The sequence below is a fragment of the Balearica regulorum genome, chromosome 13, assembly GCF_011004875.1.
Source record: "Balearica regulorum gibbericeps isolate bBalReg1 chromosome 13, bBalReg1.pri, whole genome shotgun sequence".
Classification (NCBI taxonomy): domain Eukaryota; kingdom Metazoa; phylum Chordata; class Aves; order Gruiformes; family Gruidae; genus Balearica; species Balearica regulorum.
This window is the reverse complement of record NC_046196.1, coordinates 6,514,639-6,658,817: the sequence shown is the minus strand read 5'-3', so window position 1 is coordinate 6,658,817 and position 144,179 is coordinate 6,514,639. Positions and strand designations below refer to the sequence as shown.

At 44.5% G+C, this 144,179-nt stretch overlaps 1 protein-coding gene across 5 annotated transcripts; it reads right to left on the bottom strand.

The window, feature by feature from the left end:
- Positions 1–76,178: 76,178 nt before the first annotated feature.
- MAF (MAF bZIP transcription factor) lies at positions 76,179–139,159 on the bottom strand. 5 transcript variants are annotated; one of them, XM_075766038.1, is made up of 3 exons: positions 137,272–139,159; positions 126,538–126,606; positions 76,179–76,959 (listed from the first exon to the last, which is right to left on the bottom strand). In XM_075766038.1, the coding sequence occupies exons 1-2, from the start codon at positions 138,351–138,353 to the stop codon at positions 126,573–126,575; spliced, it is 1,116 nt and encodes a 371-aa protein (XP_075622153.1). In that variant the 5' UTR covers positions 138,354–139,159; the 3' UTR covers positions 76,179–76,959; positions 126,538–126,572. The 5 variants fall into 5 exon arrangements, 4 of the variants coding, with proteins under 4 accessions (XP_075622153.1, XP_075622154.1, XP_075622152.1 ...); XM_075766037.1 differs by lacking the exon at positions 76,179–76,959 and adding an exon at positions 81,062–81,076 and having other exon boundaries at positions 126,534–126,606; XR_012837659.1 differs by lacking the exon at positions 76,179–76,959 and adding an exon at positions 129,414–129,508 and having other exon boundaries at positions 126,557–126,606.
- Positions 139,160–144,179: the final 5,020 nt, after the last annotated feature.

The following is a 144,179-nucleotide window of genomic DNA, read 5'->3' as shown; positions in this document are numbered from 1 at the left end:
CCAAGAAGCGTTGCATCACCGCAGCCCGGATCCGACTGATGGGCGGGAGGGGGGAGACGCTCGTAAAAATATCAAACAGCTGATCCGCGTGGATCCCGGCCAGAGCTGCCGCCGGAGACACGCAGCTCATTGTGGAAGGAATTTTGGTACAAACGAAGCCACCACAAATAACAACAAACCCTCCTCCTCCTCTTCTCCCCTTTCCGCTGCTTGGGAATCCTCCTGCCCGGCTTTATTTTTTTCACTTTCTAGCGGGGCCCCATGTCGAAGCCCTCGCCAGCTGGCTGTGGCGAGACAAAGCCGCTCTCCGAAACAGAGAGCCGCTCCGCAGGGCTTTCGCCTGGCGACAGATGCCTCGCAGGCACGGCCGGCAGTGCCCCGGCAGCCTGGATTGCGCTACTGGATTCCCGGCGAGGTTCAGCTGGCAAAAGGACTGGTTTTATACTCGCTCCCGGGGCCGGATGGCTAGGATGGCTTTTCTCTCTTGCAAGAGGTCTCTGAAAGGAGCTGGGGGAAGGCGGTGACGGGCTGCGGAGGAGCCCGGGCTCGCACAGCCCGCGCGGGCATCCCTGGCGTTGCAGAGCATAATTGAGGTGCTCCATCCGCAACATCTCCTCTCATCTGCCTTTCATTCCAGCACCGCAGCTGGTGTCTCTGAAATATTTTCGACCGTGTAAAAAAAAAAAAAAACCAGAAATGCTCGGCTAGCTTCTCATTGGAAAGTCCCTCAAACTGATTCAATTCAAGCAGACCAGTCTCTTCCAAAAGAAACACGTTCTGTCAGAAACATTTCACCTGCTCGCTAAGTACATTCACTACACAGAGCCTTTTTATAATGTGCTAATTTATTTTTAGAAACGGTTTTATATCGCAGAGCACCCTGAGTGCCTTTGGCAACTTCAGGTACTTTAGAAATAAATGTATTATTATTCCTCTTTAGAGATTTAAACTGTATGTTAAGTGGTTAAAAGTAGCCATTACATGGTTGGTGGCTTTTTCTTTTATTGGTTTTCCCAATGGCAATTTTAATACTGAATTTTATTATTTTTATTAATTTTATTATTTATTTATATTACAGCACTTTTAGTCTCTTAATTTAGGAAGAATCTGTTCCAAAAAAGAGGAGCTGGGTGCCTGACTGGCAAATGAGGTGCCTAAGGCCAAAGCTGTGACCCTGAAAGCTCCTGAGCTCTTGGTGCATTAAAGTAATTTTCTGATCTAATTCTTCCCAGTCATCTCCAGTTCTCTTCTACTGCTCCTTCCTGGGGGACCCTTAGGTCTCCTGGAGTGAGCACTTTAGCAGCAATAGGACATCCCATTGCCTGAGCTTCCTGAGGAGCTTAGTCTAATTGGCATTTTTCAAATTGTACTTGATATACATACGAAGACACAGACAAACTACAGTTGTCTTCCCTTCAAAGAAAGCACGTAGTGAACCTCTTTTTCTTTAAACTGCAGCTAAAAATTTCAAATGGGTTTTAGGCAGGCCAGATTCATCACCCTGCTCTGGAAGAAGACAACCCATACTTTATGAAGGCACCTCCTACACCACATCCTGGACTAGCCCACCACATGTGGGCTTTGCCAGGTGGCTTTTGAAGCCAATTCTCTGTGCAGAAGAATTCAAGATTCATTAACCCAAACCCAAAACCCCAGAAAACACTCCTCCTACAGGCAAGTGGCTGAAGAGGGAAAGCCAAGGCATAGGCTCTAGTATCAGAGGATGCCCACTTCCTGGGGAAAGACAAGATACTGTCCTGTCAATGCTGGGGATGAAAGACCTCCCTGAAACTCTCCATAAGGCTCTTATGCCCTAGAGACATCAAGGGGTGAAGACCAACCCTATTTTCATTGTCTTCTAGGTAAAACTCCAGCTGACTGCTCATGGTGTCTGAAGTGGCTCCTCTTCTGAATATGCACAGATCCCCTTCTGCTTCATGTCCCTCCATGCCGAGACAGCCCAATTGTTAGGCTTCTCATTTCCATTCCAGGAGCCAGGCATAAAAATAAATGTGTATCTTACAATATTTTTCTTTGTAGACCGAAGCAGTTTTCATGGAGTTTGAAACGTGGTTTAGAAAAGTTTATATCTTGGAAGCACTGAGCAAACTTTCACCACTTGGGCATCTGAAACTGAATTTTGCAGCTCCTAAGTCTGCCCAGTCACTCAAGCACAAGAAAACAAACACTACATGACAACTTAGCACATGTTCTGCTAGAATTACCGTTATGGTGCAGGTAAGCAAGATTTCTTTGTGTATATCTTTAGAGCAGTGACTCAGACTGTGAAGAGTCACCATCAAGCTAGTGCTTCATGCAATAAAGTAATCTTTCCTCTTTGAGGCATTTGCCAAGATCCAACTGCCATTGCTTAACATGTTCTTCAAATTAAAAAGTTACCAACTACTAACCTTCCTCATGAAACCATCAGTCAGTGTGAATGGAAAACAGCCAGCTGATTATTTCTGATGGACTGCTGCATGGAGATCTAGTCTGTCACTAAAACGCCTGTTCATCCAATTAACCAAATTCCTAAGGAGAACTCCAGCCAAGTGCAACACTTAGTGGGCTGCTGTTACCAGGAGGTCAGTGCACTAGAGATATGGTCTCTGCAAAGCTGGAAGTTTCTTCTAAGGCTCTTCAAAGAGTGTGAAGTTCTTTTGTGAAGACCTCTGAGATGTGTTTCTTACCTGCCCACAGAGCAGTAATTCAGCCTGAGTTCAGTGTACTTAGGTAAGTGGCCAGTTGCAAGGATATACCTGAATCGATCCTTATTCATGAGTTAAAGAAATTTAGGCAGGTGTCTGAAATTAAGCAAAACTTAAAATTTCACACATATATATATGTGTGTGTGTGTTTTTACCTGCAGTCAGGTGCTTTAGTGGCAAATAAGGCTGATGAGCAAACTCTGCTATTATTAACTATTGTATCTATAATTATATAATTATACTGTTACAATTAAAGGATAAATTACAAGATTCACAAGGAGGGCAACAGTCAGAAACAGGAGACATTTTCTCCAAACCGTGGTGAGCGTGGTGAGCATGGTGAGCTGCTCCATGCTGCAGGCTGTAAAAGCCCCTGAGCGCTGTTGGGAGAGCCAACAAGAAATCGGATCAGCCAAACAAGGAGCAGGGAACAAGAAGGTCTCGAGAAGGGGCGCATCAGTGATGTTATGGGATGTTATATGTAAAGTGCCTGGGTCTCTGTTAAGACAAAACTTCATTCCTTTCAAAGCTTTATTAGCATCAAAATTTCATACAGACTACAGAGTTTGTTCTGAAAAGTTTAATTCTTTGAAAATCTGGCATTCTGGATAGAAATTCTGGGCACCTGGCTTGAACACTGCTCAGTTTTCTCCAGTTTCACCCACAGTGCCATTATTTATTTAGTTCTGCAAGTTTTTAGAGGAATGCTGCAATGTGAAACATATCACTTGCAGAGCGCCCCAGTTTTGGCAGCCCTAACAAAACTAATGCCAACTCAATGCAAATCTCTTTCTGCTTGTTTGCATGTATTATAAGAGCAAGAAATACATTTTCTTAGAGGCATAATGAAAATACGCTCAAGACTAACACCAATGTCCCTATACAGAAAACGTAATAGCTGAGTTTTGTTTCTTCCCACGTTGATTTAGATAAGTCAATTATTTGTAGAGTGACTGTCAATGTTGTGTATTCAAGGTGGTATCAGCAACATAGAGTTATCCAGCAGGAATTGTCTGCCTGATTTTTAAAATGTTATTACGCGCGTGGCCCCCATTGTTTTTTGTATGTTTTCTGGATTCTGAAAAGCATTCTTTAATACATCCACTCTATTAAAAAATCAAAAAGTGCATCATTGCATGCCTTTTAGTGACCTGAAGACGTCACATGCCGTTTCGAAGCTGCATTACACGCAACAGAAAAGGGTTGGGGTAGTCCTGCAGCAGAAGGATTCTCACGGTCCTGTGAGCTCTCACAACTTTGAAATGATCCAGTTTCTCTAGCAGGTTTCTACATCTGGTCTGGCTTCATTTTTATTAACCACCAGCTCAGCTAAATAACAGTGTCCTGCTAAGTCCTCAGTCAGATGCTAGTTCAGTGTGGGGCTCTGGCCACGCTCTGCAGGGGACCTGGCCTCTGACTAACACAGGAGGACGGAGGACGTCATCTGTGGTTGCTGGGTGGGTGGGTGCTCCAAGGCTTAAGACTTACGAACAGCTGAATTTTGGATAGAAAAGTAAAAATGGAAGCTCAAGCCTGAAATCTCTGCAAGGTACCAGTTGCACCAGGGACTGACTGCCAGATCCAGCTACCCGAGCACAGAACAGCATTCAAGTATTATGGCTTGGGGTCACTCTATAACATACGGAACAGCTACATCTGGTGCTAAATGTGCGCTAACATCCATGGGTTCAGATGGTGTAGATAAAAATAAAATGTTGACGTGCTCTTGACTATTTTGTATAACAGCATTAATGTTGTTAAACACCATGTCTTATCCTATAAACAGTAGGGATTAATTTATTTTATATCCACCGAGAGTTTATTAAATTTATCAGTTCCCAAAGCACAGCCACTTATCACAATTCACCACAACCATGCAACAAATTCCAGCTATGTACCCAACATTCATTTTCCTGAACATCATTGCAAACAAAATCTTATCTGCATGCAGCTAATGCATGTGAAAGGTAAATAGTATGAGTTTGCAAACAGATCAAAATTAGGAGCCAGTCCCTAAGAACGCACTCCCTAAGCATCAAACATATTTTGGTTTTAAGCTTCTGATGTATTTAATCAATGATAATGTAAAAGTTTTTGGAAGGTGGCTTCCCCTTGGAGCACATTACCTTTGCACCTCCACCATAAGCTGCTGGATGAATTCCAATATACAACCAGAATATTGAAATCAAACCAGGGATCTCAGCTTCACTGATCACAAGCCTTTTTGCATCTCTGCGCAGGTTTCCAGTCTACCTCAAGACACGAGCAGACCTACAGGCAACTCTGGTAATGAGGGTTTGAGGTTCTGCACTTGACTCAATTAGTGACTCATGGAGCATCCCTGTGCCTCAGCTTATGCCTCTCTGAAATGATGTTAAAGCGGACATGGCTATTTTGAGGGCTATTATGAAAGTTAATTTATATTTCTAAGGTTAAAATAAGTATTTATATGATTTTCTTGGTTTCACTGATGCATCATGCACTCAAACATTGGGTAAAACCGGTTATTATTAAAAGAGATTTCTTTCTTTCACAGCTACTTAGATACTCAAGAAACATTCTGCTTTATGTTTAAACAAAAAGAAAAAACACTGTCCTTTTTTTCCTCCCCAAATATGAGCCTGGTTATTTCTCAGCTGAAATAGTTCACGAGAAATCCCCTGTGAAGTCTGACCCCGTGCCACTAGAGCAAACGGGAGAGCTGCCATCCGCTTCAGTGCGGACAAGAGATCACCTTGTGTTTCTGCAGTGGATCTGAAGGAGTGTCTTAGCCTGCAAACCCTAACTAAAGGGTATTTATTACCCACATTTCCGTGAGAAAGACCGAAGTTGGTTGGTCCCTGAGGAGGAGGGGTGGAAGAGGGAGATGCAGCAGGTACCCGACCACAGGGAAGGTGCAGGTGGGTAAAAGTCCTGACGGCTGCACCCCCGTGCGCTCGGGCTCTGCTGGGAAAGGGGAGGGCAGTAAAGGGGAACATGCTTTGTCTCCCTGCTTTGCTGTCATTATCTGCAAGCGCAAGCTGCTTGCTGGAAGCCAACAGCGCTGGATTTCCCTGCTCCCGGAGAGCCACCGTCCTTCCCCACGTCCCCACCCAGCCCAAGTCCTGCTCCCGGCGCTCCCCTGCGAGTCCGTGTCTCACCCAAACCCACAAGCTGTCCTCCCGCAGTGTTTCCTCTTGCAGGGACATCACGGGGGAGATCTCTCTCTCCCTGCAAAAAGACAGAGTCCATCCGGCATAAAAGTACTGCAGAGTTACACACACGTCCGGGCATATACCAGTGCCAAACGCTGTCAGAAAGAGAATTACTTTTGATTAATGGGAAAGGAAAGTTAATTGTCATCCAGCATAAATGTCAGGGTGGGAACCCAGGGAAGATAAAACGTTGCTTTTCAACAAGAAGGAAGGAAAGATTTCCATGGTGCAGCCTAAGCTTAGTGCTTAATGCAGATGAAAAAAATATTATTCTGATCGGCTCCTTGGGAGATGAGGATGCTTTAGCTTTTCCTACCAGGAATACGGGACTCGCCATCTAACTCTTTGATGCACAAAGCTCGCTGAGTTTTCCACATCTCTGGGCTAGATCCGCAGCTGGTGTAAATCACTGCGATAGCTCTGATTTTGGTGGCATCCTGCCAATTTACTCCAGCAAAGGATTTGGTGCAGAAATGTTTCCCAGTGTATAAACTTCTGGTTATGACAGACAGTTTCTGGGCTCCAGCAGGGAATGGTGATCTGAAAAGGGGGTTATGGGAATTGGCAAGATATGAAATGGTGTGGGAGAGCTGCAAATATTTAATTTCCTGTGAAATAATTCTCTGGTGGCTATATATATGTGTGTGTGTGTGTGCGTGCGTGCAGTTCAGCAAGTTATAGTCTAAAATGAAGAGATTTTCTATTTCCCGTGAACCGCTTACAGCACCGATTGTCTGCCCAGGAGTGTCAGCAGGCAGCTGAACTCCAGGCTGCTTGCCCCTTCAAGACCAAATTGTCTCCCGAGATGGTGTCCAGCTCCCTGGATGCAAAGTCAGTTATGTGTTTAAGGAGGAAATATGCCGGGGAGGAGCTGGACCGCTTTAACGCCAGCAGAAAGATTCCAGACTTGTGCACCTGCCTCTCCCCATGCCCACAGCCAAATTTAAATGCTACGGCCCCTCCGTGGAGAAAGGGGCACAAGTTAGGGCCACGGCTGTTCCCGGGCTATAAAAATAGAGACGGATGCTTGCCTGCGAGGAGGAAGAATGTGAGGCTTCTTTGAAAGCTGAGCGTGAGCAAGTCCTGACACCTCCTGGCTCTTCACCTCGTTGGAAAAAAGTTCTTGCACTTTCGGTGTGCACGTGCGCGGGGACACACACGCAGCCGGCACGGGAAACAAAAGCTACCGGGAACACCACAGAGCGATGCTTCTAGCTGGGCTCAAAGCAAGGGGGGGCAGGGGGAAATGCTTGCAGTCAGCATTGTTTGTTTTCAGCTCGGTTTGATTAAAAATGCCCAAACCAACCATCCAAATAAAAAAAAAAAAAAACCCACCCACCCATCCCAAATTTCTCTTCAGAATTAATTGGGAGCAAAAAGAAAACCGTATTTTGTGCGTGCCATCTCCCTGCCCCTCGCCCCGGTTGCTCCCTCTCACGGAGCTCTTGCAGGATGGAAATCTGTTGGGCTGTTTTCCACCCAGGTGGACAAACATATAGACAGGAGAGTGAATGCAATTTGCTGTTTCAGAGAAAAGCGAGGTCCGCAAACGAAGTGAAATCGCTGATCCCAGGCAAGAGGGAGCGCTCCCTTCCCCCTCCAGCAAACACGCGCACGCACCAGCGTGTACAATTGCACACCCCTCCCCTCCAATTTTTAATTAAGAAATGAAGGAAAATACAATATTTTTATATTGTCCTTTCAAGGAGATCTCTATTTGCATAGTCGGATCCCCCTTCCTCCACACAGCACTAACATTAGTGTGACCTTTTCCTGCTAATTGGAAAATCTTACGGAAATAAAGCCTGTCAGAAAATGAGAAGTGTCTCCCCTTTAGGCTGGCCAAACGACCTCAGAGGGGGAAAAGAAGTTCTGAATTTCTGCTCCTTCTGCACACACTGCAAAATCTTTATTACTTCGGAGAGCCTTGAAACCCAGTAATGCCCCTCCAGTGCAAAGAGAAGTAAATAAATTTCTTCTTATGACCACTTTGGAGAAACACACAACCAGATTTACTCAGCAGGGATAGATACTGGACAAGATAATGAAGAGAGAATAAGAATATGATAGGGGTTTACAGCCTCTTCTGTCTCTTTAAAGTGTTTTAATCCTTCAGAAACAGGATATCGGGTCCATTTCCTTAAAGATACAGTATCCCTTCTGGGACAAGTAATGTTATAAAAACCTAAGATGTAACATCTATCTCACAATATTGATTGGCACTTTAGTGTGATAAAAGGGGTTGAACCTGAAGGGGGGAAAAAAAAAAGAAAAAAGGTAAACTGGGATTACTCTTTGAAGAATTGAAAAAAACTCCCTATAACACCAGGTCAAACTTTCAAAATATATATATATATTTTTTTTTTTTTACATGAAATTGAACCAAATGCCATTTCAATGATTGTCTAGGCAGTTCTCTTGATTTTTAAAGCGTATAGATCCACGTTTGTAGCTTTATTACCAGCTGGTGCTGGAGCTAGCTCCAGCCCCAGCACGAAGCGCTGTGAATTCTTTCTATGCTCCGGCAGAGGGGAAAAAAAAAAAAAAAAGGAGAAATTTGAAATAAAGAGATACGCTTTTGTTATTAACAGCAAACAAAGGAAACCCAATTTCAAATGACTGTCTAGTTCATTTATAAAATACCCTTTTTAGACAGCGTCACCTGTTTTTCGGAAGAGCTTTGAATGAAAACATTGAAACAACTGTCATCATATGGATATATCTACAGTCATTCCTGAATTACTCAAAGTTAAAATAACAGACACAAATACTGAAAACAATTATTCATTTGACGAGCTCTTACTCATACGGATAGTCTCATGCAAGCCTGTCGATCTATTTCCATGGGTTAGCGGGACTGGGCTTGTATTGTACGGTGCAGTTAACCAAGCCTGGTGCAAGCTCCGGACACTGAAAGGCTGCTCACCACAACATCTGCCAGAGAAAGGCAAGGTCTTGACACGTTTCACTTTTGCATCTAACAGTGCAGGAACGAGCAGAAGGTGAGACCTCGTTCCCCTTTGGATGAGGCCTCTCTGCTTACGGATGTGTCCTAACCCAGCAGGTTTCTCTCAATCTGCTTGCTCAAACTCAGGGGGAAAAGCCCATCGGGTCTCCAGGTTGTGCCTGTCAGACCCAGCTCTACAGTGCATGAGGATGAGCATGCAAAGATGCTACACCAAAGGGTAGGAGCGTGGTTGCAGGACAAGACTCAGTGCCTGTAAAACTCACGGTCCTGCTCTACCCAGCATTTTTTTTTTTCCTCTATTTCTCTGAGAAACCTTTGGAGCAGGCACAGCTTGCTTGCTTCACTGCTGTGAAGATCTACCAGGTTGAGGAGGTAGCGTCCTCTTTGCCTGCCCTGCTCCAGGACCTCCCTCATTTCCCTGCCCGTGCATAAGCCCACCTGGCAGCTACCTGAAGCCCCAGCTGGCAGCTACCTAAGCCAGGGCGACCCCAGGACTCAGCACCGCTGGGAGAGACGTGACCCAGCACGGGAGCCCCAGTTAGAGTTATACAATAATGCAGAGCAGTTTTGGTGGTGTTCAGATCTGTTAGAGGTTTAAGTCCCAGCCTGTAACTCACTGAAGTCAACAGTCTTTCCTGAAGGGGATGAAATGACAGGCTCTTCCAAGACACATATGCTCCATCTCAATGCTATTTTTAGACTGGATTTTAGTATGGAGCTCAAAATATACCCTCCAGTCACTACTGTGCTCCTTTCAAGGGTGCCACCAGGCAGAATATCACTCCCATTAAGACATCCTCTGAATACAAGCAAACACTGACTATGAAATCATCCTGTTGCGCTTCGGGGTTGCATTGTCACCGGGACCCGGAACAATGACGTGTTCTGCATCCCGGAGTTCATTGTGGCTAACAACCTGCAGCAAGATGCAGTTTAGTCATCGTGCTGCTGGCTCCTACCAAAGGATGCTCAGCAGAGGCAGGACACCCATGCAGACCACAGAGACCATAATGGCTGAAGAAATTGGATGGAAAAAAGGCACACAGGTTTCTGTCAACAAAACAAACTCTCCTCCTGTCTTGCCACCCTGTCTTTGGGAGTGCCTCCTCACCCTACAACTCCTCATGCAAGATTATAAAATAGAGGCATACAACTGTCATACAAGCCTCCCCAGACCGCTTGTACGAGTGGCACTGTCCGCATTTGTCAGGGATGTATGGACACCCTGCCCACGCAAACTAGGTACTTGCCCAGAGGGCCCGACTTTAGTGAAATCTTTATGGGGCTTGAATTATTCAAGCCTTGACCTTTAGCAAATCTCTCAGTCAATGCTAGTTAATGTCCTTTAAAGTCATTGACCTTAGGTCAGGGACCAAGGGGGTGCTTCATCAATGAAGACACACAGGTTCAAAATCAAGAGAGGTTTTGCAGTATATTTTTAAGCACCCTGGAAAAGGACTGCTGGCCACATGCAGAAGGATCATCAGTGCCACAAGATACAATAGCATGGGCAGGAGGGTCCCAACTGCCCTCCATGGGATACATCCAGAATTAGGGAAGACCAAGGGCTCCTCTGAACATCCAGCTCTGTATTTGGGATATGCCTGGACCAGGGAGTGTGGTTCAGTCCACAGCAAGGATAAAGGTCAACCACAGCATCTGCAGTCAGATCTCCAAGCCCTTTGTACAGGGAAGGGAGGTACAGGGTGGGAAAAACAGCTCTGCCAACACCTCAAGTGACTAACAGGTCTTACCGTTGCCGCGTGGTACCAAGCCCAGCATGCACATTTTGTAGACAATTACTGTGTATGTGCGCAAAATTTTGTCGAGTGACTTTCACCTCCCAAAACAAGCACACTGGTTGCACAGCTCTTAAAAGCTGAAGTTGGCTTGGCAAGAAAAGATTGCTGCCCCTTCTTTCACTTTCTCTTGATAAGATTACCTCTTACAAAATGATTTCAACACCATTTAGAAATAAGCACAAGTTTTATAACAAGCCTATCTTTCTGGAAGGATGGGTTTTCAAATGTGAGCGTGTGTGTGTGTGCGCGCTTTGTGATGAGACCTGATGTACTTTTCTGAATATTTCACAATGTTCATTAACAGTAAGGTTGTCTGCATTGCTATAAACAGCAAAAAGTTCTGGTTCAAACCTTCATACAAGCTCAGCACTTTTAATCTTGGACTTGAAATTGGTTCACGGGACTAGGTGAAAAGCCAATTTGGGGGAGTTCTCTGCTTTCTTCAAATTGTAAAAATGTCAATGGGAGTCATGAGGTTAGACTTATTGGGCAGGCTTCTGCCCTGATTCTAGCTAGGGGAATTATACATAATGAATTAACCACATGACTAATTTTACCTCATTTTCTGTTCTTGAAGTGTCTGCAAGCAAATTAAAATACCCTGAAATTATTCATTACCTAGAAGTACTTGCAGTGAGAGGGATTTATTTCACCTTAGTCACCTAGAAGTTAGGTGTTCAGCTAAACCAGTTTTCTACGTTTTCTCTATAGTTAAGGGAGTGAGAAGACAACTCACCCAATCCCAAAGGTAGATGCTGAAATTAGGTGGGTTGAGCCACCCTCTAGAGATCTGCTCTCCTTTGCTATAGAGATAGCCCAGGCAAGTAGCTTAGTCGGGACACTTGATTTTTCCATGGCCAGAATTAGTTGAAATTAATCCTAACCCACACCGTTTATCACGACGTATGTGCAGAGGTAAGCTTTTCCACAAAAGTTTGCTCGAATGTTCCAGAGCAAGCAGTTTTTCATGGACCAGGCAGATCCTGCCTTTAAAAGTGCCCGAACACCTAGCAACCACTGGAAACATTAAGAGTTAAGGACCTAAATACCTTAAAAGATGGGCCCACATGTCTTATTGAATGTTTCTGTTCTCTGAATGGATGAGTTCAATTGACTGAATCAGGCTTCGGGGACAGATCATCACCACTGGTGACTGCTCTTGTGTTTCACTTCCTCCGTGAAACTCCTCCGGTTGAACATTGGTAGAAAACAAATGGGAAAGGGGTATGATGAATGCAGCTGCAATGGTATGAATTTGTTTCTGAGCAGAGAAAGAAAGGCCAAGCTTTTTAACAATTGAAGTGTCGAGTTAGATTTCTAAATTTGGCCTGGCTTTCAGAAACGAGGAGCAGCCGCTGTATCAAAAGGGTACCTGTAAGGTACTACTCTGTATCTTTGAAAAATGAGACCGTCCATTTCAGGAGCCAAGCTTACCTCCATTACAGGACTCACAGCTCCATGAAAGACTGCAGTCACCTGAACTGTCCCGCACAATCTGCCCTGCGCCGTGGTAGCAGAGGAGCCTTGGGGTCACACCGGGTATCGGCGGGAGAGAGATTTTCTCACGTTTAGGGATAATACTTTCAAATCAATCCCCATTTTTAACTGCATCAGGATGTGAAAGCTTTACCGGCTCACAGGAGGTCTGTGGCCAAGGCACACTCATACTGCTTAAAAAACCTGTGGGCAGCTCCTGTGGCTGAATTTGGAGATATTTCTATGACCCCTGCAAAGTCCAACGGCTTTCAGAGAGGTGGGAAAGGCTCTAATGATAAGATTGGAGACATTTCTTTAATCCCGGCACTGGTTCTGCTCTGCCAGCATCACCAGGAGACACCGATTTACCTCCGCAAGCCCCAAATGCGGCCATTTTCCAAGGCTACCCTACCCAAAAAGGACTCCTGCCTACACCAAAGCCTTGGGAAGAGCAGAGCAAGGACCCATCCCGCATTACGCAATTGCTCCGTCAAATAGGTAAACTGCATTTGCAGGGGGTTACTGAGGCGGGCAGAGACGCCTGATATTTTATAGGTCCTATTAATATTTTGCTAAGACCCTTGAGCTGAACAAACAGAAACACATCTCGGTGTCCGTGCCGCTCGCCAAAGCTGGCAGCTGCCCTACGATTACCGGCTTTTCCGACGGTGAAACTCCTCTTTGCTGCCGCAGCCTAGCGGGACCCTTTTGGACCGAGTACAGCAAAGTGCAGCAGTGTCTGTTTGACACCACATGAGGGAATGTGAATTGTCAATTTGTTGACAGTGTCATGTTGCCGCTACCAGCTTTCCCTGCGTTATTTGGAAAGGGCTCAAGTCAGTCTATTTCCCAGGCTGAGCTTCCTCACGTTACAGCTCCGCACGCCCAGAAAAGCCATGCAAGCAGAGCAGAGTTCGCTTTTTAACAGAGACAGACGCCGTTTCTTTTAAAAATACTATCACTGTCGTTAGGGCTGGGAAGACTGAGGGGAACTTACCCTGGACCTTTCCCACTCTCGCTCCCCACACCATCACTTGGCTACGTAAGCTCATGGGAAGTCCAGGAGAACTTTTGATAATTTTCGACTTGCTCCAGCAATGCCATCACGTCCAGGCGGGATCAGGAAATTCTAAAGGCATGAGGCTGGGAAAATGACTGTGTTTCCCCCCGCTTAGCTGGGTTTGCTGCTGATTTCCACTCGAGCTAGGATTGTTCGCTATTGACCATCGCCTCTGAGCTACAGTAGCCATTTGGTTGCCAAACCTGCCATCAGGAACAGGATTTAAAGGCACCCACATCTATATGCACACATGGCTTTATGTGTAGGCACTTCTGGGGAAAATTGAGTCCAGACACAGAGCTGACAAACAGATTTACGTGCTAGGTACAGAAACCCACTCTCCGCCCGTGATTCCTCCAAGCCAGGGGCTGTTGTCTGGAACAACTCCAAAAGCCACTTCAGGAGAGAATAAATGGGACCGGGAGGCGGGCAGCAACGGCCGGAGCCACAGTCTTCCTCCTGCCTGCCGCAACAGGTAACGCAGACTAAAAGATAAGGTGTACGGAGGGATAAAATTTCTGTGTGGCAACGTAGTCAAGATAATCTAGTTCTGCTTTACGAACTCCAGGAGTTTAAATAAAAAAGGTTAAAGCATTTAGTAACGGGAAGACGTTTTTAGATCGCGCCTGTCAGAAGCAGCAGACACTGTGCAGCACACGCAGCCTGAACTGGCTGCCCTGGGCACGCTGCTGGTGCAAATTTCCAACCCACTAAGAAGATTCACAGGTTCTAGACAGACACTGGAGCATGTTTCAGGCCAGCGTTACACCACGCGCTTGTGAACTGCCTGCGGTCGCTGCTTCTGCTTAGCGACTGGATGCTGGAGCCTTTTCACAATCAGCACCTCTAGTTACAACGCATTTTACAGCCTGCTAAATTACTGACTTCAGCTCTCCCACAGATTCCCAATACAGAATGCATGCTGAATTTCAAATAAAAAGCAAAAAAATATACAAAATTCATTTAATTCAGGAAAGCTGAGAGATCCTTAGCAGCCATATATATATATATATATTTTTAACATTGCTTTCCCTGTGATGGAGGAGGAGAATCACTGTACAATACCAGTATTTCTCCTGTGCATAACAAGCTGCCATTTCAGGACCAATATTGCTAACCTCCCTTCTGCTGAGTTCCTCTAATTTCTCAGTGGCATTGTCAATATAATGGGACTTCTATTTACTGGAAGAGAAATGACTGTCCTCGCTTAGAAATAAAGGCTCTATTTGATGATATTCCCTTTTCTTTTTTTACCTTTAAATTAAATAGGAAAAAAACTAAAGCCCTGAGAAATCAAAGCAATCAGAAATGAGATGACTGTTGTTCTTAATTATGAAAGCCAAATCCCTCTGCTTTAGCCACCATCAGAGGAAGCTTCTGGGTTGATGCACGCGCAGGTCAAAAGTGACAACAGTAGGAGGATGGCATGGCGGTGCGGAGCCTGAGAACCCAGGTTGCTGTGAAATGGAGTTACAAGGTGCCTCTAAACCCTCTGCATTTGTTAAGGAAATAAATAGCAAACGCGCTGCTGATGGGATTTGTCCCAGCGCCTCCTGTTCACCAGCCTGGGAAGACAGTGAACACAGTTCGCTAAAACCCCTTTTAAACCAGAGCCCCTTTCCCACAAACAGGCATGTATCAAGCTGATGGAGCACATTTGTAAGAAACTGCTTTACACCTTGAAGACTGAAAAAATAAATCTCTTTAATAAGCTCTTAGGTTTTCCTAGTGATGCAGATTGAAGTAATATTATAGAAATGTGTATAGTTGTCAGTAATTTTACAGAAACGAATAGAAAATGCCAGGAGGACTCATTTGTGAAATGGAAACATTTTGAGTGGGGTTTTTTTGGGTTGGGGTTTTTTTTTTTTTTGGTGCTAACGATTTTTGCAAGGACAAAGAGGCTGCATTCCCATCACACTGATCCATATAATAATTGCAGACTTCCCAGGATTTTCTTTAACATCATCCTTGCTAGGTTGCTCTTTTCATCTCATACATGCACAGGATGACATAGCAATGTGATTAACACTAAAACAATCAGCTATAAGAACTACATTTATAGAGCTAGGAAATGACACTATATTTTTTGTGAGCTAAAATCCCAACAATGCAGACTGGTCAAAAAAAAAAAAAAAGTCACTTTAAACTTGGAAATTGGGAGAGGACATTATGAAATAAATACATTGAGTGCTTATGCCAAAGGTACTGCAACCATATCTGGGGCAAAACTCCTATTTATTGGTGGAAAAAATCCTGGGCTGTTTATCATGACAGTGTGACTGCAAATAAAAAAACCAACATCATTGTGTCTTTTTAAGAGCAGTATTTTTTGGAGATGCAGTAGCAGCAGGAGTGCGTGGCTTGACTAATGCTGTGGGTATCTGCCCCTGGGGAGTGCAGATGCCAGGAAATAGCTTTGGAGGGTTGTGACTAGTAATGATCACACTGGATATTTTAGGCATATTAGCGGGCACTGCTCAGTGTAAAATTCTGGATTAACTCTTTTACTTATCGTTGGTATAAATTAGAGCATCGATGGAATTTATGTTGTTGTGTTAAATATAAAGACGCTCAGCCTAACGTTGGTTGAAAATTTGACTGATCACATATACAAATTGGCTTGTTAGATGACCTGAGCACAGTGCAGAAAGTGGAGAGGCAGTCTGAAAACTGTCCCTGCAAACAGGGCATCTCACTGGTTCAGGGGGCGCGACCAAATGACAGTGCCGTCATTTCTGTGCATCCCCTTTCCCATGCAAAACTAACCTGGAAACTTGACCTCTCTTCTTCAAATGGGACATTTTGTGGGAAATCAAAGCAGAATAACCAGACCCCTCTGGTTATTATGGTATAATATATCTAGCGGCAACATCCACTGAAATAAATCACTGCGCTTTCGCCACAGTGAATTTTTGAAAGGATTTATAAAGTCAGACAAGCTTAAGCTCTTTTCTCAATCCTGCATGAACAATAAAAGCTTCCATAGCATTCAAAACCAAGTTTCTCAGCTGCACCCTTCTTTTAAGTGAAGGAAAAATTTTTCGGGAAAGGAAGCTCCCCATCGCATCCCACCCCTCGCTCCTGTCCCAGTGCTCGGCCCAGCCCACGCACGCGTGCCGGCTGCCCACCGGCAGACAGAGGAGGTAACTGCTGAGGATCTCTCTCCTCGCCCTGATTTTCCCTTGTAGGACTTCACCGTCAGTCAGGGTTGGCTGACATCGGCCAGAGGGTTTGAAAGGTATCGGGGGAGAAGAGGGCTGGCAGAGACCGTAGCCATCTGAGCCTCATTTCATTAGGAAACCAGGTTAAAAAAATCTGCTGATGGAGAGGCTGGGACAAAAGTAGACGTAATGTCAGGATCTGTAGTGTCTAGATTTTGATATGCAGTAGGTGTCTGTCCAGTGTAGTTTGTACAAACGATCACTGTTCCACTCCATTAAGTCCTCATTAGAGCAGCATACTGCACCTTAAAAGTATCTTAACCTTAAATTATCAGTATCCAAGCAAAAGAAAGAAAAAATAGCACATCAGGACCTAGTCAGAAAGATCCAGCACATGTCGATTAAGACGACGGCCAGCATGTTTTAAGCCACAGCTTCTCAGAAGATCATCAATGTGTACCAGGATGCTGGAGCTTTAATAATTTACAATTTCCTTATTGAGGTCTGATGATGCTAAAATAAGGTGTTGAAGCTTGATTAGTAGTAGGAACATAGCAGCTTAACCTCTAACATTTAGCCTTCTCCTCTGGATCGAATTACTGATCTTTATCTTGTTGAGCTGTGCTAGCAGTTGGCTTGGGAACATTACACCTTTCTAAAAGCTGTCAATCTTTGTCAGTGTCTTTGCACAATGGATTGGAAGAGCTATTTTTAAAGGACTATGTCACCTTTTTGTAGGGATGGGGTTTTTATAGTATATCAAGTTTTTTTAATACACGTTGCCGCATGCTCAATATCACCTATAGGCCTGTCTGAGAATAACTTTTATTAATTCTACTATGAATTCTAGTGAAAGGGTGTGAAGAGATGAAGAGCCATCAGAGGGGAGGAGGAGAAATTGTAACTGAAATTATTCATTAACGTGACAATTTTTGGCTTTCATTTTAATTTATTTTTCTGTTAAGGGGTCAATTCATTTTTCCATGTACAATGGATTTCTTCAACTTTAGATTGAGATGTATTTCCCCAGCACTGTATCATTAATGCAGTCTTATTTTAATGTATTATTTTAGCTAAGAGTAGTAATAAAGTGGTGCAAATATACAATAGGAAAAAAATGACTAAGATTTGCATAAGTTTTCTATAGAAATATTGAAAGACAACATTATTAAAATTAAAGACTGGCCTTTGCAAAGGACAGTGTCCTCCTTTTGCCTTTACAAAACTGATCTCTGTATTTTTGTAAGGATGAAAAAAGCTTCCATGGAGAGTTTTTCCAGCACATCCAGAAATCCATGTATAGGCTTCTGGCTAGACATGAAAAAGCACCAGTTTGTCCTTTTAAATCAGTTTGCAATAAACAATAAAAGTACATGTACTATTCACATCAGCTCTTTATAAACACCTCCCCGCTAGGACAAGGGTATCGAGACATACCATGCTTGTTCATTCTCTTCTTCACAGGGGATGGTGGACTAGATGTGGTCAGTCGTACATGAACTATTGGTAACGTTTCCCTCTGTAGTATCTAGATAACACATCTACACAGCCTTCAGCAGATGCTGAAATTCCCTCTGAGGCACATTCCCACTGGTATTTCTCCTACTCGATTTTTTTGGTCTTATACTGGTAGGTGTTTTATGGAGTGGCAAACTAGATTGTAGGTGTTTGCTCATAGCTGCTGCAACACTGGAGAAGGGCAAAACTGTTTTCAAATCAACTTTAAGGTCCAAGATCTACTTCACTCTTACTCAGATGTGAAACCAGGCATGATTTCATTCAAAGTGCAGTATCCTAATCCATAAAAACAGAGGATTTGTCTCTAATTTAAACACACTTACTTCAAGTTTACAACATACAGAACTGGAAACAGAATTTGGCCCAGAAAGTTCATTTGAAAACATGTATTTATTCCCATCTGTTTCTGCTGCTGCTGTTAATATATATGCTTGCCATGAAAAGTACTTTAAAACTCAATAAACCATCATACTAAAATAGGATAAAATGTTTTTATAGTAACAATATCTCTCACTACTATGGGACCTTTCATGCCAAAGTACCCTAAAGCTCTTTATAAACGTAGCAAACTGATATTCACATGCTTCATCTACAAAGATCATTTCACCCACACTGAACGGCAGGGACATGCAATAGCTTTTTTCACAGCTGGCAGCACCTTAAGGTAGCTGACAAAACAAATCACAGGTTACACCAGTACAAAATAAGAGTGTTTCAGTTTGTGGAAAACAGGCACTTTTTCATTGGATAAAGATATTCTTTTAGCAGTTTATCAAGATCAAATCATATCATTGCAATCATTTGGCTCCATATAAATTTCTGAAATACATCCCATTATCCCAAAAAAGAGATGACCTTTCCTGTTCCAGGCAAACACCAATGTGCTGTCATGGAAAAGGGCACCAAAGCTGGTGGATGAAGTCCTGGTATGTCTCGTACAGAGCCGGTTACCTGAAGCGTAGCATCTGCAGGACCATCCACACCCCAGAAGTGTACCGTGACACCTTTTTGCCCTGGTAAATAAGCAGTGAAGACCTATCAGAGCTGTTGAAGCCAAAATGAAGATTTTCTTTAATCCTGTCCCCCCCGTTGAGAGCCCCATCTCCCTTCCAAGCCTGAGTGCTCCCTGCACAGCGCTCACCTGTGCTGCTCTCAGTCTGTTCCCCCTCCTATCAAGTCACCTTCTTACTAATGGTTTGTCATGTATGTGCCTCGACAGGGACGCTCACGTTGCTAACTATGCTGCTAACACACTCACGGTGGCAACCACAAATAAATCAAGATATGGCACTGTAACCACAGCAGGGCTGTGCCGGGACGGAACACGTCATGCCCATGACCCACCGCACTCCTCCCTGCTGCCAGCTCTGCAGCCAGAGACCCTGTCCTCAAGCCTTTACACCTCTTTTCCCCCTTTATTCCAAGACAGAAGCACATGTGGAGGTAAATACCCTGGAGGGCAGTGAAGCAGTTTGTGTTTCAGCCCTGCATACCCCTGCCAGGCCAGCAAAACACCAGTGGGCGCATGAATCAAAGCTCCACCGAGCACTCAATGTGCATTTCCCAATGTGTCACCATTACAGGAGCACCAGTGCTAAATAACTTTGTGGTGGCTCACTGTGAAAATTAAGGTCACAATGGCCCTCTGCTTAATCTGTGGTGTGATGATCTCCTGGTTTGACAGCTGACCAAACGCCACAGGAACGTGGTTTCAAAGCTTTTCATAGACGCTTTTGTGTGTTTGAGGTTTCATCTCTTGTTTTGTTGCTTTTCAGTGCAATGCTGATTGATAAGAAAGGAAGACATTTTTGAGCTGGATCTCTTCCCAAGGGATATGAGTAGGCAGAAACTGTCCCACATCTGGACTAGTTTTCTAATGCAAGGGTGAGGGTCACGTTTACAGGAATGCCAGACACTGAGAAGTTCTCTCAGTTCAGAGACTCCAAAAGTGCTCTCAGAAAGCCCAAAGTTATCTTACCTTTTTCCTTTCCTGCAAACCTGAATGGCATAACTTTTCTCTTGAGCCCTTGGCTTTGTAATGGGAAAAGCAAATAAAGTTGCTCAAAGGAGAAGACCAGGAACCCCAGCAGAAATTGGAGTCAAGCTATGTGCCTCCCAGTCACCTGCCATTATTCCTCAGGGAATAACATTATCTTGTGATTGCATTTACAATAAATAAAAAAAAATAAATGCTGCATGGAATACCTGCATACCAAGGGATCTCTCCAATTCATTCAAAACAGTTCATCATCTTTTCACCCTTCTGTCATTCTCCTGTCCCCGCACTGCAGGGAGCAGCCCTGGCTCAGCTAACTGGGCACCATCAGTTGCATCCAATGTTGGCACCACTTCTGACCCGGCATGCCCTATTTCTCATTGCCGTATGAAATCCCAAAGAGGAATAGGATCGCCATACTGTGTAGCAAAGGTGGCTCATCCTCCTTTAATGATGTGGCTTCTTTTAAATATAGAAGTATCAATGGAGACAAAAAAGGTCCCAGAGAAAGAATTTCTGCTTGCTTTGTTGTTCTCCTGAAAGACACAGTGCTGTGATATCATGGCATTGACTGCCAAGACGACTACTAGATTGACTAGTAAATATGTATTTTAGTGGAGCTCAGCAGAACAATATCCCCTGCAACATAAGTCATTCCATTAGTAAGACAGAGGTACTCGAGAACGTTATATCATCTTTATTCCTTCTGGAAGGGCTTCACTACCATTACTATAAAAAAAGTGCTTCAGAGATTGTAAATACATTTAAGTAACTCTGACAAAACAATAGGATCTGACTAAAATGTGGGGTGTTTATCTCATCTGTCAGTCTGATATGGGATAAAAGCCACAGCAGCCATGACAGATTCAAAAGCACCTCTCCCTGATAATTTTTTTCCCTCCACTATGATGCTTTTTCTACTTACAGTGTATGCTGCACCATACTAGTCATATTTGTGTTTCTTTTTAAATAGTAAAAGGTTGATTACAGTAGATGACTCTGCCTCTCTTCCATGATGGAAATGAAATTCTGCACGTCTGAAGTATTGCTAAACCCAAATGGTCAGAGTATGAGTCAGGCCCCATGTCTCTGTCTCTCCCCAAATCAAAAAACTGATTGCAATATTGTGAGACATTTTTAAATTACATAAACAAAAAAGTTATCTTTTTATTTGACTGTTTCTAAGCTTCACTGTACCTCCAGGTTTTATCATCAAGTATTTTTGCATAAACATTAAAACCAGACAATGCAGTTTTGGGGGTTTTTTTGGTTGTTTTTTTTTTTTTTAAATAAGACTCAGCCCTAGACACCAGATAGAGGAAAAGCAAAATTCACAGGAAATAGGTTCAAAATAATCTGTAAATGACTGAGCTTCCCTGGGCTACGTAGTGGTCAGCATTTGCTGGCCATCATAAAATTGAGACTCAGCTGAAGGCAGTCAGAGGAGCAGGGATGCTGCTGGCTATCAGTTCTCTACAGAGTACACACCAAATCAATGGCCCTGTGAAGCTGGATTTCTTGCCTGTCTTTGCCTAAGGAGGCAATCAAAAGCAAATGTAATGTCTAGTGTTTTCAAATTTAAAAAAAAGTTTGTGCCTCCTGTCACTGCAGCTTCCACCCGGACAGCCGTACTAAGCAGCAGCAGCGAGGTACAACGTATCAGCAAGACGGATTCCCCTAACAGGGCACTCACACACGTGGCCTGTCCTGCAAAGATTAAATGAGGTACGAGCCTACGGAAAGAGCGAGTGCTTTACATCCTTGCTGCTCCTACCCGCAATGGTTAACATTATTAAAAGCATGTGTTATTATTGGCACTAGGTGCACGGGTATTTGTGTAGGCGAGAGATATACAGGCAAATACATACACATTTTTACCTCACCTTCATTCGAGAACTTCAGAGAGTTTAGCTATGATGTTTCATTCATAGAATATCAATACAAATTTAAATCAATTTAATCTTAGTTAAATATAAAGTGCTCTCACCACAGTGAGAGACAAGTGATTTCTCCTTGCTCCGATCATTTCACCTGCCTTGAAAGTGCATGTCACCTTTAGGACAGAGTGCTCACTGATAGCACAAATACGTTTAAGAAAGCAGAAAAGGCTAATAGAAACAATTGAAGTGTCTCAAGAAAATGAAAAAAGTTAAACAAGTTGAATTGATCTGGAATAGTCTGGCCACAATTTAGGAAAATACTCAAACTTTGGCTTTATTTCAAGAACCTGCTTTGGTGGGAACCCATTCAACGCAGAATTTATGCAATGCCCAGGCGTAATGAAAGCATTTGTGTTCAGGTCTAACCACACACTTTGCTGAGTCAACATTTATGCTGTTAATACCATGGCATTGACAAAAACCTGAAGGTTGCCTTAATGGTGGCTTGTTGTCAGAACAATCACAATTTTCTCCCTTATGTGGGACAATGTCGGAGACCCACTCGCAGCAGGTTGGATGAGATCTCCTAGTCATTCACAGCAAATGCGGCCTGCACCATGGTGGTGCTACCTACAAGATGTGATTAACCAAGTGGGCCTTGACATCTGTTCACGTCACCAGCATTTGTGATATTGCTAGTGACCAGAATACTCATTTTTTCATCTCCTCTGAGCAGTAAATACTGAAAATATTTGGCCAGTATTTTAATACGTACGTGAGAGAAAAAGTACTCTCTTTATTCCCTTAAAGCAAGAACTGCAGCCACACCTTCACCCTTTCTGTATGTCCAATACGTACTTATAGATTAAGATCAGCCTCATAAAAGACTGAAAATATATTGTTTTTAATCCCTTGAACATTATTAACAGCCAGTTAGTTAATTTATCTGTATGGGAATGTCTAAGGATTCATCAGAAGTAATACATCCTCAATTTCTGATTAGTGGAAAGGAGAAATACTGTACCAATCATCCAGTTAATTCACTGAAGTGTTTTATTATATGCACAGATATTTGGTATCAAGATGTCATATTCCCATAATGAACACAATAAAGGATGAATGACTGGTAAAGCTTTCAGCTCACGATACCTATAAAATCTAAGTGTTAGCAAGGTGTTATATACAGATTAATTTATAGATTCCTATTAACATACTGCATGCTCTCCTTTGTATGGCTACAACTTCTCAACCATGGAAGATAACTTTCACCATATAACATCTTAGTTATGATGTGCATCACTCCACACTGCTCAGGATGGGTGGCTCCAAAATGGGAACCCTGCATGTGGCGGATGCATGGCCATGAACAAAAGACACTGTTCGGGAAGATGCAGATTTTACAAAATAACTAAAGAAAATAGGCCTCTTGTTAATAGAAACCTGGAAACTTTTGTCACTGGCGTGATATCTGGAGCTAACGTATTCTTGAGGACTGTAGGTGCAGGACCCATGGTCCTGCTGTGTTCGGTGACAGCTGGGTACCAGAGGGCAAAAGCAAAGCCTGGGCTTGGAGCTAAAAAAGCAAGCCACAGTCTTAATCATAGTCCTTCTTTTGGGGAAAAAAAAAAAAAAAAAGAGTAGTTTTCTTCTGGTCATCAGATTAATTCAACCTAGCATCTAAACAAATAACTGTCAAAGAAGGATTTTTTTTAATAATAGATGTTAAAATGTGAGTCCAAACAAAGGAAACGTACCTACAGAACGGCTGCTCTGAGTATAATGTGCATCATTAACCATTATATGTGTCTGTTCTGAGACCAGAATTACAAAAGGCTGAATTTTCTTAAAAGCATGTTAAAATATTAATAGATATCTGAAACAGTTTTATTGCACAGGCTGCCAGTCTTATGAACGATTACATCACAAGGGGAAGAAGAGTAGGAAAAACCACCCAGATGCTTGTGACCTGCTGCGCTGAGTAGCATCATGAAAATCTAATGGGAGATAGTAAGATTGAACATTATAGCTGGCAGCAAGTCTGGTGTGGAGGGGCTTTACTGGGAGCACTGGCAATAAATTTCATGACATCCAACATGCTAATTCTGTAAATCTAAGGAGGCTGTACTCGCAATCCGACACATTTACAGTCAGACTCCAAACGCCAGCACTGTGAAGTCACAGCAGAGGCAAAGATATCTCTTATCCAGGGTTTTTTGGTCATAATTGACATGAAATGACTTTATCACTTATGAAGACAAGCCACACTGAAGCTAGCTCAGAAGTCAGTCTCTCTTGAAATTACCCTTCCTCCATCACTCACACTCACCAGGTCATTTTTGTGTGGTTACTTGTAAGTGCTAAGGCTGCTTTTATTAATTTTTTACTTGAAGCAGCAAAGCCTCAAAGTATCTATTTGGGGGAGAGGAGATGCAACGTATTACAAGTAGGAGAAGTAAAATGCAATAGTGGGTTTGATCCTTTGCCCATGTGCTTCATTCAAAGGTTAGTCAATGACAGCTACAGGGCTGGGAGCGCTGGCAAATTTTGGATGAACTTGTGCAAATCTATGAACTTGATCCCGAGTCCACTCACGTATATTAATCAAGTGCTGATTAAATAATAAAAAAACCAACATCCTGACTCTGCTCCCATTAAAGTTAAATAGTTTTACTCTTCCATTTAAAACAGAGCTGGCCTCTCGAACTGCACACGCCCTGATGAGAGGTTCAAAGAAATTCCAACCAGCTTTCAAACAGTTCTGTAAACTGAGTTGGAAAAGCTGCTGGCATGACTGTGGAGTCATATTCCACCTGAAAAATATTCAGGAAAAGTCTTTGAGTTCATGCTGGAGTCTTGAGGTACCTTCCAGGCTCAGCCAGCTCTGTAGACTAGGTCAGAGAACCAAATTTTAGTACTGTTCAAAGGGAAATATCCCACTGTGTCTTGTCTAATTTTCTGCATTGCAGAGACGTGGCAAGGCAAATGGATCTGCCATTTCACCTCGGTTTTGCAGAAGATTGTCTCTGCCCGAACAACAGTGCCAGAGGAACAGCAGTAACCTTCCCCTGGCACCACTCACCAAAAGCCTCTCAGCCAAAATCTCTCATCCAAATGAGCTAATTTTAGATAGGAGTATTTTAAAACAGAGAAAACTAGTCCTGTATGGTTTAATATACTATCTTTCTTCTGTTATCTGAGAAAATTCCTAATCTGAATACATATAAGAACAAATACTCTATACATGCTTTCCAGCATTCATCTGTTTTGAACTTGGAGACAATATTAAAATAAATTCAGCAGAAAAGTACAGAGCTCAGAGGTACCAAGTAGTCCTGATTTTGCAAGCATATGGCAAGGTAGCATGGAGACTTTCAAACTGCCCCAGCCTAATGAAAGGTTTGGGATTATGAATATTCAGCTGCAAGAAAAGCTTCAGCAGGAACTCATGCTGTGTTACGCTCTACCTATAAGACACATGGCATTCATTCCACTCCTTCCTGAGGCTTTTTTTTTTTAAGCTGCCGTAATTGCAAATTATACTGCTGTACAGACTAGAAAAGGCAAGTCTGCGGTGGCTGAAGATCCTGCCCAGGGTAAACCTGAGATGCTCTGGCAGTGGGTGCCATGCCAGCACTGAGCACTCCCCCCACGGAGGCACTGACACACCAACCCTTTCTTGCTTTTATGGACACGGTGATGGAAGACTCAGGAGCACAAGAGAGAAGGGTCTGCTCTCGAGGTGTGTTATTTAAGTGTCAGTATTTCACTTGTATTCCTCTCCTTAACATGAATGGTCCTCAAATTTTTTAAATTATTATTTTTGTGTGAAAACACTTAGCCTCAGCAATCACTCCATAGCTGTCATTTTATTGTGTTTGTAGAATAATAATAAAAAAAAAAATCAGTTCTAGTATTACCTGGAGACACCTTATACCAATTCCAGCACCGTATGTGCTAAATGGAATAATTCTCTTTGGGCTGTGACTCCATTTCCAAGCTTGGTAAATGGGGGCTGTCCTATGACTTCATGAGATGGGCTGGGGCACTGAGGTTGTGGGCAGAAAACACCCGTGGTCCCCTCAGGTACAGGACACACACTGGGAAACAGAAAGGCTTGTAAACCCATTACATAGCCAGTTACCAGCTAATTCCCATGGTTAGCCAGTTAGGCTAGTAAAAGTTTCAAGAGGCAGAGATTTCATAGAATCATAGAATGGTTTGGGTTGGAAGGGACCTTAAAGATCATGTAGTTCCAACCCCCCGCTGTGGGCAGGGACACCCTCCACTAGACCACGTTGCCCAAAGCCTCATCACATTTGGGTGCGCCCAGAATGGAGAGCAGGGACAACGTGGTCCCAGCCCTGCTGATGGAGAGGGGACGGTGTGGTGGGGACACTCCGCTTGGGCGCGGGTCCAGGCTGCTCCTGTGGCACTTCATGCACCCACCTGAGACTCCAAGACACTTTATGAACAAAGAGCATTCAGCTGCATCTTGGACAATAATGTTTATGCTTTCTTCAAGTGTGGGGTAAAGAATAAATTTAATGGTTGAAACTGTTTTGAAGTTTAAAAATGCCTTAAAAATATCAATCTCTTAATTACTCTGTTGACTTAATTGCAGTTGACAAGTGGCAGCAGAAGCGATTTGTATAACTTCATGCTATGCACAGGTTATGTATGAACCACGTGATTTCCAATTTTATCCCTCTGTACTGGGCTCATGTTTCCTGTAAAGGGTTTTGACTAATTGTGGTTTTGACAAAAGTGGCATCACGTGCTGCTTCGTGAGCGAACGACCTCAGGTCAGTAAGTCAGACGGTCAGTCTGGAAAACAGATCCATACTCCTAATCCTTAAGGCTGATATAAAGCAGAGATAAGTGCGTTTGCGATGCGGAGGTTACTCTGGGTAAATATCATTTGAGAGAAATAAACTCTTGAGAGAGAAGAACTGGAAACAAGATGTCCTAGTAACAAGGATTTCTAAGAAGTGGATCATCTGATTTTTTTCTTCTTCTTTACTTTCAGACTTGAACACAACTATTTAGCCTCTCAATTTATGCTCAGGATTATGGCCTTCAAGTTGCAAGAGGGTTGGGGTTTTTGTTTTGTTGTTTTTTTAAACTCATCTAACCTCCACAGAAAGCTGGAGGTGAATAAGTTTCTAGCAGAAACCACAGAAAGATTGATTCTCTGCATCTTTTCTTGCCCAGCCCGTGAAAAACCTCCAAAGAAGAAAAGTCTTCTGCCTTAGAGGAAATATCTTTCCAGTTCAGCTTGTTATTCAAGCACAAAGTGGATAAGCTGTGTTTGAAACACCCGAACCTGAACTAAGCTTAGAAAGTTGCAAAGAGCTTGCAACTCGCTAGCCTAACTCATCCTTGGCTCAGTTATGCATTTTCCATGACACCACATACCATCAAATGCCATATAATCTATTTTTCAGGCATCTTCTGCAGCATTGCGGGGTAGTTCATCTGCTTCCTGTGCTCATTTTAGACCTTATTAAGTACATCTTCCAAAGCATTTAATGGCAGAGAGATTTTCCAATAACTCACAACGTGCAAACTCGAGACTCTTGTTCAAACAACTGCAAGCAGTTACAATAGCCCTGTGATCATTCTGCAGCTATTAAAGTTTAGATCTTATTGTCTGATTAGCAGCAGAGGTATTTTGCCTCAGTTTTTATTTCTCTCATTTTCCCTCTCATAATAAAACATATATCCTCTTCAGCCACTCAGCTTTGTTATTAATATTGATCAGCTATAGGGAAAGATTGATTTTTTTTTCTTTTTTTTTTTTTTTTTTTATTTCATTTCAGCTGAGCTTTCTTGCTCCCAGTGCCTTGCCACCCCCACCCACCTTAGCATCCCTGTCCGGTGTGTTGTGAAAGCCCTCTACAGCAATGCCTTTGAACTGCACTACTACCTGCTGCCAGCTGGCAAGCAGCGTGCAGGGGGAGACGGCATCAGCATCCCGCTTCCCAGCACCCTGGTACCCATGGCACACGCCACCACCGTGAGCAAGAGCCCAAGAAATTAATGTTGTTGTTTTCATGGAAAAAAAAACAAAACCCAAAACAACTTATGTAGAGGATGCTAAGGAATTATGTAAAAAGGAAACTCTAAGAGCCCACAGCGAGCCCTCTTTTGCAGCCAGCTTTGGTAATTTTGCTGTTCACAATTACAGCAGTTCTGCTACCTTAACGCTTCTTCATAACAAATCAAAGAGACCTAGAGAAAAGTCCACTAAATCCTGAATCAGCAAATCACAGATTTCTTCAGGGATACATCTCTGCAACTAAATGAACTCCCTAACTAACCTGAAGGGTTGGAGAGATCAAAGTTTGAGCATGGCTTTGGAGATAGCCACGGGGTCTTCCCCGGACAGGATACCTGGATGCTGCCCTGGGCAGGGAGGTGCTAGAAGAGCAAACCGCAGGGAAAATTACATGAAAGTAGCTGACAAAAAAAGAAAACTAATTACACAGATCACATCTACAGCATACGGCCTAGGTGTTACCGGCTTATTTCTACATGACTCAGGGGTGCACAGTCATGAAAGCCTGTGAAGGGCTTGCTCCTCCCCAGCAGTTCACAGAAACCCTGTAGAGCATCAGTCTCTAGCCTTGGAACCTTAATACTTGCTTTAGAAACACAGATTAGGTTTGGATGCTCACAAATACCAACCTCCGGCGTTACAGCGGGTCAGGACGCTGCTCAGCCCCTCCTGGCCCTGCCACCCATCACCCGTGCTGCAGCTCCCCCGGTCAGAGCAGAGCCATGGTGTCGCTTGCCATCATACAGTTTTGCAGTCCAGTTTCTCTAGAGGATAAATGATGTAAACCCTAAACCTTTCCTTTATTTGGACAGTTTGAGTCCAGGAATTGCTGACACCCATGTGCTTATTTCTACAGTAGCTCAAGTTTAATTGCTAAATGATTCTTCATCCTGCAGATTTGTTTCTCGTACAGAACGTCATCTTCAACTGTTTTAACTTTTTTTCTTTAGGCAACAACTAACTGCAGATGTATAATTTATTAATAAGTGCTTTTCTTACCAGGGAGAGTTAATCCAGGTTATCAAGGCTCTCCAAGGGAAGAGCTCAACTGAACCAGAGGCACTTCCAAGCGCAAGCACCATTTATATAAAGTATCACACAATATTATTTTATACTTCCAGTTTTGAAAGGCTGTGTACTTTTTCCCATTAGACTAACAAATTACAGCAATTGTGGTCAGTAGTGTGGAGGTTTCTCCGCAGAGCATTTGCCCCCTGGGAGGAAGGAAATCAAAGGGGTGTTAAAGTAATATTGTGCCTTCCACTTGGTGTGCCGAGTTGCCTGATAATGGTTAGCTAAGAGAAGCCATAAAACTGCCATTACTGCCAGCAGTGGGTGTTACTGTATCTCAGTCACCCTCTTGCAAAGGGACAGAAGAAAAAAATAAAGAAAATCAGAATACAAAAAAGAAAAAGAGAACTGAGTGAATAGATAAGGGAAATTTAAAACACCATTCTCTAGCTGGACTTGTTATTCCCATGGATTTAGCGGGTTTGGGTTTTTATTTTTTTCTCTAAAGTACATTGCTTTGACTTTAAATTCAGGTGCTGTTGAATCCTTTCAGGAGGAAACATTTCCCCAAGCTCTTCCCCACTGAGGTCCCAAACACATCCAAACTCTTCTGAAGAGGCTGAAGGGCCTCTTGTACTTTGATTTTTGGCTGGATTATAGTATAAAAGCCAAAACAGCACCAAGGGGCTGCTCTTTTTGGTTTTCCCAGCAATCACTGAAAAAGAAAATAGATGGCAGCTGATGAGAAAGCCTGTTCTGATGAGACTGTGGGTTCTCTTTTCCAGATTCAGGGGACAGCTTGGATAGCTTAAATATTAGCTGAAGAATAACCACCCAAACACTTGGGTGCTGGTCCTGAGGTTCAGTTTGGGGTCCCTCATTTGCATTCTGCAATACAGGGGCTCCTTCTTGCAACGGGCCTGGCTCACGGGCTGGCATCACCAGGTTTGCAGCCCTCGTCTTTTACTTTTCTCTTCCCTAAGGGAAAACAGACCTTTGCATCTTCTCTACAAAGACAAATGGATCCCTCAAAGAGCTGTGGAAAAACTACTAGTTTTTCCCTTTCTACTGCAACACAACATCTGTATACCCCCATCACAAAAATTGAAAAAGTGCATTGCACAGGTCAAAGCTTAGGAATTTTATACTTGGTGGCCCAGGAATTTTGTCATGTGCATTTATATTTTCCATGTATGGCACACAGCCTACAATATACATATATTGTATAAGATTGCAGCATTAGTTATAGCAGGTACCTAAATGTTTCAGTGATAGCACCTGAATAACATCCGTCTAAACACCAGACAGGTCCAATTTCAAATTGCTGCAAGTGTCAGGTGTATTCAGGTGGGTGGTTTCACTTCTGCTGGATCTCGTTGCAAAAGCAATGTTACAAGAGAGGTGTGAATCAATAATCTTATTGAATTGACTCAAGTATTAGAAAATGAGAGCATTTGAAATGGCACAGAAGTAAACAGGACATTTTCATTACATATCTTTCTACACATTTCCACGTTGGGCTATAAGTTAAGCTTTGTAAACTTTTGTGTTGGGTTTTTGGTTTGTTTTTTTTTAAGTACATTGAATATGTAAGAAAAATGCCTGCAGCAGGGAACTATTGCAGTCTCACACGTAAATGAGAGAACATGTTTTGAACATGTAAATTATCCTGCTATAATCCATATTTATCAGAGCTATTTCAATCTTTTAGATAAAGAAATATACATTATATAAATGCTTGTGAACACTTGCACTTTAAGACATATCAAAGCATCATTTAACCACAGGAAATTTCTTTTGAACAAAAAAGCGTACTAAAATATACTTCACAGAATATAGCAAAATATACTGGCGTACATCCCATAAGATATGCAGAACACAGGCAAACATATACATTGTACTGAACAAAGATGCAGAGAACTTATATCTTGCAGAGTGGCTGCTTCATGTCAAAAAATGTTGATGGAACAAGCTTACAATAGTCACTTATAATTAAATGCATAAAGGAGAGGACATTTTAGATGAAGTGGCTAACCTGAAGAGTCTAATGGCATAGTAAAGGTCAGAAGCTACAAAATTTGCTACTCTGGGTGCTGTATGTACACAGCGCAAGCTCACCTGGACCCCACTGCTTGCAGGCTGAGCAGCCGAGATAGCCAGAGGAAAGGAAAAAAAAATAGAATTTCTTCCATTATATTTTGCTGAGTGGCAGGTCCATGCCTTCAAGCAACAGCCCTAGTCTAACACAGGGTACCCAAGATGCAGCCGGGGCTAGACACAGCTTTCCTGAACCCCAGCCTAGCAGCGACTCTCTCGGCACTTTACACAGGCACAGATTCTGCTGCTGCTTTTGAAGCCTGTGGAAACCCTCATGCAGACATCAATAGGATAATTAATTTACCTATCACCTAGAGGTGGATTTCAGTTCTAAAAGCAGCAAATCCAGGCTCTTCCTCTCATTTCTGTGCCACCCAGCACGTATGCTGGCTGGGCAGGAGGGATTCCCTCAGCCTGCTGACAGCAGCTGTACTTTGCAATTCCAGCTCCTGCTTCATGAAATTTGCATTATATCCACGTTTATTATTTGGCCCCATTTTGGTGCCTCTGAAATTCCGGAACTAAAAATTGCCTTTTATTGCCAGATGTCCATATGACAATGTGAAAAGCCATTCCTTACCTTATACCCTTTTTAACATGATCTGCTTGATCTTTCTCTTTTTTCTTCTTTTAGTCTGAACATAATGAAAAGCAATATTTTAAATAATGTGTCCAAACAGTGTGGTAAAATTGTCAAAGTTGAAACATTTTAATGGACTGGGAATTTGAATGTCTGTACTTGAAAGCCTGGTTTATTTTGACAATATTGCTTTTTCTCCACAATTACCTCTGACCTCCAGCATTACTCTCAGTGGATTATTTTTTCACTGAGGGAGATGCTTAAGCATGGACCAGAGTAGATAAGTGATATGGTCAAATCGCTACTGGCAAACCCTGGAATTACTGACCACTTTAATAGCTCCTGCTGACCTCCAAAAGAAACTTCACCTTTAGTTATTAACATGTCTCTCTACTTTTATGATTTTTGGAACATAATTTGTCACAGTTTTTATCTGCACAGAGCAAGCGTTAGGCTTTTAAAAATGTGAGTTATCTTTTTACAACTGCTAACAATTACACATCGCAGAACAGACCAGTCTGAAAACCAATTATGAAAAGACCTGCATGGGAAGTGCATTCAGTCTTGAAGTTTGAATTATAGATTTCTGAACTACAACTGCGTTACAGACCTCCTTCAGGAACTGGAAACGAGAAACCAAACTTCGAAAGGGCTTATGAGATCAGCAAGATAAGATAAGGGCGTAGAAATTAATTGTTTTGTATTAAAATCTCATAAAGGACTGGCAATGCTGCGCAAGATCAGAGCAAACGACAGGGCTGCATCTTCCATCACAAATTAGCGTTTGCAATCTCGCGGGCAGCCGGCTCCACGTGCTGGAGCATGCGGCGCAGCATCCTTAGCGCACAGACCCTGGCTGCCCGGGCATAAGGCACAGGGTACCACCAGGGAGCCCTTCCCACGGACGCCGGAGGACTTGGCGCTGGCCCTGATGATTCAGAGCGATGACATTTTGCAACCAGATTGTACAAGTATAAGCAACTAACCTGAGCCGGGGAAACGGTGCCAAAAGGCTTTCAGATGATCAGAGCAATATGCCAGTCAGTTAGAGGTCGATTGACCAGTTAATTATTAGATTTGGAGAGCAGGCATGTCATCTCAGATCATTATTTGCTGAAAGTTCAGCTATGTGGAAAGTTCTAATTTTAAAGTAATTTTTTTTTTCCTTTTTTTAAATATGTACTGGTGTTTCTAACACCAGCTTCATACCATGAGGCGCTGGCAGTAGGTTGCAGCCCTGGGGACCAATTGTAGCTGGTAGCGTGACAGCACCCCTTCGACAAAGCCTCCAGGAAACCGGCCGGGGCTTCCAGTTTCGTTTGAACACCGCACTGAGATGAAGACACAGGAGCTAAATAAGAGCAGAGAAAGACTTTGCAATAGGATTGGGGTTGAAGGCTTTTAAGGTGAAAACTCATCGGCAATTAGTAATGAGAGGGACCTCAGAGCAGAGTGTCTTTTCTAGTGGCACAAGGCTCAAAGCGGATGGCGGGGATTTCCAACCTGGTCCATATCTAATTATAATCAATTAAGAAAGAATTAAAGTATCTCAACTCAAGCCCCAGAGACCTACACTTGTTCAGTCTCCTCAGCAGTCTTGCTGGCTTGAGCACCAAATGGTGCTTCTCTGGGCAGGAAAAGCCATCTCAGCTGCCCTGCCAGAGGAGAACGGGACTGGCATCAGCTCACAGGTATTTAACAGCCTTCACAACACACCCCAGCTGCCGGGCAGCCTCGAGCCTTTCCCAAAGTCTTGGGTAACCCTCATATATGGTAGGAACCCAGTGCTTTGTTCATTGAAAAGAAAATATACAGTAAAAACAGGTTATGAGTAAAACTACAGAGGTATCAATATCATGGCAACCTTGCTCAGAGTTACTTTATTGGGGGGGGCAGGGGATGCTTTTGGAGAAAAAAATTCTCTTACAAGAGTATCTTAGCATTCAGGGCCATAAAAATAAAGAGGAACGTGGGATTTGAAAGAGCTTTGGTCACATCTGCAGCATGAAGGGACCATTTCTTTGCTTAGAAATGTTATTCTATGATATCCATGTGTAGTGCAACAGCATCTCGAGTGATGCCATGGTGAAACAAACTAATGGACGTGGTGCCACATGCACTAATTCTCATAGCTGTAGCCGCTTTCTATATTTTTTCCAAAACCATACTGATCCAGGACTCACAGGAAGGGAGAAAGAGCAAAAAAGGCAAATGAAATAAACATTCGTGAAAGCAGTTCATGTCTGAAACTGAAATTTGTGAGTAACATCCTCCGCAAGTCTGACAATGTTGTAAACATTTTTGGTACAGTGGGAGAATACAAGAACCTGAACTCTGAAAGTCATAGTTGGTTTAGATGTCTGTTCTTCCTCCAACTTAGACCTCCCCAGCAAGGACAGCTGCCTAGACCCTCCAAAGCATCGAGGCATCTCACTATGGAAAATGAATGTCTCTGAAGGTGCGAGCCTTTGGGCTGCCAAAGCAAGGCACTTCCCAGTGAAGCTTTGCACGTGGCCTGGCATCATTCTCAACGCTCTCCGCAGCGGATCCAGGCTGCTGCAAGACAGATGAGCAACAAAAGTCTTACCAATCTGGCCCCGTGTATAAAATACCTCTTCAATCTGTGTTACAGTCCAGAAAGAGAATTACTAGGAAGATCACCATGAAAGGCTACAGAATGTAAGGGAAACAGTAAGTTGCTTTAAAATATTTGAGTTGTCTTGTTTAGTCAAGATAGCCTGACTTTAGCCTGACCCTTGCTTCTGTCAGGTGATTAGAAACAGCCCTTCTGTGAAACTATTATACAACACGTGTATTGAGAATAATTTCTAGGAATTATATTAAATCACAACAGGTTGTGACAAGCTAAGCTTGTAAGTGCCTGAACATTGTTCATCCTGGACATTTATAGACAGCCTCACACACAAGGTCTTGCTAAGCCATCCCGAGGCAGTAACCTCCACCGCACTTTTCCGGGAGATAAAACATCAGTGTTAAACAAGAAGATATTTGAGACTGGTGCATGTCCTGCAGCACTCCCTTTGCAAACTGTGCGTTGGCATACCAGCCGGGGCAAGCGTGGCCAGTGGTGGGCCAGGAGCCCAGGAAACACGGCTCTGCTTGAGGAGGTGGTAGTCTTCCTTTGAGTCAACACTGAAACCAGTGTGCTAACACCATGGCTGCTTAAGGTGTCATCTTGTGGATATAAAACTGACATCCTGACCGCCTCCGATTTTGAAAGGCTTTGGGTTTAAGGCTTTTTTCTTGTTTTACTCTAAGTATATGGCTGCTTAATACAAGTGTTTTGGCCAAGTTCTGACTTGGAGTGCAGCACTTTCCCCTGGTGATCCTTCCTACCACCACATTGGATGCACAAGAAGCTGGTGCTTGTCCAGTGGGTTTTTGCTGCTCTGCTTTTCCCTAGACAAGTCTGCACTCAGGTATGAAGTACCATGACTCCTGATCTCCTTTCAGCAGCTCAAACACCATTTTGCTACAGACACTATTATTGCCATGAAGGTAGCTATTGTGCCTTAACCCAGGTCAAGGACCTTCATACGAACAATTTTTGATCTGTTAGGAAGCACCTTTATTAACCAGGGTAGCCTCAAGATTTCAGTGACTTCTAAAGCCCTCTAAGAATTTTTCAGGACAAGGTTTTGGCAAGGGGCCCAGGCAGTCACTGCCACCAAGCTTTAGCAGCCTCCCATAAACATTCAAGGAGTTTCAGTGCCCAACGTCCCTTGCACTGGTGTGCTTTGCGTTACTGCTGTCAGACATCTAAGGCACACCCTTGGTTTCTTTTCCAGAAGGGCGATGGGGTCAAGGCAAGAAAGTAAGACAGAAACAGAGGAGGGGTTTAAGGGAAAATGATTGAAAAAACATGCATCTTAATTTTCATTTCTTTTAGCAGGCAAAGTTAGAAGAGTCAGGGTTGCTTAACCAATACTTTTCTACCTAACCACTGATGTCTAAGTCATACTGAGCTGGAAATCTCTGAGAAGCTGTGGTGCTCACACTCACTTTTGAAAGCACTTGACACTTTTCTATGAGGAACCCTGCGCCTTGACAGAAAAAAACAGACTTTGAGAACTGAACTGACTAGTAGTGCAATATATTGGGAGACATGAGAACGATGCTACGCTAACACCAACAACGTTCTCCGAAACTTCACAGCCAGCGCTCAGGAGCAGTGATGCACACCTGAGCTCGCGTCCTGTTCAGTCTGCACCAAAAGAGCCTCCTGTCCTGGAGCAGGAGGCTCTGCCTGATGACGGGCAGCAGCGAGCACCCGAGGCCAGGATCTAATCTTGTTTTCAGCTATGTAAATCGTCAGGAGCTTCATCCACTTCAATGGAAGCCCTCTGGATTCATGCCAGGGCAACTGAAATTAGAAGCTTGCCCTAAGTGGGTGGGAGCTCATTATAAGACTAAATAAGGAGTGAGTCATTTTCAGAATTTTGAACTGAAAGGAGCCGCATTTGGCTGACCTCCTTTTTTTTTCCACACTGATGGCTTATTAGATTACAGCAGATAAGAACCATGCTTTCTTACTGGTTTTTCATGGCAACATGTCTGTGTCACTGACAGAGGTGGAAACACTGGCTTAAAAAGAAAAGAATCCAAAGCAATATGTTTAAATAGCACATTGTTTTTAACAAGGAGTTAATTTTGATATCTGAGGAGATAAACACTGGCTCAATTTACTTGTAAGTGTTCCTGTTTCATCCAGAATACATCAAGGGCCAAGTGACCCAAGAGGAGCTGAGCAGAGACAGGAAATCTCTTAGTGGATTGTGAAAAGCTGGTCACTGCTTGGAGGAATGATTGCCAGTCTTAATTATCAAGTTTGATAATTAATTCTTCTTAATGCCACTATTAAGGCACTTGACTACAAAAAGAAAGAAGAAAGATGAACACAGAAGAGTCACCTACCCTGCCCAGCTCCAAAGCCCCATTCTGACTCCTGCTCTGGTCTCCCAGGTCATAAATCCTTTCACCTTCATCTTGCAACCCTTTCAAGAGGACTTTTAGGCTCCTACTCTCAGGTACTTTTAAAAAAGACAAGTCTCACTGATGAGATCAGGCTTGAGAGCAAGACAGCCCCCTAAATCACTTTTGGCCTTGCATCACTTGCCAAAGCAGGCAAAAATTTCCAGGCAGAAAAGGTCCCTGGGGTAACGATTCTGAGGCCACTTAATTTGAGATTCCTGATCTACTAAACCTTGTAATGTTTGGTTGAATACTCATTCACCCAGAGTGAGACTGTATTCAAAGTAGTAGCAAATGGCAGAAGTAATTACAGCTGTACCAGAAATGAAAACACTAAAGGCACATGAAGGAAGGGGTAAAGGCCAGAAAATTTCTCTTCATCAGATTGCAAGGATGAGAAAACTGTGTACATAAAGTTTGGTGGATCTTCTGAACCTTCCAATACATTTTTATACTAAGTCTTGAAATCAGTCATGATATAGAAAGCTATTGAATGGGATTCCTCTGTGTCAAGGGCCCATTTCCTGCAGTAATGATTGACATAACCTGATATTGGCTCTGAGGTGATTGTAACCAATAACAATCTGGGGAGGCAGTAAGGACTATGGGTTTGCTCTCATTCGCTCTTATGACCACAACGCTAAACACCAATTACATCTGGCACAAGCTACCTTTTCACAGACACCCTAAACAGAGATCAAAGATTGATCTGAAGACCTGAAAGTCTAGTTCCCGTCATCTAGCTTAAAGTTTAGGAGGCAATTTGATGATCTACAAGGACCTGCATGGGATGATATTTCTGATACTCAGCAAAGAAAAGCAGAAAACACCCTATGAGGCCCTATATATATATATATATATATAGACAGATATAAATAAATGCAGTTTGTTATCATGATATAACAGGACTGGACACCTGCCTGGAACGTCATCTCTGCTGAACCAGAAGGCTGAGGCCCACCTCTGAGTTTACTCAGTGGCACTCAGGGGGTACTTTTATTGCTCCTGCAAGGACAGCCCAAGGGTCCCCAGGGAGAGCACACAACCACCCTCACACACAGCTCGGTGCTCTCTGAGGGTCAGGCACATCACTGGCCATACGGGCAGGGGAGCACTGCAGGCAGCCCCTGTGCAGGCTGATCCGACTGCCTGCAAAGACATTGCAGATGCCAAGAGCAGACCCCAGGACAAGGCACAGGCCAAGAGGATTTCTCACAGCTGTCAAGCAATTTCCCCAACACCATGCTCAGCTTCCTCATGGAAACTTTGAAATTTGCCTTTAGAGGCCATTTCAGTCAGTTTCTAAAACACCCTAAAGGTGGGTGGCTTAGGAATCTCCTCCTGGTTTCTATATATAACTGATGGTGTAAGCATTACCCAACACCCACCGCTGGGGAAGAGGGAGTGGTGTAGGAGGGGAGAGCCTTTTCTTGGAGATTTGCATTCCTTACAGCTGGTGCTGTCCAGTGAGCCCAGGGTTTGGTGGGGTGCACGGCACGTGCGAGGGGGAACGGCTGTACCTCCAATCCCCAGCCCTCTGCTGGGGCCATGGGGCTGCTCCAGAACGATGCTTGAATTTCTCCAACTTATTGCTAGATTTCACCAAGGTATTGGGCAGCATCACAGAGGGATCTTGGTTCTCTGCTCCTTTCCAAGTCTTCTATTAAATTCCAACACAGTGATGTAGAGGCAGCTTTTTCTTCCTCTGCCAAAGAGCGTTGGGGGCTCTCCTTTTTTTGCAGCTTATAACTCCACCATTTTCTATCTCTTGCAGTAAAAGGGAAATTGCCTTTGATTGGGAATTACACAGAAGCCAACATGTTTCACGCCTCTTCTACCTGTAATATCTGAAGTGCCTCATTCCTTTTGATCTCAGCGATGCGGCCCCACTCCTGTGGCCACGCACGGCAGAGCTCCTGCCCTGGCAGAGGCGTTGTGCTCAGAGCCCAGGGCGCTGCACACCAGCCACCTGCATCCCCGGGGGACATGTTGGTCCTTGCTGCGGTGGCTCAGCCCAAGTGAGGTGCTGGCTGGGTGCATCGCAGCCCGGGCAGGCACGTTGGCTTGGCTGCTCAGCTCAGTCCTTGCTGAGGAACCTGCAGAACCTGCCCAGCTGCCGGAGGAGCAGCTCAAGACAAACTTTTTACCTTGTAGCATTGCTGCTTTTGATTGGGGTTGGTTTTGCAAGCAAGCTTTGTTGCTGACTAATAGCCTTGGGCAATTGGCAGGGGAAATGAGACCTCACTGAATGGCAAGGTACAGCGAACCGAAATGACAAGATTATACTAGTAGTTCATTAAAGCAGATGAGAGAGATTAGAGTACTTGTTACTAAGATAAAGCAAAATTGCATGTGTATGAAACATGCCTAGACAGAGCTTTTTAAAAAAATTAACATCACAAAATGGAACCTTTTTAACTTAAAAAAAAGAAAAGTCTGTGCTGGTAGATATAAAAATTTGCCAAAGGAAGAGATTTCGGTATGAAATACACCTGGAAAACAAGACAAATTATAGGAGACAATGTTTCTCTTCCAGTTTGTGCTTGCTCTCCTATAAAATACCCTGGATGGGACAAACGAACCAGATCTGCCCTCCCCCCCTTTATTTTTTTAAAACCCTATGTCTTATTTCAGAGAGAAGCAGCAGGCTCCACTGTGAGTGGACTGAAACACGAGGGAATACTTTTGGCCACCCCTTCACATCTCCATTCCCTCCTGCAAGAGGACATGGAAGTGCTGCTAAGGAAAGAACATATCACTCAAGTGCTAATGTGTGGGATACCAGCTTAGTGAGCCACCCATTAGAAAGGGTCAGGAGCTGGCGTAAATTAGCAAAACCACATTATCGTACTCTGAAATATCCCGTTGTCTTAGCTTACAGGGAAAGCAGGTCTCAAACATGGCAAATGCAACCATTTTCCAGGAGACACATGCATCCAGCAACCACTCCTTGGGGCTGAAAATTCCAGCCTGAGGTTTTGAACTTTCCTCGTTATGGTAGAACCTGGATTCAAATTTTTCTGGAGTTTAGGGGGCTTGAAAACTTGGCTCAAAGCTGTATCTGATCTTTGTGATATAAATCCTTCTTTTAGCACAAGGCAAAGAGTAAGGTACAACCAATGCTTTGGGGAAGTTTGAACCGAGACTTGATTTCAGATCTGAACTTTGTCATTCAGGCCTATCTCTTCCCTTTCTTCTTTTCCTTTGTGTTAGCAATACGCACTGACTTTGTAGATCAATGCAGAAGGCTGTAAATGATGCATGAAATGAAAAATCCCTGTCCAGCCAGAGCACAGAGAGAATACAGACAGTGCTATACTGTCACTGCTGTGGTATTTGCTGCAATATTCACAGCTAGAAAAGCCCACTAAGTCCCAGAACAATGCTGGACTATTTTAAAGTCTCAAGCTTTTTGGAGGGAGGGGAAAGAGGAAGGGAGAAATTAACTCCCCCTTCCGCCCACCTTCTTTCTTCCTTTGTTTCAGAGAGTGTTTTCACAAGAGCAAACCCTGCCCTCCCATATGAATCTTTCATTATTTCCCACCCCCCCAAAAAATTCCTTCCCATTCTCGGATGGGGGTGGCAGGAGAGGAGGAAAGAGGAAAATAAAGAGATCGTATCATATAAACAAATGCTTTCATCGAGCCAGCTTGAAATGAATCATCGGCTAAGCTGCACTGAGACTGGGACTTGCCTCTCTCCAGCAAAACACTCCTTGGCCCAGGCAGTGGCCGTGGACCACTGGCTGGAAACCCCCACCAGCTGGTCCCAGCTCCTTGTCCTCAAGCACAAAAGAGGACAGTGGTGTTCAGAGGTGCTCAAGCTCTTCCCGAGCATGCTCGGCCCATTCCTCGCACCTCTAATGCCCTGCGCCAGCACTAGGGATGATGAGTGCTTGGCAGCACTATTCTTCATATGGAACATTAAGCTGAGGTCTTGCACACTCCTGAACATTAAACATCCCATGATAGTCATGAAGAAGAGCTACGGGTTTTATTAACCTCAGTGTCCTGGACACATTGCACTAGGAAAGTCATCATTAACCTACCTTAAGAATACAGGCAGGGGCCCTCTTTGCAAACTATGCTCAAAGAGCTACAACCCTATGAAATGCCTTTAATAATTTAAAGCAACTACCAAATGTTGCTATAAAGGATATAACCTCACCTCGAGGAAGAAAATCTGTAAAGACTTTGACACAGTAAAGTGTTCACAGTGTTCAGGTCCAAACCTTGATTTTGTTTTTTGCTAGTCAATGCTTAACCATCATACCCAAACACTAACCCTTCCCTTTTCCCCCACCCCCTGCAAAGAACTGGTTCATCTGGGCTTTCAGCTATTTTAAAGATATCCCTTGCATCTCAAACTGATGTATAAGCCATTATCAACACTTCAGCACATGTTGAGAAAACTTAGGACCAAATCAGATGATCCCCTACAAAATTATAAGTTCTTAAAAATGTCAGACAAGGTTTTTTCTTTCTTCTTTTTAAATAAAAAGAGTAAGGAGAAATTAGGTTTATTTGTGCCTTATTAATTTAAATACAATCTGATTTAACCCAGCAATGAATGATACTTGAGTGATAATGGATTTCATCTGACAAACATTACAGCATCACTCTTATTTTGGTTGATATATTTCTAATTTGTGCCTCTAACACCAAACTCCAATTTGCTGCTAGTGCACAGGGAAAATAAAACTACTGGAGAAGTGGAAGAAGGGGAAAATGAGAGGCTTGTGCACTACCAGGACTCCGATACCTGTGCTCAGTATTGTTTTATTTGTGAACCAGCTTTTGCAAAAAAAAAAAAAAAAAAAAAATTAAAGAATAACCAGTTAGAGGAGTGCTATTTGCAAAGGCCTTGCCTGGGATAGAGTCAGGAGGCACCCCGCACCTCAGCACAGGTATTTGCATGCCCAGCACGCTCAGCTCCTGAGGACGATGGTTTCTCCACAGCCCCAGGCACAGGGTGCGCATCCCAGGGCACCCACAGAAAGCCACGTGGGGAGGAAAAACTTTGCCCCTCCACCAAGCTCTGCAGGTGCGTACCCTCCAATTTTCCTACTCATTCTCTCTTCATTGCAAAAAAGCATATTAAAAAGTTAGTGTTGGCACTGAAGTCAGCAACTGTGACCGAACAGATAAGGGAGCAGAACTGATGCGTAAGGAGGTCCCATTTGCAGACTTTTTTCTCCCCTCACAGAAAGCACATCAGACCTTCAAGGACTGTATTATCGTTTTTCCTTTCTCCTGCAGCAGACACCGAGGGTCTAACGCTCAGCGGTCACACACAGGCACCAGGAGGTGCCAAGGAGGCACTTCTTATCCCTGTGCTTCAAACCGTGGACGCAGCCCAGCGAGACCCGTGCTACAACTACCCATCCCATTGACATCAGCAGGAGGCAGACCCTGAGAGCGCACACCTGGCTTCAGCCGACCTCCTTAAAGTTTCCCTGCCAGGGGAACAGCAGGGCAGAACTTGCCTTTTCCTCTTTTGCAAGTGCACAGGAGGGATTTTTATATTTACCAAGATTAGGAGATAACTCATTTCCACTCTCTCACACTAATTTGCTGTTGCCCAGAGTGGAAGAGGGCATCTGTGTTTTCTTACAGCAGCAAAGCATCCTCTGAACTCAGGGACGCAGGAGGGAGACCCGCTCCAGCAGCTGAGCTCCTGACACTGGGACAGGTTATTTCACCCCTCATCTGCCCAACCCGATGCGGCAGCGAGGGGATTCCTGACAACCTGAGAGCAAAGGAAACTGCCTCTCCAGGCTCGGAGGGTGGACACTAGGAAGAAGAAAAAACAGCTGCCTCGAAACCCCATTTTCCACCCCTGCCTCACCAGATCCCAGCTGCAGGCTTCCAGCAGCACCCAGCACCCGTGGCGGGGCTGAGGAGGAGGGTCCCTTTGCTGACAGTAGGGAAAGGCAGTGCGAGTCCTCCGTGCAGGCAGGGACAACATCCCCTTCTGTGATAAAGCAGCGATGTTTCAGGCTGGAAGCGTTAGCACTTTGAAATGGTAAATCACAGAGCGCCTCTCTTAAAGCCTTAACCCACAGAGAATTATTGTAAAGTGCCGGCTGCTATTTACATTCATTTTTTTTGTGGACAGAGTCACAAAGGGAAGAGAATGACAATAAAAGGAGAGATACATCATAGATGGGGGGGGGGGGGGGGGGGGGGGAATCCCAGCCTCGACCACTACATGCAAATGCAGAGCAAAACCTGGCAACTTCACATGGGTTTCACTTGCTGTCACTGAAACCCTTTGGTTCCATTCATGAGCACAGAGATCTAACAGCCTGGCATGATTATTAGACAATAAGACTCCTTCCTGTGTCTCCTTTAATTTGCCTTGATAGATATGCAAACCAGGGAAGGAAAAAGCTAACCAGGCCTCTCTTATTGACAGAAGACAATTTCCAGACCATAACCCAGTTGCCTTTCTTTTAAGCTGCCTGGGAGAAAACCACTTACACTGGGCACGGAGGCAGGAGGAAGGATGCTGGAAGGGGAGACGCATCAAACGTGGAAGTACCTGAAGGTCTCCTTACGGTCTGTCGCGCTGTTGTCCTGTTGTGACTGATGCAAAGGAGAGCTTACAAGTGACAGTGCTTTTTAGTTAGTGCACAGGGAATTCTTACCATGCAATAGACATGTCAATGCAACACTAAGGAGGTATTAAAGAAAAGAAAAAAGGGAAAAGCAACACCGCCAGCAACCCCAGCCTTCTCAAGCCACAGCTTCAACTGCAGGCACTGTGAACTGTGGAAGAAGTTTTTCAACCTAATTTTTTTTTTCCCCCCAAAGGGTTGTTGCTCACATCTGGTAAAGGTGTCCCTCGGCTACCGCCATACGTAAGGACACAAGGTTTTATGACTTATTGTCTGTAAGATTTATGGAGATGATCTATGATCAGCAATTTTTCATATTCTTATATCTTGAGCAAACACACAGAGGGCCATTCCCTACATAATAGGAAGGTGTAAAACAACGTGGTCTCAGCGTAGCAGGTCTGCCGGTGCAAACATTAAGCTTCGGGACCAGGGTGACAGCAGGGATTGACCAAGACACATGGGGAGCGTCTTGGTTTCCATTCCCTTCCCAAGACAAACATGAGGCAAGAAGAGAAGGAAGAAATGAAAGGATTAAGATGAGCTACTCCAGCTCTTTTATGATATGTTAATCAGAACTACCTTATCTGCATTTATTCAGTTAAATTCCAGAGCATCAGCAGTGTTTCTCCAGGAAAAACATAAGCTTTGGTGCTAACAAAAAGCCCAAACCCAGATGGCTTCTCCACACACCCAGGGGAATCACTGCAGGTGTGTGGGGGCAGCAGGGCTCCCCGACCCATGGCTCTAGGTCTCTGGCACAGACCCCAGGAGATAGCCCTGCCCGAGCCTTTGTGTGTTTTAAAGGAAGGAAACAGCTTCGCACAATCTTTCACTGATACGCTGCTCCTTTTTGGTGCCGCAAGCCTTCACCTTTCACTTACATTGGGACCAGCACGAATAAGGAGATTTAGTGAAAACAATAAACAAGAGGAAGTGAAAAATCTGCCGAGAGTTTTGGTTGAGCTACAGTCATGAGTGTTGTCTTTGACAGGTAGTTTGGCTGTTAACAAAGGAAGGACAAGGCCTCCTCAATGTTAGCAGGGCATCGCAGGATGAAAATAACCATTCTCCATTGATTGCTGTGATCGCTACTGTGCTCACCATCTCCCAACCCTACTGATAATTTCCTGCACGCACACATTTCCTTTGCTACCAGCAATATTTTGCCTTACAGAGAAAAAATAGTTCCTCTCTACCACCTCCCATCTGCTCTCTCAACCCCAGCCAATGTCAACTCATACCATCCACTTCCTTGGGACAGGAAGACTATTATAGCTAACAAACACAAGTTGTAATAAGAATAATAATTATCAGACTCTTGAAAAATAAAAATAAGCCTTAAGTCCGTAATCTCTACAGATGAAAGCAGTAAACTGGTAAAGTGCTGAAATCAGTGTTCCACCGGTCATTAACACCGCGTTGAAATCAATGGCCCGGTTGAGCTGTAACTTTGTAGTGTCATTCACAAGCATAAGGGCCAGATCCTTCTGCTAGTGCCACTGAAACCAGTATTAATTTACACCCAATGACAGCCTGTCCCCTGAGTTATGCACCTGAACAACTATTTATTTTAGAAGATCATGTTAAATGCACTTCACTTGTGTACGAAGAAATCAACTCATTTGGCAGATATAATGAATTCTTTGCATTCCAAACAGGTTTGCTCCTTCCCCCCCCCCCCCCAAAAAAAAATGCAGATGACACCATTAAAAAGAAAATAAAAGTATACAGAGACCTGTAGAGATACCGAAAGAATGGTATTAGTCCACTAATGTACCTGCAGGTTTGGAACACAGTCCAGCACTGTGTGATCATTTTGACAGAGGCACTTGAAAGAAATCAATAAAATTGATCATTCAGCTGCACAGTTTATAGATGCGGATCAGAGTTCTTGGATGGCTAACAGTGTTATTTTACATAAAAATGTGCAAATAAAAAATGGCAAAGATTGTGCCACCCTCCCCGCTTCTGGGCCTCGTAAAATGATGCTGTTTCTGGGCACCTTCTCAAATTCTCCTTAGCCAATCCTAAACTCAGATGGCAGTATTTTAGCAGTTGTGATTTCCAGTCACACACAGTGCCTCAACCTCTGTTTCCTCCTGGATCTGGGAAACAGAGGTATTTGGGTGAAATTTAGAGAAACTCAGAGAAACCCAAACTACATAACCTACCACACAGGACAGTCACAAGTAGTCCCTTCATCGTGTTTGCTTACTCTGTATCATCACACTACAGTAATTCCTCTGTTAATATGCATCTATTGTCTCCTCTGCCAGTCGCTGTATGGTGCCGTGAGTCTCCCCACTCTTTATCAGCACTGAGGACCATACATTTGCCACCTACAATACTAACATTTAACACAGCAATGGCCCGTTCTAGTACTATGAAAGATTGTATCTGAACACAAAAATGCGCATTTGAAGTGCGGCTCACTTCATTCACTTTTGGTAACTACCTACTACAATTATCAGGAAATGAAAAATATGCACTTCACAGCCTTCTCTTTTCACATGTTAAAAAACATACAAAGATCAGCACAAACACTACAGGATCACTCATGCACGAGGCAATGCTTTGCACTCTTGCCATGATATATTACTAAACAGACAGAAGTCTGGGGCTTTACAAATGCAGAAGAGAATTTCTAATAATCACGCATTGTGCATACATGTCCATGCACCCTTTCAGAGCAAACTGAGTGAATATAAAATCTATAACAGTAATAGACTATCTTTATGGCAGAGTTCTGGAAAGTTTGAAGCAGATACTGTCACCAAGTTGCCATTTAAAATGCATTAAATGCAGAAAAATAAGAAAAATCATTATCTCTGCTGTGGATTCTTTTGGAATGAAAAAAGTGAAAACTGTGGAGTCAATGCATTTACAAGTGTTCATGGGGTACTATACGGTATATATACAATGACCCCCAAAGTGGGAGTGCAGATGTGAAAAAGGGAGTGTAATACAGAATTATAAAAGAGAGGTGAGCATAACTAACATACAACATAATAACCAGGGAGTCATTATATTAGGGAGCCTATATATAATCCTAGTTCTTCCCCCCCACCCCTTACAACGTTTTTAACATTACTTTGACTTCAGCCTTCCTGGATAGACATTTAAACAGGAAAAGCTTCGGGTTTATTAAGTAGAAGTATTGAAATTGGCAAAATACCCGATTTGGTTCACGTTATGTGGTTTATAACATTGTTAAGCTTCATTAGGATGCTGCAGCACTCGAATAAATGAAGACATATTTATTATTTCATAGGCTGCCGCCCATTAAAACTAATACTTCCTCTGCTAAGAGGTGCAGACAGCAGAACCCATGATGCTCAGCATTTCTACTGTAGGTATTGTGTGAAACAGCTGGACGCCAGACTCATACTTCAGCTTACAGTCACCAGATTCCTGGAAAGATCTCCATTTTACACAGAAAATGAGAAAAACACCAAAGCAGCAAGCTGGATCAGGCTTGAATTTGCACTGGTGTAAGTTAAAGTAACGCTGAGATGAGGAGAATCACTTCAGCACAAAGCTGGTGCAGGACCCAGCTCAGCCCAAGTGCCACCAGAGCAATGCACACATGGGCTCTGGTCCAGAGATCCCTTATTGCAAGCGTAACACCATTTTGCAAAGCCAGTCATGGTACATCCGCCAGTTTTGTTGTCTCCATCCTCTTGCAGCAAAAAGAAAAAAAAAAAAAAAACCTAAAATTGGCCTTACGCAACAGTCCCTTGACAGAAAGCATACATGAACCTGGCCACCACCACTGCTCTGGAAACCTCTTTCCCTGCCATGCACAACATCTGCTTCAGGAACATCTGCCTTGCCTTTCTAGCCATTCTAGATCTGCCTTGGTGTGTCATATAAGACTGGAAGTCAACAAAACTTTCATACCAAGGAATTATCAGGAAGTCACCTTCCTCTGACTTGCACTCGAGACCTTTCTCTAAAAAAAAAAACCCAAGTGAGCAAGTTTCAAGCGTGTCACACCATTGACTCTGAGACTCCCCCAGCCTCTTCCCTTAGAGGTCTGATTCACAATGACATCTGTTCTTCCTGGGCCAACTGTGCTGGGAAGCTGCTGAGCCCAGACCTCCAGAGGGAGCCCCACAACTCCATTCTTCTCACCCTAATGGGTGCTGAGCACACTCTGGACCTCCCCATCTCCCACAGAACAGGACTGGAGATTTCTAGTGCTCTTCTTACAACAAGAAAACCCAGAAGTACTCCTGTCCTGCTTGCCAGCAAGGAACCACAAAGGTCTCCCAGGCCTTCAGGCTGATAAGACAGACATAGAGTGCATTATGTGCCAAGGCTCAGCCCTGTCACCCAAACATGAGGAAGCCCATGCCTGCCAAAATCAGGCTTATATAAGGCCAGCATCAATAGGCATGAACATGCCTCCCTCCAGGGAGCTCACTGAGAAGCAGCAGCACCCACACCCACCCACTCCCTCTCCCCCTCCCTGCTTTAACACTTGCTTAATTGATGCAAGGTGTGATCAATTTATGCTGGACTTCAGCTGAAGGCAGACTTCAACCCAACTAGCAGCAAACCCTGCTCTAATCTGCAGCGACTTGAATTTTCTCTATTCACTGCTCTTTTCCGGCCTGCTACAGGAAAAACATGGCCTAGCCTCAACTGACTTAAATTTCAAACCATTGACATATTATATAACTCAATAAAAATCTTGCTAAAAAAAGGTACATTGTACTCGTTCTCCTTACACATGGTAGGGAGGAAAATGGGTATGGACTTCTTCCATGGCTTTTAGTTAATTTGCTATCAATGCCCAGCTGCTTTAGAGTAAATACAGGAACAGGGTGTCATATGGGTATCCTGAAGAAAAAGAAGAGAGGTTTCCTATTTCTTTGTTAGGCAGCAAAGATGGTATGCATGTTATCCAAAGATAATACAGGGGAAGAAATCAATTCTCCGTGTTGTTACACATCCTTGCGTGCAAATGTAAACTTGGGGAAAAAGGAAAAAAAAAAAAAAAAAGGCATGTTTCTATTATGCTGAGGTCATATGAAATCATTAGTGCAGGCTGATATGATCATCAGGCAAAAAAAATAAAATAAGGTTTCTCCGCATGAGAAAAAGCACATCGACTAGAAGTTTTGGCGGGTGCAAGGGCGAGAACTTTGCTCCATTCAGCCCTGGGAGAGCCGGGATCTCTGGGGACGAAGCGCATGTGGATTTTAGTTACACTTTGGGGTTTGAGCATAAAACCTGGTGATGCTCCTCGCTGCCACGCTCGCTCCGAGCCGAGCCTGAAACAGGCGAGCGGTGCGCCGGGGATCCTTGGTAACACTAAGGCAAGGAATACATCTCCGCTGCAGATCCAGCGTCAGACGGCTCCCTCGCAAAGGAAATTCGGATTATTATATAATGAGTCAACACAAATATCATTATCGCCACTCTGATACCTGCTGGCAAAGGCAGGGCTGCGATACGGCTGCTGGCCTGAACACAAGCGCGCCGGGTAATTGATGGAGCGACGCGCTTGCGGGCTGCCGCGCTCGGCTCTGCCGCCCCGCGGGGGTCCCGCGTTTCCAGGCCTTTCGCAGGAGGTATCCTCTCTGAAGAGAGACTCCCTTCCTGACGCAACGAGATTAAGCAATTTGCTTTTAATTAGTACTGCAGTCATTTCCAAACTAAGCAGTGGAAAGAATAGAAAGCAGACTGTCTCTTTAAAGTTTAAGTGGATTCAGTGCACACAGTGAATTTCGAGCCCGCTGTTGGAAAAGTTCAGCTTTCTGTCACCGGGACTGTGCTCTCTGCTAATTTTTACAAGAGTTCAAGTTGTATGCACCAGTTAGCAGAGACATTGCAGGGGGTAAAATGAGAATAGAAAGCGTGACCCCTTGCTGCCTCTGTTTATAGTGCCTAAATTATATCCAGACAATGCCCCCGTCCCCTCCCTCGCTCTGGCAGGGCCCTGCGTGCCGAGCCCCGTGCTGGTCCCCTCTGCTGCCGCCCAGGAAAAGGGGTCCCTTGGCGGTTGTGAGCAACCACCCAGGAATCCCCTGCAAAGAGCCATGGGCACAGGAGGGGGAGAAAGGTTTGGGGGGGCTGGTGGAGGAGCGGCACGGATGCAGAGGGAGAACGTGAAGAGTGGGAACCCCCATGGGAATTAGGGATCCCAAAAGCGGACGCCTCGCTTCCACCATCCTGTATGTCCAAGAACGTCCCAGCACAGCATGCCGGCCCGGGCACTGCCAGCTCCCCCACTCCACGTTGCATGCTCCCGGTGTGCATCGGGAGGAGGGGGCGAGCGAGGGAGGAAGGAGCTGCAGCTTCATCTGCAAACCAGCTAACACATATGAATAATTGAATATCAAATTAAAAAACCCCGTTCTAGCCAGGAGATGTACTTTTGGCCACTGTTTTTCACTTCAAAGAACCTCAGCGATGAACAGTTATCCTTCAATCTCTAAAGAGACGGCATAAATACCCACTCCTTTGTCCATGGCTCATCTCTCCTGCAAGCTCCCTGCAACGTTAGCATTGCTTCTTTCCAAACATGCCCTAGCAAGAACCCTTCAAACAGAGTGGAAGAAACCACTCCAAAAATAACAGTCCGTACAAACTCCTGCTCTTTCTGTCCCTCCGCCAGCCTCCGTCCTTCCTCTGGGCAGCAAAGCGTGCGTGCACGCAGGAGCCACGAGGCTCTTTGCAGGGATCACATCAGCCCGCTGAACGTATGGCTTCTGTGGCCCAAGCGAACACGCAAAGAAAATGGGATTTTTCTGCACATTTCTCAATGATGGTGGGGGGGAAATCCCCAGGACCAGGGCTGGTGCTGTCTGGATGATTAGTATCTGGCATTCCTCTACCTTTAGCCACAGCTGGTTTAGATTTGAGCTACTGGTTCATTTAGATTTATGCTGCTGGTTCAATAAACAAACACAGAACATAGTCCATCATGCTAACTGCATAATAAAGCTGCTTACCTACTTCCAAACAAGTAGCTTTTATTCATCCACTCCTCTTTCATTCCCCTCTTTCCCACTTTCTCCACCCCCCCATCAAACCCAAGAATTGGGTTTCATTACAAAACCGGACCCTACCAAAGATCAGATAATGTCTGAAGTCTCTCCCACAGCGCTTCAAACCGCGCTTCGCCACAGAGTATTTCCAGAAGTTGTCTAAGAAATTACTCCAAATACTTTATCTTCTCCAAGGGAGCCGGGTTTTAGTTTTACCCTGGTGCTCTCTATGAAAAACCCAGCTCTGAGCAAAGCCCCAGACTTCTCCCGCAGCTGCCCAGCCTTTGTGAAGGGCCGTCCGAGCTGGCGTTCGCGGGGGCTTTCAGGATCACTGGGGCACAACGAGAGGCCAGTTTCTTCCCACTTCCACTTGTTGGAAGGAATTATCATGAGGCTGGGAAACAGTTAACCTGAGCACAAACCTTGATTTCAAGACGCGCCCGTTGTCTGCCAGCGCCATCCACAAAGTCGCCGCTTTCATCCAGAACGAAAAACACCCTGGGATTTTTGCGAAATCCTTTTAAGTTGTTCTAATGGTAGCAGCTCTGAATCTGGTGCACTGCTTTGTTATCAATGCCGTGCAAATTGTTCATCTATTTCTCTCCTACAGTGCTTGCCTCCACTCACTCGCCTCTCTAATAAATTCGTTTGACCGCAAAGGGTGCTTTATGACTCTTGTTTAAAACGGCTTCCTAATGATGCTTGACAACATCTCCTGCCTTTGAAAGAGCCTCGCTATGCAAGGCTCTAATCCCACAAAAGGAGGGATTCTTGTTAACCTGTGCCTCCGTCCTTTCTGTTGAGTCACCACCTTTAATGAAGCACTGAAGGGGAACCAAAACGCAGCTGGGAAATTATGGCTTTACATGATCGTCTCTTGCTACAAGAGAGTTATTGCCCAAGCCTTAATCCCGTGACTCAGCCCTCTCCTTGGACCCCCTCTAATTGTCAGAACCTGAGGAAATCCGGGCCGAGGTAAATAACACTTCGGCAGCAACAGAATAGATTCACTTTAGGCAATGAATTTTTAATGAGCTGAGACTGCAGAGGGAACGCAGGGCCGAGATCTGTGCTGCTTATCTGATGGGGAAGGTCAGGGTCTGAACGGAGGGAGGGCATGGATGAGAGAACAGATCTGACAGGGCTCTTCAGCTGAGATTTCGGCTTGTCACAGCCTGGCATACCTTAACATATTAGGACCTTGTCTTCAAAGGAGCAACTTACACATGCCCATGCTAACAGAAACGGCACAATATTTTCCCCAGTAAAGGCAACCCAAGGGTTGTACTCTCGCTTTCTAAGAAAATAAAAAATAAAAAGCATACAGAGAAAAAAAAAAAAAAAAGAAACCAAACCGAGAAAGATCCATGCAGACGGGTCATGCTCTTCATGGAAAATCAGGTAACTCTACAGACAACCTGCAAACAGAAACACGCGTAAGACTCTGAGCAGCCCATCAGCATAATATCACTTATTAATTAGGTCAGAAGGCCCAACTGAAGTCCTCACCAATGTAACTATCAACACCCACTGGCTCAATAAATCTTGGCCATGGGGACTTTCGTTTACTAAGAGTTTAGGCTTCATACAACCATCCTTCAGTGCAGCTCTACCCACCAATGGGTCTCCTGTGACATGGGCCAAGAGCAATACCTGCCCCTGCCGTTGGGACTGACTGATCCCAGGCAGTTTGTTTGCCTCAGAAAACTCAGAAAAACCTGAAACATGTCTAACTCGGGGCACGAATTTACCCTGCTGCAATGCAAATCTCCCAAGCCTGGTAGCTCCTATCTCAGCCTGGCTCAGAAGGGTTTGTGGGTGGCCAACCTGGGCTCAGCCCACCCAGAATGGCCTCAGCCCTGTCCCCTGCAACCCCCACGCCCCAGACAAGCACCGTTGGGCGGTCACAGAGCCAAATGCTCTACTTCTGCCGACGAGCTGCTCTCCAGCAAGGCATGGAGCAGGTAGGCAGAGTGAAGGCAACATCCCAGGAGCTAACCTGCACCTCCGAGAGAACCTGCACTTTAGGCATGGATGGTACAGTGAACTTTCAAGCCAGAGGTGTTACTGTTAAGCAATCTTGGAGCACTGCTGAAATTTCCTCAAAGCAACGAACGTTGACAGAGAGTTGGTTTCTTGCACACCTAAAAATTTTTTTAGAATTTGTTAGAAACAAACAAAAAACCCAGAATATTTCTGCTCCAGGATTGAGTCTATTTCATTTGCTGGGATTTTTGTTTCTTACAGAAAAAGAAAGGCAGTGTTTTCTGGGGAAAGAGAGAGAGAGAGAGATTGAGAGAGAGAGAGAGAGAGTGTGTGTGTGTGTGTGTGTGTGTGTGAAAATACACGAATAAAAATATTCAGCAGAAAGTATCGGAGCAATCCAAGCATGTATGAGAAATTACTGAAGTAAAACTGCTGGGTGAAGGCTGATCACACTGCCACATGCAGGAGGAAAGGAAAACTGATTGACAGTCATTCCAAAACATCCCCCCAGCTTGTCATCTCCCTGATATTTTGATCCGTACAACGTGGGAAGGGGCCTGCTCTCACTCCGGGCTGCATGCCCTCAGGTGTGTCCACCACGTCACGGACCTGCGAAATGTGAACCTGGACAGTTAAAGGACATACCAGCAGGAGACAGGATAATTTATGGGGAGCCAGGGCAATGCAAATTTATTGTGAGCAATGGACAATGCAAGGGGGAGGAAAAAAGCTCCCATAGGAACAAAGGCGCAAGGGTGCCAGCTCTCTGCTCCTCGCAGACATCCAGGATGCTAATAAAACCCTTGGTGGACAATGAAAAGCAAATACCAGTTCTAGGGAGCTGATTTACCACAGTGGTGGAACAGGTCAGTGCAGAGGGAAGTGGTTTGATCAGAAAGCCAATGAAATTCAGATGATAATTATGCTCAGTAAGAAGCAAAATAATCCTTTCATTTGCTGGGAGGTTTCAGTCATGCACTTTGACCTTCATCCTGCTGTTTCATTAATAGTTTATATTAACAATTAATGGTTGCTTTCATTGGTGTTCTGTGCAACTCGCATTAGAGTTAATTTCCAAGTTGGATATAATAATACATAAGTCTCATGGGATACTCATATCATGTGACAGCATGTATTTGAACCAGGAGTCAGGAGATGAAAATCAGACCAAACACCAGTCTCGGGCATTTATTACTTGTGTCCAGTCACCCCGCAGAGACGTTGGATGTTGCAGTGGCTTTCTCTATAAGGCCGTGATGGAAAGCTGCCCAGACCAACTGAAGTCCCTTGATCGTGAAGATAATTTGCCTTCAGATGACTTCAGATGCATGGTTAGTCTGGTTTACTGAAGAATCATAAAAAAGAGCCTCTCAGCTTCACTGTGGCAGTTACTTACAGGGTCCACAGAGCTAGGCTAATTTTGGCTTTGGCCACGCTTGCTGTAATAATCCTAAAGAAAGGCCTGACTTAAGGGTCAAAGCTCAGGTTTAGGGTTGTATTCAGAGTTTTGTCCTCTATGGGGTAGGACGGTGAAGCAATGTTACACCCAGAAAGCACCAGAAAGCTCAGCTTAGGGCTCTTGCTGCCAGTGGTCACACAGAGATTTTTGGGACTGCACAACCGTCCTTGGCCGTAAGCCTGAGAGCAAGCCTGGGCACCCGAACGGATCAAGGCTCTGGAGCACAGCAGCGGTGGGTTTAAAGCAGGCTTTGAATTTGGGGCTAATACTTCCAGATACCCCATTAATATATTTATTTTTTAAGTGAGGTATACATCCTGGTTTAGTTTTAGGGATAGACCTAATGTTGCTCTTATCATTCCCCCATAAATTTAGATCATTGAAACATTGGGATTATACCGTTTTTAAACTTGACACAAAAAGAGAATTGTGTCTGTAATATCTGGCCTGAAAGCTCAGCCAGCCCTTTGCTTTAGAAGTAGTTGGAGGAAGTGCATGCTGTTTTGTCTAAAAACACTTTTTTTTTAAAATAATGGAATCCAAACTCAATTATAATTGAGCATACTTCATACCACAGTTTGATCACACTACCATTACTGTGGCAGGAAAATATTAGGCAATTCACTGTGACAAAGTTTGTGGATACACTATATATTTGCTCCTATTTAAGGCACAAACTAAGTCTTGAGATTTGGTGGTAGTTAAACTGCGAGGAAATAGGTGTTCAGCTCCCTTGAGTCTTCCCCTGCAAATAGCTCAATTAAGGGACTAATTGAAGCATAGAGATGTCCCCCGCAGGGCTGAAAAATGCCTATCTGGCATGGTAGTGTCATCCCCAGAAGTTTCCTTCACCAGAGACATCATTTCTGGAGAAGACCAGGACAAAACCAGCAGCACCCTGTGCCCCATGGAAGGCAGCCGGCTCTGCGGGCAGCATCCCTGGGCATCCCTGCCCTGTGGCCAGCGAGATGCCCGGCCACTTGCCTGGTCCCGCTGCTGGCGATGCCAAGCTGAGCCGTGCTGATCCACCTGGCAGTGCCCGCAAGAGGTGATTTTACAGGATAGTGATGAATCAAGTCATCAATCACTGTCACGTCTAGTAGCAGGAGCATTTGCTCGGAGCCTGGGAAAGCCTGTGCGTGCTCAGGATTAGGTTGCAAGTAAACTCAGCGGTGCTAAAATGCTTCCCTAAGTAAGTACTGGCAAAGTCCCTGCTGAAACGTGTTAGAGTTTGTGCACCGACTCCGGCAGAGCTTAAATCAGGCCCTCTGACTTAAAGTCTGCTGACACTTTAGCGCAAGCAGAAATACTCCTGGCAGCGAAGTTATCCATGTGCATAAGTATTTGCAGGATCAGGGCATAGCTGCATCATCCTTTGTTCCTTTCATCATGCTCGCGATGCTGAATTAAGCCTTCAGCTTTGTCTTTTTCTTGTACACAAGCCCTGTTGTATAGTTACATCACTGTAATAAATGATGAAAGAGAGGGCCTGTATAGCAGAGGGAATATGATGGAAATAATTATAACAATAAAATGTTAATTAGTGTATTTTCTTGAAGATTCTTCTTTCTGATTGCAACACTATTCTGTTGAAGAACTGAAAAAAGTGAAAAAGACCCAGAACTGTTTTTAAATCTTAAGGTTGTATGGACTCGGGAGTGTTTCCTTTGGTGAAAAAGCCTGAAAACATGGCAAGAAAACTAAAAATGCTCTGTCAAAAATGTAAATAGCACAAAGAAGTTTTTGACCAGCCCTAATCACCACGAAGCAGGGGAAAGAGCATTAGGAGGAACAAAGGTGTGGTTTCGTTTTCGTTCTCGTTCTCACACTCGCAGCTCATTCCTACCTCCTTTTGTGCCAACACTTTCTTTTAAATGTATATTAAAAAACTCCGCTTTGCTGCCCGAGCACCACTGCAGGTCCTGCTGCCGAGCCCGCTGCTCGCCGCTGGCTGAAGCGTTTTGGAGAGGAGAGGACAGCCCTGCTAACGACCGGCCGTGCACTTGGCGTGCCTCTCTGCCCCTGCCCTCAGAGGGGCTGCCAGATGTGTGCATCTGGGTCTGGGGCAGGGCAGGACCCACCTCCCTGGGTCCTCCTCCTGTTCTGGCTCTTCTCTCCTCCCCAGTTCCTCAGCCTAAGGTTAAGAGGCTACAACAGAGACTGGAACCCGTACTGTTTAATATATATACGTGTGTCTGGGTGTAAGTATATATTTGTTTACACTGCAATTGAGTGAAGCTGCTTGAGAAATAAATTTCTGCAAATTCAGATTTCCTGGAGCATGTGAGCCCGTTGAACACCCTTTTCTGTGCCTCCGTGCAGCTTTAGAAGCACCGCTCTCCAGAGGGAAAAAAAAATCCTGCTCTAATATTTGAGTCGTCGCACACAGAGGATTTGAAATTGTGCATCTGCCTGTCCCATTTGCATTTCATCAGCTATTGCTGGAACAAATAAACCCAAATGACTAATAATCTGATTCTGTGGTCTTGCTGCTGCTGCTTTGCCAGGAGTTATCCTGGCTCAGTGGACACAGTCCTGGGAAGAAGAGCCGAGTCTGTTTTCTTCTCTGCCACTTACCTGCTGGATGGCCTCAGGCAAGTCACTTAACTCTCACCACTTCCCTTCCCGTGCTGATCCACCACCACTGCCTGACTTTGTAAGAGTTCTGAGACATGTTAATGGCACAGGGTATTTCAGTGCTACTCTGAGAGCAGAATGGGCCAGCTACAGTCCCGCAGTATTTAAAGTCCCTCTAAAAAATTATTACACCTTTTTCACGGGTCCGTGGCAGTCTGTATGGTGGCTCTCTGCTTTGGGGTGGCTTTCATTTGCAAAGGAATAAAACCAAAATCACCGAGTCACTCAGAAGCAAGTTGGAGCAACGAGTGCATGTGAGAATACTGCCATTTGCTCGTGAGCAAACAGCAGCAAGCAAGAAAGAAAAGTCAATATAAGAGGTGCTGGTGCCTATTCACTGAGCCCTCGTTTCCATACAGCAACTCGTACTCAGGAAATGAGTGTAGCACTTGGAAACAGCGATCTCTGTCAAGCAGGGATGGGCGAGCGCTGTTTCCGATGAAGGCTGATGACCGAGGAAGTCATAAAAGCTATCGGAGAGAGGAAAGAGGCAGGTGACATGGGTAAGAAGGCAAATATTAAGGGGATGAAAGGGATTATTAAGCAAAGCTGAAAAGATGTAAAAAGCTGATTAGGAAACCAAATATGACAGAGAGAGAAGAATTGCCCATGGGGTGAATAAAAACAATAAAAGATTTCTTTTAAACAGGTAAAGGAAACAAGATTAAGAGGGAGGCCGCTGGACCACTGAGAGGTGGTTGAGAGAGCTTAATAACACAGGGAGAGGCGCTGAACTGAGGGAAATGAAATGATTTCCCCTGGCTGGCATTCAGGGGAGAACCTGCAGGTAAGGTGGCAGAGGCAGAAGCAAAGCTTCCTGTGACAGCCAAGCAGGTAAGAACTGAGAACATGAATAATCACCAAGGCAAACTCACGCTGCTGGAGAAGGGGGCAGGACTGAGTGCGGAGGGTGTACTTTTAGCCCACGCTGCTTAATGGAACAGCAGGAGAGATTAAGTGCCCAATAACAGAGGGTTTGAGTTGCTCCTTGGAGATAAAAAGAGGTAAAGAGAAACTGATATAAAGCAAACATCTCTGAGCATCTATCAGAAGAGGTAGGCAGAAACCAAGACATATTTGCAGTAGATTATCAACCGATACGAATGCTCATGAAAGCTGATGCACGCACACACGCTCGCTCCCACCAGCTGAGCATCTGGCCCCAAACCTGCAGAATGTGACTTTAATCGGAGGCAAGATTTTAGAGATGTTAGCAGGGATGAGATCACCCAACATCTGGAGAAATATGAACTGATAAAAATGTATCTGCCCAGCCCCATAAAGGGTAAATCTTGTCTGACAAATCTGGCAGAATTTGTTTTAGGAGCTAACGTGAAAAACAGGCAGGAGCGAAGCAGTGGAGCTAATCCACATAGATTTCAGAAAAGTCATTTAAACGCAGCCCAGGATGGTAGACTAATATGTAAGGTTAGCAAGTATGGCATAAAAACCATTGTCCTTGAAAGACTAAGGAAATGGTTAGGTGATTAAGGGCAGGTTGTAATGGTAAAACTTTATGGGTCAGAGAGGAGGACGGTGATGTGGTGAAGACAGCTATATTTGAGGTTATTACGATGACAGTTCAAGGCATCAGATGGAAACTCATACTTTTTACTCTGTAGAAAAACTGTTCTGAGGAAAGTGCTACCCTGGGCGGTTCTAATCCAAAAATCACACCGAAACCAAGACCAGTTCATCTTCTGGGAGGCATTTGCCTTTGTGGAACATCACATCTTCCTGGATCAGCTAAGCATACAACGCACAGGAATGACATCAGGCCCAATAAATGAAAAAAAAAGCACCCCACCCTAGGCCAGGGTAAGGTCAGGGTGGCCAGAGGGACATATACTACGGCGACAGGGTTTGCTGAACTAAAAGATCACAGCCCAGGAAAGGGATTTAAGGCAGACCCAGGGGCTGTCAGCACACAGCATCAGCGTGGCTGCTCCTGGATTGCATTCGCACCTTATCTTGACAGATGTGCGATTTGGCGCAGGTTTTCCAGCGTGATCGTGGGCAAGGCGCAAGATAGGAGCACTCCCAAAAGCAGGGAGAAAAACAGAGGAAACCATCTATCCTGTGACAGACGTGGTCCAGAATATGACACTGAAAAGGGAGCAGTGGTGCAGAAAGGACTCAGACAGACTTCAGCTGTGTAACCCAGCACCTTGACCAAGGCAGTTTTACTGAACAGCAGAGCAGATGCTACCATGGTATTGGAAGCAACCCTGTGCAAGTTGGAGACTGTAGTAATGTCCCTCAGCACGTCCTGTAAAAATCTGGACCCTCTGAAAATGCCCATCGTGCAGTGGAGGCTCCTGTACCTGCCCTGGTTCAACCCCCGGTGTCTGGCTAGAGCAAAGCCCAAGGTCCTGCCACACTGCTCCATCGAGCCCTTGCTGCCTGCCACCAGGAAATGCACAGTCTCGTACCTGGCAGTTTAGCACAGGGACACGTCTCCTTGCTTTGCCTGCAATACCCACAGTCATACCCCTCCCACTGCCCCTGAAATAAGTGCTCCAGGGAATGGGAACATCAAAGGTGCTTGTTCCCAACATGATCCAAGCTCCTGACTCTCCACGAAATCCAGCACCACTTCTGGAGCTAAATTTAAACAGTCATTGTGTATCAGGCTGGGATTTTGTCTGCTGCCCACTCAGCAAAAGTCCCAAAGTCTGGCATTTCTAAGCATTTGAAGAACTTCAGGCCTACCTGAACTTCACACGACCTACCTGCATCACTCAAACCAGCAAAATCAGGCTGGGAAGGTCACCAAAGCCTGCCATAAAAAGTTCATTCACTTTTGGCAGTTCTTTTCTGCCACGTTCCCTCCAGCACAGGCAAAATGAGGCATTGCCTGGAGTCACGGGCTGCCGAGGGGGCCAGCACAGCCCTGGTCCTCCAGCCCATTTGCACAGCCAGGGACCCAGGGAACCCACCGGGGCCACCACACCGCTTGCCCAGGAACATCCTTCTGCTGCCCAGCCCCATGGCCATGCCAGCAAGGTCCTCCCCCAAAGGCTCCACCAATGCTGCTGTGCTCTCCGGGTGCTTTGGGGTGCGAGAGGCACCAGTGGCATCAGACCTCAGTGGCTGCAGACCTGGACGTGGGGTCAGGAAGGGCCCCTGCAACGGGGGGATGAGAGGTGTTCGTGGGATCGCTGCTCGCGGTATCCCCGCGTAGCACAGCGAGCTGTTTGTGGCATAGATAGGAATCACAGATTGATTAATTGATTAATCACACCTGCTAATTACATCGAACAAATAGGCAAAATTAATATTTGATGTAGGTCTCTAAAGAGACTGTATGGATCAATTTTCCACAGATAAGCCAGAAAAGTTCCTGCAGATAACACACAAAACCTCAGCAGAAGCTTTCTGGCTACAGATGACTCCGTCATATTGAAACCAATGGAGTGACGGCATCTCGCAAAGCATCGCTTGTTACTTACACCCGATTATTCAGAGCCCTGACTAAAACATCATACATAAGTCGTGTTTGTTAAGGCATGCACACACATGCACATGTTCAAACCTGGTTTCAGTGCCACTTGGCTGCTGGTCATATGAAAACTGAACATCAAAAACATATCAAGATAATAAAAATAACAGATCAGCTGCATTTACTACATAAATCATTATTATAAGCACTGTTCTGCAGCTCGAGCTGACTTCAAGTCAAGCTTCCATTAATATGTAGTAAAAATATTGGTGTTTTTCAAAAGACCATAAAAATCCCCTTGCAAAAATATTCTGATTGTGCGCCCAGAGAGCAGCACAGCCTCCCGCAGCGAGGCGACCCCAGGCTGAAGCAGCAGTTTCATCCTGTTTATGCCCTTAAAAGGGGAAACTGCTTTTTTTTTGTGTTGTCGTTGTTGTTCGTCCCTTTGCAAAAAGAGGCAAAGTTCACCTCTCATTCACGTGCGTGCTGACCGCAGGCACGGCACTCTGACTGGGAACGTAACTCGCGTTTCCTGCGATGCCCAGGGTCTTGTAGATGAAGGCAACTTTGTTCGAGTGACCTTGCCAGGGCTGGTCCGAAACCCCAGTGTCACTCACTGGGATCTCTTCACCCAGAGCCAGCTCCCACGCTGATATTTTTGGAGTTTCTGGATTCCTCACTACATAAATATACATTATTGTTATATATTTGTCATTGGGTTTCTGCAGTGATTTGATTGATTTGAAAATGGATTTTCAAATGGATTTGTTATTGTGAGAGTGAATTTCTTTTGTCTTGGTTTAACATCTTACTATTATCTAGTATAAATAACAGGCTTTCTGCAAATCTAAGGCCAGGTTTTTGTTTCATATACCTTTACTAATCTAGAAAATCTGGTTGCATTAAGAAACAGCATCAGAAAGGAGTTAAACCAGCATATCCTCATAAAGCTGAAATAGGCATGAAATGTAATGAGAAATCCTACTGCAAACAGACAGTGTTTTCAGTCTTGAGCCTTTATTTATTAAACCTACTTTAGGAAATTCTGCCAATCTACAAACATTTGGGGGGCTGATGTGTTTTAGGCTTATAAAGTAATCTTTAGAGAGCAAAACCCACCTTTTGTTCTTGCAGCAAATATTTCCTAATATTAAGGGGGGGAGTGGGGGGGATTGGTGCATAAAACCCCACTGCCTTTATTTTCATCGGGGATACCAGCACTGGGAAGGAGCCTGGCACTGCACCAGCCAGCAGGTACATGGAGCAAGAGCAAAATCAGATGGTGGCAAACCAGCTTTTGGCTTAGGCAGGTACTTCCCAGAACCGTTTGAAAATTGACCTTTACCTTCTGGAAGATAAAATCAATGCATCTAAGGTGCTTACGTGGTCCTGTGACTGAAGTGGCCCGATTTTGAGATCGTGTTTGACTCCCCAGCGTGCCTCTGAGGCAGGCAAGTGCCGTTAACGCCGTGCACTAACGTAGCGCTGAGGTCAGGCTCGAAAGAGGATGGAGGTGCCCACTGTGGGAACGGGGTGGAATAAAGCTGCCCGAGTTCAAAATTGAAATCCAGAAAACTTCTGTTCAGCTGCCAGCAAACCCTGAATCATCTAATGTCTGCAGACACATTTCCCGTTTCCTTTGAGTGTCCTGGGTGCCTCAGTCCAGCTGCATTACAGATCAGCAGCTCTGCGCCAGAAGCAAAGGGTGCAACAAGGAGTGGGGCCGATGACTCAGTCCCGTCTCCAAACTGGGACCAGTTTTACCTGCCCGAACCCTGTTAAGAAGACCTAACTGCATTTTTATAGAACATAAGTTGCTTTTGGTGCAGGATTCTTGGATTTTACTGTGTGCTCTGGCCTGCCTTTGGTGGGACAGGAGTCCCCAGGTTTGCCCAGAGCTGCGCTCAACGTCTCCTCTCCTAACCAACATACAGGTCAGAACCTGTGACATCAAAATATCTCAAAGTGCCTTTTTTTTTTTTTTTTGAGATAACAGGTGGTCTCAAATCTAATGAATTGATTTACAAACTGTGGTTATCATCTGAGTTACTGAATTACTGCTGTGCCACTTGGTCCCCTCTCAGACTAGATTCAGACGCACTCACGGGAAGATGTTCTCACTGCTGGCTCTGCCTGACGGCACAAAGCCTGCCTGCCTGCAGGCAGCTCAGCACAGAGCACAGCAAGCCTAAAGAAAGGCCAGATATTAGGAACCAAGGTCGGGCGTAAATTCCCAGGCGTCACACCGAACGTCACCTTCGGATGGATGTGGCCTGTGCTCACAGCTCGGGGTCAAGCTAAGAAAATCTGCGCACCCCCCTCCATCTGCCCCAGCGGAGCAGAAAGGAGCGGGGCTGGCTTCTGCTGCAGCGTCGGGGAAGCGTGTGTTCGAGGGCGCGAGCGCTGTGTCCCAGGAATGCAAACTTCTTATGGATAAGAAATGCCTGGAATTCACGCTCCCAGGATGCGAGGAGGAACGTGCCTTTAAAAATTCACACAGTCACTTTATTTTCATAGCCCGGCAAAGAGTTTCTTAAGCTAATCGGAAAGGAAAGCACAGCACACCTTTAAATGAATATGGATAATATTCTATTACCCTGACGATTATCACCTAAATTGCCTTGTAAAATGTTTAACACTGCTTATCCTGGAAGTGTTTTGACACTGGCAAACTTTTTCCATCAGGGACAAGTGAGGGATGACCTGGCAGCGAGGCTGTCAGTACCAGAGCACAGTTGGTGACGGTGGATTGCCCCAAGCCCAGACCTCATCCTAAGACTTGTGCGCAAGCTGCAGCATTTGACAGCAGGCTCCGAGTTTGATCCGAAGCTGGCTCATGGCTGGTGCTTGTTCCTGGCTCTATTGTATGAGGTGTCCCTTCTCTCGTGGGATCCCGTCCTATAACGAAGTCCAAAGGCAGGTGCCGCATCTTCAGAGCCAAGGCACTGCCCAGGGCGGTGCAGCTGCTCAGATGCAGAGAGCCATGGGCCCTGGGACGGGGGGTTATTCACCGTCAGGGCATCCTTCGCCAGTCAGCTCCTATAAACCTTACAGTGACACAAGATTCTTACTGGCAGATAAAATAGTTAGGTGTATACGCTGTTCTTGGGGGAATAACACGATTTCTTGTTCTTTTTACCAGCATTGTTTAACCAGGTCTGACAAACGTGTTTCTAAGTGAATGGAGTGCATCTGGGTCTAGCAGAAGTGCTTGCCTGAGCATGCATGCGCATCGTGCATCGGGTGGGTGTACGTCCCTGCCTGCAAACGCTGCTGCCTTCCAGGATTTCCTCCAAAATGTCTAAAAACTCCCACTTAGGGTTAGGGTTAAATGACATTTGCTCATCTGAGATTTCTTTCTGTAACTGAAACAGAAAGCAAGAAAGAGAGAGGAAGCCTGAATAATTGAAAGGGGAGGAGGGAGAAAGATTTTTTTTTTTTAAAAAGAAAAGAACAGTTCTCAGTTGGCAAGAGGAAATCCCACCAAGGATATGTGGAGATAATACTGAGCTGCTATTATACGACTGCATCCCTCTGAGGAAGAAGTTATCTCTCAATGGATCTGCAAGGATGTTTTAAGTGAATCAGTAAATGAACCAGTCTGGGGACGTGAACAAAATATGTGTGTTTTCCAGTCTCTGAATATAAATAAACAAAACATAAATATTCAGAGATTTCTCCGGTTAGTCCTCTCGAAAACTCTTTGAGCAATAAAATAAATAACACGGGTGTTTGCAGTTCAGAGCAGATGATCTCCGTGGGGGAAAAGGCAGGAGGGGAAGGAGCTGTACGCCTCCTGTCCCAATCTTTGGTGATTTACTCACCCATCACCGCAGCCCGGTGCAGCGCGGTGTCCACACCACATAAAGCTCAGTGCTAACATACGACACACATAATGGACCTGCTTGGAAGTCTTCACTCGAGGATTTATGAAGAACAATCTAATTATTCAACTCAGTGCTGCTCACTACCATTATTGCTCCTATTTAAAGCCTCCATGGAACAGGCCGTTTGTCTCGGGGGACAGACCTTGTCATAGCGGTTTTCATTGATAGAAATACACTCCTAGGTTTTGATAGCAACCCAGCTAATCCTAGAGGGACTGGGTAAACATATCTCACACTTGATAGACCCAAGGAATTAGGGCTTGACAGCCCAGATTTTCCAGGAGCAGAAAAATGGGGTTGCTTTACCGATAAACTCTAATTAAAGAGGAGGAAAGACCAACCCGACCCTCTTTGCAGCAAAGACGCAAGCGCTTGCCGGCTTCCTCCCGTGTGTAATTGTTTCAGCATCCCGAAGGAGGGAGGGGGCTGTCAGCTTCCCCCGCCTGATCAAACGGAGGTTGCTCTGTTATTTATAACCCTATGATATGTAACAGATGAGAGGAGTCACCTTGGCTGAGCAAGCCACTCGTGTAACCTAACCTTGGGTGAGCCACCTCTCGTGTGCAGCAGCAAGACGGGCACACGCCACAGTGCCGGCTCGGCAGGATGGGAAGGGAGGCACCGTGAGATTTCTCATTCGCATCCATCCCATGGCAAGACCTCAGCGGATTCCCTCATCTTCAGTGGAAACTGGTTTTGAATTTGCCTGAATATTTATTGGTTCTATTTGTATGCAAAAGAATAAGTGTGAACGTCCTTTGTTCCTCCTCTCCTACCAAGAGTTAGCAAAGGTTTGCATTTCCCCCCCCATAAAATATTGAAACATTGGGGGGGGTAATGAACATCTCCTAATATGCATTCATGGACAGTCACCAAATTCCTCTCATTGACTGCTGGTACATGGTCAAATGCTACCTGTCACCAAAGAGATGCTGTAGAAGAAGAGTGCTCAGCTTTAAGCTGGCCAACCTTAAAGGGAATGTTTTTTCAGCCCATGACATTACAAACCAAATGCTGTCCTGAATGCATCCCTCTGCCTTCCACAGGCTGAGCAACATCAGTACATCCACCACGATTTAAGGCTGTGATATTCACGGGGGGCCCCAGGGAACTGATGGTCAGGTTTTTAAAGGTATTTAGATACCGAACTCCCATTGATTTTGAGACTGGCTACACGAGTGGAAATCTTGCTATTGCTTTTGCTGTTTTATCTTTCTTTGCTCAAGGCAGTGCTAAGAATGATAGATGTGCCATAATTAAAAATATACATGGAAAGTGCAACCCACATATCTCTACTTTTCTTTATTTCCCTTCCACCTAGGAAGTCCAGGTCTCTTGCACTAGTGTAGAAACTGGAGCATTTCTTTCCCTTAGAGAAACCAGTCATTTTTCTCCATCATCTACACCACTTTTTGAGGTGCCTGGTCTGAACCTAACCACTAAGCTTTGGTCTTTTGAGCATTTCTCAACAGGACTTGAAGACTACTCTGCTGGGGATTTCTCCACAAGTTCATTTTTGCTTTCATCTCTCCCAGTTTTTGAAGGCATAATAAACAAAAAGCGCTCCCAACCTAACACAGGCCTTGGCCAGCAGCTCAGAGGTGCTAGGACTGTCTGCATGGCAGCAGGAGGGCACGTAGCTCCTCAAAACTTTATTTTTGAGGGCATAATCCCAAATGCAATGATTTTCAGGACACAACCGGCAGCTCCTGAACATAAAGGTTAAAAACACATGCTTTACTTCAGACATGATAGACGGTTGCAAAGGGCTTTGACTTGCTTTGCCCTGTGCGTAACACAAAACCCAATGGCTTTGGCTACTTGTGATAGCACTAAAGTGCTAAATGTTGCTGTATACTCCCTCACACATGTTGTGGCCTGAAATAGAGGGGGGTAAGTCATGATATAAAAGAAAGAATCTGGATTCTAATTTGCTGACTGGAACATACTCGAATATTTGTACTGCAGAAGATCTCCTCTCATGCTGAATATGGTAAAGGGTAAAGGAGCTTTCTTCCTCTAAAGGTTAGAAAGACCCAATTTAAACAGAAAATTGCAGCTAAGGCTTGCTCAGCATCCCTGAGGGATGCTTTACAAGGGATGAAGTGATCCCAATTCTGCTCTACTATCAGAGTGGTACCAGCATGGGCTTCAGTCATTTTTTTTTATTTACGTCATTCTTACAGGAGACTTGGGCCCATCTTTCTGTGCTTCTCTGGTTTTAATTACTTGGGGAGAATGTGTGATGAGATCCAGAAGCAGCGACCTGTTGGACTGAGCCCATTTCCACGCAGAAGTTGACACCTGAGAGTACTTGGTGCCTGAGGCACAGTCAGGTAGGAGTCACTTTGCAGTGAAGGGGGCAGAAAAACTGTGATGGTTATAATACAATACACTTGTGATGACATTTTTTAATAATCTATAGATCAAGCACCAAGTCCAACTTCACTTGCAGTCCACGAGGAGAACAAACTACCTCAGAAGGGTGATTCAGCCCACCCAAAGATGGAGGGATCCGGCATGATTGGCATGGAGCAGATGGCTCATTTCTGGACAGCTAAAGTTGAGGGAACAGGTCTCAAGCAGGGATCCCAAGTTATGCTAGAAGCCCCCCTAGAATCCTACACATGCATACATTACTGAAAGCTCACGCAGTTACTGAAATAACGTGACTTGACTGTAAACGTTGCAAGCAGAAATCACATTTCTTTTTAAACACATTGCGTGGAAACAAGATGAATGCAAGCCAAAAAACCATGTGGCTCCGTTACAGATCATGCTGTATCACAGCTAGCAAGAAAAGGCTCATTCCTGGCTTCATGGTTGCTAGCTGCTGAAGGTAGTAAAGTCCAGCTAAAGTTATTTTATTAGCTTGTAAGTAACAGCCCTCCCAGATCATAAATTACTTTCCTATAGGAATTTACTCTTCAGGGTAAGAGGAACAACTCTAAAAAGTAGTCTGGCGATGCTGTCTAAATGAATTTCATTGCAGGATCAGGATTGTGGGACTTACAGCGTGGCTTTGCTCTGTACTCCCACCTTCCCTACCAGCTAAAGCCCCCAAACTGGCAAACTGGCCGGGGCCTAATCCAGCGTGCCCCAGGGAGCGAGGTGGCATGCTGAACAGCAAAGGGAATTCTAGATCACAAACAGTCAACTGTCAAACGTGGCAAAAGCTTGGGCTGCTCCCCGGGACACCATTTTCTCAGGCTTATCGTGCGTTTTGACTGTGAAACGGCTTAGCCGGAACCAGCAAAGACAGGAGCCAGCAGAACTGAAACCCAGGCTGCTGCAAACAACGTGCGTCAAAAATCTAGTGTTTTGCTTTTTAGGAGGAGGGTACGGCCAAGTCCTCACAGTCAGGACTGCCCGTTTTAACGACATCTCACGGTGCTTTTCCCCGTGGCGGGGCAGGTGGCTGTTAGCTCGCCCCGGCCACCTCTGCAGCACCGCAGCACGCTGAGCTGCACGCACTTCTGTGCGCCGCGGAGGGTACCGCAGCCCCGGTCCACAGAGAGAGGTGGAGACAGAGGAGGTGAGGAAGGAAGGAAGGGAGGAAGCAAGTAAGTGAGGAAGGAAGGATAAAAATGGTTTCTCAAATGATCTCTCAGCAAGTTGGACCAACTTACAGCAGTCCTACGTATGAAAACCAGCCTTGGAGAGCATTATATATCAGGGCTTAAGCATAAAAAGGTTGATCTACTATAAAAATCATTAGTTTAGCAGTAGGTCACCTCCCTCAGTCTGTTCCAAGGAACAAATACCCCTTTCTCCCCTGCCTTGCCCACCCACGTGTATGCACACACACACAGAGAGGCACTGACACCCCCTCCCACCCCAGCAACGGTCCCCACCAGGGGCACCCTGGGCAGGCTGCCCTCTCGCCCCGAGTAGTGGGTGTCTGGTGGAGCTTACAACAGAGGAAGAACAAAACCCACCGCACACAGTGTATTTCAGCAGAAGAAACTCTGCAGTATGGTGTATTTCCATAGCGAGACACAAATTTGTAAAGCCTTCCCTGACTCACACCAAAAACCAAAAGGACACTCTCGCCGAGCAAACTTCTATTCCCCAAAAATTAACTTCATTGCATCCTACAGCTTGCCTAAATCTTTCGGCACATTCCTGAATATCGCTATTCTAATGAGGTAAGGAGCAACCGACATCCAAATGAATTCCAGCAAGAAGTTCCAGTTTCCTTTAAAGTCATTGACTCTCTTGTGAGGAGGTCAAGGCAAAGTTATTTGGTCATGGTATTTCTTTTGCTTCCTGTTTTAAGTTACCGAGTTCTTGTACCGTCAAAAAGCTGCTGACTTCCACCCCTCAGGTGCCTGTGCTAGAGTGGAAAATGAGCTGCTCTTTCTTTCCCCCCGCCTCCTTTCTCTCTTGCTGTCTCCTTTCTCCCCTCTATGCATTACTTTGGGGTTGTCCGAGTGACGGGTACACAGCAAACAGCCACCAGAGCATCCTTAAGGGAAAGAACACATACAGATTGTACAGGTTTTAAAATACAGCTGGGTAAGAAATTGGCCCTTTTAAGGCTCCCCTAAATACAACGAGCACAGAAGCACCCCGTGCAGCAGAGAGCCAGCCATGGTACAGACCTGGAGAACGGAGAGGGACGTCTGAGCCTGCAGACCTCAGAGCCAGGCTGGGATTTCTCACCGTCCAAGTTTCGATGGTGGTAAGATCTGACAAATTAGTTTGACTTACTGAGACTATGGCCATGGCTGCAACTCAGATGAAATTTGGGTTCACACTTTTACAAGTTTGAAAAGATGAATTACTTTTTTTTTTCTTTGAATCATAAGTCTTTAACAGGCTGTGTAAGACCCCAAGGCCTCATGGAAAAGTCAGTGTAGAATAACTCCCCTGAATAAGTTAAAGCCTTTCCTGACCTCACTACTAAAATATTTGAGGCACTAAATGAAACAAGGCAGTAAGAGGAAAAAAAGGTTCTGTGGACATGCTACAGCATCTCTTTATCTTCACAGCCTGAAAAGGGTGGAGCACAATTAGCTCATCTGTGAGAAATTTGGGCAGGCAAGGAGCTTCAAGAAGTGTTAAATTCAGCTCCAGACCAGGATCCTGTTGTCCCCTGGATGGCAGCTTAGAAAGCAGCAGTTAAACTGGGGAACTCGTTGCTGAGTGAGGAGCGAGTGGGATCCAGAGGGGACTAGAGGGCCCGTGGAGGACAGACACCTTGGTGGCCATTAGATTCCAAACCCCAGGTGCAACCTCTGCACTGCCGATTTCCAGAGCAAGGAGCCTGTAGCAAAGGGAGGTATCACACCAGCAATGCACCGTTCGTCAAACTTTCTCCTCTACTGAATATCAGATAGAAAGCATACAGAGCCATCCAGATTTTGTGCAAACCCAGATCTCAGCTCCGTGCGATTCTGTCTCTCCGAGGAGTGACACTGCTGCACGGCTCCCTCGCCCTCTGCCAGGATGGGGCAAAGCTTTCAGGCTTGGTGTAGGTATGTGGCGAGCCCCAGGATGCACCCTTGCCTAAAACAGGTTTTCTGAGAAATGGAAGCAGAGGAAGATATTCCCAGGCAGCTGGATGTGAGAGTATTTCAATATCCGCTCATCCAAGCTTTAATCTCTAAATTGCAAAAACATTAACATTATTGATTGATCAGACATCAATCCAACAGGAAATTTAATTAAATTAAAATGTGTCACTGAGCAGTCCTCACTGCGTCACGTATAAATCTTTGGTAATAAGTTGACAAAGACAGCAGCGATTGATACCGTGTTCCCAGTTTAATTTATCCCCCACCATTTTATTTTCCTGCGCTGATAATGAGTGTGCTCACAGACTCACAGGGGGACGGCCTCGTCTGCGGGGCACCCATCCGACACACGCCAGCACCAAAGCCCCCCACATCTGCTGGACGTGGGTTATTTGCAGCCGAACGGGCTCAAACCAGATGGCTTCTGGGGCAAGACCTTCGTTCAAGGCACCGTTACGGGGCTGACCCCCGCTCAGCGACGGCTGAGCACAGCTTTGCTATTTCAGACCATCTCCTCCTAAGAGCAGGTCTGTCCCCAGAGGAAGGCTGAGAGGTTCCTTGCGTTAAATCGGTTTATTCCCAGGGCGAGCAGGCACCGCCCCGACCCCAGCCCGTGTTCAGCCGCCGTGCACCGAGGCAGCAGCAGCTGATGGTGAAAGCCGGAGCCCCCACCAAAGCACAGACACATGCGGATAAAGGCAAGATGCTAAGACGGATGATTAAGAAACAACTCCATACAGCAACTTCTTTGGAGCACTATAAATCATTACAGCTGGCTGAATAATACAAAAAGAGATTAAGAAATATTTTCTCCAATTCATTTCTGAACAGCAGTGGGTTTGGTTTGCTGTCACTTATGGCAGCATGATATTTACTGTAATTTATTATTATTGTTGCTGCTTGCTGCTCTTCAGGCGGCCACTGGCTATTTATGAAAAAGTTTGAGAATCCAGGAAGTTCATGTGTTGGTTTTTTTCTAAACTGTTTTTTGTAGCCGCTGGGGTCTCATTTATCCCCAACATTTGTTATTCTCGTTCCCAAGTGCCAGCGTCCCACGGGGAAACCGAGGGGCCGCACACGACCGAGCTCACGCACCGTGGGGCTGGGGAAGAGCCAAAGGGAAGGAGTCAGCAACCGGCGCCGGGCTGAGATGGCTTCGCTTTCAATAGAATGTGGGGAGGGAAGGAAGGGAAATCCAAATCAGTATTTATAGGCATCAAAATCCAGCACTAAGCATTTTGCAGAGAGAAGGAAAACAAAGATTAGGTTACCCAGATGAATGTTATTCACAGTCAACAACTTCCACGCTCACCAAGGAGCGTGCAAGCTCCTGCGGTCTCTCTGTCTGCCGAGCACTAAGCTACACGTGAGCGGTGCTACCTTCAGAAACCGCCTGCATTATTCTTTGGGTTACTTTCTTTAATCTTACTGAATCCAAACTCCAATTCCATTTCTTGAGAGCCATCCTCAAAACAAATACCAAGGTAAAAGCGATCGGCTTGTGACTAGATGTGAAAATAGAGCTGTCTCGGCACAGAGTCCTACAGACAGAGCACAGATTTTCTCTGTCTCCACCTCCCACTTGCAGCACAAGTACAGTTTTCATGCCTTTGTCAGAAGTGCCAACCTGGGGAAGTTGCAATGCACAAGCAAGGAGAGGAGCGATGAATTAACTTGACAACGTGCACTGCCGACAATAAATCTCTGAAGAATTTGATCCATAAAGGTTTACTTTGCCGTGGTCCGTGTTAGAGGTGACTGTTCTCGGGGTACCCAGCGGCACGTGGTGCCTATTTCAGCTCAGATGCATATCTGCTTTGCAAAGGAAAATCACCACTGCGCAGAAGGGACAAAGTGAACTCAGCTGCACGGGGAAATGGATCTGGAACTGCATTCAGAGGCAGTGATTTATATATAAATTATAAAGTGTGTCAATTCCGGACACCCATTCAGGCGGAGTTTGTCAGACCCAGCTCTGGAACATGTATTGCCTGCAGAAACCATCCGGAAAAGCTAAGAGGCCGCTTTAAACCCCAATGTGTGAAAGGCCCCAAACCAGGATTTAATGGATTAGAAAGGCTGAAAAGGACCATCATAATCATCTGGTTTTGTTTCCTATGCAACACAGCTGAAGAACTTCACCCACTCGTTTCGGCACCAAAGCCGTAACTTCTGCTGAAGCTATTGCATATCTTTAGAAAGACACTCACTCTTGATTTAGAGACTGAAAGTAATGCTAAATCCACCGCATTCCTAAGCCAACTGTTCCAGCCGTTAACTACTCTTGCTATTAAAAAGGCACACTTCCAGGGCAATTTTATCTAGCTTCAGCTTCCTACAGTCAGATCCTGCTACATCCTTCCTCGCTGTATTAAGGAGCAGATTACAGTCAGGTTTAAGTTGTGGGGACTATCCTAGGAATCACTGCACACTTTCTCTTCTTGAATAGTCTTGGAAATATGTCACCTGAGAAGATTTATGAATGGACAAATTCATTGAAAATATAATTTGAAAGAGAATAACCAGAATAGCCCCCTCTCTTCTGATGAAGAACTTATGTGCATTTTTGTGTGTGTTTTATTATCTGTGTTTTATTTTGCTTTTAATCTGCTGGCTCTGAGATGATACGGACAAAGAGATATAGGTAAATATGTGTTGCACTTCGAGCTCTCCCTTAGCACATTAGTCGAGGCGTAATTCTGCGCATCAAAGCAGTAGTCTGTGTCACATCCAGCGCAGACACTGAACAATGTCCCTTTAGAAAGGGCAGAGGGTGAGAGTAGCTTTATGACACTATTGATTTATTCTGTGCCTGCAGTTAAAAACTATACCCAGACAGACAATAAAAATAACTGCTCTAACCATATAACAGCTTCCTGCTACTAAAATGGATTTTACACTTAAAGTCACGGAGGGCTTTTCTCTCTTTCTTTTTTAAGTCTCAATTATGATTTTTTTTTCTGAATAAATGGAAATGAGAAATTGTCAGAACTGGTTTAGTCCTGATGTTGTCCTTTTTCCTGCTACCCTCAGTGTTTAAAAAGGCTGGCATTATTTGCCTGTTGTAAAGTTGTGTTGTAAGTGCACTAGTAGGCACAATAACCCAATATTAATCAGACCAGATAGTTTGGTGCACGATTCCTACATGAAGAAATACATAGTGGGAGTGGTAATCTGGAATGGATTTACCATACAAAATAAAATTGATGATGGCTTTTGTGGTCAACTGAACGACCTGGGATCGAGGTCTTGGCCTTAGATTTCAATGTTAAAATAATATCTAGAGGTCTTTACCAAAATCCCTGAAACTACTGAAAAAAATCTATAAGGTAGTAGAGCAGGCCCATGAGTTAGCACCGATGCTGGTTGGAGAGGTCCTGTCTCTTTTTACTTATCTTGACTTGGTCTTGGCACAAATTTTTGGACAGAAATGCAGTGATTCAGACCAGGGAAATGACTGCTCTGAAACTCGGGCTTTTTTCAGATATTTTGTCAGCTGGATCAGTTCTGTGCTCCAGTTCACCAGTTCACACAGCAGCATCTATAGGCACAAAATACAGATAGTGAGGGGATATAAACGAGAGCACAAAGACAGAAGGAAAAAACCCAATCTATATGAGGTAGTGTGAGATGGGATGAGGCAGTCGGGTAGCCCAAGGAGAGACCAACATCAGAGCCTGGTTTTCTACCGAATGGAGATGAGCAGCAGTCAGATAGCATGAGGAGGAGTACACTCTGCTGGGAAAAAAAATGATCAGAAAAAGGAAAAGGAGGAGGAATCTGCTATTTAAGTGCCATTCCCTTTCCATAGGTTTTATGATTTGGGAGACATTGCCTGAATGACATATAATGTGAGATACTGTAATGTGCCTCCTGTCTCTGGAGATGCTCTCAGAAATTAGATGATTCCATCAGCAGGGTTTTTATAAAAGTGAGCAAACACTGTAATAAATGAACCCAAACCTATGAAATATTGGTGGGAAAGTCAAGATTAGGCTCTTCACATCTGACTGGGGAATTTTCCCACTTACTTATGCTCTGTGATAAAGTTCAGATACATTAATTACCTTGGTGTAAAATTAAATTATTGAATACGTCTGCAGGATATGTTTTTATTTTAATTTGTAAAACATACAAATAGGAATGTTTACACAGAAAATGACCCTGTGGAAATCGCATGCTCTGCAGTCCAGGGAGAGAAGACAGACTATTTTCAGCTTTACTTTCACATGTGCTTTTGGTGGTTCTGGCACTGGAAACCTTAACTTCATTTCTTGCACCGGGCAGCACTCTCTGGTGAAGTCTCAGGTGGATGTAACACTGGAGACAGGGAACTTTTTCGATTTCTCTGATTTTCATGTAATGGTCAGCAGACAATATCAAAGATAGAAGTTAGAATTTTCCCTTAAAGTACAAGACTGATTGTTAATCTTCATTGTGTCTTCAACTCATCTGGACAAAGCAGGATCCAGCCCTTACACACTTACATGCACCTCCTCCCTCAAGCAGGATTCGCAACACAATTTCAAGAGTATAATTTCCCGATGAATCATTCCTCTCTGTTCCTTATACCTCACTTTCATTGTTATCACTCTTTGTGAGCAACCGTTATTTTACATCCTTTCAATCACCGGCCTCTTCTGAGGGCCCCAAATGTTTGATCAATTTTAAACCAACAGGATTACACAGTCCGGCCGGCAGCCCAGTGAGCCGTTCCCCGACACGGTGCCATGGGACCCCTACGCAGAGACATCATGGATGGCTCCCTACAGCCAGCTGCATGGATGGTTGCTCTCCATCTCTCCCCATGCCTGCGTGGCTCAAGAGCAGTTCAGACAGGACCCATCTTTAAGTAGAGGTTCATGACCCCACCACAGCAAGTCGCACCAGAGCTTCATCAGCGTGGGCTAAAATCTTGACCTTTCCGGAAGGGAAGCTTAACTGGGAGAAGAATTTCTCCCTGAAAGTCCTAACAGCTCTGCAATGTTGGAAAAAACCCTTATGGGGGAGTGATCCCTTCTGGTGCTTTTCAAAGCCTGCTCTTCAGAGTAGCAGATATATTTATATTGGAGGTGGGTTGCTAAGCGCAGTAACTACTACACAGGAGCTAGGCACAACAAACCAGCTCCCCAGGTTTGACTCTGTGCTGGAGTACAGCTACGTGGGTGTAGATGGCTGCACAACTCAATAACTGTGATAGAACATAAATCCTGAGGAGGAAATTAGTTAGGGTAGCTATGGGATCTGAGGATTTGTGCTGTGAAGATGCTCCACCGGAGCTGGTCTTTCCTGGAAGTAACAAAGAGACTGATGTGTTTCATCAGGAAAGGAAACTGTTCTTGACGTCTGTTGGCACAGGTCAGAACACAGGGTATGTCTTAGGTAATAAAGTACATAACGGGTCATGAAATAACCTGACTCGAAGGGGAAAAGGCCATGTCTCACCTGGCGTGTCCCTGCATTATAGATTTACTGCACTTATGGAACATGAGTGCCCAAAAACTTGTGCCAGCATCAAATCCTTGAATTTGCATGCTTCTGGGATGCTTCCTAGAGGATGGAGCAAATGTCTTCTGCCTCATCCATTCCCCCTCCAACACTGGTGAAAGAACAGCACAGGATGTGTACGTGCTGCATCTTTCTGCACTTCAAGCTGAAAGTTTAATTTGGGAAAGAAACAGGCTGAACAGAATAAAGAGGAGGTAAACCTGAAAGACCTGAGTGGATGTGCTGTTTGCAACTTAGCAAGCTGGTCTTTGAGAAATACTCTGTTCACTAGCTGGATGCCAATTGCCCAGCGATGCTATCAGTTGATTAAAACACAGCCTGCCAGCTTCCTGCTTGATAAAACTGAGTACAATCTGATTGGGAATTCTCAAATCCATTACAGAATGACTAGTCCATCACTTAAATCAGCGTACACCATTCCGCCATGAATCATCAACATACTTTGCTAATATATTTGCAGCAGCTAAAACCTGACAAAAACCCTGACAATTTGTCAAAACGGTTCCTGAGTGCCGGATTCTGGGGGGTGGGAAATGGCAGCAGCTTTGGACCATGAGGGTTTCCTGTTGTTCCCTGCTCAGCTGGGTGAAGGTCATTTCCTCTTCCCTCTCACGCAGAAGAAGCTGAACCCTCAGCCCTTGAAGACATGTCAGTGAGCTCCTAGAAACAACAGCCAGCCCTACAAGAAGCCCTCTCCTGCCACAGTGACCAGGCGAGATCGCTCCCCAGAGGTGCTGCTCACTATGCTTACCTCTTTGGAGGTAAATAAGGTGAGCCCGGGTTGCAGGGGAAAAAAGTGCCACGAACGATTACAAATCAGTCTTACACTTTGTTTCTTCTGCATGCTGTAACACAAAAAACCCCAGGGCTGCAGAGCCAGGCTAGCATTCCTGCAGCGGAAGGAAGGGGCATGCTGCCAACGCATTAAGGCTAATCCACTAGCGGGTTGGGGTGTTTATAAAAAGCCCTCTTTTGTTGGCTCTTTGGAGGGTTTTTTATCTGCTGAGTTGGAGGTGGGTGCCCAACTCAAGAAATACATTGGTGTTTTCGCATCAGCTGCAATGTATTTTTGATCATCCCAATGTGATAAATGGAAGCGTTACTTGAATTTCTATGGGACACTTGCTACCTAGATACAACACTGATATAGCAGAAGAACAAGTCAACCCCAGCAGAAATGAAAAGACTTCATACCTTAACAGAAATAAGAGCTTATGGAGGGGAACAAACTGATGCAAAATCTTCTAGACAAAGTGAGCAAATGCAATGAAATTTGGAGGCCATTTATTATTAATCACCTAAGCAGCAGATTATAACGAAATGGTGAGGTCAGAAACATAGTAAGTCCTAATCATAGGAATTCTCAGATAACACTTTGATAGCCACTGTTATCCTCCAACTCTGCCATTCCCCATCTGTGTCTTGTTACCTCCTCTCTCTCCATGCCCCTCCTTTGGTTCTCCCTCCCTGTTCTTTTTTTTTTTTTTTTTTTTTTTTGCAATTAGACATTGTAAGATATGGTCGAGAAATGTACAGATAATACAACACTTCTATGTAAAATGTCGATGCAAATTCTTATCCGGTGTAAAGTCAATTGTAACTCCATCTCTGGTCTCAATACATTTTATTTACGAGAAAATGCATAAGTAGGAGACAAATATCTATTGTTTGCACGGTTTCAAAAACATAAACTATAACATAAAGGGTAGTTTGTGCTCCTCCTTAAACTGCTGAGAGTCTGGGAAGTCTCTCCAGAAGGGAGACTGACTTGGAATAGGTGTCATAAAGCAGAGATTCACAGGCATTTCTTCATTTAAACTAACACAAAGTGAGAGGACAAAGAGGCTCCCAAAATTCTGCCCTTGTGGTTCAAATTTGAATATATGTTTTTAAAGCTGGCCAAGCAACTGAAATTAAGCCTCATGTAATTAAGTTCCAGTAATGTGAGCAGAAAGTAGTCCTGGGAAAGTTAGCAGGCTGAAAAAGTTATGGCAAAGCAGATATATTTAATTTTTTGTGCCATTCCTATCACATCAGAAGTCCGCAAAGAGGAAATTTAGGGTAAGTCAGTCAAGAGTTTTCAGTCTCTGATGTGCAGACCCCAGCGGTCCATGGACTAAACCAAACAAGCAGCTGGCTGGGTGGTGTGTTCCCACCTGAAGATCTTTTCAAGCTTTCTGTACAGGACCGTGATACTGCCCCAAAGTCTCCATCCGCAAGAACGTTGCCTTCATCTTCTCGAATGCGTGTGGCATTGCTCTCAGTTCCTTACACCCACCAGCAGTCCTGGCTTACCTCCTGCTGCTGAAGAAACTTTTGGCCTCCTCAAGGTGCAGATTTATAAGCAGTGTGATCTCCTCTGCGTCCAGGCGTCACCACTCCAGGTCTTCTGGGAGACTAAGGTTGGAAATTGGAAAAGGGATCACAAAAAGTGATAAAAGTAGAAGAAAAAAAGGACAGCAGCAAGGAGGAACAGCTACAGAAGATGAGGCAGTTAATAAACAGAAAGAATAACGAACCAGGAGAAGTCTTGGTGGAAGAAAGAGGAGCAGTGGTCACAAGAGCTGCCAGTTACCAGCAAAAAGGGTGTCACATAAAGCATTTGACCCTCTCTATAGCACAAGCTCCGCTCCAGGCTGGCATGGGAGCTCTGGGCAGTTTGACAGGCTTCCTATTGCAAAGCAGGGTTACGTACAGCCTGAAGGACTTTGTGGTGGTGTGGCTGACCCCTTGGATCAGAGCTGAATGTCCCACCAAGCCCTGGCTTGCTTTTGGAGAGACTCTCCACTGAGTCTCCTCTGGAAGGAATCTGTGCACTGAATCTGCTCTGCAGCTGGACTCGTGCCCAACAAATGGAGACAACCAGGGGATTACTGCAAAACCACCCCACGCTCCAAACTGAGACACTAGTGTAGACACAGCTGAAGCATAACCCAAGAGGAGCAAGGCTACCATCAGTCACCTTAAATACACTAAATATACCTGGGGAAAAAGCGTAGGGGATTTATAACATAAAAAAATGTTGAAAACCACCAGAAGTTTTTTGTAACACTCTGCTGTTTTACTGGGTCACATCGTACCTTCAACATTTCTACAAACTTCAACTAACATCAGTCAGATCTCTACTTAACGAACAGTGAAACGCACAGTTTGCTCAATGATGACTAAATTACGCAGGAGGAACTACAATTGATAAGACAATGATTTATGGACCTATTGTTTTCTACGTTCTCGTAAATAATCCTAATTGGTGTTAATCATCCACCCTCTGCTTTGTGTTATCACCAAGCAAAGTACACTTCCTAAAGTAGCTATTTAGGGGCATAATCCTTGTGAAAGGCAAGACAGCTATTGACTTCAACAGGATCTGGATTAAGGCGCTCAGACAGAGGAAAGCGACTCTGGAATACGAGCACAACACATCACACTGTCTTTCCATGTCTGCATTGAAAAGTTCCTTTTCACTATGCTCACGGTAAATTCAGCGTGTTACAGCAATCCCTTCCACATGGGCTTCTTGCAGTGACTCTTCCGTCTTTCTACCAGCTCAGAAATGCACCGCATAGGATCTAAATTTTCTGATGCTATTGCTGCCAGTTTGCAGCTCCTGCCCGCAGCCGCTTGCAGCGGGCTGGCGGTGTCACAGCTGAGAAAGCCTGCATTGGAACAGCAGACACCTGCACCAGGACTTGGTGTCTTTCTGTCTCTGATTTTATCGTTATCCCTGAAAAAGTACTTTGATCTTTTGGTGCTTCACCATTCGTCATGCTGTACACTTGTCAGGTGGGAAGCGTGGAACTCAAGACCTCCTTGCTGGTTTTAGGTGTAAGGTTTGGTGGGTTCAGTTTTAGCATACAGATGAGCTTGCTTGACCTTAACAGGTCTGCACTTTAAATAACACTTAAATAGCATTCCAGAGGGTGCAGTCGCACGCTACATGCTTACGGAAACTACAAGGAAACCAGACAGCTTTTCAATTCGTGTATCAAAGAGAAGGAGATTTACACATAAAAGGGTGCATTATTTTGATTTGTAGTTTTCAAGCCACTACGCATTCTCCAACATAAATGCTCCCTTGTCTTTGGTTTCTAATAGTTCATATCAGGTTCAGTGGTCTAGATTTTGAACAGTGGTAATTTTGGAGGCAAATATTTCTCAGTGCCAACCCAAGGTACCTTGAAGAGACCAGATATTGCTAAGATATTGTGCATCTTTGGAAAATTGGACCATTTTACCATCTCTCAAACTAGACACCCCAAAGTGACAGAGTGTAAAATCATCAGGGGTGGGTTTGCCAGAGGAACAAAGCTCTTTCCTCACCACACTGTCCCTTCCACTGTGCTGTTCATGCTGGTCCTCCCATCATCATCCCCCCATCACCATTAAAGCTCCCTGCAGAGTCAACATTACCAGTCGTTTTTGACATTCTCAACCACCAAACATCCTATGTAACCTATAAAAAGAGCTCATTTCCTTAGCTACTTCATCTTTTAAATAGCTATCAGAGAAAGGTCTCCTACGGCCTGAGTCCGGATAGCTAAAATCTAGCTATTTAGTATTTGAGGGAGAGGAGGGGAGAAACCCTATCCCATTATCTGCATTATCCCGTTACCCTTGGATGTCTTCCATGTACTTGGAGGAGCAATGCCCCATTCTTGAGGCTTCACATTGCAGCCACTGCCTTTTTGGCAGAAGAAGGGTGGATGTGGCTCCCGTCAAAGTCAATCAATGTCACTTCTTTAATCAATCTACAAGGTCACCACAGTACTTCCATCAAAAAGAGCTGGGTACAATTCTCGCTGAGTCCTAAATGTTTATGGGGGACTCAGATTGCAGCGGCTGTTGAAACAAGTCTTTTCTGGTCCTGACCTCAGCACATCTTCTATTCCTAGGTCCTTTGTAAGAGTTTAAGATCAAGTAAGAATTATATCCAGGACTCTGAGATACAATGATGCAGAAGTATGTATAATGAAACCCCAAATTACAGTAAACTGACTTCATTATGGCTTTGAACACATTGAGCTTTGCTGAAAGGTTCAGAAAGCTGAGAGAGCTTTTGTGTGAAGGCAGGTCACATTTTGAGCAATCTTACAATGATTTTGAGTTTCATATCATAATCATCTATGAAATGTCGTTGTTCAGGTGGGATGTCTATTAGTGGTCACAGAACAGAAATCTGTTGCATTTCAAGGAACTGTGACTGGGAGGGAGGACCTGAGCAAGGTGTGTGTGAAAACCTTTCGGACTTGAAGTCAAGACCCATCGCATAAACACATAAATGAATCTGTTAAGCCAGAAAATTCTTCCCCCTCAACTTGGAGTCATTTCATTACCACTTTGGCACAACTGGAGCAGGATCCAAAGCCTACTAAAGTCAAGGGTAGAATTTCCATTGATTTCCGAGGAGTCTGGATCAGATCCTAGATCACATTGTCACACTGCAGCAAAACCCAGCCGTGTTGCAGTGTACCCACCTGCTCTCTAAAGTCTCGGCTCTAGCCATTCACATTCACTGCAGGTACAATCTAGGTTATTCCAGCATTCGCTTGGTGCAATGCTAAATAAATATACTGTTTTATCAAAATCAGCGATGCTGAATATCACTCCTCGTTAGTAGATTAGGCCAATTAATGAACACTTTTTCTTAAGAGGATTTTTTTCTGCTTAAATCAAAACGGAGTGTCAGAAATCCTTATTCTCTCATCAGACTGGTGCCCTCCTGCAGTAGGCTAGGGCTGGCTAGAGACATGGAAAAAGTGAATGAGGACCTCACAATATTTTTAATGAGGTACTTAGGCTTCTTTTACAACTGACAACAATTCAACATCATCTGGTTAGGTAAGGGATCAGCAGCTTCTGTGTACACAAGAAAGAAAGAAGGAAAAAAAAAAGGAAGGCAGGCAAGAAGGGAGGAAGGAGGAAAGGAGGGAAGACCCTGTGTTTCATTTGTTAATATTTCAAGTTGACAAGTCACAAAAACATGCAAACTTTCTTTAACCTCTTGCCTCCTCTTAACAAAATCATCCACCTACAAATTAAAATCAGCTCCAGACATTGCCTGAATTATTTTCTTAGGCAGTTCTGCAATGTAAATTGTTGTGTACACTAAGTAATTATTTTAAAAATAAGACACAGAGATTTTTTTTTCCTCTGCAAATCAAAACAGAAGTCTATATCTGAGAGGAATTTCTGGGAAGAACAAATAATCCTCTGGAGCTGGTACTAGAGCTGGTGCCCTAAACAAACCTACAGAAGGAGCATAATGAGGCAATGATTTATTGCGTGCTATGCAACTCTCACTGCTGTGCAGCGTGTTGTAAGAACCAGCAAAAGGGAGAGGCAGTAATCATACAGCCGCCTCCTCCTCCTCCTCCTCCTGTGTTTCTGGATATTACCTGCTCTGGATATGACTGCGTGACACTGAAACTGGGCTGCAGCCACCCGGAGCTGCAGGATTGGCAAGTGATCTTTGTGCCGTGACATTTCATCTCGTACTTAAAGCTGCACCATCTCCCTCCTACCTAAGAAAAAAATAATTAAAAATCTATATTTGGATACTCTGAAGCTTTGCACAAATACAAAAAGTCATTTGTGTCGGATATGTTATTGGCTTATTCGCACAAAAAATATTTTCAGGAATGTTTCGATCAGTAGGTGGAATACCCGATCTTCCGAAGTCTTCCATGGTAAAACTCTCCTCGGTTTAAAACGGGGCAGCATTTCACCTTTTCCATTTTATATACATTAGGGACTTAATACAGATAGCAAATTCTGCACACACAAAAATAGTTGTAAGAAAATCTTGGTCCTAAAGAATTACAGTCAATCGAATGAGGAGCAGAAATATGCAATCATCTAACTGGTATTGCACCAATCAATACAGATCAACAAGAGTCTGATCCTAACTGGGTTGTATTTGCAATTAGCTGTGCTTTTTTTGCAATTTAAAAATCATTTGGGTTCTCGTAATCACTGGTGGGTTGCTTGCAGTTCTGCCCAAGTTCCTCCCAATTTCTCGAATTTAAGAATACAAAAAATTATCTTCAACTAAGAGTAAGTCTTCAAATGTGTTTGGTGAGTTATTTATAACAAATAAACGTGGAAAAAAATTACCTACAGACTACTTGTGCTCAACTTCCCCCCCTCCCCGCCCCAAAAGGCTAAATCAGTGAAATAAATTAATTGCTATGAATTATTCAGCTCTACCTGTGGCAATGAAAAATAGCAAGAGCATTAGGTTTCTTCTTTGTGTACTAAGCCTCTAATTTATAGAGAATGCATATTAATAAAACACAGGATATTCATCAATATTCAAGTCACTGGCTGCCTGGCTATTTAATCTAAAATTACCAGCCAGCTCAAAACTCTTACTAGTTAATCATGCAATCTAAGCCATTCTGATATTGATGGTTAACATTAATTGCCCAACTGCCATTTATAAAATCCTCTCCTACAAAGTTCCTTTGCCTCGCAGAGAACCCTTTGACACGTTTAACTTTACGGACGAGCTGGAGAAATCCAGCTCATCCGGGCTGTTCTTCAACCCAAAATGTTTGCTTGCTTCCCCTGAAAAGGATGTTGTCTCCATTGTGGTTTTGCATTTTGAACATTATCAGCAGAAAATGTTCTTCATTATGAAGATCTTTGATAAGTTTCCCTATTTCTGCAGATCTTCTGCAGGTGGTGAGAAGAACCAGCAGGTTTTCACTCCACTGTACAGAACACGTTGTCCTTTACAACGGAAGCAAAGGTGTTCAGATCAGGAAGGCCGAAACAATGATCAGGCTCAGTTGCCAAACACGAACTCCATACAATGCCACCGACAGAAAATTTCCTCCCCAAAACTTCACACTCCCAAGTGGATGGCCGGCATAGAGCAGTGATACCCTCAGATGTTGCCAGCTGCATGACTTGCTCTGCACACATCAAGGGGCAACAAGAGAATTTGGGGAGCGTTTTCATGTGATAAAACTTGGCCAAAATTTATGCTCAAACTCCCAAAGTTTATCATACCAAGAAGAGGTGCTGGTGAAGGGGATGTGAGGGACAGCCCCCTAAAGCAATGCACCGTAATGCCAAACCTGAGCCAATCTTGATATTTATCACCTATAAATTTTCTTCATTCTTCTACATTTCATTTAATCAGATTAAAGCAAGCAAAAAAAAAAAAAAAAAAAAATTCAACAAACGGAAGCCCTTCAGTTGTTCTAACCAAAAGTTAAGATGCTGGAAGTTAACTGTAAATCAGCAAATTTTCAAAGACCTCTCTGTCCTCACTGAAGCAGAAATTTCAAACTAAAACATATTTATATATGAGAATCATGTAAATGCTACTGCATAACAAATAAAAGAATTCTTAAACACAACATTCTCAACCACTTTCAAATTATTATACCCTTGTTTCATTTAAGCCGAGACTTAAGAACCAAAGAAAAATTTTGCAAAATTGTTTTCCGAGTAAAGGAAGTCCCTTTCTCTGTATACAGATGTTCCCTGGAACACAGAGAGAAATTGTCTCCGGTTTATCATTTTGCTCCTTGCGAATTCAGGAACAACCAACGAATCGGTGTTTCTTCCCATTAATTGAGTTAGCGACGACTGGTCAGAGAAGGCACGTGGTATCGCTCCTACTCCCCGACTGCTCTGGTGCAAAAGCACCCTCCTGGCCTTGAGCCTTATGCAAGGGATCCCATCCAGCACAGCCCTGTCAATAAGAACTTGAACCTGAATGTTTGCAGAAAGCAAACACTACGAGTGCAATAGCAGAGTCTACCCCAATTCATTTCAAAATTCCAGCAAATATTTGTGAACAATGTTTTGTAGCATTCGCACAGGTCCCATCGGCGATTAAACTCGGCTTCAAAATACGCCGAGGCTCTCGGTGAATTCCGAGCTGCTGCGAAGTAACAACGTGCTGACAGCACGGAGAAAACGATGACTGCAGAATGAAACACAGCCTCGGAACAAACAGAGACTAAATAAACTCTCAGCATACCTCAGTAATTCTTTGTGGCATAAAAAGTGGCTTGGGCCTTGTCTGAACTGGGCTTTTACTTAAGTTAGAAAACCATGTTTAAATTAAATTTAAAGGCCATTCTTCTGAAAAGCACTTCTACAATGCTTTGGCTGGACAGTGTGTTTTTCTAACCAATGTTTACATAGTTTGACCCATTTTCACTTCTTTGCTTTAACTGAAACTATTAATTAAGCTATTTAAAAATTAAATGGAGTATAAGCCTCCTTTGGACTGGATCTCAGGCTTCATTTAATTGTTGGTTCTTGTGCTGAGTTTGGCTATGAGGGTGTGTGAATCTGTCTCCATTTGGAAATGAATGCAAAATTACAAATATATTTCACACAGGCTACAAGATTGAGTAAAATGCCAAAGACATGCCCTGCTTTAATTGTTTTAATTGTTTGGAATATATCCCTGTGATATAAAAAATTACATCTGCAACAAACGTGACATGAGCCCGGTGTAAGTCACAGTCGAAAACAGTGTGCATCTTTAAATGGCTGAGCTGGTGTTAGAGGCATAAAGCAAAGTTTGATCATGAAAACATTCACACATTGCATTTCTTGTGATTTATATGCCACAATCATGTTGGATTTTCAAGTGGAAAGGGTGCCTAGAAATTACGGAAAAAGGGTCATCTCTATTTTTCTATTTGCAACTAATATAATACAAGGCTTTCTATCACAGAGGGGCCCAACGTGCATACCAAAGTCTGATTTAGATTTTCCCGTTGAACGGCTTTTCTGTATAGAAATCTCACAAAGACACACTGATCCTTTAAACTTCAGTGTTGATGCTGAAATTATGCTGTGTGTCAAAATTACATCAAACAACTGCACTTATTTCCACCAGAAAAATTTGATTATTTCACTCTCATTTACATTACATTTTTCCCCACTATAATGCTGACTTGGAAACTCCCTTAGGTCTGGACACCTCCAAGTACATTTTTTCAGTAGAAAGCAAGCTTTCATTATATTTCAGAATCTTTTTTTCTCCTTGATTTGAATGTTATAATTGGATTGGAGAGATATTTATTGCGAACTTCATGTTTTGCCAGGCTCCACGAGTGGCATCTTTTAATTTCTCTCTTTTCAATGAACCTTTTGACTTGATAAAAGTGGCTCTAAGGTATTTTTACAAAAGAGGCCAACAGAGCCAGTTCATTTTAAACCCCTCTCTTTAAAGTATCTCATTTCCTTATTATTTCTTAATAGAGGCACTATCCTGCAATGGCATAAAGAATACCGCAGTTGACTTCAGTGGGATCAGGATCACTCCCCACTGTAATTAGTTCTATATTTCAAAATATTAGAGGTCATTTTCTTCTTTTTTTTTTTTTATATATCTGAGAAAAGAAAACAATTTGGAAAAAAAAAAAGACTTTCAAAAGGTGACCGTCAGTAGAATACTAAAAACCAGTTGCATGCATTCCAGTTGCTACAATTTATTCCTCTAATGAAATTTTCCTCTTCTCATTTACTGCAAATTTTTAATGTGAGCTTTTACAGCCATTGATTCAGTATCTTTAATCTTCCACCAATATGAGATAGAAATGGAACTAACTAGGGAAAATCCATCTGGTTATAAAGCACACTGTCTATAAAGTTGTTCAGTTCATCCAAAACCACTTTTTTTTTCCCCCAGTGGGTCGGATAGGATAAAATTATAATATTTTGAAATACTGTTAATACTATTCAGAGATTAATACACTTGTAATTAATAATAGGTTTAAAATATTATGATACCTCTGGAGAAATCAAAGGATCCAATGTCAATCACCCTGACTACCAGGGATGGGCTAGATCCCACTGCACCAGGTTCTGATGCTCTTAATTACGTTCAGTAGCAAAACCTACTCTCTGAGCCCAGCAGGCGAAATTCGGCCCCAGCCCAAACCAGGAGGGAGCACATCATCTCCAACTACTCATTTAGACGGGACCTGTCAGGGTTCGCATGAGCAAAGGTCTGGGAGCGAGTCTCACAGAAGGAAAAGAGCCGAGCGCCCACACCCCAGGTCGTGGCCTCTCTGTCCTTCCCTTTGCCGAGGGCTTGCCGCAGGCTCCGCTGGCACCACAGTCGCTGTTTTGCGAAAAGGGCTGTGCCGGTTCACCGGGAGCTGTTGGGCTCCCTCCCCTGCCCCGAGCTCCTCTCCCCGGCCCCGTAACCACCCCAGAGCAGACACCCTTTGTCCACACAGTCTATTTATAAAACCCCGCTTCCAAAAACGTGTTTTGGCCAGCATGGGCCAGCTTCACAACACCAATTACGGCAGCCAAGCTGCATGGCAGGAAGGTGCAGCACCCAAAAGAAATGGTCCAGGGCCAGTAACAACTTGACCCTGAGCAGCTGTAGGCAGAGCAGCACGTCCAACCATGCCGTCCGAGCAGGGAAAAAACATACGCTTTTCCTCATGATCATCGTGTCAATGCTAAAAATATAAAGCACTTCAACCCTGCAAAGAGCTTGACTCTGCCCGGTGGACAGTCTCTTTAAAGCCCGTCAGTCTATAATGCAGAATGAAATCCCGCACCCGCTGAAGTGAATGGAAAAACTCTCCTGCCCTGCAGGGTGCCAGGAGTTCCTTCCCAGGGCAGGAAAGTTAAGGACATCTGCAAGACACTGGCAGGACAAGGGACCTATTTTTGGACGCTGTCTATGCTAGGTATTGCTACCGATCCCGTTAACACTGTACCAGAACACGTGGGAATCATTCATGCATTTACTAATCCTGAATCAAAAAGGGAATATTGCCCAAATTCCCCAGGAGCAAAGGTGGGTCCGTCTGCCTGGGGGCTGCTCCTGCATACGGAGTCCGGCCGAGCCATGGGTATGCCAGGGAGCCTGCAGCGGCAGGGCACGGGGATGCAGGCTCCCCGGGGAAGCAGCAGGACAAGCCCTGCCAGGACTAGTCTGGGGGCAGCTCCATGAACCACTGCAGCAGAGACTCCCAAGGTAAATGCCCAGGAGACTCTTTTGGTGTCCCCACCGGCATGACTTCCCAGAAGATGCCCAGCTTTCCATCCCTTCAGCACCTCCCCCTCGGTGCTCACCAATAACAGACAACAGCACCATACCAGCAAAACCCCCTCCACCTCCCTCCCATCTGAGCCACCTCCTCTGCCTTTTGCATGCCCACACCCTTACCCTTCCCACTCCCTCCACACATGCAGTAACGGATGAGCCCCCACCAAACACCGCCTGGGTTTCTGCAGCCACCACGTGCGGACGGGCACTCGTGCATCCTCACAGGAAAGCGGCGTGCGTCCCTGCAGCACGCTGCTGCTAGACCCGAGTCATGCGCTTCCCACTCCGCTTATTTCTCATCACCCACAATTTCATGACCAGGATGCAGAAGGTGGTCCTGCCAGGAAAAGATTGGGTAGTTCACACGCTTCCAGGGCTTTATCCAGCAGCCTGTGCCAGCCTCCCAGGCAAAAAACAACCCACTGCTGCTTCCTACAATGGATTAAAATGTTCCCTCTGCACTGGCCGGCGTGGACGGGAGCAGGAGAGGCGAGCAGCCTGCATGGCCACAGCCCCGACTCGGCACACGAGGTACACCAGCCACGCACAGCCATCCTCACCACCCGGGCTGGGCACGGTGGAGATTTGGGGGCTACGTGCATCTTTTCTCCTCCATCTCATCTATATCTGGCACAGGGAAGGAGTACAATCTCATAACTGTGAAGAAAAAGTCTCTGTTCTGCCTGGAAGGGCATTGCACGCAGCGAAAGCCTCTCAGCCCGGTGCGTGCTCAGAGGGGATATCATTTGGGGTGCCGACAGATAAGCCCCGCCGGGTCCCCCCCCATCATGGTGGTTACCCCCAGACCGCAGCCAGCAGAAGGAGGCACGCCTTCGCATTCACCGCTTCAGCACAAAGGCCGGCATCCTAATGCTGCCCCCAAAAAGTCAGTGCCGAATTTCGGTGGGCCAGAGGTGTGGGCACACGCTCCCTTCTGCTGACTCGGTCAAGCTCCAGGGCCCCTCGGGGCCGGCGGTGGCGGGGGCACTTCTGTCAGCGCTCTACGGAAACAAGTTAATTGACATATGCTAACACGCTGTTAAACATAACACAGTTGTGTTTAAAAATACACTAGCTAGTCAGATCAAATGCATTTTTAAACATGCCTGCTTTTTTTTTTTTTTTTTTCCCCAAAAAGGAAGAGGTTTTGGTTAACATGTGCTAGTAAAAACATTTTTGAACACGGTAGAGATGCAGGAGACATGAAAGCTACAGCAAGTGTCCTTTGGCCACGTAGAGTCTGCAGGGAAAGTTGACTTAAAAAACAGGTTTTCCCTGATAATGTTGATTTGCTTACGTTGTCGAGTTCACAGGACTTCAATACAAACACACAGCAAAATGTTTCTGCGCAGCATAATACCCATGTAATCCATCCACAATGTTTATAAATTTGGCCCTAAGGCACTACCGCAATAAACACCATCACCATGTAATACGATAATAACAACTCCCCAAAAGCATTGCAACTCTTCCTGTCAATACAGGTATCTCTTTAATGACATGTTAAAACTGAGAGCAGAATTAAAACCAAGATGTAGGTTTGAGTCTTTAGTGATAGTTGTAATATACATTCAGACTACTCCCTTCAACTGAAGGGAAGCCAGTTTCTGACTCTGTCTCACATTTTTTTTCTTTCTGTAAAGTCCTACTGCTGGAAAACACATAAACTTTTTCTCTTTGCACACTCTGCTGCTGCTGGCTGGTCCTCCAGGTCTGCTCAGCCTAAGGATTCACCTACAGTAGCTTTTTATCTCTAGTTTGAAGCCAGGATCCCCAACGATACGATCATTTCCAGCGAAGCCGATCGCACCATCGCAGGCCAGCGAGTGTGATTTTGGCTGGTGGACGAAATAGCAAGTGCAAGAGAACGCTAAAACACAAAAGACTTTGCTTCCGTGCAAATGTAACATGGGACAGCAAATGGAAAATGGCATAGCAAAATCTAGGTCAGTGAAAAGCTTACTGGTATGAAGAGACAATAAGGAGAATTGCCTCTAAATATAACAAATACTTACTCAGGTTTTTACCGAAAGCATTGAGGGTTCTTTAAACAATATTGCCAGGGCCTGATTTGTAAATGTGCATGCCGAAATATCCTGGTGCAAAATGAAGTCAAGACTCAAAAATGAAACCATACATCAAACGCCTGGCAATGAGCGTGCACGAGTACACGCTGCGATCGCCCTTGGTCAGTGCCCGAGCCAGCATCACGGCAGAGTCGCAGGAGGGGGTTTAAATCGGGCGCTGGGGATGAAGCGCAGGACTGAGACCCGTCGCTGTGCTGAAATCACAGGGGCTACGGAGAGTTTGCCCCAATAGTGCTAAGAGCTGACATTTCTGTTAGAATAAGTAAGGCTCTTTAAGGCTTACATTGCATTTGTGTGCAAGGTTTAAAGCCCAGGAGAAATTTAAAGAAGTCAGAGACGACTATGGAGAAGAAAGGAACCTGAGGGGCACTTCAGAGCAAGCCTCTTGCTCCTGAGTTGCCCGGGCCAGGGGCTCCCCAGCTCCAAGTGCTGCTGCCAGATACGATGGCAACCTCTGAGCTCGGGATGCCCGTCCTGGGGCTTGACCCCAGCCTGACGGGCACGTCATCGCAGAGCTCGGGCTGAGGTGTGCTGCGATCCAACGCCAGGCTCCCATACACCCACAAGGAAGGCCGAAGGGAGGCTGAGGTTGGAGTTTGGAGCAGGTTGAACATGTTCTCTCAGCAGTAACTGCTGCTGGGAAGAGAAAGGAGAAAAAAAAGAAAGGAAAAAGCCCAGGTCGAACATTTATTCCAGGCCCGTGCCCTTTCCACACTGTGCATAAGAGGAGGTCAGAGGGCTGTCCTGAACCCCCCTGCCCCAGGGCAAATGGGCCTAGTGAGAGGATCTGGTGAAAATCTGTAAGGTCCTCTGTCCACATTCTTGCCCAGAGGGGAGGATATTATCAGATTTTAAAAAAAGAGCAAGCGAGAGAAAAGCCTGCTAGCTTATGAACTTCCTTGATCCGAAGCTCCACAAATTCTTTCCATGGTTTTGGTACAGCACCTTATGTGCAGGGTGGAAGGGGAAGCTATAGAGTGTTGAATTACAGAGGGGAAAAACATCTCAAATTCTTTTCTATTTATACTCACAACTTTTCCAAATCATTATACACAAATCCCCTAGCCTCAGCTGAACTGCTCACGGGTTACAGGGCCAAGAAAGAGGTGGAGCCTTCATAGCTCGCGCTAAGCCTTTCAGAAACTTGGAGAAAGTTCCCAAAAAATGAAAGCAATGAAAATTACCATGCCAGGCAGAGAAGATTTAACCTCTACGGTGCCCCACAAGCACAGAATTAATATACAAGACAGTAGGAGGTTGCTTTCATAACAGGGAGCATAGGTTGCCTATTTGTGAGAAGTTTTCTGGGACTATCTTCATTGTTAAGCTGAGACTGACACTGGGTACAGAGAGACAGAAATTTGACAAAAGCATTGAGCGTTTGGGGGTATTTGAGAAAAAAATCTATTCTGGTAGTCCAGACACTAGGCTGGGACTTGTTAAGTTGTGAACTTGTTAAATTCCTACTCCACCAACGGCTTCCTGCATGACAAGAAACCAAAGCCTATTTCTGCTGGTACAAATTCTCCTTGACTTTAAGAGACACCGCGGCCTTCGTGTTCCAGCTCCTCATCTGTAAAACGGTTCAATGACTGCTTCCCCTCCTGCCACACGAGCTCCACCGAACACCCTTGCGATGCATCAGTACACCACCGGGCACAGAGGGGCTTTCAGCTGAGGGGACAGGTCGAGGTGCAAGTCCTGAGAGGTGCATCCTCGTATGGTGCTTCTGTGCCTCCTCACGTAAGCCTGCACTTCGGATAGCTTAAAACCTTAGGTAACTCATTTTTTTAAAATTCCTGTCACCTCTATTGCAACCAGTAAGGTGGATGGTTTTCAGATTTTAGTTTCCTTGTCATTATTTATGGTGTCTCCTTATTTTGTCTATGTTTTGTTCATTGTTTTTAGCCAAAACACTGGATTCAGTTAGGAACACCAGTTTTTATTTCTTTTTCTGGTCTATTTTCACTTCACGGCTTTTAAGTTTTAGCAAAGTGGTCTTATTTTTGGATTTCCAACACTGAACAGGGCAAGGCAGGCATTAAAGTAAGAAATATGCTAATTGGACTTTATAATAAATGTAAAAGTTATGAGAAGTCTCTAATCACATGAGATTTGGAGGCTCCCATGTCTACCCTAATTAAAAATCACAGTCCTATATGATTTAGCATGAGGCTCACCAATCCAGCTCACAAGCACCCCATGGGCTCCTCTGGAGGGACGCATGACACCTTGCATAAGCAAATTTAAGATCTTAAATCACAACCATATATCACGATTTTATAAGGAGGAGTCGGGAAGCACCACCAGCAGAAACAGTGGTGCGGACTCCAGGACTGTATCTGGGCTCCAAGGAGGACTCATGAGAGCCTCAAACACCCCATGGGGCAGTTTCTGTCCTCCTGTCTTTTGGGGGAATTGCTGGAGTGTGATGCCCATGTTCTACAGTCCAAACTCTTCCCAGACTATCCACTGCCCCAAAAAGTTTGCGAACAAAAGGAGCATTGATGGTGAGGGCACCGGCTGCTCTCCCACCTTCTCCAGGAGGGAGGGACGGACCCAAGCTCACAGCTTCGCTGCCATGCACAAGTCGCCAATGGAGCCAGCGGGGTTCAATGAGATGTGCAGCCACTCTACTCTGTCATGTTTATCCACACCCGAGTGCTTTTTAAATATGGACCGTTGAGTTACCCAAAAAGCACCTTAGCCAATACGCTCTCAGATTTCCAACCGATAGCCCTTAAAAATAGAGTGGTGGCTGTTTCACCCCTGTTAAACAAGTAGATATAACGTTACTAGAGGTCTGGAGCCTTTTGTGCTGAGCTTCAATCTGCAGCAGTATTTCCCTGCTAGAGAAAAGCAGGCTGGAGTTGGTGACATAACACCAAATACAGATGGGACTACACTATAATTAGCAAGGGAATGTCATTCCTGCCATCTTTGCTTCGTTTGTAACTGTGCCTGTAAGCTCTGGGGAATGGTGTGCATTTCACACAGTCTGCACAAGAACAAGGATTGCCAACTGTCCCAGTTCTGGTGGGATACCCTTGGTGCTCTGCCTTGCGGAGATGCCCGCAGCACCGCGGGAGAGCGATGCCCCTCGCCATGCCACCATCGGGGCCTCCGGTCCCGGAGCGGAGGGATTTCTCTGCACGGCAGCAACAACTCAGCTGCCTCTAAAATACCATGTGCTCCCATCCAGAGGAGCATTGCCTGTTGCTTCTTGACAGGCTCCTTCACACGCACCCAAAACCATCCTTTTGCCTATCATCAAGCCAAACGCACAGCCTGGACCTAACGGCAGAGCCCCGTAACTCTGTTCCCCTCCACGCTCAGCTTGCTCCCAGGAGGCAGTGGATTTATTCAGCGCAAATATGGGCATTTTCACCAGAGCTGTGCTTTCCAGCATGTAACCACTATTTTTAAATCTCTCTATTGGTTCCAGTAAACCACCAAATCAATGTTTAAGGTTTTACTACTTACTTTAAACGTGCTCAATAATATAAGTCCAGTTGTCTTTTAAACACTTTGTCATCCTCTGCAGGCATTTAGATGAAAAACTTACTGTCGGCTCTGCTCTGTCCATGCAGTCAAGTGAATTTCTTCAGTTTTTCACCAGGCTGCACAAACTGGTGAGACCAGGCAAGGGAACAAACCAACCCATAATGTAATGTGTTCCTCGTCTTACACGCAAAGTTCAAATCAGCTTACACAAGGAGGCTAATTCATCCTATTGAGTCCAAGGGGACCTTGCCTCTGAAGATCTCAAAGTACGTTAGGAACGTTTAATTGCACAGATTTTTAACCCCGAGGATTTTAAACAGAACAGACCCCTGTGATCATCTCCTCAGTTCCTCCTTCATGACAAATAAATAATCTCCCTGTCTATTTCTTGCACGACTCCTAAATTTTGAGATAAAGTAGAACATATTTTTCTGGTAAGGATTTCAGCCTTGATGAAAACTTTCAAATGATGGCAAATGCACCACATCCCTAGATAAGATTCCTCAATCTTTCATTCTCTTTGCCATAAAAGCCAACCTCCACAAATCCTCCTGCAGTGCCGTCATATGAACTGTATCGGTGGGGAAACTGAGGCCTGGAGGAGTCAGGACTTCCCTAGGCTTATACAAGGACCACGTGCATTTCCCACAGTTATTTTCAGCTCATTTAAACTCCGGCTGCTGCTGAAAGGACCTTCTCTTGCACGCTGCCCGTCCCTGCCTGCACCTTCCCACCACCCCCTGCCCGCATCCCCGCTCCCCACTGCGCAGCCCTTGCGGGCAGCCCCACGCGAGGGGCAGCACCCCCCACCCCCCTGCACCCACAAACACCCGCAGGGCCGCACTACGTGGCACCGGCACGCTCAGCGTCCCCGAGTCCTGCCCGGGCGGTGACGGAGGGATGAGGCAGCTCCTGCTGCGAGCTGCGGCCAGCGCCCGGGAGCCTGGAGACCCGAGTCTGCCCGCGGCTCCGCCACTGAATTTTCACAGATCTGTAGGGAAATCACTGATTTCCCTGGGATTTCCCCGTAAATTTGACAGAGTGCCTTGAGATTCCCCAAGGAAGGGCACTGTTCAAGTACAAAGCTTAATTATGATTGTTATAATATAGTCATGCCTCTAATTCCCACTAAGAACTGCAAATCGCTCCCATTCCGCTCCTCCATCCCCCATGCTTGTCAGTGCTGGTGGACAATTAATTCCCCAAAAAAGAATACATTAAACACATGTGAAATCTTATCTGTTTGCAGGACATCTACGAGCAGATTGCAGTTTCCCTCAAATACATTTGTGATTCGAATGCATCAAGTGATGTCTTTCCATACTTTTTTTTTTTTTTAACAGCTACACAGAATTTATTCAAAATTCAAGTTGTAACTGGCCAAATAAATCTTGCAACATCCTTCCTATGTCTGTGATAAACCAAATTCTTCTACCATGTACAAATTTAAAATTCATTTTCTATAAAGCTTGCGTAGTTGTCTTTAGAAAGCATATTGAATGAGTTGGGGGTTTTTTTCCAGTTAAATTTAGTCATTTTGAAATCCACAGGAAGCAATCTCAGGAGGAGCGTAGAAGGCTGAGGTGAGTTCATTGAAAACCTCAAATGAATTAAAATACATCGAAAATACCTTGCATTTTTGCCCTGCAATAAACACCAGGGCTGCCACAAGAAATGCATCCGCCTCTCTCAGCCAAGCCGAGCAGCAACAACCGCAACTTTCCGTAAGCCTAGGGGTTAATGAAACCCATGCCATAGGAGTTAAAGGATAAATTCAGCTCTACGGCCACTGCTTAGGGAACATTTGAAGGGCAGTTCAATATCCCACCTACAAAAATCATCCCCCTCTGCTGTCAGCTCTGCAACCAGAGCAAGGAGCTCTGAGATCTATTCATGTAATATTAGGCCTGAAAAAAATTACGAGTTGTGATGAAATTAAAGACATCCAAATTTTTAGCCATTCTCTGCTGATAAAGGCTCTATTATTACCATTTACAAAGGGGAAACACAGCCAATTATAAGCTACTTCTGGCACATGCCAGGCCTCGAGTAGAAGATAAGCCAACACAGCAGAGCTTGCAGCTGGAAGCCCAGAAACCTGAAAATGAGCTGACTCATGGAAATATCCTCATATAAAATATCGGATGGTTATTTTTCTCTGCCTCCTTTCTGTGTGTCTTAGGAATGATATATGAATTGCCTTATTTACTTTGTCCCATAAAACTTACATTTTTTATTAATGCGCTGCCAGCTCTGGGAGCTGTAGGTGTGGGAGCGGATGGAGGGAGAGGAGCGGGGAGGAGAGCTGCTCTTTTGGGGGCACAGCAGGGAAAAGGTCCCCTGCAACACAGCAGGTCCGAAAGCACGGCAGCAAACTTACAGCTGAGCTTTGCCCTGCTCCCATTCCGCTCTGATTTCACCAAAATGAGAAGGCTGCCTGCACTAACATTACACTGGGGAGAATTAGTGCAAAACGAGGTTCACAGAATTTATGCTCTCACCAGAAAACGGGTTGTGAGCAGAGGTGATTTCCTCTGGTTACGCACTGTGCTGCCCGTCCCAAAGCCCAGCTCCAGCAGCCAGCCTGATGCCCATCTCCTGCCATCCTGCTCTTCCCCAGCAGGCCGGGGATGCGACTGGCCACGGGCTGCATCAGCGTGGGTAAAAACCGAACTGACCTGGACCCCAACACAGCCACCAGCGTGGGGCTTTTTCTTGCACTCACGTTAATTTTTGTGAGGACTTTGCAATGTTTGAGATGTCCTTCCCCTTTCAAACCCACTTGCAAGGAGCTCGCATGTTGTTAGGAGAGGACCGGGTCCAGGTGGGTGGGTGGTGGGATGCTGTATGCCTCATTTCCTTAGGAAACGAGGTTAAAAAACCCTGCCCTCCCCCTTATTATACTACACTATTGAATTAAGGATGGTGAATGCTCATTATGAATATAATTAAAAGCAACAGCCTCATCTAACAATCTATTTTTATCTGCTCCTCACCTAGACAAGCAGCAGAAGGAATTAAAATCTGAAGGGAAGAGCCGCAGCCGGGGTCAATCGGTGGAGTTTTGCTCTCCGCTGGCTCAAAGCATGTTGAAAAAGATTTCAGTAAAACAACCTTCCTTAAAAGCTACTGTCCAAAACCAGGCATGCTTTGCATGGTTTTTTTCCTGGGAAACCCACATCTAACAACCGCAAGGGCACAGACTGGGAGCGTGTTTCCATTTTACGAGGGAAGAAGGCATGGGCTTTGCAGCGTTTCTTGCACCAGCTGCCGGCCTCCGTGGCGGCAGGGTAGGTAATTAAAAAGGACATCGTGTAACAGATAAATGCAGGATACTAAGTAGTCATTACTTGATATATAGTATATCATCTATTATTAGAGGCTAATAATTCTCTAACCTATTCATGTTAGTCTTTTGTCCATGTAGCTAGCCGTTTGGCACGCTCTAAATTTCTCAACGTAAAATTTACTCGATGTTACAACTCATATCTAATCCTGAATTTCTGTGCATTTCACTGCAGTATATCATGTAGCTAGGTAAAAGCTCAACACTAAATCCTTTGCAAAAGGAAGAACGAGCCAACAAAACTCCATGTTTTCACTTTCCTGCCAGAAAAAAATGGTATATTACATTTTTTTCTTAGCTGTAATTTTAACATTTGTTTCCATCTTTGGAATGCTGCAATTCCGAAGATGTTTAGCTGTACTTTTCACAGCACTCAATAATGCACTTTTTGCCTGATATTTTTGCTCTTGTTAAAATAACCTGTATTTTAAATACATTTATACATACATTTAAATACATTTTGAAAAATACATTTTGAAGGGAACCAAAGGAAGTGCTATTGTGTTTAATCACAGAGAGCGAAATCCTCAAGTCATGTAAATCATCATTTCACAATCTGCTCCACTGTATCCTAATTTGGAAAGTGTATCATAGCAAACAGAGCTGAATTTATAAAGGATTCTTTACACGTTTAAAACATTCATGTAACTTAGAGTGTCAATCTCCATCAGCTGTCCTAGATCACTCCAAGGAATAAAGGTAGAATTTATTTATTAGGAACTTTATTTCTTTTCTCCTAACTACCCATACTTACCTTTTTTTTTCAAATTTAGTTTCTTTTACTTTGCATGTATTTTATTTTATTTTATTTTATTTTATTTTATTTTATTTTATTTTATTTTATTTTATTTTATTTTATTTTATTTTATTTTATTTTATTTTATTTCCCAAAGCGAGGTCTAAAGACTTAACTTGTGCTACAAAAGAAGCCAAGCCACTCCAAGTACCCAATTACAGTGTCTCCAGAAGGTTTAGAAGTCAGAACAGCACTGATAAAAAAAAGCCACATGGGATGAAGCAATAATACTGCGTTCGCCTGCAGGATCTCTGCTGATGAGCAGCTCTACAAGGACTCCACTGATAAGGGTTTACAGCTAGAAACTGTAGTAGCTGCACCAAAAATGAAACCAGATCTCCGCTTCTGCCTTCTGCAAATTGTTTTCAACGCGGCACTCTTCTGGGAGACAGAAAACATTTGCCGGGGGTTATCGAATCCTTACGCTTTCAGTTAACCTGGCCACGCTGCCAGCCAAGGAGTCGCTCTGAAACGGGGGAGGGAGGACAAAGTCTGCAAACCGCCGGGAGAGGCTGGAGCAGACCTTGGGAGAGGAGCAAAGGGACCTCCCAGCAGCTCCAAGTAGCTGCAGATTACAGCAGGACCCGACTCCAGCTCCAACGGAGAGTTGAGTAGTGGAGTTAGGGACTGAAAGAGCCAGGGAAACCCCTCTCCCAGGGATTAGGAAGCATTCGAGATTCAAACCGTGTGATATATTTTTTATGTTGTTTGTCCCGTTTACGTATCCTTCATATAAAAGCAGGATTTTGTCCACCAAAGGCTACTAAAACCTACGTGCATTTTTGCAGTACTGTGCTGTTCATTTTCATCCGTCAGCAACATCGCGTGTGTGCTCATTTGAATCCCATTCCCCACAGTTTTGCCCGGAATTGGCACCGGTCCCCTCTCCTATAGACAGATTCTGTACGCTGTGCTGTAGCTCTTATACTCCACCCCAGAGATCGCTGCAGTTTGGTGCTGGAAGATCTGTTTTCAGACTCCCTACAAGAGTACAAGCATTTGGGGTCCTTTTGTTGTGTTAGAGAGGGAATAGACACTGCTCGTTAGGACTCGGAGCAGAAAGACAAAGGTTCCCGTAATGACGGGCTCGGCTCCGGCTCTTGGAAAGACGCAGGGAAGGGTGAGCACGTGCGAGCGAACAGCCCGGCCAGAGCATGCTGTGCTAATGCGATTACAAAAGGCTGGTATCTGAAAAGAAAAAGCTTGCGTCGATATTACAGTAATAGCAAAGGAGGGAAAAGCCCTGTCAAGTTTCTTACAAACACTTGACCCACTTCTATATAAACCTACAACCCCTCGCTTTTTCCCTGAGCTCAGCAGCCACCACCCCACCTCACTCCCGGTCTTCGAGGACCTTTAGTAACTTTCTCCCTGTTGTACTTAGGAGATGGGAAACATTTTCCTACAGCTCAAATCTCTCTTAAACCAACTCAATTAAAAAAAAAAAAAAAAAAAAGAAAAAAAGAAAAAAGACTTCACTTTCTAACAGATGCACAAGTGCACCTTGGGATGAATGTGTTACGGAGTCCAAGCTATCACCACCTGCCTCCCAATTACATTTGCTGCATTGTCCCTTGTGGTGTGCACCTGTGACATGTTGGCACGGAGCGAGGACGACTGGAGTGTGCAGGCGTGGACCGAGCCACACGGTATTTTGCTTTGCAAAAGTCTCCTGGCGATTATTGCCGTGCTTTCTTAAAGCGTAAGGGACATTCTGCAGCAGCCGATTTTCTTCCCCTTTTCAATGCGATGAATTAACGCAGGGGAAGTTGCGGTCCTGTAAAGTGGCAAAGCCGTGAAACTAGAATTTAAAAAACTCTTCACCTCAGGATACCAAATGTCCAGCTGGCCAGGGACCGATCTAACAAGGGAAAAGGTCGTTTGTGGACTCCCTGCTACCTCTACTCACATACAGACCTAGCCAGACAATTAACTAACTCTAGCAATAATTCCCACCAAATTTCAATGTGATTTTTACACCTGAAATAATAGAGGAATCCACAAGACCGTGACTGTTTGCAGCAACAACGATGTACAATGGAAGATTTCCAAGGTTTTAGGCTCGCTATATTCATCCAGTATATTGTACTGGGTCGGGTTTTTTTTCTTTTTTCCTCTGGTAGTGTTACAGCTCTTTAAGTGGCTGAACAGCATCTGCACCAAGAGGACCACATGATGTGAAGCAGAAGCAAGGAGACACGGTATTATGCATATTGTAAGGTACACTGAGCAATGCACTCGCAGTGACGTATACGCTGACAGGATTAATTTGACATTGGCAAGTGAAAACTTACTTTGTCATTAAGCTATCATAATTATACCATACCCAGAGCCAACGGATGCCCTAGCTGAGGTCCCTACGTATGCTGCCTTTGCAGCGAGAGGCTGACACAGGATTTTAACATCCATCTATTTTTGATGGGATTGGTACAGGGGTACAGGTTGGGACACGGCTGTTTCGCAAGTGCCCCGTGACTGCCTATGGGTGGTCAAGGTGACAAGGGCACTGGAAAGTGGCTGAGGGGCATTTGCAGCCTGTTAATGGAGGTCCTGCCCCCCAAAGCCTAAAAGGCAAGATGACCTCAGCGGACTCCAAACCCTTTCATAACGCAGCCTAAGCACTGCTTCTGATTCATATGTTTTCAGCAAAGAGGGTATTTCCTTGTAAAAGAAGGACAGAAACTACGTACAAGAAAATCGCTCCCTAGAAGACAGACAAACCATGAAGATCCTTTGCACATGATAGATATTCAGAAAAATCAGTCTTTTGTCCCTGCCCCCGCCCTGTTTATTCGGATGATTAGATATGCTTGAGAATGGAAAAGCCAGAAAGATAACAGGACAGAAGAGCTGCAGCACTGTTAAGGATGTGGTATTGCAATATTTATTGCTGCTGAGATAGAAAAAAACAATGGACTATCACAACAAAAAAAAAAATCTTAATGTTTGTGGGGTTTAAGTACGGCAGCTTTAGGTTACCTTAAAGTGACAATTTATAAACAGAACCAAAATTGTGTAATAAGTTAAGCAAAAAAAAAAAAAAAATCGGTTTCATTCTTAGGTCATGAACTCCCCTGCCAATGACAAAATACGCTGTTAGTGGCCTCAGTACGATTGTGAAAATATCCCTTACAATTGAACGTGCTGGGTGTTGGGGTTTTTTCTTCATTGTTGTGTGTTGTTGAGCTAAAAATGACAAAGCCCTGGATTTCGTTGTTCTTGCAATCTATTCTTTTTCCCTGACTTCCTGTTTTCATGAAATTTTAATCAGACATTTAAAATAAATAGCTATGCAGAGTCTCTATGCCTCTTTGAATGCTTGGGATGGATGTTTTGGGTAAAGTGATAGTCCAGAGACCTTGAGAGCATTTAATCGCATTCTAACTTGGCAAGACAACAGAAAATTAAACCACTGCTCTCTCTGCTTCTAGCAACTCTGGAGAGATTTTGGGGGAGGGATGGAGGCAAGTCCGGTGCATGGGACAGCACAATGAAATAATGGGTCTGTCTCTGCTCCCCTGCTATGAACACTGACAGCAATCAGACCAGCTGAGAAAGGTCAGCTCTCTAAAAAAAGAAGAAAAAAATCACCTCTTTCAAAAGAAGCCCCAAGGGAGAGGGGCAATGCCACCTTCGTGCCTTTTAAAGGTGCGGGTGTAACGCACAGGACCTCACTGAGCACCCCGCATCCGTCCGCAGGCAGGAGCTCGGCTGCTCGCCCTCGCTGCCCCGCGGCACCCACGCAGCATCCCTCGGCCTCACGCCGTGCTCGTCGTACTGCACCGACTACATGATGCAGTTTGGGGTAGAATATGCCAAAGTGGAAAAAGCCAAAAACCAGCTTTGAGCGGAAAAGCTGAGAAGCAGGGAGGCAGACAGGTTCAAATCATCAGCTGGTGGGAATCACACTGGCCCTTAAGAGTTTGTAGCTGGCAGATTAAAAACTTCAGATTTTAGGAAGTCAGAGAAAAGCTGCTTGAGTTTCAGGGTCAATGGTTCAGTTATTAATGAAGGTGACATGATTTGATATGAGAGTCAATGACCCCAGATCACAGCTAAGCCTGATCCCTGAGCCTTACTCTAATTTAAACTTCTGTGGGATTTTTATTATCATGCATATTAAGAGGTAAGTGCTCCATGGTACAGACAATAAACCAACAACATACAAGTTGGCCAGCAAATTGTTACCGAGTTAAACCTCTCGTCGGGGACTAGTCACCTTCTCCTGGTCATGGTTTCCTGGATAACCGTGTTTAAATTGGATGGGTTTAAAGACAGATGCATCTCCAGTCACCTGTGTGTTTTGGAAACGTTTCACTTCCACCGGCATGGGGGTCAAGGTTTTTTGCTTGAACCAGGAGGAAGATAGAAATGTTTGCTCTGGTTGTGTACACTGCTCATTTCTAACAAGGAAGAAAGAGCTCACAATCAGCTGCCACCTCCAAAAAAAACAGAAGTGAGAGCAGCTAAATCACGAAGCAAACTTACAACAGCAGGTTATAAAAATGAGGGAGATGTAGCCGCTTTAGAGATGTGAATGAAAGTAAGAGGATTACAGAGTCCTCTTGAGAGGAGACATACTTGGCAGAGTTCACGAGATGGCACAAATAATATCATCTGTCGAGAACAATATGAAACAGTAACAATGAAAACTTCCAGGTTTCCATGCCTAAGGAGTCCCTCCCAGTTTTGGGGGTCCCTTTCCCCTGAATTCTGCTTGACTCTTGTTTCACCCCAGCTACTGCACTCACAGCCCCAGCAGCAGTTTTTTCTCCTCTTGCCGTGCAAACCTTTTGAACCCTACTCGTAGGTGCAGGAAGCATCGTTTACACAGTGGGATACATATTGCTTCTGTACACCACTGTGAACCATCAGCAGAAATCTCCACGATGGCCAGCTCGCCAGCCTCTCCTTGGCATAGCCCCTGACTTTCATATATCAAATGAGCAAAAATATTCCAAGCAAAGCAAAACAGAGTGAATCTTGGCTCCTTGTCCTTTAACATACATATTCAATGTGCAGGAAACTAGGAAGAGCTATTCATGGGGTTGGCTTGTTTTTTGTTGGTTTAGGTTTGGGGGGAGGGGGAGAGTTTTCAATGCATACTGCATCCTCCACAAATTTTAATAAGTGCTTTAAGCCACAGCGATCCCTTTCCCTTTCCTTTTCTTTTTCCTTTCTTTTTTTTTTTTTTTTTTTTACAGTGTTTAATTTCTGCAAGGACATTTCACTTTAAAAGGAAGAAAGGGCTGCACCATAAGGGCTGTGCAGTGCAAAGCTTTTTCTAGTCATTTCCAACAATATATTTTGGAACTGTTCCCAGTAAACAGGCCAGATTAGCTGCCTTTGGTTCACATTTTACATTGTTCGCGAGATAGGGAAGCTCTGAAAAGCAGACTCTGTCCATACTGTTTGGTTGCAATAAAGCTAATTCTATTCAGTCCTATAGCTGTATGATAGCACTTGTGTAGGATTTCCCTTCGCTTGCATATTTATAGGGTCTTGTAGAGCTCCGCTGTAGCTCAGTGCCAGCATGAAGAAATCAAGCTGTCAGTAGTTTCTATTTTTGTCCCTACCTATAGTTTCAGTAATGACAAGTGAGTGAGGCAACATATGCATTTCCCATCTACAGGAAAAAATTACTGTCTTCCTTCAGTGTCTTACATCTGTGCTACAACCTATTTTCCTAGGGCTTCAGATTATGTTAGCTGATAGTTAACATGTAAAAGCGCTGGTCAGGTGCAGTTGATTCCAGACACAGCATTAGTCGAACCACAAGAGGAAAAGTTCCAACAATTCAAAATTCCTGGTGCTTTTCCTTTCTGCCCTTAAAGAGAGGGGAAAAAAAACCCCTTTCCTGGGAAATAGCTGTTACTGTACGGCATCCCGCGCCTATCACGCTTTGATCAGCACACACGTTCAAGCAAATGAGGATTCTACTCCTAAGATTAAGAGAGCTGCTGATGATATTTAACGTCCTCTTCTTGACCCCGGCTGGTTAACTCGTTGCTGCAGCTTCTGGGGGAAGATGTTTCAACGGGAGCAGACACCACCAAAGCTGTGATCGGCGATGCACTACCACGCCGTTCTCTCAAAGCAAATGGAAGGGATCTGGGGACCAGGTTCCAATGCTAACAGAGAGACAATGTCTCCCAAAAGCTGCTTAATTATTAAGGCAACATCTGTATCGTTCGCAATCTACCCGCTTGCTCTGGTAAATACTAATTCTGCATTTACTAATGCTTCAATCAGACCAGGGCATGGTCACCCCAGGAATGCCACCAAACCTGGACTGAGATTTGGGAAACGCTGCTCGTGAGCCCCAGACTCCGAGTCTGAAGGCAGTGCCAGGGAAGGCAGGCACCCACCCTCGCTCGCAACTGCTTTGGCTTGACAGCGTCAAGGCATTTACAGCCTCCGACATGACTGCATCAGATCTTCGATGACAGCTAATAAAACAGAACTACACCCCACTGTTTTGCAAAGCTGCAACTCAAAACTCCTTCAGAGATTATACTTATTTAAATAAGAGAAAGACACTGGGCTTTAACAAAAGCTCATAAGGAAAATAGCTTGACAAGTTTGATAGCAAGGAACACACTCTTTTTCATAATCTTTCCTGTCCTCCCCAGCTCCATCCTCTCCTTGCCTTCCCCACAGCCTAGAAAAGCAGATATTTATCCCTCGCTTGCTTGTACTTAGGCAAGACATAGTGTTTGAAGGGGGATGTGCACACCTCAGAGTTCAACCTTTACCCATGCTGCTCCTCCACCTAAACTGACATTTTTTTGGACTCCAATACACGAAAAGGAACAGGCAAAATCAGGATAGGAGGGGAGCGAGACAGGGGACAAAGTAAGAACTGTTGGGCTAGGTTGTAAATAAAAAGCAGAAAAAATATGTTAAAAAATACAAGGCAACGCTATAAATCCCTCTCTCCTGTGTGAGCAAGCTACTGTATTACAGAGCTGGAGGGGCTGTGAGACTTCCCGTTACTTTATAGTCCATGACGATCACCCTCTTACAGTGCCACAGTATAACAAGCAAATGTCCCGACTCCCATGAAGCCACTCATAAAAAGATGCACTACTCAGCCTCTTACAGTCCTCAGAATAAGAGAAGCAGAAAGAAAGGATTTTTTTTTTTCTTGCTCCATAAACTTGTTATTTATTTTGCTAATTTTTTTGAACTGTGTGCTGGGACAGGGGGTGTTGGAAGATGGGGAGAAGGAGAGGGAGAGGAGGAGAAGGAAGGAGCCTGAAGCCGGGGAGCCTTCCCGCTCGTTAATACACAGGCAAAATGATATGCACATATACAGCTCCGAAAGCTACCGCGGGGAGGGAAGTAACACAAAGGAGCCATTTATTGCCTGAAAACTGTCTCTGAACAAACCCATTGTGTTAAAGTAATACACATTCACAACACCTTCCTGCCTCTTTTTCCATCTGGATCTGGGCTAGTTTGGGTAAAGGACCCCTCTGCCCAGCACAAGCCCCACGCCTCGGACCCCCGCGGAGCCGTGACTGCTCAGCATCCTTGGAAGGTCCCCTCTTCGGGCCAAATGCCATGCTGATAACACAGAGGTGGGAGAGAGGGAGGAAGAGAGGGAGAGAGAAAATAATTTGGCCAGGAGACTCTCAAAAATCATCAACTCATTTCTGGCCAGGCTGTGGGTTTATCTAGAGAGGCAATTTAAATCCAAGAACCAGAAGGAGGTATCTTTTGATGTAACATTTTGTTCTTTTTCTGAATACAAAGTTATTCCAGGCAATGCAGTTGGCCTGAAATAGTTATCAGTTACAAAACCAGGACTGCTCCTATCTCCTCTCCTTGTGCAATGCAAAGAAGATCCTCCCGCTGAGCTCCGAAGTAGGGGAAAAGCTATTAATTAAAAATAATTCTCCACGTTAAGGCTTGCTGCCTAAAGCTCAGTTAATATTAAGGAAATTCCAGCCGTTCACTCCCTGCTGCTGGAGCCTTTTCTTTCTCGATTTTTGTTTTGCTAAGCTTTTTGAGAAGGCGGCACTATGGATATCGCCTCGACGTCTCCAGCCCCTTCCCTCTCCTCCCCAAAACTCAGGCTCTACTCTTACCCTCTCTGGGGAGGACCCAACCCATCAGACCGGATCACCCCAGAGGGGAGAGCGAGTTTATTCTCCTTCCACCTTCACCACCTTCTTCTCGACCTGAGGTGAGGACGGGGGATGTCCCCTGACCTTCGTTCCACCCAAGCGATTAGCACCAGTCAGAAGAAACGAGTTTTCCTGGCTGGCGGAGGGCTGCCCCTCATCCTCCCTCCAGCCCCACGCTCCCGCCGAGCATCGCAGCTCCGCTTCTCGAAATACCTGCCCTAAATTTTCCAGCCTCACGCAGGCTCTCCCCAGCCACGTTCAGGCGCTGCCTCTTCCCCAGGAACCGCTCGCGTTGTGCGAACCCATCTCTGCTTCTCCGGCGGCTGCTGGAGCCCCACGAACCCTCTGCCCCAAGCCCTGGGACACAGGACCTGGGTGATAACAGCTAATACGGGAACAGTATCTTTCTGTTCTGCTGATTGATGGCAATGTATTTCAGCCCAGTGATGTCATGGAGAACTTCTAAAAAACACTTAAAAAACCCTTTTTAGTCAAACTTCAAACCCATTTTTTTTCTGTGCTGGGGAAGGGTTGAAATCCCATGTTTTTCTATGCCTAAATACTGAAGAACTGCAGCAAATAAGCTGATTTCACCAGTGACAACATTACTGCAAAATTCCTGCCGTTACAATATCTCAAAGTGTCTATAACTGGTATGTTTTGCACTCTTATTTTCTTAACAGCTGCATACGGTTAAAAAAAAATCTACTCCATTTCCACGATTTTTTTCTGAATTCATGTGGCATGCAGGAATCTTAGAGAACAGACCCCCAAAAGCTTGTTTTATCAAATTCTAACTTTTAGCATTTCAAACCCCATCATGCTGAAACTTGATGTACAAGCTGTCAGAACAAAAGCCTCATCTCTTCAGTCCACGTATTTTAAAGCCATTACTTTCATTTTTCAAACAGCAACAAAAAAACCCCAGAAATACCTTCAGAATTTTTTATGATTCCCAATTTCTTTTTGAAGTTCTTTAAGCCTCAAAAAGGTTTAGTTAAAACAATTTCTGTTTTCAGGCAGTAAGTTTTTAGCACACATTTTTAAGTGTGCTTTTCTAAATGTTCTATTCTACTGAGATAAAGGTCAGGAGAAGGTAGTGACAAAGACAGTATATGATGGGGAAAAGTATTTCATACACTACTGTGAATTTACATATAGCTGTAAAATGTGTTACACCAAAAAGGATTCCACTAGGACAGACAAATAACCTCTTCATTCTTGAGCATTAGTCTTACTAAGATGTGAATTTAGATCCTGACTCATTAAAGTGTGAAGTCCACACTTAGACACATATAGCTGACTGACTGAAATTGTAGGGGCTGGAGATCCACTTCAGTTTTTATTTACATGGGGATTTTGGTCCACTAAAGCAGCAGAGCTAGCACTGGGAAGAGCAAATCACACATCGTATCCACGCTTTCTTTCAAAACCATCACTGCACCACAGTGCCAACACTCACCCAGCAAGCACAGATGAATGTATTCCCCTGGGAATTTCTTTAGGACTCCGAGCACCGATTACCTGGAGTTGGCTACGAATCTCTGTTCACTGATGATGCAGGGTTCATACTGAACAGGCACCTGAGAGCTAAGCTAAGAAGGAAATTGGTGCTTTAAACTATGTCCTAGCCAAACGTGGTGGCTTATTTCTCCTGCTTGTCGGCAGCGGTGAAGATGTAGCCCATAACACTGACCCCTCATGCTACCACTGCCCCTTTCGCAGAGGAAATTACTCCCTGCATTATTACCACTATGTAGATGCATTACAAACACTGCTCAGATTCGGCAGCAGCACCTGAACGTATCTTTCAGCCAGTCATGTAAACTGTACTCTTGATTTTCTAAGTTCTCATCCTTCCCTTAAAACCGAGCGTTCACCCAGCCTGAATTCGCACACGTTCACTCTGAGCGTTTCAGTGAGTAATCCAGGTTCTTCCGCGGGTCACGCCGATTCATCAGCAAAATGTTAACGTGAGCTCTTTAGAGCCAAAACCACAGGATGTTTTACTTGAGCTGCACAAGCAGCCCCTTTCCCAAATCCCAGCTGAAGGACGCGGTGCTCTCGGCGAGCAGAGGAGTAGCTAGTCAAGCAGCTTCTCGCTCACTTGGCTTTCATGGGAAGCTCATCCCAAATGCCTGCAAGAGAAACTGCTGGACACAATACCACTGCCGACATCACTCTGTTTATAGTGCACTAAATACAAATCGCACAACACTTTTGATGTAAAAGCTACCAATGGAGAACTTCACTTCCATGCGAGCCTGCTTTCCACTTTCAACAGTGATATTAATTTCTAATTTTTCCTCCTGTCTCTGCAATCACTTTTTAAGCTCCTCTATTTCACGTCATCAATCCCACTTGTAAGACTGCAAGTCACCTAGATGCCATCTGTTGAAAAACAGAGTGATGGAAAGTCTGAATAATACACTGCGTCATTATAGATGCTACATTTTTACATACTCAGAGGCGTAAAGCTGGGGGAACAGATTAATAATTACTTTACCTGAAACTTAAATCAGTTGTTCTTTAAAGGTCTGACCACAGGCTGAAGCTAGTTCTATAAATACCGTGGTATAGCTTGGGCTAATTCAAACAAACCAGGTATGCAAATATTCAGCACTCCAACGGCAAGATGCTTTCTCTGATAGTTCTTGCTTTAGCATGTCAATCTGAAACATTGATTGCTTTTCTCACACTTCTTTGGATGAAAGGACATAAACAGCTATGAAAACCAGTTCTTTAATATGCTACTCTTCAATTCAATTCAAACATACACTTATTGCAAAAAGAACAACATGAACTGAGAAAAAAAAAATCAGAATGTAATAGCAAATGCAAAGCAATTTTCGTTCCTGGATCCTGGAGGATTCATGTACAGAGCAATTTCTCTACCATATAGCAAAAAAGGGATGAGGGGGAGGAGCACATATTTCCAGCAGAAGTTGGGGACAGCTGATGAAGCACTGCTTTTTAACTCAAATCCTACATTTTTGCAAGCCTTTTAAAACCACTGTTAATAATTTATGTTTGGCGTGATGGAGAGTGTATACATATTATTGCAGAGGACAAAAAAGTCCTAAATCTTACTGGCTTGGATGCTTTGACCTCGACAAGTTTTAGCCTGAAAACATTCGTTACATGATGAAAAGCTTTGTCAGAATGCTAATAACGTTCTTAAAGGGTTAATGATGCCTAACTGATTGGCACTAAAAACTAGATTTCATTTGGTACAGTGACAGAGAAACTCTGCCACCAGGAGTATATGTTCGTGCCCACATTATTATAGGACAATTTAGGTCATCTTATTTTAAATTTCATGGCTCTGTAACACAGATGTAAATCAAAGTCAGTGAGGCAAATGATGATTTTTCCATAGTGAGATTTTTATAGTCTTGATCTTGAAAATATGCTTTGGGCCCAAGCTGTCTATCAAAATCCTTTGAATTAGCCAAAGGAGTTTGTGTTGCTGCTAGTGTATAATTAGCATCAGAAAACAAAAGCAGAAAGCTTTCAGAACAAGGCATGTCTCATCATTTTTAAAATCTGGGCTATACTAACAATTACCATTTTTAAAAGAGTTGGAATCATGAGCCGTCCAGGTCTAGTACCACGCTAATATTGAAACGGAGAGATTTCAAACTGAAATCCTGGGCACACCTACGAGACCTAAGCAAACGCTGCGTGCTGTTAGTGTGGTTCCAAACACTGCGGAGAGATACGCGTGTTTACTTTGTCCACCTATACTGAGGCGTGTGTGTACACCTGCACAGATAATTCGTTATTGAAGAATTTCAAGTATTTAATTGCATGATCGTAGCATGCAGATTCGGGCACAGACAAGCAATTCCTTACTTTAATAAAAACACCATGAATTTGACGTATTGGTTGTTTGCTTTTTTAGACCTGATTTATCCATCACTTTCATTTCCAGATTTGATTTATTGGTCAATTCCTTTTCAAGACTTGATGTATTGGTCATTTTCTTTTCAAAATTTGATTAAAGCACATTGCATAAGTCCTTTCAGATCTATTTCTAAATATTACACATATATCTAGTATGTATGTTTAAAATCTTAATTCCCAAACTTACTTTATTAATAATTCACCCCTTTCTATCTTGAGCTAGTCCTTGTTATACACGAGTATAATCTGAATTAGATGAAACAAGCAATTACAGTGGACATAAAATACAGTAAGTGTAGTTTTACAATAAATTGCACTCTATGAAGCTTTAAAGAGAGTCTGGAGATTTATTAAAAAGAATTAACACAAAATAGGTAAAATTTGAGTTCTAGTTTCAACATTTTTATGCTCTAGAATTTCATGCTGCAAAAGCAAACAAAAGGGAATTTGCGTTGCGCAGCTCCGATTGCCCTGGGGATACCAGGCACTTCGCTTGCCATGATAAAAGGTACCGGGGCGAATCCCTGGGGAAAGAGGACAGGCACAGAGTCCCAGGAAGGGTTCTCTGGTCCCAGCTCTACACCCACTCCAGCCAGACCAAGGTGCAAGATCAGCCTTCGAGCGGGACGAGAACCTGATGGAGTTACAGCCTTGACTCGCTGGCCAAGCTCCAGCAGTGGTAATTAAATTCTGCCTAGCTAAATTCTCTCTGCACCCTCAACAAGACGCAGGTTTGTTATCTGCTTCCTAATCTGCCCCAAACTGCGGGCAGTGTTGTTTTATACAGCCAGACAGCTGCTTAGTTCCACTGGTGCGTGAAAGGAGCCGTGTCCATCCATCTCTTATCTGCCTCGCAGGGGTGTTTTGAGGGCTAATTAATAAATATTTGGAAAGATGAAAGGCACCCAGGAAGTGCAGGGTATTATTATTTCACACTCACCTCTGAGCAGATCTCTAGATAAACTGCATGACCTGGGAATTCAGTTACATGACTGTATTTCAGCATTAGCTCCCTGAATGGTTCACCAGACAAAAAGGTCCCATCCTGTCCGAGGCTGAGCACCTCCCAGGAGGACCTGAGCACCAAAGCTCCCACTGAACCCAAGAGAAATCAGGAGTGCTTCTTATGCGGCAGAAGAGGCTCAGCTACTCACAAAACGAGGTTGTCTTTGAGGAAAATTCATTTGTGCTTTAACACACCTACTCCATGCTTTTGGTAACGGCTCAGGACAATCACCACCAAAGTCAAAAGAAGCTTTTCCGCTGGGTTTAGTGAGAGTTTGATTTGATTCTGGAAGGAGAAACAGAAAGAGCAGCGTGCAGTGAGCAGCGGCTGGCTCTGAGGTCTTTACACAGTTTCCCTCTACCTACACAACTAGCCCTAAAAGTCAGGAGTGTGCAGAGATATAGAGGAACATGACATGGAGATGCCAGGGTCAAAGCCAAGGATATATGTCCCTACCTCTGGCCCTGTAAAATTAATAAAATAGTAATAATAAAAATGGCAATAAGGAGTACAAAACTGGGAGCTGTTGCTACAACACCTTGCTGTTAATCAAGCACCAGCAGAGATGCTCCAATGAGGGCATGGGGACCGTAAGGATGTAGATTGCCAAGGCCTAGAGACTTCTGCTCAGTTTGGAGGAAGACCGCAGTGCTTCTGACTGAACAACTTAGGGAGACCTCCCTCCTGATGAGAAACCTCTCAGAGGCCGTTTCACAGGAACAACTGGGGCTCTCGGCTTTCAATTTTAAATGAGCTTCCTTAAAAAGATTGGTCCTCAGAGCTGCCAGGATGTCCCCAGTGGGAGCAGCATCCTGCAGTGGTTCATGACCCTCCCGGGCTCCCTCGCTGTGCTGACTGCAGATCGCTGGCCGTCAGTGCTGCCCAGGAAGCACTTTTCCTACAAAGATGCATCTATGCCTTGCCTTTGTATTTATGTCTCTTGGATATCACAAGCCCGAGCATGATGACAATGGTTGCAAGCAAAGGATCCATCCAAAGTCCACTCCAACTATGGAAAAGAGGGATTTAGGAGGAACCTCTACATGCAAACACTATCACCTCTTTTCTGCATGACAGCTCATGAGCAACATATCCCAGAAAGCTGCATCTTGGCTGGATGACTCATCTGCCTCCTCCTTTGACCGAGTGCAGCATCACTTTATGTGGACAAGAGGAAAGCAGAGAAAGCTATTTAAAATTATACCTTCCCATATTCAGTCTTTAAGCTGCAAAAGGCACCAATATAGACAGCAATTGCAAAAAATTCTAGGGATGGACTAAACACTATTATTTCTTTTGTCATTCAAAATCTCATACGGCTGCTTTTTTTTTTTTTAATATGGTGACACGACTACAATATTACTCATCATTTGGAGAAAACAGAGATTTCAGAATTTCTCAGTGAATCTATACACTTGAGTTTATTAAAATCTATCATAGCATCACAGAAGAATGCAAAGAATTTCTCAGCCCTTCTCTAGAAGACCTAGCAAAGGACAAGTTGTCTGCTCCCCACAGCCAGGTACCTTGAATTTTTGAGACCTAATTACTTGTTTCCCATAAGGCAGAGCAGCCTATTTCCTGGCCCCATAAAGACCTGAGTGAGGGCAAACCACTCCCGCCAAAGGTCTTGACCCTGAGGACTCAGAAGAAGACACCCTAAGATAAAAGGCATGCCTACATCTCAGAAGATGGTGTTCATAACCGTATGTGTGAGAGCAGGAAGATTTCAAAGGGTGGTACAGTTTGAGCAGCAAAGGCCTCTGGACTTTCACTGACCTTTTTTTATATGTCTGAAATGATCTGCGCTAATTTTCATGTGCATCCAGTAACGACTTCCTGTCCTCCTCAACCACTCCAAAAGTCAATGCTACGCTGTCCAAGACAAACCGCCCTCTTAAGAGGAGATAGGAAAAGACTTCTGCCCCAAGCGACTAACATCCAGCCCCCTCTCACTTTCCCAGCAGAGCTTTCCCCTCTCTTTTCCACTGTGCCAGCGTTTCCCACGCAGCCCAAATCCACATGCGAATACTTCACACAGCAGGGAGCCAATTCTCACACCGCTAAACGCCAAACCCTCCAGAACACTTAAAACAAACACATTGCAGTTTGCATCCTGCACTTGTTGAAATGTAAAATGGGTATAATACCTTGTTTTTCATCTGCTGGCTTCTCTCTGAGACGTTTCAAGACAAACAGGTTGAGCGTGGGTACAACGTGGAAGTGGTTTCAATGAGGTTTTATACAACCTAGTTCCCACCACGGCTCGGAGAGCATCCGAGTATCCTCTGCCTCAGAGGTGTTTGCTGGCGGTGTGGGTGGCTCGGACAGAAGACAGGGGATCTCACTTGCGCTGACTGGGCTTCCGAGAAGCGACTCACCACTTACACTACTCTGCAACAGCTTACTGTGCCTCCAGTGACAAAACACACCACCAGAGCCATCAACTGTCACCGCTCCCGTGTCAATGAACGTGCTGCCACAGGAAACTACAAAATTACCCTTTCTGACAATGGACAAGCCTTACAGTGTTATTTAGAAAAAAAAAACCAAAACACTCCCAACAACAACAAAAAAAACCAAAACCAGAACCCCCACACTACATCTATTGGCTCTTGCTCTGTTCACCTATCACTGTACGCAGGGCATTTACATCGAGAGGAAAACAAGGAACAGATGTTGGGTGATTGAAAAACTTGAGCCTTCCATTGTTTTATCGACTTGTCACCACAGAGAAATTTGCTTTAATTTACTTTAAAAGTAAATGACTTGATCTTCATAAAACTGGTGGCAAGTCACAGTTCTTAATGAGGATGTTAAACAAGGATTCTGTTTAACAACCAGAGGCACCAATTCCAAGTGCAGCGCCTATTTGAACAGACACATCTATCTTCTCTTTTGAAACATGCTGGTTTATTTTCAACATGTTCAGCATACCCAGGGGAAAAAAAAAAAAAAAAAAAAAAAAGAAGCCTTTGAGCCCTTGAAAGCCTGTGCAAAAGCTTTAGGGGGTTTTTCCCCCTTCATAATACTTGATTGTACCACATTGTACCAAGTAATTTCTTTTTTTTTTTAAAGAAGTAATTCATATCTAAATAGAGACCTTTTGAACCCTACTGGCTTCAAGATAGTCTACAATGTAACTTGAGGAAAAGTGAAAGAAGAAAAAAAATTCCAGGGACTTAAAATCAGGCAAAGACACTCAATTTTTTGAAAATAAGCTACCTGTTAGTGCCAGTCCTGGCTGCAAGCCTTGATGTTCTTGAGAGGCTGAATTCAGTTCCCCAGACCAGAACTCCAGTATTGCTAGTCCAAATCAAGCAACACTTTGATGACTGCAAACGGGCATGGTGTTGTCCGGGTACCGGAAAGCAAAAGGTCTTCCAAAAGCCTCACAACCACCATGGGCGATCACTTCCCACAGTGGCCATCAAGAATACACCCATGGAAACAAGAAGTCTGTGAGGTTGGAGGTCTTCAGAGATGAGAGATGCAGATATCTCCATAATAAAGAGATAATACAGGTTTTTCAGAAGCTTGAGAAGAGGCTGTCACCTTTATTACCTTTGCATGTCCTCACTACAAAAAGAAAAATTTCTCTGAAGCTCCTAATCCAAATGTGTTCTTCCCAGATTTTGGCTGAAGGTGGTTTATAATTGAAGTCTGGAGTGAGTCATGATCTGTTCCCAGTCTTTCTTTACACTACAAAATTCATAGAACTATGCAAGAAATTTCACCTGCACCTTTTTGGAAGCAATTTGCAGCTTACCACTTACAGCTGTTACTCAGCTTGGGAGTCAGATGAGTTTTCTTTCAACTAAATTGGCCACACTCTCTGCCTCCATCCCAAATTTTGTGTAGAAGACCTGGAGGAAGACAAAGCAATGACGGACCAAGAGATACAAAGATGCCCAGGTGCTGTCTGCTGCTGCCAAAGCAGCTGGTGCTGCTCCGAAGAAGAGGCTGAGAGCCATGGTGGCGAACAGGAGCCTTGGGAGATGGAAAGAGATAAGCACAGCTGGGAGGAGAAAACCCAGGATATGGGAGATCTGGCACCAACACACCCTGCTATTGCCCTGCAGTGGTCCCACTCGCTGATGGAGAAGCATGGCCCAAACAGACATCCACATGCTCGGCTACAAGATCTCTTTTCACATCACGCCCTCCAAAGGTTGGGTGTTTTCACAAGAGTAACCCTCCCCACAGCACTCAGGCAGAACGTACATGACCTACGTTAGCACAGAGGTGTGATGCCCTTTCATGCCTGTCCACAGAGAGGGGGAAGGAAAAAGAAAGAAACAACCAATCTCTCTGTCCAAAGCCACAGAGCGGAGCGGAGCTTGGGCAGCAGGTAATGCCCACACGGCCAAGAGATCCCTCCCGAACCCAGCGCTCGCTCGGGCTCTGGTTCAGCACAGCAACAGCACTAATGCTGGAGTACCGATTTCCCTGTGATTCAGAGAAAATGGCTCTAATTAGTCACAAGCACTTCTTCCTGCAGCTCCCTGCAAGTCTCTCATCCAGGCATAGACAAGCCCTCAGCAAACTCCGGTAGCCTGAGAAAAGCTGAGCCCGAGGTGTTAACAGCTGTGAATATAATGCAGTTAATTTAATTGGGTTGTCCATCCCTGATATTTGAAAAGTCCCTTTTAAATATTACAACCTTTTCTTTTAAACAACTGAGTTGTTATTTTCTCCTGAACTCCATTTCCATTTTAATGCTGATCTTCAGTTTCTTTTGCAAATTGAGTGAAGGTAAAACTCTTCCAATAATATCCCATCCTTTTGAACAACTTATTTCCTTTTGGTGCCGTTTCAAACAGATAGAGCTGTAATGGCCAAAATAAATTTTACCCGAGAAAAGCAGAAAGCTAAAAGTTAAGCTTAACTTATAAACCTTTTTTAAGAGAGACAAAATCATGCCAGCCTTATCACCGTGACAGTCACAGTTGTTTAGATTTATTATGCAATGGTAATCAGGCTATACAATAAATTCGCTATAGTAATGCATTAATCACTTTGCAAAGAAAAATGAACTACTGAAAGGAAGACAATACATTTTTCTCTTTCCTCTTCCCCATGGTAAGAACTCATCCCTAACTCCATTCTTTAGAGAAGGGAGCACATATTTTCACTTCTGCTGCTACATCTCTGATTTGAGCCAATAGCTCAGCAAGGTCACTCTCATTTTACTTCCTACATAACCGAGCTCCAAGAATATTTCTCAATGAGATCTTCCTTTGGCGCTAGAAAATACTTAGACTAAAATGTCTACTTGACTTGTTCGCTGCTTTCCCTGATTCTGCATACGCTTTCATTGTGTACAGAAAGTTTCTACTTTTGGATGAGAACTTTTTAAGTTGATTGAGATGGATCATTGAGGGGACACAGATGGCCGAAAAGGTTTTATAAGGAACAGGATGCTATACAATGCAAAGCAGAGGTGAGACCTCAGATGAAGCAAGAGAGATGGTGTCATGGACATCTGTATCGCAGAGGGACATTTTTATCTTCCTCTCACAAACGTATTTTATGAGCGTGAATACCCCAATCATCATCCTCCTTCAGGGACAAACTTCATCCATTATTAGTAAAAACTGTCACATCCTACCTCCAGAACTGGTATGTGGTCTACACAAGTGAGGTAGCAATGTGTGCCACTGTGACTCTGTTAGAACCTTTCAACACAGGGTCTTTGGTTAAGACTTAAATCAGGAAGGCAAAATCCTGTAAAACTTAAAACCACTTCCAGGAGATGCTCCCTGGTATTCCGCTGTGCTGATTAATCCCACTGTGGGGCAATTCGTACCAGCACGTTGGAGAAGAAAAGTCCCTGGGGAATATCTTCTTGCGAGTAAATGCTTTTGTTTTGCTCCAGGACATCTCCCCACCAACGTCCCAGGCAAGACACTGGAAGACAATGAGAAAAGCAGAATTCGCAGGCTCTGTTTCCCCTCATTTCTTCCAAGGAGCAAAGCGAATCTTCATTGAAAGAGCGCTAGTGTCTTTTCCAACTTTTAAAAAAGCAACTTAGAGCCAACGGCAAAGCCCAGGTCTGCACAGATGGCTGAAAAATCCTCTTTGGTCCACCTTCATCTGTGGCATTTTGGGGAAAACTTCCTTCTGTCACAAAGGAAAAGCTGGATCTACCCAAACCTACCTTGAAGCTGGTAGGTTTTGAAACACTGGAGCTGAGCGGGAACATCAGCAGTGGGAAAGGCAACGTGAGGATGGCTGTAGCTGCTCAGCTACTATTGAAATTAATGAAACTCACGTGACAAAATCCGTGTGTAACACCTTGAAGGTACCCCACAAGGTGTTACCTGCAACCACAGAGGCTGCATCCTATCTTACTTTTATAAGATACAATAATAGTAATGGATATACTTATCCATTCTTACTTTTATATATAAAATTAGAAAATGTTAAAACGTGTTTCCTAAAGCCCGTCAGTAAACTCTGGCTGTACATTGCACTACAATATTCCTGTTACAAGGGTAAATTCGTGGGGAGGCTGCAGTTAACACTCCCAGGGAAAGAAATGCTCCCTACCCTCCATCCCGCAGAAGAAAAAATATCAGAGTAAAAATTAAATTATTCCCCTTTCAGACGTTGTAAAGCCTCCAGGCAGCATCCTCACAGTCCTTTTCAACACAGGTAAATTGAATTCCAGCAAGTTTACTGTATGTGGACTCTTCAGACGAGATATTAAATAACAAAGTCACGACCAAAACCTATGAAGAAAGACTGAAAAACGTGGAGTTGTTTAGTCTAGAGAAAAGGAGGCTGCAGCAAGCCATAACAGCAGCCTTCAAATATGCAAAGGGTCAGTGCAAAGAGGAAAGGAACGGTCTGTCCTCGGCGTCTGCGGTGACCAGGACATAAGGGACCTGTGCCGTGGGTTAGACAAGGAGAAATGCTTTTGAGAAGGGTTGGTGGCGAAGGTCTGCCAGGGAGGCTCCAGGGAGGTGTCACGCTCTCCGTGGGGGGCTTTAACGACAGGTTATGCAAATATCCGTCAGGGATAACACAAGCCTGTCTGACCCTGCCTCGTGGCGCAGGGATGGATTACATCACTCCTGAGATTTCTTGTAACCCTATTTCATTTATGATTTTATACGGCGGAGCCCCCAAGGGTAATTTTCCCCATTGCTCAAGCTTTTCCCTTATCTGCTCAGTGCTGGTGCCTCAGTTCTTCCCACCACCCAATTACTTGGTTTGGGATGTGCTCAAGTAACTGTAAAGGCTGGTGTCTGCAGGGCAGCCGGGCTGTGGCACGGGCTTACACCACTCAGATCTGTCACCTAACTCTTACGGAAATAAGTAAAGAAATGGGAGGTTGGTAGGTGTAAGAATGTAAGAATTTGGGCCAAAGTTTGAGAATTGCTCTGAGACAAATTGTGCCAAAAAAATGTAAATAATTCTAAAATTTCAGGTGGATTTGCCTGGCAGCTTCCAGGGTGTTTGGCTTTCTGCTGTTTGAGGGAAAGTCAGCAGAGGGCATGCTGCTTGGCTGCCCGACACCCAGCCAGCCTTTTCTTGGTGGGGACAGGGTGGGCACAGGGCAGGGCAGCAGCGTAACTAGTCTGCATCCAGGTCCTTTAGCTGCTCACCCCCTGAACTGTGCAAACGCGTAAGGAAGCGATGCTGGCTGCATCCCTGCGACTCTCTGGGAAGATGCAGGACTGCCCCACAAAAGTCACACGGAGGGATCCTCTGGGTAGCAAAAAAAATCCTTTCCCCTGCCACCAGCACCCACGAGCATCGCAGGAGGGCCTGACCTCAGGCAGATCGGAACGCTGCCGTTACTGAAGGAAAAGCCTCGCAAAAGCCAGCTCCTAAATCCACTCAAGTCTGCAAAGCCTCCCAAAACCAGGAACGTGGGGCACGGAGTCGGGATGTGCTGCCAAGGAGAAGTGAGCCTCCAGATGTGCGACGGTGGCAATGCACCCTCCGACACGCAGACTTTGCGATGGGGGGGAAAGCAGAGGCTTTGGGGGTTTACTTCTTACTTGCTTGAATTAAATTCTATTTTAAAATGCACAAAGCTCCAGTAACTGGAAAAAAAAAATCCATTTAAGAAAAATGTAAAAATAAGTAGAAAAAAGTGAACCAATGCTTCTTCCACTTTAGCCTCCACAGTTTCATTTCTTGCAAACTTTTACCTGCCATATATGCTGTGGCAAAGCATAATCTAAACCTTTCCGATGCATTCTCTCACCAAACGAGAGTATTTATTTTGCAGATTAAATTAGCTTTCTTGATTGCAAACTGGGAAAACTAAAAGTATTTAATAAATTGTAAGAAATGCTTAAATGGATGATACGTCAATAAATAATCCCTGCACTTAATCTGAAAACCATTAGGTAGCTGGAGTGATGACGGATTTAACATTATCCATTTAGTTTACCTGTGATAATGTGTTATTTAAACTCAAGACTTTATATTAAGTACAATCTGGACTAAAACCTCCATTTGGAAATAACTGCAAAACTTGAGGATTTATTTTTTTTTCCTTTTAAGAAAAGATTTAATTAAAAACACAAGATGAAATAAATATTTTAGGCAACCAGCAACAAAATGGGAAAATACCATGTGTTTGGAGTTTTAGTACCCTCTGAGTGCTGGAATTTATTTGCAGCAAGCAGAAAATAGACAGCAAGCATAAAAATTCAGCAGATTCCCGCTAGTAAAATTATTTATCAAGCTAACAAGGGAGGAACCCTTCTAGTAGCAACAAGCCAGCAAGGAAAAGACGTGCCTTTATATTTTACCTTTGGGTTAGCACACCAGTAAAAATGCCAACTGACAAGCACTTCACATAAACATTTCTTTCTAAATGAGCTGCCTTGTTAGAAAAAAAATCTAAGCAAAGGAACGCTACAGTCAACAGACAGAAAAACCCAGAATGAATACTACATTGCTCCATATTACAGAAAAATATAAATTAAGATATAAAAATAATGTTGGTGCATAAATGACTTTAATAAATTAACACTTCCTTTTGTATTTAAAATAACTACTTGGGCTATAAATCTATCTTAGCTCAATTCTACCAAGACAGAATACATCCCAGTTATCTATTATTTAGATCTTTCTTACCCCTGGAACTAAACGTATACACACACACACACACACAAAATATATATGTGTGTGTATATGCATTCACGGTGCCGTTGTTAGCTGTGCTACTCAAGCCCCATTGCAATATTTATCGTATATTTATTTTACGCCTGAAACCCTGAAGTCAGTTTTACAGTTTAGTTTAACGATACCAAACTTTGATTATAAATTATAAGTGGCTTTATTGCAGCCTGAAGAAGCAAAAAATTTGGAGACACTCGATTGCCTGATACCAATTAAATGTTAAAGAAATAGTAAAGCGACAGGCATTGGCTGAATAGCTGAGCTCTAAGGAGAACTGCAAATTACTCCTGTCGGCTGTACAGTGGGACTATACCCTCCGAGCACTTCTTTGCTAGAACGAGCATTTGACAATTGTCAGCAAGCTTTAAAATAAAACCAAACTAAACAAAAGAAAACAAAACAAAACAAAAATCCCAAGGATCTTTCTCAACCATTATTATTTTCATTGCAGAAAAAAATAGCTTGTGGGAGGGTAGGGGGCAAAATCAGACTCAGCATTTCAGCTGATTCTGTAGCTCAGGAAGTAAAACCTGCCACAATTGTTGACAAGAAGGGGAAAAAAGGAAAGTTTTACACTAAACTGAGCGGTCAGAGGGATGCATAGGTTGGAGCAGCATTTCTGACTGATCTCAGATGATTTTCTGGCCACAATTATAAGCCAGATCCTGTATTACTCACTCAGAACTCCACAGGCAGGCAAGAAAGATGGAGAAAGGTAGGGAAAAAAACCCCAAACAATTGGGGGGGGGGGGGGGGGGAGAAGCCTTTTTTGAGCTTGTGCTCCCCTCAAAGCCTGGCATTTGTCTCGCCTCTGCAGCGGCTCACAATGCAGGGAGAGAATGCAGCATCTCCCACTCCCTGCGCCAGCGCCCCGGGCTGCTGCTCCAGCCGACCCCGTGCATTTCTGGGGCTGGGGGAGAAAGTCTCCAGCTCCGAAATTCCCACCCAAGGGCCCGATCCTGCATTCTTCTCACACCCAAAGATTCCTGCCAAAACAATGGGAGTTTTGGGTGTGCGGGAAATGCCGAAGTGAGCTGGCATTTGTTAACTGCTGATGGATTACATTAATATGAATATTTGTCTGTAGGGGACAAACACTTTTGAGAAGCGAGCACAACATTATGGGCAAAACATCAGCAATAATAACAAAAAAGGGTAGAGAGAAACATCATTGATGTAACCATGAAAATAAATAATATATGTCAACTTTTATGTTTCTTGCCTTTGATCCGGGTACAGCTGACATTAAGTCCATGAATTGATACCTTTTTAGCTGAGAAGACACAAGATGTCAAGTTATTTTTTTTAGTGCAAGGCCAACACGTGAAAACAAAGCTAAAAGAGTTGAAGAAGTGAAGATAACAGAAAACATAGGGATAATCTCTTGGTGTTGGGAAAGAAAACAACGGGAGTGTCCGTGGAAGCTGAACAGTTAATATAATGCTGTCTTCGCTTTGCCATTCTCTCCTTACTAGAATATAATTTGGGTCCAAGTGATATGGAAAGAGATTGTTAGTGAGCACGGCAAGGGAGTGCTGCGGGTAGAGCCAATGCAGAATAAGGTCTACAAGATGTAGACACGTACGTATTTTAACTCCGTCGTAAAGCTGTTTGGAAGTGGAAAGCTGTTTGGAAGCGCACATAAAAGCATCCATTAAAAGGCATTACATTAAAACTACCATCGGATCCTCCCGAAGTGACACAGGGGCAAGCTGGAGCACCACCACGGACACAGGGAAGCTGCTCTTGCCTTGGCTTCGTGGCACCAAGCAAACCTGGCCTTTGCTTACTTTCCTGCTTGTTTTTATACTATCACCAGCCCTCCGGCACGGGTCTAAGCCGAGAGCCTCTCCATCAGCTCCCCCCACGCTCCTGACCATTTACACCAGGTAATAGGGAGCAGAATTTGGCCCTACGTGTCTACACTGGAGTTGAAATTGGGTAAAAAGTGGGTTGTTGCCATCCACACTTACAGCCATTCCTCTAAAACTGCAGCAGAAGAATCACAGGCATGAAGGAGAAATGCCGCACGTGATTTTCTCCTCTTTAAAACGTGCAGCCCTCCCAAGGGAAAGAGGCTTTCCTCTGGGACACTCCGGATACGCTACATGCACCCCTGGCCTTTACAGCCTGCTCTTGTTAATCATTCACACGCTTTCGCACCCTCTTTCCTTAATTTAGCCTGGGCTAAAGTGACTCGGCGGGCTGGTCTGCGCGCAGAAGGGCTGGGGAGCCCGGTCTGGGACGCCAATAACCCGGCACAATGCCTCCGCACAGCACCAAGCCAGCTGTTTAATTACCTATCACCGCTAACAAAAGCTGTCTTGAGTTTGATTAACTTTGAGGGAACAAGGTTCCCCACCATCAGAGTATGCTTAAATAATTACACAATGCAGACTAACATGCCTGGAAACGCAAAAAGAGGGGGAGTGGGGAGAGAAGAAAGGGAAGACACAAGCTCAGCCTTACTTCCCAATTTAAACTAGGAATGACCTCGGGGTCAATTTTTCAGAGTATCTCAGATCAATTCAATTCTCACCTCCGCTGCCTACCTGCTAGCAAATAAACTTACTGTGCCTTCCAATAGAGAGAAATGACTAAAAGGAAATCGCATTTAGCTGCATCTGAATAACCATGGTTATTAGATGATGCGTGCAGAGGAAAAATTACCATTTCCCTTCTCCTTCTCCTCCTTGTGATTGTCATTCTCACCTCACTGGTGATTAAGATGTAGGATGCTCTCGCAGATTGTTAATTAGGTGTTAATATCTGCAAGGGCCACAGCAAGCTCCTACACCTGAGGTCATTTCTCAGAAGCCAGGCTGTCTCCGGTGACAGTACCTGTAATTCCCATAGCTAGTTTGATTCCCACTCAACAGCTGGAGCTAGTGTTTCTTTCATGTCTGGTTTCATTTCCTATCTGAAATTATATGAGTGCTAATATCTTTATTATCTTTCCCATAGAAGTGTAATGCTGGAGCATGGCACAGCGTGTTTGTTCATAGGCTTTCTTTTTCTTCTTTTTATTTTTTATTTTTTTTATCCACAGCATTTTCAAAACAATTAAAGCAAAAACCTTTATGGTTAGCAAATTTACAGCTGAAGACTCCATTACGGATTGGGAGGGGTAGAAGGTAGGAGGGAAACAATAATTTGGGGATGGAAGAAGAGAAAAGCTGCACGACTGCTGAATGATAATGGCTCAGACCTTGGGAAATAAAGGTAATGGCAGGAAGGGGAGGAATTACAAGGACAATGCGACCTCTAAATGTCTTGCAGGTGCACAAGAGTTATTCCATATATGAGTGTGTATGCATAGGTATTAAGGATACATTGTGTTTAAGAGAGAGAGGGGGCACATAACTGAGCTGTGATTTTGCTTACGTTTTGACTCATTCAGAACCAGGGTAAAGCTAAGTTACATGTAATTCAGAAAATTACCAGCTCCCGAAGGACCCAGCCTTGTCTTTGCACTCGTGCCTTGGTGCGCTCAGACTAAATCCTCTCATCCCCGCAGAAACGGGGCACGGGACGTGGACAACGCCAGTATTCTCATCCCAGGGTATGAACTAAGGTAAATGACACGTACTTCAAGGACATCAGCCTTCATTAAAGGGCTTCAAGGAACATTACAGCTAGTTTTTTTAACTCCCACAAAAGCCTAGAAGGTAAGAATGAATTATCTAGGTTTATAACTGTGTAAACTCAGATATAAGAGATCAACGGTAACAGACCTTTAGAAGAAACCTAAGATAAACAAGTTTAAAGTGCTTCAGTATTTTGCTGAATCTAGAATCAAATAACTGGGGCAAAGTCTCACAAGTGAGTCAGACTGTAACTCCCAACTCCCGGTTTCTTCACTCTCTAAACATCGGGACTATATGTGGAAGCCTGAGAAGTAATTTTATATGTGGGATGTTAAATCAGTACTTTTTCTGTCTCATCAATCTCCTGTATTTTGGTACAGTGTGAATCATTTGGCAAGTGGCACAAATTAGAAAACCCAGAAGAGACATTAAAAATATTTCTTTTTTTTTTTTTTTTTTTTTTTTTGCATTTAACTTAAAATCCTCTATTAGAACCAAACAACAGCAAAAGCCACATCACTGGAAAATATTTCAGAACTTATTCTAAACATGGGGAAAACTACTAAATTGATTTTGCTGGGAATTTGTGGGAATAAAAGCTGTCACATAAGGCATGTACCTTCTCTTTGCTCGTAAAGACTCAAGGTGTTTTCATACTTCGAATTCATAGGAATGAACTGGAAAGGAGTTTGAGACATAGTGAAGCTGTGCTTTTTTAAATACTAGAGAACATTTGTTTTACCCATGTAAAATGACGTGTAAATTGTACAAAATATGTTTGGGGAGAGGAAAGGAAGGGAGAGAGGTTACTATTGATTTTTTTTCTCAAGAATAACATATTGCATCCCATTTGAAATAAAAGATTCTCATTTAGACTTAATATAGCACATCTGCTTGAAAAATACATACAAGGCTCCCATTGACTGCAGTGGGAAACTTGCCAATAATATTTCATGGAAGTTATCTTGATATCAGCTTCAGAAAATAAAGGAATTTTACAGGGAGTGCTAATTCAACAACAGAAAGTTAAAAATAATTCACTCATACACAAGGAAATCTGATTGTTTTTACAGTTCTTAGCTTTAATTTTCAGTTTTATCAGATGTGTAGTCTGAGAATAAAACAGGCGATAACGTCTAGTTTACAGTGAAGCTGGGCAGTTTGACATCGCAGGCCGTTGCCATGAAAAGAAAAATGATGTCATGAACAACAGTCTGACTTGATTGCACATCAAAAATACATGTGAACAGTATGAGGATGCAAAAGGTCTTGCACAAAACACAAATCTCTTTTAAAAATGCATGTGCGAAAGCAGGAATAGCAGTGAAAAGTAAGTAAATGTATACTTTAAGAGTGCCATGATTTCCCCTGTGTGAAAGGTCTTAGAGGTAAACTGGAAAAGGAACAGAAAATATATTTCTGTTCTTTACTGCTCCTTATTCTCCCCTTAGTTTTAGGGCTCATCCATATGGGGAAATTAGGTAGTAAACTACACTGCAGTGCTATCCATTCCCTGGGTGGACACTCCTACTCTAGAGTAAGAGTGGATTTGTCCTGGTTAATTTATTTTATTTCGAAAGCAGCTTAAGCTATATTGGAAGGGTGGGGGTGGGGGAATCCACCCTTACTCCTGAAGAAGAACATCCATCCAGGGAATTCACAGCACAGCCACCGCGGTACGACTTCAGGCCTTGCATTTTATTAGTACAACCCGCCCTGTCGACGTTCCCATTGCAGTGGAAGTGTGGACCCCAGGAATTCAACAGCGATTTCCCCAAAGCCTGCGGTGAGGGCCGGGAGCCCACCCAGGACCCTTCCTCTCACCTGAGATGTAGGTAGGATGCAGTTCAGACCCCAGAGTCCGTCATTGCTGCATCCTGCCCTTGGAGCTCTACAAAAGTCCTTCAAAGCCTCTTTGAAAACTGAAACATTAAGTGTTACACACAATGATAAAACCCACCAGATTCTTTTTCTCACACTTCGTTTTTAAGAGAATGCCTGGCTACAGTTTTTTATGTTAGAACCAAATTCTACTTTCCAACAACATCATGCTGACCAAGAACTAATTAGAGGGATATCTTGTTCCTGTTGGTTCCATGATGTTGGAAGATGGAAGAGCTTTTCTGCACCAAACAAAATACACTGGAGTAGGATGAAATGTACCTGGGGTTATGTATGCATCGTGAGGGACGTTCACCAGAGCTGCTAGGAGATGGAATAGGCCAAGACACGGCCCTTGGAAAATAACAGTTGCCTTGTAAAATACCACAAAGTACCCTTAGTGGTATTTTATGGAATAGTAACTACTTTTGTTATTGGTATAACAGCGTATATCATAAACATGAATTTCATTCTGCAGTACGTTGAAAAGTCCCAGCAATCCGTGCATGGAGCGTCACCACCAACTGAACTCCGTGAACTCTGCTGCCATCTGACCCGCGAGAGACATTATGGTGAGAACCTCTTAACCAGCAACCACCAAATATTCCAGTCACACTCATAAAACGAATTGCCTTGCAATGCTAAAAGTATGCCAGAAATAACATAATTCCTTCAAAGGAGTCAAGTGAGTAAGTTAGACCACGGAGACGACTGTCCACTGCTATAAATGTACAGTCTTAAATCCCCCCAACCAAACCACCTCCATGAATATCAAGTAAGCACACCTCCAGAGAGTGTGGAGTACTGGAGTTTTCATATCTAAGCTTATTATTCCTAATATCACAGAGACACTTCCCTGAATTGTCCTTCTCCTTCCCAAATTCCCCATCTGACCAGATGTCTCTCTGTCTCTTGCTTTCACCTGTCAATCATGTTCACAGCTGAAATTTGATTTCTCTCCCAATAGTAACCTTTGATGAAATATTACCATAGGGGTCAGAACTGTCTGAACCTTGCCATAAAAGTTCGTTAACTCTTCCGAGACCCAAGAGCTATTTGCTTAAAAGTAACAGATTTTGCTTTTTTTTTTTTTCCTCCCGTAATATGTGAAAAAGTAACCACAAAATACTGGAAAGAAGGTGCAAGGCATTGTCCTGGAGAGAAGCAAGCTAAAAAACTCTCGGGATCACAAGTGTCCATCAGGGAAAAAGATTTTGCTTTTTTACTATATGGATGACAAGAATGTATATTACTTATATAAATCTAATAGTCACATATATAAATTACAGGAACCACAAAGGTTTTCCTATGGGATTATTGAAATTAGAACCGTTACACCAGGAACAAGGTGATGGGACACGTGCTGCACCTTTGCAACGAAAATACATACTTAATGTATTTACTTCAGCTTAATCACAACTTGTCTCTGTTCTCGCAAAAAGCACATTGCACTTTAAGCCCTCGCAAAATACAAATGTTCCGGTTTGCCCCTCATTTAGAGTGGTGAAGCACAGGTTAAAAAAAAAAAAAAAATGCATTGCAGGCAAAGCCCTAGCCTGGGTGTTCCTCAGGGCAGCAAGAGGAGCATCAGGCTCAAAACAAACCTGTTCCGGTGATCCTTGAGAAACCTATTCCTGCAGCCTATACACCAACAAAAACTCCTCTCGGTGCTATTTATTTAACATAGAGTCTAGAGCATTAATTACATCTTTCCCACCCTCGCTCAAATTTTAAATAAATAATAATTTTAAAAATAATAATAACTAATAAGCCAAGCTGAATTCCATAAGCTAATAAAATACAACTGTTTTGTAACAGCACGTGGCTGTCGATCAAAGTGCGGTAGGCTACATGGCAGCTTGCGTTCTTAACTAAAATAGGTGGTTTCATAACAAAATTCACATAAGAATCTCTGTCAGTTCAACCTCGGCGCTCATTGAAGCCACTTAGTATTTTTTATAGTTCAGGTCAATAAAAATCCGATTCCATGGAAAAACTAAAGTGCCTGTTTGAATCTAGCAGGGGAAGCGACTGAACGTTTAATTCCCCCATTTGCATTAGCGGTGTATTTTTTAGTCAATGTTGACAGACTGAATGAACACGAATTTCCAGAGGAAAGCAGTGCTGTGAATTAAACTCTGTTGTAATCTGTAAGTACAGAAGTCGTCTAACTCAGCCTCATGATTTTCATCAAGAGCTGAGGGAGATCTTCAGAAGACCCATCCTTAATCCCCGTAACTGATGTCTGAACGCTAGCATTTGAAGAAAAAGAAAGAAAACATTTGCAAAGGATTATATATGAGTTGTGGGACACGGGAGAGCTGCCTGGCTGACAAAAGTACAAAGTCCCACCACTGCAAATGGTTCTTGTAGGCACCTGAAAGTCAGCCTCATCCGAAAGCCCAGGCGACTGCACCACAGACTGTCACCGACTCCCCGAGGCTGGACCAAAAAGCATCGTCTTAGCAGCAGAAAACAAAGCAGTGAAATCACCAGCCCTGCTGAAATATGTCAAATTGCCAATGAAAATGAAAACATACCTTTTTTTTTTTTTGACCTCAGGTAACAGGGATTTTCACATCACCGTTGTAGATGATTCTCTCGGGTACCTAATTTAGTAAATATATTAAAATAAACCATTATTAAAAGGATATTTTAGCATTGTAAAACATGTCTGTCGTGCCACTATGGTACAGAATAGGATCTCTTCTATTCAAATCCTACATTAAATTTAGAAAGTCTCTTGTACTGTTTATTAACTGTGAGCACGTGAAGAAGATATTAACACAGTTTGAAGTGAAACGTTTCTAGCTCCCACATCTAGTCTTTACTTCGCATTAATAACAGGAGACTCTTATTGACAAATTACCTTTAAAACACATATTTTTGCCTCACCAGTGAATATCAGCTTCTAAGACCTGAAAGCATGTAGCTTTCTGTATTTCTTTCTTAATGATTGTTATTAGCTGCACTAATGTAATTGGCAAAATAATAATCAATTTTTGTACACACTCCATTATTTTCCAGACAGTAGTTTAATAACAAAGCAGAGCTGTCATTTCTCCCTGCGGTTACTCACACTGTACAAATTCATCCTGTCAACATGTATTTAAAATCTAATTTTAAAAAAAAAAATTCAACATAGAGTGAATCTTTGTACAATAAGTGAGATAAGTTAGTGAGTCAATCCACGTTTCTTAAGTATGGATATTTTGTTGTGTCCCTTATAGTTAACTTTCTCTCCCTCAGTGTGCATATAGAGGCATATACATACATTTTCTGTAAACTGCCTGCAGGAATGCTTCAGCTCCATCCATTTATTGTAACAGTACGGCATAATCAGAGTAAGGATAAACCCCAAGTCTGATCAGTTTGCATTAAAAAAAAAAAAAAAAAAAAAGCCAAGACAAACTACTGGCGCTTTTTTCAGCAGCTTGGTTCCAAACAGCTCCGCAGCTTTGAAAAAAAAAAAGCCTGCTGTACGCTTGGTGCCAGCTGAACGATCCCTCTCCCACATCCCACCAAGGTGGGACAGGCACGTTGAAATGGTCGCTGCCTGCCACTGAAAGCATTTCCTTTTTATTGGTTTCCCTTTTTTGGTTGGTTTTGTTTGGTTTGGGGTTTTTGTTTGTTTTGTTTTGTTTTGTTTTTTTTCTTTTGAGAAAGGAGACGGTGCTTCCTTAAATGCAATACTTGGCACTCGGCCCAGGATCTCTTAAAGCAAATGACTCCCGTAGACCTTTGGTGTCATTTTCCTCAAGATGACCTCTGCTTTCATGCCAAACAGTGAATCCATCCTGTTATTAATGCATGGGGCCGAGAGGACTAGGTACTCAAGCCGCACACCTGAAGAGCATCCAGAAAGTGATGTGGTCAGCCTGCTTTCAGCAGTCTCAGCCTTTGCTGAGGCCATCCCTGCTCTGAAACCACAACCATTCAGCCACATCACAGGAGACCTGAAACAGGATGGCACCAACCCGCTTCCACCAGCAAGGTGCATTGATTCATTTAGCGGCTTTATTTAACTATCAGTTTATTAATAAAGGAAAGAGTCAAAGTAAGAAAGACAGCATGAAGGCAGCCAGAGACACTAAGCAGATTTATTAATCTAAGAAGGCTGATCGCTTTCCTTCATTTCATCTGACAGAGTTGGTGCAAGAGAATTATACTTCAATAAGTTTTCTACTCTATGCTGTGCTATTTTAAAAGGATTTCACAATAAAGGAAGCTGAAAGACTGTGCACAGTCTGGAGACCATATCTGGTGTGACATGAATATAGTATTTTAACCAGATTTAATCTTACAGTATTCCCTCCTCTACAATGACTATGCAGGAGGAAACCCTACAGAAAGGAAAATCTGTTCATCCCACACCACAAAACACTGAATCGCATCACAGGCTCCAGCAGCTCTTCCTACATATTAAATGCTTTCATCAAGGAATTTGGAAGCAGTTAAGTTGGGGGGGGGGGGGCAGGAAAAAAAAATACTAGGTCTTGTTTGGTTCACTTCCAGGCTCATTTTCATTGTCACTAACGTTCCACTGCAACAGCTCAAAGTGCTTGAGGAAGCAGGGGCTGTTGCAGTGGAGAGCACCACAGCTTTAGAAGCCGACACCAAAAATAAAACTGATTCTGTCCCCATCCCCTCTAGCATCGTGACAGCTCACTGTCAAGGCCTTGGCAAGAACTTTTGTTTCAAAATTGGAGAAGCAGTAGTTCAGGCTGCAGGAAAGTGAATCTGCCCACTTTCTTACAGAAAAGGGCTTAAGCTTGATCGCATACAAATTCTGAGATACATCCACACAGATTTGGGAAACTCAGCCTCGGAAAAGCACTGTTCTCTGTACTTCAGATTTTTTAAAGCCATGAAATGTAAATCTTGCTCACCCCCCCCCACCTTGCTCCCTGCAGAGATCTCAGGACTGATCCAAAATGGCCTTTAAAAAGCTCCCTTGATTGCAGTGGCGTTTAGAGTAGTCTCCGTGTGAGCACAGGTGACAAGAAAAAAGGAAGGAAAAGGAAGGAAAAGGAAAAAAAATTAGAACAAGAAAAGAAAAGAGAAAGAAAGAAAGAAAGAGGAAAAAAAACAAAAAGAGGAGAGAAAAAGAAAAAAGAAAAAAGAAAAAGAAAAGAAAGAAAGAAAAAAAGAAAAAAAAAGAAAAAAAAAGAAAAGAAAAAAGAAAAAAAAAAAAAAAAGAAAAGAAAAAAAAAAAAGAAAAAAAGAAAAAAAAAAAAAAAAAAAAAAAAAAAAGAAAAAGAAAAGAAAAAAGAAAAGAAAGAAAAAAGAAAAGAAAAGAAAAAAAAAAGAAAAGAAAAGAAAAAAAGAGAAAAGAAAAAAAGAAAAGAAAAGAAAAGAAAAGAAAAGAAAAGAAAAAGACTGGACCAAACAGCAGGGGAAGTGCTCTGTGACATACCTAGGGGACGGTCAGCCAGCTGCAGCCGCCTGGGTGACACACCGGAGCTAAGCTTTGGACGCACGGACGGATCCTTTAGTTACGCACAGAGTCCCCTTTTGTTCCAGGAATTGAATTTAGAAACAACAAACAAGAAACAAACAAACAAAAAGGATGCTGCCCTCACCCTTCCCCGTCCCTCCCGGTCCCCGCCCGGGTCCCGGTCCCCGCCCCCCCCCCCCCCCCCGCCCGCACCTGGCCGCGGTGGGACCCCGGGGCTGGGGGCAGCCCCCCGAACCGCGTGTGTGTGAGCACCTCCGTCCGTGCCCCCCACGGCCCGGGGGGATGTGTCTGCCCTGGTCCGGGGGCCCGGGGAAGGCCTGTGCCCCCCCCGACGTGGCGGCCAGCCCGGCCAGCGCGGGCGGTGCGTGGTGCGGCCCTTCCCCGGGCCCCCGCCGCCCCCCGGGGCGACGCTCCCCGCCGGCCGCGGGCTACGGATGCGGCCCGGGCTGCCCGCCGAGCGCCCTGCGGGTGCTGATGGAGAGCTCGTCGGCGGGGGAGGGGGGGTTACCCGTTATATAGACACCCCCTCCCCGGCTCGGGTTATTTTCAAGCTGCGCGGAGCAGGGCTTTGAAGACCCGTGCCAGAATTTCTCCCCAGATGCTCTCTCGGCTCTCGGCCGGCCGGGGCAGGTGCCGGGCGGGCAGCGGGGAGGGAAACGGGGTGGCCCCGGCACCCCGCTCTGCCCGACACCCCGCAGCCCTCGGGGACAATCGAGTTGAACATGGAAAACCAAGGGATGAGGGGCAGGGAGATGCCAGAGCTCGCGCTGAAGTAGGGTGTTGAGCTCAACGCCTCCATACGCAGTCACTGACATTTCTGCTTTAACGGGGGACAAGCTGCTGAGAACATTTTCAGGATTGTGCTTCTTTATGAATTAACAATTGAGAGCGACAACCAGGGACACTCCATTCCCTACCCCCGCTGGAAACTTGAAGACACTGCTCGGTTTGTTGTTTGCTGGGTATTTTTTTTCTGCATGGTGCAGAAACACCACTTCTAGCAAACTTCTGCTCTGGCTTTGATTCTCTCCATGCAAGATGTCTCAAAGAGATGCATTAAAAAAGAAAAATAAAATAACATAAAATAAAGGAAATTATGTCACAAAGCTCACAGAGTTTCAAACCAAGCAAGGAGGCAGGGCAATCGCCATCCCCATAACTCACTGCACCACGACTACAGGCCTGCACACTTCACTGCTGCATCGGAAGTGGCTTGGGTTTAAAAGCAAGACTTTGGGGGAAAAAAAAAAAAAAATGGGTACAGCAACAGCGAAAGAAAATGATCATTTCAGAGAGCGATAAGATACGGGCGGCTTTCATCGGGAGCACTGAGACGTTATCGCATTGTGCCGGGTCAACCTGATACGGTGGTAGATAGCTGGGGGGCTGGAGCTGCCTATCTGCCGTTACACCCGGCTACAGCCTCGCGGATCCCTGGCCTTTTGCTTTTCACTTGAAAAGTTAAGTCACATCCTAGCCTATTTTTGCATCGTGTTGGCTTAGAGCTCACAAATCTGAATGCACTCAGCCCTCAGAGAGTGACGAATGTTATTCTCAGTCCTCCCCCACAATTTCAGGCAGTCAAGAATTAGATGCGGCAGAGTGTACAGTATTTTAATCTATTGATTTGTATCTGCTGTGCCCGAAAAATTCATTAGAGGAGCCTTAAAAGTGTGAAGTGGTTGAGAGCTCAGCTTCCTCCCAAAAAGACAAATTCTTTCAACAGCCGCTCACCTCTGCCACGTCCTGGGGTGTGCTACCTTGTGGTATTCATACCGAGACCTGCACTTAAAACAGGTATCTGAAGCATTTTACTAGAGACATCTTGAGTGTGTGTGTGTGTGTGTGTGTGTGTGTGTGTGTGTGTGTACAAGCAGGATTGGGTTTTGTCCCGGCTGAGCAAAGAAAATCTGTCCCGCGCTCCATAGCTACCCCTGGAATGCCCAAGCCTCATGGCAGCCGCTCACAGCACAACGATTCGGAAAGAGGGAGGGAAGAAAGTTATTAAAAAACCTTAATTCCTAACATTGAGGTATGTAGGATTATTTTTTTCTTTTTCCTGCGTGAAATTTTAAATTCAGCCATCTGAACAGGTGTCAGAAACAGTGGGTCCATTTAGCTCCTCTGATGATCGGAGTAATAAATATAGAGGATTTCCTTTCAATGCAGCACATGCTGAAATGACACCAATGTAGGTCTGGCATCTGAGCAGATAATTCTGATATATGCATCATTTCCTCCCTAAATCCAGGAAGCAGCTACACTCTCTATCTGATATTAGTATATTATGTCAAATAGAAATTGGTATTAAAATTATGAATGATTCTAGATCAAGAACTTCCTACACGCTACGCAGAGGGAGGGGGAGGAAACAGCTGTGCAGAAGCTTTCGGAAAGGAAAGGAAAAAAAGAGCTGGGAAAGTTCATTTTTTAAACTAAAAATTTGCTGCCATGTTTCGCGTGGGGGTAGTTTTCAAGTGGCATTTTGATTCAGCGCAGGCGTTTTTGTTTTAAAAGGGTGAAGACGACTTTCTAATAAATAGAAGCTCTCGCCGCTCCGTTTGCAAATGGGCGCTTCTCGCACAGCGCCTGCCCAGCAGTGGCGAGAAATTGTTCAAGAAATAAATATACACTGGTGTGAGCGGGATATTTCCCTCTCTTTTCCCCTCTTTTTTTTTTTTTTTTTTTTTTTTTTTTTAGGATGCGATCCAGGATGGTATTTCTCAGGCAGGGAAAACGCTGCAGCAAACACAAAAATACTCTTGGACTCTGCTCAGCAGAGAGGCCGGGCAGAGAGTTATGTTTCATTTTAGGGAGGGGGAAATACAAAAGACTTAAGGGTAAGGTGGGATGGGGATGGAGGAGGGGGCCGAGCCGCAGTGCACACCAATTCCCAGCCAGCAAAGGGCCGCTCTCCGTGCACGTATCTCCCAGCACCGGTCACATGAAAGTTCTTTGTAATGTAGTTAATAAATGGGAAAGCACTACAGGACTATGGGAGAAATAGGATGTTGTTAGTGATGGGGAGATTAAGACCACGCATGCCTTTTGACACGATTGCCCAGCGCGGGCAGCGTTCCCCCTGCTTTAGCCAGAGAGGTACCTGCGGGAGAACAGTGGGATCCTGCTCCCCTTTGAAATCCCTGGGGATTGTACCTCTGAGCTCAATGGGAGCAGGATCGAGGAGAGAGTCAAGCGAGGGGTGATTAATGAATGTAGGTTATTCAGAGCAGAGCGGTTCCAATTAGTCCTCAGCAAGCAGTCCTGCGGCAAAGGTGGGCGCTCCCCTGCAATGATTCATAGAGAACCCCGATACTCGCTTTGCTTTAGTGAACATTAAAATGTGCATCTTTTTTTTTTCCTCCCTTCATTTGGGCAGTTGGCGTGTTTCAGGCTGAAATTCAAGTGCAGCCTAAGGAAGGCTGCATTATTTTTTTTTATTTGCAAAGCAAGGTTGGAATGTGTAATAACGATGCCAAACTGGGAGAGCGCCTTTTTCCCCTCTCAGGCTGGACATGTGATGGGAATTTTCCCTTTTGCACTCAGTCTATTTCTAGGAAGGATTTTCTTATCACTGTTCAAACAGGTGTTGGGTTTTTTTTTTTCTTTTTTCCCTCCGAGAAAGAAGATCCTTCAGGGAGGCAGCAGTGCTCCCTCGCTCTGCGTTACTCAGTCAATTCACAATACTTTTTAAATCCTAGTGCCTGCTCCTAATTTTGCCTGCGAGGAAACCCGGAGCGGCAGAGGGGTGCGGGGATGAGGCTGGACCAGAAGTGGGTCCGCTCCAGGGGCCTGGGGCTCTGCGCTCCCTCGGGGGCTGCAGCGCCGCTTGGCAGGGGGGTTGCTGGGGAGAGGCCTCGTCCCTTCCTTCCTTAGGGCAGGGCTCCTTCGGGAGCTCTCGGCAAGGGCAGGGAAGCCTCTGAGTGACCCCCGGCGAAAAAACCTGGGCATCAGTAAAGGCTCAGCCAGGGAAGGGGAGGTGGGAAAAGAAATAAAAAGCAGCCCTGTCTTTATGAGAGGAGATAATTCTCTGCTCAGCCAATAGCAAACCAGGTTTACCCACAGATTACACATTAACCAGAAAATAGAACTCGAATTAACCAGAATCTGGAGCTTGAACCATTACTCAAACCCTGGTGCAACAGCAGGTCAGATGCCAAAGGGCAGGTCGGTGCCTCGGCGCTGGGAGGGGCGAGGCGCAGTATCGGCATCGGGGACCACGGCCGCCGACGCCGCTGTCACCACGGCGGGGGCCGGCTGTCCATCCCTTCCACAGGGACCTCCGTGGGAGCAGGTTGACCTCCAGCAGCACCCAGCACCCACCGACAGAGGCTCTCGTGGGTGCAGGCAGCGCGGGGGGCTCAGGGCCGCATCCTGACCCCGGCACACAGGGCAGGATGGGGTCTGAGACATGGGCTGGACCAGCCGGCAGAGGAACGGCAACAGGCCCCTCCTTTCTGTGCCACCAGCGCCCAGAGGAGGATGACCTTACCGCTGGGGAGGAGTTGCACCAACAGCAGGGGGAGAAAAAATAAAGTGGGGGGGGAAAGGTTCTGGGTTTATGAGCCTGGGTCTGGAGATAAAACCCCCCAGCCTGGGATGGCTGGAGCATCCTTTGGAGAGGCCTCAGCTTCTCAAATAACCTGGGCAGATAATCCCATTCAAAGAGCAGGAGAGGACTCTGCAAACGGACTTCAAGGCTCTCGGGGAAGGTGGCTTTAAAGGAACTGGGTCGAGGGTTTGAGGAGCCTTTCGAAGTCAAAATGCCCTTTGACATGGAGAACTGCAGTGAAGAGGGGCTCGGAGACCTGAACGTTCTAGCACATTAACCTTTGGATTGATTGTTTAGGACAAGTAACTCTCAAAAGTTGGAGGAAGTCCTTTGAATTTTTTGTTTCTCGGCTCCTCAGTTCTCGCTGGGCTTTCTAAGGCCTGTAGCAAAAAAAAAAAAAAAAGAAAAAAAAAAGAAAAAAAAAAAAAAAAAAAAAAAAAAGAAAAAAAAAAAAGAAAAAAAAAAAGGGGGGAAGGAAGCAAAGAAAAGGAAAAAAGGGAGGCAATATGGACCCAAATGGCAAGAAATCTTTCGATCTAGCGTTAAGTGGCTCTGTGACAAGCCAAGCCTGATGTGGTGTCATCTCTTACTAGAGACAGGCATGCTTTGCTGGGATCAGATGATATAGAGGATGTGAAGTCTTCCCTTTCACTTCACTCCATCATAAAACAATCAAATATAGGGCCATATCATGTCATCAGGTTTTTAAGCAGACCTCCCCTTTGAGATCTCCTAAAACCTGGTGGGATGATCTGAGTCACTGAAACTGAGCTCATTGCAATACTGAGAAGTCAGAAGCAGCACCTGAAAGCTCACGTTTTCATCTACCTGAAAGAGAACTTGATTTCTAGTGGGCGACAATTTTCCATTTCACACCAAGCTATCCTTTTCCTTCTCCCCTCCTGTACATTATTGAGTCCAGCTCTCGTATCAGCATCACCACTTCGCCAGGCAGTACGCTGAAGTACTGCTCTTGGAGTTATGGAACTTTAAACTACAGACTAAGAAACTGAGTACGGAATCAAAAAAAATGCAGTTTATTATTGTAGATTATTCTCTCTTTTGATATAACCATAGAGTGAAAATGAAAGAAAAGCACATAGGAACATCACACGTGGTTAGTTAGTAACTCAAGATATAAAACAATTTTGCACAGCAAAATATGTAAAAGAAAAAGTAACTGACAAGATTTTTTTATATTTATTGTGGTAAGATTTACTTTCCATTTTTTTTTTTTTAAAAGACAGGATATCAGTCCCTGAAAATAAAATTTACTGATTATTGCCTTTAAAACTGTGGAATTTTTGAAGTTACAGAAAATCCAGTTCTGCACCACAATACAACTGTAAAAAAATCTGCATCATTTTAAAACTGTGCAGTAATGCCATCTTTATAACTGCATAAATTGTATTAGCGTTCTAAACAGGTTCGTAATTTTTTTTTGTTTGTTTTTGTATTATATGCTTGCAGGTTATATCTTAGTGCAATTCAGTCCCAAATACTTCAATTTTGAAAAAAAAAAAAAAAACAAAACAACCCAACAAAAACCAACCCATACATTTTGAATGTAAAATACCCCTATAGATATAAACAGGGGTGCCTCCCCCTTTTAATACTTTGGTTTTCAAATACAGTCAGTGGTATAGCAAGGACTACATATACCCAACTTATATTTAAGTTGCAAGCACATGCTGCATAAACTACTTTTTAAAACAGTCCCGTTGCAAATTCTACCCCCCTTTACATCACGACAGTAAACAATTTAGTGCATCAATCTTTAAAAAAAAATCTACATCTAAACAGACCTAACTCTTTCGAATTTATCTATAACATTCCTTTATCTGTAGCATACATTTTAACTGGGCTAACAGATGACAGAAACTAGAATTAAATTATATACGAGGAACCCAGAGCATTCCACATTTGACAATGACCAAATGCAAAAGGAAAAAAAAATAAATGGGGCAGATTACTTAAAATTAATTTTTAGACTGTTTTAGGCAACAGCATGGTTTCAATGTCCCCCCCCAAGTGGGATGTGAATTTTGTTTTTGAACATCTTTCCAAAGTTCTTTTTGTGGTTTTTGTGAATTTTTTTTTTTGCCACATTAGGTTATCAAAATCCATTCTGGCATGGTTTTTGAGAGGGAATGCTTCAGTGCATTTAAAAGGAAGTCTGAAGTTTTGAGTAACTCAAAGCAGTTTTAGAGCAGATGCAAACTTTAATGGGGAGGAAGAGGAGGAGGAAGATCAAAGGTTGCACTTTTTTGCTTTCAACCCAAAAAAGTGATGAGGCAATAAAACAAAAGGATGAATGCCATGCCATAATAGTCTCCAAAAGTCCATTTCCAAGCAAAAGAAAAAAAAAAAAATAATTATACCGTACATGACCAGCATGCAGGGTTTTTTATTAATATAATGTCTCTTTTTCATAGTCTGTCGAAACAGTTATAGTTCATTGTTGCTAAGACAAAATAGCAAGCGTAATGCATGAGATGAGTATGGGATTCTAATGGCAGACTAAAGTCTCACATTTGGCAGATTAAGGCCAAAACTCACATGAACACACCGAAGGTTGATGCAGGCTTGATTTTGGCAGGTTGATCTAGGCATACCTCTAGTTTTGCACAACAACGCTAAAAACTGATGGAACTCAGCAAGCTGGAGTCTAAAAATTTCACATTGTTTTTGTATTTTTTTGTTTTTGTTTTTGTTTTTTTTTTTGTATTTTTTTATTTTATTTTTCTTTTTTGCAAAGCTCAATTTCATATGAAGAACTCAGGATGGCAAAAAAAAAAAATCTGACTTTTTTGGACACAGCAAGCTCAAAAGAAAAAAAAAAACCTCATGAACTTAAAAATATATATATAATGTGGATGGCAGGTTTCAAAGAAGAGCAAGCTTCATATGAAGAACTGAGTTGGTGGTGAGTTGGATCTTTTAAATTTAAAAAAAAAAAACAAACCAGAACAGCAAGCCCCCACAAAAATAAAAAAATAATAATAATAATAAACAGAAAAGAAACTCATGTAGAACTTTAGGTTGACCAACACGAAGCCAGCCCACCTTAAAAAGAAAAAAAAAAAAAAAACCCAACCCAAAAACCAACTTTGTTTTAAAATTGTTTTGAGTTTTTTTGGTTTTTTTTTTTTAAAAAAAAAAAGTAATACAAGGTGGCAAGCTGGGTTGTCGCTCTAGCAAAGCCCCCAACAACAACTCACACGGAGAACTTTTAGTTAAGGTGGCAAGGCTGTGGGAACTCACATGAAAAACTCTGGAGAGGAAGGGTTGTCGCTGCTGGATCCGTTTTCTCTGAAGCCATTGCTGACCAGCTTCTCGTATTTTTCCTTGTAGGCGTCCCTCTCCCGGACCAGCCTGGAGATCTCCTGCTTTAGGTGCTCCACTTGCTGCAGCAGCTGGTTCTTCTCCGACTCCAGGACGTGCCGCTGCTGGACCCTCTTGAAGCGGCAGGACTGGGCATAGCCCCTGTTTTTGAGGGTCCTCCTCTTCTGCTTCAGCCGGATCACCTCTTCCTTGCTGACGCCCCGCAGCTGCCGGTTCAGCTCCCGCACCGACATGGTCACCAGCTGCTCGTCGGAGAAGCGGTCGTCGAAGTGGAGGCCGCCGCCGCCGCCGCCGCCGCCGCCGTGGTGCGGGTGGTGCAGCCCCCCGGCGCCGCCGCCGCCGCCGCCGCCGCCGCCGCCGGAGCCGGCTGCCGAGGAGGCGGAGGAGGGCGGCGCGCTGCCCGGCGCCGCGGCGTGGGGGTGCCCGCCGCCGCCGCCGCCGCCGCCGTGGTGCGGGTGGTGGTGGTGGTGGTGGTAGTGGGGCGCGCCGCCCTGCGCCGCCGCCGCGGCGATCACCGCCGACACCACGGCGGCCGCCGAGCCCATCTCCTCGGCCGGCACGGAGCCGCCGGCGCCGGCGGCCGCGGCCAGCTGCTGCCCTCTAGCATAGCCATCGAAGGCGCCGGGCAGCGGGTGGTGGCTGCTGTTGATCAGCGCCTCCACCGCGTCCTCGGGGCTGAAGCCCAGCGCCTCCGGGTTGAGCTGCTGCGGGTAGCCCGTCATCCAGTAGTAGTCTTCCAGGTGGGTCTTCTGGTCGGTGCCGGAGCCGGGGCTGGGCGCCGAGAAGCTGGGGGACGGGGGCACCGAGCTGCAGGGCGTGCTCATCGGGGTGGAAGAGAGCGATCCCCCGGCGATCAAGCGGCCGCACTGGCTGATAATGCGATCGGTCTCCACCGGCTCCTTTTTCACTTCAAACTTCATCAGATCGAAGTCATTAACATATTCCATGGCCAGGGGACTGGTGGGCAGGTCGGAGCTGCTCATTGCCAGTTCTGATGCCATCCTTTTGCTGCTGACAGTCCTCCAGAAAGGGTGCGCTCCGGGAGCGAGGGGACTGCTCTGAGTTGCCACCGGGTGAGCCAGCTTGATTTTTGGCGAGCTCTGCTCCGCTCTCTCCTGCCTCTGCCTCTCGCCACGGCCCCTCGCAGCCTCCGCTCCAATTCGCCCCGGCTGCTCTCGCTCCCGCTCCGCGTTATCCTTTGCAGAGTCTCCGCTGCCGCTGATGCATCAGAGCGAGGGGCTCTTGCTATTCGCCTTTTGCATAAAGGGTTTTTTTTTTTTTTTTTTTCCTCCTCTCTCCCTCCCTTCTCTCTCTCCTCTCTCTCTCTTTTGCAGCTTGCAAACTGCAGCTGGAAGTGTTAGCTGGTGGTGTTGCGAGTAAATTTGTTGTTGTTGTTGTTTTGTTTTGTTATTTTTAACACTTCATGGTGCCTTTCCTCTGGGCTTTCTCATGCAAAGTGCAGAGCGAGAAGAGAGGTTCATCGGGGAAGGGAGGAGGGAAAAGAGAGCGAAGACAAAAAAAATCAAAGTCGATATCGCAACCAAAATAATAATAATAATAATAGTTTAAAAAAAAAAAAAAAGAGAGAGAGAGGAAAAAAAAAACCAACCAACCTCGACCCCAAAGCTACAGCAAGAAGATGAAAAATATTTTAAAGGTTTCATCCAGCAGGAGAGTTTAAAAGCATTGCTGAGTTTTATAGCGCTCCTGACGTCAAATGGGAAATTGGCTCGGCGGGCGGACCAATGGGCTGCCGCCATCCCAGCCCTCATTAGCATAAGAGGAAACAGGGAAACTTTTCGGGGCTGTCAGTCAGGGCCCCATCAGCTGACTGTCAGCTGGGGACCGCCTTAACCCCTTCCTGCCCGCCGGACTCACCGGGTAAGCGGGTGCGGGACGGGGCCGCGGCGGGGGCCGCTCCTGCCGCTCCGCTCCTGCCGCTCCGCTCCGCTCCGCTCCGCCGTCGCGCCGGGACGGCCCCGGCCGCCGCGCTCCCCGCGGCCGTGCGCTCCTTCGGGCGAGCGCCCTGCCCCGGGGCGGGCGGGGTGCCCGGGAGCTGCCCCCGCCCGGGCGGGCGGTGCGGGCACCTGAGGGCGCGGGGGAGCTCCGGCCGGCCGGCCGGGGAGGAGGGGGAGCGCCGGGCGGAGCGCCCCGGCGGGGACCCGGCAGGGACCCGGCAGCGCGGCGCCGCCTCCGGGGCCGCTCGTAGCGCGGGGCTCCGCCGCGCCAGGCGCGGATACCTGCCCCCGGGCCGGTGCCGGGTCACTCGCTCCGCTCCGCTCCCCCCGCAGCGCCCCTGTCATTTATCTGTTGTTTTTTACGGGGACGGGGCATCGGTCCCTCCATCCCCCCAGCCCGCCAAGAGGTGCGAAAGCCCCGCAAGTTTGCAAGCCCCGTGCCCGTCCCCGCCGCACTTGGCCTGCTGGCCCGGACTAATTAATTTAATACATTTAGAACTAATTGTATTTACTTTAGCCTTCCTTTCCTTACCTCCCCCCCCCCCCCCTCGGGAGGGGGATGGGGCCGGGGCCGGGGGGGTGCCGTGGAAGCGGCGAGCGGGCAGGACGCGGAGCGGCGGAGCGGCTCGGTTTAAACCTCGACAGCGCCATCTCTCGTCGAAAGGTCAGTGCCGAGGCGGTCCCCGGCCGGTGCGGAGCCGCGGGAGCCGGGCCAGGCCGGGCCGGGCCCCGCCGTCGGGGCGGTGGCCGCCCCCGCAGCAGCCGCGGTCCCCGCCCGGCCCCGGCGCGGCTCGGCTCGGCCCGGCCCGGCTGCACCCGGAGCCCCCCCCCCGCCGCGGGCCGGGGAAACCCGCAGCCTACGGGGCTGCCAGGCTCGATTTTCCGAGCGGGCTTTATGGGAATATCGATAGAATTAAAGTTACTTGTAATTCCGTGATAAATGAGATGTCTCTAGTAAGTAAGATTAAGTGCAGTGCTATAAAGTTGTTTATCTGAAAAGTAATTCTCAGAAACCTGACTTCTGACACTTGGTCATATATTAAACCAGCTTCTTGAACATTGTACTTCAAATCCTCCCTTCTCCCCTTGCCCGATCCCTTCCCCCTCGGAGTCTGCTATTTATAACTGCGCAGAGGGTATTACTTTGTAGGTGCGGGCAAGTCTCTGGGTAATTTTTCACCGACTGTGAAAATCATCATTTGCAATAGCCAAAGAATCTCTGCTTAGGAAATAGTACTTGGCTAGTGGATATACGAATGGATAACATCTTCTGACTATGCCATTATCAGTACGAGTGCCAGTACTAACATCTGAAAGTCATACAGCATGTACTGTTCTTGGCATCTAAAAAAGGGAGGGCACGCTGCAAATTTAGGCAGATAACTACATCTAGAGATGATCACAGAGGCGATTCTATAAAGCTAAAAAACGCTACCGACATCGCTAACAACATTAAAATGTAGTTCTGCACGGTCCCAAAACACACGCGCACACCCAGAGCCGTGGACATCTGCTAGCTTTATCTTACAGATTGCGATTCATGACAAAGTTAATACAACTTAACTGCTCGGGCTGGCTTTCCTATTTCTTCACATCGTTGGAATCAACAAAACTTCCAGGCTCACAGCATAAATCCCCCCAGAACAGTCCAATCCCCTGTATTTGTTTTTTCCCTGAGCAAGACGAATGTGGTACTGTATATCACTTAACATGCTCACCTATGAGAGACATAAAATGTGTGCTAATATTTTTAAATGAAAAGGTTATTGCTTTTCAGAATGTACAATCGTAGTATTTCACTTGCCCGTTTGATAGATGGCTGTGGAAATGTGGCTCCAGCCCCATAAAACAGTTTGTTTGGACGTGAGGATTCAAAGTGTTACATTTGCAAACGAGTAAATTTCCTGAGTAAACTCTGAACTCGAGACAAAGAGTATGAAATTGTGTGAGCTAATGGGGACCATCTCTTAATTGATACCAATGTAAGCAAGCGCTGCAAATTAAATTGAAGCTCTGACCTACCAGAACAGCGAGTAAAATTATTAGTTGGACGATATTGTTCTTGTGTGATTATTACACAGAACTGCTGCACCAAAATGCCTCTACTGTTCAGCGCAGCAGAGAAAAAAAAAGATTATTAGCAATTTTTGGATAACCTTCAGAAGCAACATTCTCCTCCCTACGCTATATAATTCTCATTTTAGGAGTATTTTTCTTTATTATTTGGCTATTCACAATGGGTGTCTAAACATTTACAGTCCTCTATTAACAGTGTTTCTTCCATAACAATCACACACTTTCATTTCAATTAGAGCTATTCAGTCTTCAGTTTTTCCACAATTATCGCAGGCCAATTCCCCCAGACTGCTCCCTTTTCCCAGCACTGTTTGTTACAATCCTGCCCTGAGCCAGGCAGAGGGAAAACTCCAGCGTCCCTCTCGCAGCCTCTCGCTCCGGTTTGTTTTTAAGCATCTCTGTTCGACGACGTTAACGTGGAGCCCTGCTTGCTCCCAGTTTGCTGCTGACCTGGTTCATAAGCCTTCAAACTAATGTATATTTATTGCGGGAGAGTTTTCTGACAAATCGCGCGGGGGGGACGTGAAACATTAACTCCAAATACGCTCGGATCGCCCTGCATGGGGACGAGCATGCCAGCAGCATATGCAAGACCTTCCATTGCTGGAGCGTGCGTGTGTGTGTGTATCTAACACGGAAGATTTAGCAGAAGCGAACGTGCAGGTTATGAGTTATATGGACTCCGAGTGTAATTTGTTATAACTTAAACACATATCAAGACCAACACGTTAAGTACAGTTACTGCTCCTTTTGTTTATCTAGCGTCTTATTTTATGGTGCAGAACTAAACAGTGTCCGCTGAATTTAACTACGAAACCAGCCAAATTGATTTCAGAAAGACTTCTTCAGAGTAACAGAGTGATAAGGCATAGACTGCTCCTAGGTGCAGTGCTAGATAAATCCTTTTAACAGTCTTCAGATCAGTTAACAGGGTAAGTAAATCACATATCACTGTTAGCAGATTTATGGGAGAGAATTAATAGAATCAGACGAGATAATCTGGTAGGGATAAAATTGCTGAGGAAACAGTCCTGCCTTATATTGGAGGGTATGAAACAACAGTCTGATTACTGGGAGTCGTTACGGATTGGTGAATTATGAGCTAAATCATCATAAGAGTAATTCAGTATTTATTAATTCTTTTCTCTTTAAACAACTCACAGATGCAAATAAAAGCCTCTCTCTCTTTGAAGACACATTCTTTATATATTTTTATTGGATGTAACTTACTATTTGCATTACCTGTATTTACTTCATAATTGAACATTTTGCATTCAAATTTATGTAATGCATTATGCTTGAGAATATTTTTCTCCCTTATTAGCATAAATAGTCACTTACCTCATGAATTACTAACAAAGTTTATCTGAAAATGTAGGTATATTTTTTATTAAGTGGAACGCAAACATATGTACAATAAATTCTGATTTGCCAGTAGTGTTACAGAAACACAGCACAGCCCTGTACCAGAGAAGAGGGAAAAGAAGCAGCAGCAAAGAAGCAGAATCAATTACTATGTGTTTATATGTGACGATAATTTCTTCTGTCAATATTTTGTTTGTTTTTAATAAAGAATGAGTGACTCGAAGGTTTCCTTTAGAAGGAGCAGATGAAAAAGGATCTCCACGGTGAATTTCTTCTCTCCTCTCTTTTCCCCCCAATACTTTCCGATAGACTTGGCTAACTGAGGCTTTGCCACTGCAGCCTTCACTCCGGCTGAGTTCCCGCTGACGCAGTGCGCACCATGAACGTGTGCTGCTCAAAACTCACTTTCTCAAACATTTCTCTCTTTCCCCTAATCCTGTTTTTATGCTTGGCTTTAAATCCAAATAATCAATATAATTTAGGCCCATTCTGCAGTATTCATGCAGCCTTACTTATGTAGAGAAAACCCCAACCCTATTGACTTCCAGGACTGCGGGATTGAATCCCCGATCCCATTGAAACCAGTGACAAAACTCGTATTGATTTCAGCGGAAGCAGGATCAGGTCCTTGATGTGAGCAGTTTGTTTATGTCAAAGGGCTGGCGCTACAAGAAACGAAAGACATCAGCGGATCCGCTGGCAGGAAATCAGGTCTGCTCCCCAAAATTCAAAGGCAAAATTCCCAGTTAACTTGCGGTGGGTGTCCTTTATGCTCGAGTTTTATCATCGTGATACTGCGTGCTAGGATGCCTGTATATTTTGTCTGGACGCATAAAGCAAGTCCTCCTGGGAGCATTCGAATGAGCACATCTCTAAATGTAGCACAGCAAAATGAGCTGCTTTCGCCACTCTCGCTTTTCCCCAGCCTGGTCCAATCCATTTCTGTGATGACAGTTTTCTGCCCCATACGTGTCTGATACTGCTCTTTTATTTTAAGGCTGAGAAAATCTTCCCTTTAAGCTCACACTGAGCATCAAATTGGACTCCACTTGCAGCTGAACATCTTGGCTGTCTCTTCCTTTCCTCCATCAGCTCCAGTATATTTTATGTAGAATTCTCTCTGTTAATGAAACTTGCTTCTCCTCTCTCTTCACTTTCCAGTTTTGCATTAGTGTTACAGAATCAACCAGACTTGCCACATTTGAGAACTGTGCAAAAGGAGAGGAAAAAAAATCTGTTTTCCTATACAGCCTCCTATTTGGCCAATCTGCACAGACCCTAAATATACAATCTCTATGCATTTGTATATAAAGTTTCTATTGCTAAATGAGAAAAAAAGTAGTCTGAAAAGGCAGGCTTAAACACACATCTCGGTTGCTTTTGTGTAGCATCCGAGCAGGCTTGTGTTTTAGCTCTAGGAATCGCAAG

Excerpts from the sequence above, each read along its gene's own strand:
- MAF (XM_075766038.1), bottom strand. The coding sequence starts at position 138,353 with ATGGCATCAGAACTGGCAATGAGCAGCTCCGACCTGCCCACCAGTCCC. Across the intron at positions 126,607-137,271 it reads TCCTCTCCAGAGTTTTTCAT|GTACCCGAGAGAATCATCTA; the intron begins GTGAGTTCCCAC and ends TTACTAAATTAG.